This window comes from Sylvia atricapilla, chromosome 6 (genome assembly GCF_009819655.1).
Source record: "Sylvia atricapilla isolate bSylAtr1 chromosome 6, bSylAtr1.pri, whole genome shotgun sequence".
Taxonomy (NCBI): domain Eukaryota; kingdom Metazoa; phylum Chordata; class Aves; order Passeriformes; family Sylviidae; genus Sylvia; species Sylvia atricapilla.
The window spans coordinates 50,295,416-50,439,594 of record NC_089145.1 but is presented as its reverse complement, the minus strand read 5'-3'; the positions used below and the strand labels follow the sequence as shown (position 1 = coordinate 50,439,594).

The 144,179-nt window shown below is 40.2% G+C and overlaps 2 protein-coding genes across 5 annotated transcripts; both read right to left on the bottom strand.

Annotated features, from left to right (window-relative positions):
- Nucleotides 1-39,337: 39,337 nt before the first annotated feature.
- Nucleotides 39,338-71,575, bottom strand: TC2N (tandem C2 domains, nuclear). 3 transcript variants are annotated; one of them, XM_066321901.1, is made up of 13 exons: nt 71,367-71,575; nt 62,684-62,856; nt 57,782-57,908; nt 56,882-57,115; nt 53,354-53,518; nt 51,525-51,616; nt 50,838-50,913; nt 49,583-49,683; nt 48,779-48,895; nt 47,738-47,929; nt 45,655-45,769; nt 44,981-45,180; nt 39,338-42,685 (listed from the first exon to the last, which is right to left on the bottom strand). In XM_066321901.1, exons 3-13 carry the CDS (start codon nt 57,846-57,848, stop codon nt 42,575-42,577), a joined length of 1,470 nt encoding a protein of 489 aa, XP_066177998.1. In that variant the 5' UTR covers nt 57,849-57,908; nt 62,684-62,856; nt 71,367-71,575; the 3' UTR covers nt 39,338-42,574. The 3 variants fall into 3 exon arrangements, with proteins under 3 accessions (XP_066177998.1, XP_066178001.1, XP_066177999.1); XM_066321904.1 differs by having other exon boundaries at nt 56,882-57,112; XM_066321902.1 differs by lacking the exon at nt 62,684-62,856.
- A 16,518-nt stretch (nt 71,576-88,093) lies between these two features.
- FBLN5 (fibulin 5) lies at nt 88,094-133,487 on the bottom strand. 2 transcript variants are annotated; one of them, XM_066321905.1, is made up of 11 exons: nt 133,017-133,487; nt 130,845-130,899; nt 128,363-128,414; nt 126,974-127,216; nt 101,412-101,534; nt 98,501-98,617; nt 97,434-97,553; nt 94,561-94,683; nt 93,872-93,998; nt 90,788-90,983; nt 88,094-88,937 (listed from the first exon to the last, which is right to left on the bottom strand). In XM_066321905.1, exons 1-11 carry the CDS (start codon nt 133,106-133,108, stop codon nt 88,776-88,778), a joined length of 1,410 nt encoding a protein of 469 aa, XP_066178002.1. In that variant the 5' UTR covers nt 133,109-133,487; the 3' UTR covers nt 88,094-88,775. The 2 variants fall into 2 exon arrangements, with proteins under 2 accessions (XP_066178002.1, XP_066178003.1); XM_066321906.1 differs by having other exon boundaries at nt 128,363-128,411.
- Between the last annotated feature and the right edge of the window lie 10,692 nt (nt 133,488-144,179).

The following is a 144,179-nucleotide window of genomic DNA, read 5'->3' as shown; positions in this document are numbered from 1 at the left end:
TCAAAGCACTGCTGATGCAGGGAACATGCCTGGGTCATTTATTCATCCAGCAGTGAAAATTCCCCTCCTTCTGTGAGGGCAGTTCCAAGACATCTGAATTGTGCTGGCTGTCCGTCTACAGTACGTATTTCTATTTTTATACATGTATTATTTTGCCTGTTGACTGTCTTTGTAAAGTTTTAGTAAGGGAGCTTTGAAAGTCCATCAGAAACCCATAAGGGTTGAAAACTACCTCAATTTTTTCTATTATATCTCTATCTAATCACCTAAAAATTACTATCTGCTGCAATACTCTCAAATAAATTCCTCATTACCTTAGGCACATGCTGAGGTGAGTGTGGGAACTGTTGAAGGTGTTTCCAGTTTGTGTAAATAAGAACTACATAGGTGGATTTAGAGGAAAAAGGCCAAAAGGGATGGAGAAAGGACATTGTCAGAGCCAGAACAAGACAGACAGCAGCACATAGACACAGGTAGGTGCACACTGATCCTTACACACACACAGAGTCTCTGCAGGTTGGTACTTCAACTGTAGCAGTCATCTGGGGTGACTGGACTAGACCTGTGTAAATTTAGGATCAGGTTCCCGGACAAAAGCTAGTGAAAGTGACAATACATGTGTAATAAAGTGTAATAAATGTAAAAATATGTCAGAAACCTGAAGAAATGTCCTGAAAAAAAGGGAGGCAGGTAAGTTTTTTGAAGAGAGTAATTTAGAATCAGACACTGTACTGACAGCAATTCAAATATGAGTCTGGGGTTTCCAGTTTTAAAATACATGAGTCACTTCAGTGTTTGTGACAATGATGATCTTAGAGATGCAAATAATTCAAGACTTGCAGAGAACAGGAGTGATTGTGGTGCAAGTTGCAACTAAGTAATATAAATAGATTGGCAGCACATCCAACTACTCAAAAGATTACTTTACTAATTATCTTACCTGGTTCTAATATCTTCCACTTTGCATATGAAGCCAACAAAGCAGAGGTGAGAACCTGACACCAGGCTCTGTGGATGAGCTCTGCAGTAACACAGGCCAAGCATTTAGGGAGGGAAATGTGCACTGCCCTCACTTTGCACCCCTTCTCTAGCTAAAAGCAAAGCTAAGTAGACCAAATGCAAACCTGGAGGTTTTGCTATTATTGTTATCTAGAAAAACAACCTAAATTTTTATGGAATGGATTTGCCTCAGTAGCAACATAGATATTCCTCTGATTCTACATTCTCAGCCTAGCACCCTCTTTTTTCATATATGTTACCTCTCTTCTGGTTGACAGTGGAGATAGGATTTGGGCTCACCTGAGACAGGATTTGGGAAACATCTGTAACATCTTGAACAGCATGAAGAAAGTTGGCAAGGGTCACTTGTTTAATGTCTCCTCCAATACAAGAACTGAGGAGCAAGAAGACCAGCAAGTACGTGGGAGGGTCAAAACAAGAATAATTGTTCTTTTTTCATAGCTCATTGAAGAAAGTGATGGAATGCTCTGCTGCAAGGAAACATTGATGCTGAAGTCAAACTCAGCAGTCCAATGTACTAATCTACTACAAGGGTCTCTTGCAGAGCATGGGTGGCCTCAAAGCAGAGCTCTCAAGTCAGACACTTCTGTGACTAAAGGCAAAGGCATTAGAGGCATGTGGGGATTATGAGCGGATGTGCGGGAGGAGGAAGGTTGGGAATAGGGTGTGTGCCAGGAAGGTCTGGAGCAGTGAGGTGCAAAGGGTCTGGCAGTTTCACGCCCCAGGGCGTTGAAGCGTGGGGCGACTGCAGTGACACGGCTCTGCTGTGCAGGACAGCGGGGCTAAATCCACACGGAGAAGGAATAGTCCTAAATAAATACAGCTAGGACCACACTTGGACATTACTATCAAAGACAGTGTAAGTGAATACCATTTCATTAATCACTGCAACTTGTCACTGTATAGAAATTAGTTATATTATTAGAATTATAGATATTAAATATTCACTAACAATTATCTAATTAACATGCAGGATTTATTTGTGATGTTTATGGCTTTCATTAGTGACAGAACCTGAAAAAACAATAATGAGAGAATGTATAATATATAAGACTATATCACAGTTCTATGTGTTGGTGTTTAATGCTGACTAAGAGTATGACGAGAATTTTTAAATTTTCTGAAATTTTCTGCATAAAAAAATCTTGCAAACATCTATTCTCTGGTGTTTGAAGCTCCCTGATGTCAAGACATTTTCTACAATTTCAGATATGTGGTATATTATAGCCATTCAATTTAATGTGCTTGTCTGGGGACAAAGAGTTGCCAGGTGGCATTCATTGAGATCCCCTGAAACAGCCACCCTAGAGCCTTGATCACCTAAAGATCTTACAGTGCTTTGTAGCCATGAGAGTATTCTGGGGCAACTAGAGATAAAGGAAAACAAGACTAATTCCAGTCAGTAAAGCTGAAACCTTGATCCCTTCCTGCTTTCCTCTGTGCTTCTCAGTTCTCATAATCCCAAATCATTGGGATTATGACTTACACTTTCCTGTTACCTTTTATATATGACATGGACCATCCCTAAGTCCCTTCCCTGACCTTCTCACTGAGGAAACCATGGATCCAATCAAGCTCATCTCCCTCCTTTACTCATACAGCTGCCCTCTTTATATCTCTGTGTTCCTCCCAATTCCTTTCTGCATGCCCAAAAGAGTTGTGCTTTGCTTATGTTCTCACCTGCCATCATGCTCATAGCTATCACTAGTTTGAAATCTCTGCTATGCCATGTTCCCTGCTATAGGACTAATCTCTGTGCATGCAACATCCTGCACAACTTGGTTCCCTCTCAAGCCAAATACATTTCCAGAGGTTTTTTCCTATCCTTCTCTTTCCTGTTTTATACTTGCCTTGAAAGCCTCCCCCTATCAACTGGCATGTATCAGCCTTTGGTTTGTCCCATGTGTGGTGCTTTTCTTCTTCACATTGCAAATACTATTCTCAATTTTCCCAGGAAGTGACTTTTTGGGGCTTGGAGCACACAAACCTCATCTTTTAGTTCAGTATAGCCTCTTTGTAGGCATGAGGAGTGGCAAGGAGGAAAGAAGATTCCTGACAATATTGCAAAATAACTGTATAGAGAATCCACTGTAGCCACAAACTGTAATAAAGGCATAGACATGGGAAAAGTAGTAGTATTGAGGAAAATCAGAAATATGAATTTAATTGGAAATACAAGTGTTGTTTATCAATTGTGTTTTAAGCACAGTACATATTATGCAATTTTATAGAAGTTTAAACTAAAATCCATGAATTTCACAAAATGAAACAAAAACTTGTTAGCAAAACAAGGTTTGAGCCATTTAAAGAGAAGATGGTTTTGGAATGACAATTAAATGGCACTTTTCTAATAGTAGTACACTGAATGGTATCAGAATTGGGAACTGAACTGTTTCTTGCCTCCAGCTATCTCAGTTCAGATCTTTCATAGCTGAAGAACTTAGAGATCCTCAGGGATTTTTTTTTCCCTCCAAAACACTGTACTGAAAATAACCCCTTAGGAGGTCATAGGGTTACATGGAAAATAGCAGCTTAATTTATTCATCCTAAATAGCAAAAGGCATATTTTAGCATATATTAAAAATTGACTCATTTTATGCACTTATTCAGTCTAGTGTCTGATTTTGATGTTGATTTATTTCTGCAAAGTGCATTCTCCTTAAAGAAATTTGTAGGCTGTTATTGCCACCCATTTCATATTGTAGGCTGTTATCTTCTTCAGATAAACGTGCACATAAGAATAGACAAGCTCATGGTTCTTTTGCAAAAATGAATACACAAAGTAGGAAGTTCTTCTCTTTCTACATCGATTCCTAGGCACCACCTAATGGTGTCTTAGCTTTAACAGCAGTTCTCTGAGGAGAGGAAAACCATTTTCATCTTTTGTATCTTTCTGTAGCCACAATTCAGCAGTCAGTGGAACTGGAGGAATGCAATTAATTGATTTCCTACTTATGCTGCCACTCTTCTGTGTTATAATATATGCTACCATACACCAAATACACAAGGCTTCTGGGATAATCACAGTTGTTAGAGGCTTACCCTATAGATAGCTGTATTGCGAAAATAAGTAACTTCCAAAGCAAAGATAGCCATTTAAAAGAATGCAGTAAATACCATGTTCATACTGACAGATACATCTGCATTGCAAAATTTGCTCCTCCTGCCCACTAATCTACTGCAAAGGTATAAAGGGATGTGTTTGAATTTATCTCGGAACCACTCATTTTGAAACTGGCTTTCTCCTCCTGTAATGCTCCTAAAGTAATGATCAGAAGACCATTTCATTGATTCCCCTTTGAAGAGTTCATAGTCCTACATTTAATGTAATAAAAGATTGATTTTGTAGTTTTCAGTGTATGTGGCAAGACCACACTGTGGACCCGATATTTTCTGAGCTTGGGAAGAGCTAGCAATTCTCAAGCTCAGAAAATATCGGGTCCACACCATACTTTTACCAGAGTCCTTGGGAGGAGCAGTTGCCAGTTATGAATTGGTAAAACTGGCAACAGAAATGACGTGGACAAGTATGGTACAAGCAGATCACAGCCACATGATAGTGCTGATGTTATTTATGTGCTTGCATATTTTTAGCTATTGGCAATGCCTGTCACAGTAGACAGGGGTGGTAGATACAAATGGAAAGAATACTTTGAAAAGGATGTTATTTTTATACTGAGCTTCTCATATTGCTCAACTGATGTTGCCTCAACATGATACTGAACACAGTCAGAGAAAAAGTGTCAGTCACAAGACTGTAAGACCTGCCACACTGGTCAGATCAAAGGTCCATCTGTTTCAGCATTCTGTACAGCTAAGTGATGTTTAAAAGAAAGTGTCCCCTTTTGTTTGTTTCTAATTACTATACAAATTACTTTGGCACTTCTGAGAAACAATGAATCACCACAGTTACACAACTGATTTTATGTTCTCTCCACCTTTAATCATCTTTTTTGCATGAAGAAATGTGCTATTTGGTTTCACTTGAATACACCCATTCAATATTTCTGATCCCTACTACTTAACTTACCTGTATCTTACCAAGTGCTACTACATTGGTCTTGGAGATCAATAACCAGAAGTGCATGTATTTGACATTCAAGGTTGGTACAACAGCATCATGATGTTTTCCTGGTTTGTTCTCTATTCTTTTCATAAAGAAATCATTTTAATGTTTAGTTTGCCTTTTCTTGCCACAGGGCATGGTGATGCCTATTCAAATAACTTCCAAATCCCTTTCATGAGTAATTACAGCTAAGATTTCTCTGTTTTGTATTTTTCTTTCAAGTTCCTGTGTTTGAATTTGATAAACATACATTGTATGAGAGGTTTTATGGTCTGGCTGCTCAGCATTGGTTAAAACTTTCTTCAACTCCTTGCTATCTGCTTTAGTTGTGAATTTGATGCAGAACTTGTTATCTTTGCAAACTTTTCTGCTTCAGTATACACCTTTATGTTGTAATTTGTGAATAGCTTGTACAGCAAGATCTGGGCAGGTGTAGATCCAGTGGAGACATATTTGCTTTGTTATTTGTGGAATTTTTTTTTCCCAGTTATTTGTCCACGGATTATCTTTGCTCCCATTCCATGAGAAGTTATTTTCTGCAAAAATTCTTAGTTGAGGTGCCTTTCTCAAAGAAGCATTTTACAAATCCATATACATAAAAATCACCACTTCAACCTCATGATCACTACATTTGCTATGCAAATTCCTTTCTCAACCACCATATTGATTGTTCGTTCATAGTTTAATTTACTCAAATTTCTACTTGTTCTATTTTACAATAATTTCAATTAGCTTGCCACCCACAAAAGTCAGACCTTGGGTATTGTTGTTTCCCAGACAACTCCTGAGATTAATAGTTTTTAAATCTGGTGACATGTCTGTCATCTTCTGTTCTCCTGGTTGATTGAAATGTTGGGTTGAACACCAGTTTTCAAGTGAGGAATTTCATGTTTAAAATTCTTGAATTACCTTTCCATGCCCTGGAAGTAATTTACTATTTCTTTAACTGATTCATTTGACAACCTTTCCTTATGACCAATCAGCATAAGAGAGATCTCAGATTATTTTTCACTTCTTGAAATGTCCCACCACCCATCTAAGATTTCCCTTCTGTATCAAAGCCGTTCCATTCCATCAGAAAGCATCCTTACAAAGACTGATCTCACCCAATGCCTATAGTTTGATTTCCTTCAATCCTTCTTACCTACCATCTCATGATATATTTGTAATTAAATGCACATCTCTATGGAATCAAACAGGAACACCAGAAAGAAACTATCTGGAGGATGATATGAAGGAATATAAGAAATTATAGTAAAGTAACAAGATTGAACCAAAACCAGAAGAGGGACACTTCCTTTACCTAAAGTTTCATAGAGAATAACATTTTTTGAACAGTTTTCATTATGTAGAGGAATGCTTTGTTGACATATACTAATATATAATCCAAGGACTGGAAAAAGATGACTAGGGAATTTCAGTAAAGTTTTATATAACTATTTTTTACACAATGTAAAATAAATAATTACCTTTTTTTGACTCAGTCTAAATGTAACTCTCCCATTTCCCACAACTATTCAGACTAAAAATTTGTATTTGAACAACCATTCAGAATAGAAATTGTGGAAGCAAAGCTATTGATCAAACATTTTTTTTCCTTAATGGCTTGTAATGGATGCATTTTGTAATGACTTTGCTGCAAACAGAGAATTCCAGTGGGTAGCTATCCATTTAATCCCAGTCCTCTTTTGCATTCACTTCCAGTAGTGATTGATTGCCCACAACAAGGTTTATTAAACACACTCGAAGCATTAGATAAGGTGTGAAATTGAGCAAGAAAACAAAGATACGTATTTAGTACTCTGTACTTTAAGCAAATCCCAAAGAAAGAAGAAAAAAAAAAATTCAAACTCTAGAACTCACTTCTATTCAAAGCTATGTGAACAGAATATGGAAAATTTCTTCATCATAACTGTGCCTACTCCCTCCACGACACCAGTTATTGCTTCTTTGCCAGTTTGGCTGACTGGCTAACTAGTCCTTTATTGTACTGTAGCCAAGGAAATGAAAGTAACTGTGGAAGGATATTTAACATTTTTTTTTTGTCTGTAGCCCTTCCATCTCCACTTATTTCACGCTTTAAAATCTGTACAAAGTGTAAATTTGAAAGTTCCCTTTCTGACTTCAACTGCTCTGAGCTTTCCAGCCCTTGGGTTTAATTCTTTCTTACAAGGCAGCTCCCTCCCTCTTTTTGTTGTTTCTTTTTTAACATACACCCACCCATCCACCCACACATCCACCCCCACACCACACACATTTCTTTTTAAGTTTAACCATGTTAATGCATGAAAGAAAATACATGCAAGTGTGAAGGAAATTCTCACAGCTGGTTTTCTTTGATCTCAGTGAGGATTTGGGTACTAAAAATAGGATTTATCTGAGTTTCAAGAATAAAAAGTTGAGTCTGGGGTCAGAGTTTGCCTTTCTGTTTGGCCTTCAAATTCTCAGTGTTCACAGAAACACAGAATGAGTGAAGTTGGAGGGACTTCTGGAGACTGCTGGTCTAAATCCCCTGCACAAAATAGAATCCACTAGAAAGGGCTGCTCTGGATCTTGTCCAGTTAGGTTTTGAATATCTCCAAGGATGGAGAGTCCCCAAGTGGTATTTAAGGATCCTCACAGTAAAATAGTTTTTTTCTTATGCCTAAATGGAATTTCCTGTGCTTCCTTCTGTGACCATTGCCTTTGCCACTGTGTTTTTTCAACCCTTGTCTGAGCATTACCAAGCCTGCTGTGGCCTATGCAAGTAACCTCACAGATCCCACATAAGTTAATAAGGATCCAAATGTAAGTGGAGTGGTACATCAATTTGCTAAGGAGATCTGTTTTGTTGGCACATGGGATTAGGTAAAAGGAGTCCTAGGTGCCCCTCTTCAGTTTTAAAATGTGTGTAGCAACTTTATTTTTTCCAAAACCAGCTGTTGCTGGGCGTGCTTGTTGTTGGCAGTACAACTTTACTAGTCAGAGCACTCACCCAGAAAGTTCAAGCCCTGTGTTCAACTTCCTCCACAGCCTGAATCCAAACCCTTTTCTCCAGAGACAATCCTGACTTCAGCTTATAAAGCTGAGTGAGGATGTTACTGTCTCCATCTTTCCTAGTGTAGAAATACTTGCTCTTAGGCATTTACACAGGGAAGTGAAGCCAGAAATACAGCATGTGTGAGGATGCATGGTGGTTCAATCTGTAGCACTGCAACAGGAAGAGTGTCCCAATTTCCAAGCTGACAGCTGAAACTGGTTTTGACTTCCTACTCCAGTGACTAACAACAATAGTCTCAAGACCAGAGAGACCAGAGTTGAATGATTAGGCTGCAAAGTCATTATGCAGTGAGTGAGAATCAAGAATGAAGGGCTCATACAGAGGACAGACTCATCAGGTAGCTATTGGAGAGAAAAATTTCAGCCAGCATTCAGCCACAGCAAACAATGCAAGACTATCAGAACATTTGTAGAGTAGACAAGCATCAGTGGCATCAGCAGAGTTCCTTGTTTTTCCTCCTAAGAGGCAGAAAGGTCAGACAAGTATTACTGGGACTAGGAACTGGGCCTGAAACTAAGAAATTGACTATCAAGATTTTAGCATTCTTGAAGGGTATGGATACTATACTATACTGTACTGTACTATACTATACTATACTATACGCATACTTGAAGGGTAAGCATCTTGATGGGTCACCTACTCCCATCATGATCAGGTATAAACCCTGGTGTTACTCTGATCATCAGCAGGGTGCTTGCTCAGCATAGGATAGACTGCTCTGTCAAGAACACCTCCAATTCCTTCCTGTCTTCCCCAATGGGTTAAGTGTAACTCACATCACATCAGATGCATGGGATGGGATTTGTGTCTCTGTGAGAGCTAGGATTTTCAAAGGTGTTCTTTGGGATCTAAGAGCATAAATTTTGCAAATTTCCTGAAGGGACCTGCATTCATAAATGCTGTAATCTTTAGGAAATATGTCTTTGAAGCATCTTTTCCTCATGATTTAGAACATTAAGTTCTAGTATCTAGACACTGGTTTCCTTAGTGGTTTAACACTGCTGATACCATGTGCTTGTCTTTTCAACAAATTGTCAGTCAGGGTAAACTCCACCTTTAACTAGCGAAGACCAATTACTGCAAAATTACCCTTCTCAAGTCTGGGTGAGAGATGTTTATCTCAGTAATTCTCCTCCTAAACAATTCATGGTGCAAACTTTTACCAATAGAAATAGCTTTCTTTACAACACATACCCCACCAAAATTCCCATTTTTTTCACACCATTAAAATAGTATCAAACCATACACATTTTTACTTAGAGTAAGATTCTATTTATGTACTGATCTCTATTACTTACATTCACTTTGCTTCTATTCTATTAATTGACCTATTCAGTGATCTGCTAAGCATCAGCTATTTAAGAAGGTGTGTATGTGAGTGAGGGGCAGTAACACTGTCCACATGGAATAGGAACTGTTGCCTTGCTGGAAAGGGCTGTTTACAACAAGGTTCTCTATAACCTCATCAGGACTAGGCGTTGACAGAAGATAAGAACGTTACAAATTTACTAGACTTGTAGTATTGGTAGGTATGGAAATCACCTTTGGGTAAGAGCAACATAAAAGGAGTCAGCTTCCTTCTGAAAGAGACAAAATCTGAGGGGCCTCTGCGTCAAAGTAATGAGGAAAAGTGGAGTACAAGCTATGCCCAAAGAGTAGAAATTAGCTGAAAGGGAGTGTTGCCTCAGGGAAGGTGAAGTAGAAGCAATAAGCAAAAACTCAATGAAGAAGGAGCAATTAGCTGAGAATTAGCAGAAAAAACACTAAGGAAAGTGAGGTATGGAAGTGACTCCTGAGCTCATAAAAGCCTTTAAAGTGCTAATAATCACCTTGTAGTTGACAACATCTTAATATACTATAGAATCACAGAATCATAAAGGTTGGAAGAAATCTTTAAGAATGTGAAGTTCAATTGTAAACCCAGGACCATCACTGTAACCCCTACACCACGAAAGCACATCCCCCAGCACCAGATCCAGATGCCTCTATAGTGATCACTAATTACTATAGTGATTTCTCAAATGATCAAATGACAATGTTCAAAGCATATCACAAATAGAAAAAAAATAAATTAGCGCCTATATGTTTATAGACAGCTATAATCACATTTACATGCATGCTTGAAATAAATGGGAAATGTTTATGCATTTAAATCCAAATTGTTATCAGTTTAAAAACTTAGGTTACAAGCTCAGCAGAAATGTGAGGCAGGAGCTGCTGCTCACACGGCAATAGTTTCTGACATCCCTTGCTATTCACAAGACCAGGCTGCTCGTAGCATCCTGGGCTGTGTGGTGACGTGATTCAGCAAGGACTTGTGTAAGTCTGTTACTGTTGCTCAAGGAAGGCAAAGCCATGCATGATACCAACTTGCACTGACTGCTGGACTCAGCAGGGGTTTTGGCAGTTCAGCTGCGTAACCAACCCACACACCCCTGCAGTGGAGGAGAGGTCAAAGGGCAAACCCCAGGGAAGTCAGGGAATAATGTAATATAAAGGAAGCTGAACTTACTTCAATATCAGGTAAACTGGACAGTAACCTTGGTCTTAGTTACAGACAGTTGCATCAGTCAATCACCAGGTTCCAAAACTATTAATAAAGAGCAATGCCTTTGTGAGCCATGCAATGCCTGTGGGAGTGGTGGGGCAGTGCACAGGTAGCTTGGCACAACATAAAGCATAAAAATTGGAGAAATTTTATACATTTTGAAGAGTGCAACAGACTTGAATTGGCTTTCATCCATGTATTCTTCCCAGGTGACTGGGGATGCCCAGTGTCATAACAGTGAGCATACAAGGACCAGTAATAAGAATCACACTACAACAGAGATTTAACTACAGCTGAATATTGCAACTGCTATATTATGCTTGTGCTGGATTTCAACTGATCACTGTATCACTGCTAAACTGAACTGCCATGTAATGCCAACTATACCAAATAAGTAAATTTGATATTAAACATTAAATATTCCTCATATGGGAAAACTAAAAGCATTCATTCAGATAGTATTGGGCTCTGACAAGCTACCAAGAAGTAAATTTTGCATCTATAAGATGTAGGATTTTTTGAGTCCTGCTGATGTCTCTACTGAGGAGAAGCAGTGATCTGGGAGCTGCTACTAATCGTCAGCTTTGTAAAATACTTTGTATCTGCTAAAGGCAATGCCTTTTCAGCTAGTGTGTTCTCTGGAGCTTGCATTCCACATGAAGTTTGCAAAGAAGTAGTGGGCCTATTCTGAATAGGAAACAGTGGTATTGCAATACAAGACCACAATTCACAGCTTGAAATAAGAGAGAACATGTATTAATGCACCCTTTACTGTAACAAATTAATGACTCATGTTCAAATACATTTGTATCTTACTGGGATTGGAAATGCCAGTATCCCCTAAATCCTTCATAAAAGTTAACATATGTTTATGCAGGGACTGCTCTCCTCAGATTCAATGGGAAACTTCTCCAGAACATTTACAATCACAAAGGATAAATAATGTGAATAATGTCCCACTGAGAAGTCTGTGACTACCACAGCTGCTCCAACTGGCCAATAATGACAAGAAGTGTAATCTTCTTATTGTTTTGGATAATTTCCAACGTAAAAAGTGTGTGTCTTTTATACTATTTTTAAAAAATTTTGAAGAAAAAATTTCTTCAGTCAAGCCAAACAGGAAAATACCTGATATGGATGCCAGGTGACCTGCACAGATGAAACAATATTGGAGAGTAGGTCCTCAAAATGCTACCAGCTGCCGGGACAGGCTTAGATTCTGTAATTTTATGTCCTTTGCCTGTCTGCTGAAAAAGACAAAGAGCAATTACTTATTTTCTTTCTAGTAAAGAGTTTGTGTAGCCTTGTCCATATCTATTCTGCAGCTATTGCCACAGTTACTGGCAGAAGGTCCTGAGCTGTTGATTAAGTGAAACAGCTGCATCAAATTCAAACTAAGAAGCCACACTAGAATTGTTCATAGTCTGTCACTATGCATAGACATAGCCAGGATATCTGCATGTACATACAGTTCCATAATCTCTCCTTCTTATGGGAGTACTCATAAAAAGCAGCAGAAGTTGTTTTTTGCTTTGCTAAAATGCACGGTAAATTGCCTTGTGACATCTGAGAGCTGTTTTGGAGCACACATTCACGCAAGGTGGTACACACATCAACTGAAATTGCCTGGTCCTTAAACAGGTCTGTAAAGACAGCAAAGAATGTAAAAAAATTCTATACAACGACATCTGAAATGTACAGAGAAAGCATTTCTACATGGATTTGTGGTTTGGGGAAGACAAAAGATGTGGGAATTCGTAACTTTTAAATGGCAACATTTTTAAAAAAAATGATCCAGGCCTTTAGAATGTTACAAAGATGGTTAGGTTATAGTGCGCATGTGAACATTATGGAGGACAGAGTATGGTGGAGAAATAGTGTTAAAAGACCACCAAATTTTTACTCTGTTGATTTATCACTGATGGCAGTAAATGCTGTTAAGCAAAGCTTCCTTTAAAATGCAGTATGGGATTGAATGCCCTGTCTCCCCTCCATGTTTAGTCCTATTTGCACCTACCTTTAAAAATTCGGAACAGATCAGAAAAACCTGATACAGCTAGAGAGAAAGATAAAATACATCAGTTTAACAGTGGACATATTTGAAGAATCACTTCACACAGAGCCATGATTGTGAATTCAAAGAATGCTTGTGGAAGAGAAATACTTATCTAATAAACAAGAAGATAGGTAAAAACCACAGAGTGTCTAGCTATTGAAAATAAGCAGTTACTGAGAAGAGTTCAAATTATTTCTTAAAAAAGGTAGCTAAGGATACAAATCTCTCACGATTTAGTGACATCTTTTACAATGCCTGTCAAACTGATTTTGTCAGCAGATATGATAGATTATAAGAAGTGGTGGTAATTTAAGAGATTTTCTCAGGTAGTTTTGGTACTAATAATCTACCAAACTCACTGATGCTGTATAAATTTCTGTTTCTTGTTGTGTGTGTCCAAAAACTTCCGATGAAATGACAATAACAACATAATATGTCTTTAGGACTGATAACAGAACTATTTTGTTCTGTTGAGTTGCATAAATACTCAAAAAGTAAGACACTGTCTGTTACCTATGACATCCATCTGTTTTTGAGATCATCCAGGAAAGGATCTCCTGATTTTCCCAGAGTTCTGTATGAATTGTATAGGTGGCTGAGTGTCCTGATTCCAGCCAGGATAGGGTTAATTTTTGCAGCAGTCAGGAGGGGGCATAGTCTAGGACATGGAAGTTATTCTAGAATGCCTCATGTCATTTTCTGGGTGTGGGGAGAGTCTTTTATTATTAATACTGCTGCTGTTACTGGTTGTTTGCTTATCTCATTGCTGTTCACAGTAATTTGTTTTTCTCTCAACTGTAATCTTTGCCTTTTGTGCCCCCAGTTCACCTCTTCAACCCTCCACAGGGAGGAAGGGAAGGGGGAGTGAGTGAATGGCAGCCTGGTTTGGAGAGTCTCAGTGGGAGCACTAAACTGGGGAGCACCATTCCTAAACCAGAACACTAAGAAATCTATGAATCTTTGAAACTAGAAATAGTCTGCTGACATTGATGTCATCAATACTGAGCTAAAGGCAGACCCAATAGTTTGTGCTAAATTGGCTGCGCCTTTGCTTTCAGAATTTGTTTCCTTAAAGCAGAGCTGCATTGGTGAATCAGAATTACTACTGGCGGATCTGGTTTTGAAAAGCTGAAAAAGTAAATATTGATAAAGGATGTCATATTTGACCATACTTCCACAATCAAATCGTGAATTTTCACATTCATTAGAACATTTATTATTTGCTTATAACTTCTAAAACACCATATCAAAAAAAGTAAAAATAAAAGCTCTGAAGTATTTGGCCAACACCCTTTTGCTTGATACTGTTTGAAAGCCTTAAATATTGGCATATTAAGTGTCCTCATCTTACCAATATTGTACCACTTAGCCTATATAGAGATTATGAATTTTTGAGCTCTTGACACAACCAGAGCAAATGGCAGAGTTATGCTCAAAAAAAAATTATTTACTGCTCATTGATACATCATGGGCACAATACATGGTCAAATAATTTTACCTTCCTAGAAGGTAAAAAAAAGTCATTTATTCTCAATTTCTACTATTATATACAAATTTATTTTGATCCAACATAACTCAGTTAGAAAAGCTCTTGTTAATTGGAAATAATGAAAATTTTTATTTTTTTATAAAAGAGGATGTTTCTTCACCTTGTAATGGACATGGTGTTCATAAAATAAGCATCCTTTTCAAAGTCTCCTTTATTTGATCTCAAATGGTAGGATCTATAATACTGTAAGTATTTCTTTTTTATAGCAAAGGACTAGCTGGATTGTGTGACTGCTGTCAAAAATCTCTAAAGAGCATTCAAGGTATTCTTTTAGAACATTTTCTTACTGATCATTTAAATTGTTTGCAAAAATGAGTAGTAGATGGTAGAAAAGGACTGTATTACTGGATTATGGCTGGTACTATGTAAATTGATTCAGCAGGTGCAATGTTCTGATGATGCCATTGCCAACACTGTTCCTTTTGTCAGGAACAAAGTATGCAAAGAGGATTTACCTATGCCAGTACAGGTAGTAGCACTCCATCTCATGGAAGGGAGGTGACTTGCGGAGTACCTCAGTCTTTGCATTCTCTATGTTTGTTTTCAAATTATTCAAAACTGAATTGGAAAGGACTGAAAAATAAGGTGATAGATGTCATTAATGATTCTAACCACAGCACAAACTATCTCTGACTATGCAGACTTGCAGAGGGATGTCAAGGTAAAATGAGACTGATTATAAAAAAGCAGGTGAAATTCAATGTGGATAAGTGAAAAGGTATAAGTCAGAAATGTAATTTTTCACGTACAGGACAGTCTGACTGACTGATGCAGCAACATCCAGCTGTGTTCCAAGGGTGAGGTGAACACTCAAAGCCTTTGCATCAGGCAGGGGTAACCTGGCAACATGGGCTGGATAAAAAAGCCTTTTCATGCATGGTCAGTTTGAAGGGAACTGAAGAGGGGCTCTAAATACAGATGTCAAATCATTCTCTTTGTGGTAAAATGGGGACTGGTACTAAAGGATTCATAGTTATCTCTTACCTGAATTTTACTCTGACTGCATTACTGTTGTCACACAGTCCAGCTTATACATTTAAAATATGCATAAAGCTGCATTTATGCAATAGCCTAGCATTTCTTCATACAATAAAGGTATTTTTGATTCAATTCCTTGCAGAAATCAAATCTTCTTGAAGTTGTGTACAATGACAAGCAAACTTTTCCTTGCAGATTTAAAGGATATTTTACAACACTTATTTGATTTTTTTGAGAGCTGACCTCCAATTTTTAAATTTTAAAGCATTTACTTATTTATTTCCAGTCTATCAGATTTTGACTTACTCAAAATAGTTAGATGCAAAGCTCCCAAAGGTTCACAGTACAAACTGACAACACTTGCTGTTAGTCTCAGACCTGGCCAATGTTTCCAAACATACAAAACTGAAACAACAGGCAACAAATTAGAAATAAATAATCACATGATGAGAAGCAACAGTTGTGCTGCTTATGATGATACACAGTAGAACTGAGGTTCAGTACTTCAATCAGATCTCTTGCTTTGGCATACACCTAAAGAAACACTTTCAGAGCAAATTGGCAAGGGGAAGAAAAGAATCTTTTTAGAGCAAATAGAGAAGTTAACAAAATAGAATTTTTTTCCCTAAGATACTTGAAAAGATACCATGTACATTATTCTGGAGTGGTCACTGGAGTGGTAACTTACATGTAATAAATTCAAGAAGGTTCTACAAGAATAAAGGGCTTTGTATCTGTACACTTATCTATAGATTGGAAAGCACAGGGCTAAACTCAGAGCATGGCAAAAATAGTGGTGAAATTGCCAATGATTTCAATAATCTTTTATGCACAATTTCCTTGTTCCTAAATCAGTACACAGCTCCCTCAGTGAAATTTATGTATGTACACTGAACTTGATAGGTTTCTTCATATAGCAGATGAGCAGCGAGCCAAATGGATTTTGATTCTCACAGAACTTTCACCACACAAAAATAATGACATATTTAATTCTCCTTCATGGCAAAATATAGTACCAAAACATTAAATTAAAATCAATTTAATTGATATATGGTGAATAACTGTTTAGTCACAGAAAGTGACTAAAGATTTTTCTCCTTATGCAGGCTATTTTTCGTCAAGTGAAGAGATTAATAAAAATACAGCTGAATTAAACCTATACTGTCCTGATATCACCTATCTGCCAATGTTATGCTAGTATGTTAAATTTAGCACACTACAACAAATGGAAGGTGAGAAAGGACAGTCTCTCTGTCAAGCTTCAATCCACACAGTGACAATACATGAGTTATTTAATTAAAACCATCTGCATTTTGCAGCAGATGAACAAGGAATATATGGAACATGACTGATGAGGTTGCTATGTTCTTTGATGACCTCTCAGCAAATAATGAAGCACGACTGCTCATGCTTAACACAGTCACAGACTAAACTTTCCTTGTTTGTGTGTTGGTATCACTGTAATACTTTGTCTGGAGCCTGCTCTCTTCAGGTGAAGAATTATGCTTGATTTTGCAAATTACACAACTAATTAAGCACACTATTACTGCTTTCTACAAATCTTGTCTCTTTATCAAGTATTCTAACCTGGAACTTCACTCAGAACTTACTAACAGGAAGAATGAATGCTTCTGTAGAGAACATGTTCATGGTAAAACAGTATTAACAAAGTATGTGTGAAGACTGGCTAATGCAGGAGCTTTTTCATGTAGTTGTCATGCCACACTTGACAGCAAAAGTAGGTTTAAATTCTGCACCTGCCTTAGGGAAGAAAAGGCTTCTCTTATCGCTCATCAAGGTGACTGAATGACTGTATACATATATTTGCTTTTACAATTTTTTCATCTTCAAGATTTAATAATTGAAAACAATTGCCTCCATCACTAGATAGCCACACCTCTTAAATAAATAGCACTCTGAATTATTACATATACTTAGAGGCAGAGCCACTGCAGACTGCTTTTTAGTTAATTAATGTTTTCTGAAAAGAGTACCTGTCTACTTCATCAAGTGTAAAAGTGCCATTTATTTCCATAATTGTCTGTAAACTACTGTGCATAGACTAAACTGACTGAACACAGATCCTCATTTATAAAGAAACCTCTCCCTGTTGATTTGAGATTTCTTTGTAACAAAAACTGATTTTACAGACAGCTTCTTCAATAGTCTCTACAAAACCCTAAAATGAAGGATTTCTACACTAAAGATCCATTTCTACTGAGGGTACTGATGATGAATAACTATTATTTTAGAAAGTTTCACAATTTAAATGAGACCACTGATAGAAATAGAACCAACCCTGCAAAACAGTGAGACCAGTAACTGAAAATGCATGAAATTAATAATTTTAACCTTGATTCCTCTGTAACTTTGCCAAAACAGTTGTAACAGCAGATTTGGACCACTTATATCTTTACTTTACTACTTAGAGGGGGAAAAAGAGAAAAGGTGATGTTACACTTAAATTCAAAATTACTTTCTTTGTATACATACCTAATTTCCATAAACAGCGATAAATTACTATGTGAAAAAGCATTCCATGTGGCAAAAATCTGCTGTTTGGAAATACAAACCTTGGAAATGTGGAGTTCCAGTTTGTGGCCTCCTGTATTGCACACAGCACCCATGGATTTATGCTGAAGAAAAATAACACATTAAGTATCAACAGGTAGTAGTATAACGGCCCTGCAGCTATTATACAGACTACCAAGAAAGCAAGAGTAAACTACACTTAAGCTAGGAACGAATTTAAAGTCAGGAGAAGGCAAACACTACACATGTGTTGAAGAAGGAAAGCTGGAAATAAGAGAGCTTCTTTTCCACAAGATCTGAATAACGATGTTTGCCATGAGCTGTCCGGGAAAGGCTCCTCACCCCTCCCAGCCGTGCCAAGGGTCGCAGCTGTCCCTGATGCAGCAGCAGGTCTGGGCACTAGACGGCGCTGCACAGCGAAACGATCCTTCTCTGAAAAATAAAAAGAAATCAGGAGTGATTGAATCTCTTTGACATGAAAATAAATCTATAAATCGTGCAAGTTAATTTTCAGAAAAATATAATAACAGGCAAAAAGAATGGTTAATTGTGTTTGGGTGTAGCTAGATCACTTAAAAGCTTCTCAAGGAAAAAGAGATGGAATCTGGTCAGCGCTCTGAAAGACCTCCAAGGAAATAGCACATGAATTATTCTCCTAGTCAGGAAACTGAAATGTCTGAACATAAACAAACAGCTGCAGCAGCACCACCCCCCGCTGGGGATCTAATTATTCTGATTATACAGAAGATCAAAGCTTTGTTCATTCTGTTTAAAAACATCCCTTTGCATTCTTATAAGAATATTCACTGGCAACATCTCAGTCAAATTCAAGTAGCTGCAACTAAACTCCAGGGTTACAATTCAAAGTTGTATGGCCCACCCTAAAACGTGCACTCATTCTTTTCTGGGCAAAGCACGTTCAGTACATCCATTTGTCGGGAAGTTTCAGCCTCTAGCTTCCCACTCCATACTTGTTTCTATTCTGCAACTCATCTCTTTGAAATAAACAGCTGCCACCAGCCATTATTCACCTCACCTTCAATTAGCTATCATCAAGTTTCTTAGCACTGAACTTCAAAATACTCTATCAGAAATGAAAGAATGAGAGTGAATGAAGCCTTATTTATACATGTAATTTCTCTTGAAATGGTCTCTAATTTTGAGAGACTTGCAAAGATGCCTAGCAGACAAGACAAAGAATAAATGACAGGCAGAGTATCTACACAGTCCCACAAGACCTGTGGCAACACAGAGAATTAGTGAAAAAAGTGTGGCAGCACTGTCATTAAAACTAATTTATAATTCATGCAAGTCACATATGTACTGGGAAAAACTGGCTGTCACCTGTCCTGTTTCATTTTAAAATGGAAGAGGCAAGAATGGGTGTTGCTTATGATCTCTTTGTTGGGAGCAAGCCCTGAAGACTTATACATCAGTAAAAGCTTCTTTCTCATTTCCATGTTGTTCTCCTCATGTATGCTATATAAATAATAGGTGGTTTTCTTAGAAAAATACATGTTTTAACTTGAGAAGTCTTCTGTTATTCTTTCTTTGCAATTAAACTGGTCAAATACTTCACAGACTTCATAGATGAGTAACTGATTGAATTGGTTAAATTCTTGGTACACATCTTTTTTTCCTTGAAAGCAGATGTGCAGTATCAATTCTGGGATCAGAGAGGCCATAATCTTAGTGAAAACAACTTCATATACATCATTACTTTCAATCTAAAGTTAACATATGTAAGTTAGGTGTTTTATGCAAAAAGACAAATTTATGAGTTAAGAACATTGAGGATCAATTTGAAAGTCATAGGTTGCAATTAATCGAAGGTAACAAATATGGAAGGTGGAAACTTAAGTTTCATCAAAATCAGAATGCAAGACTGATAGCTGCTGAGCTTGCTACTGGTACAGAAAAGAAACTGATGGAGAGGGTGCCATGACAGGCTAAATTCACGCTCAAAAGACACCCAAAGACTTTTGACTACAGAATCACAGAATGGCTAGAGTTAGAAGAGTCTGCTGAAGGGCACCTAGTCCAACACCACTGTTCAAGCAGGACTACCTTGAGTTTATTGCCCTTGAGTTTACGCTGGGATGTCAAGTCCAACAGCAAGTGCACATTTCCAGTTATATTTTTCATAGACAAACTGTGTTACAAGTGTATGACTGAACGTAAGATCACTCACTACCAGTCACATTTAATTAATTCCATTCAGTTCAGTGAATCACATGCTTCAAAAATTTTGTAAATCAGATTCCACAAACTGGTTTGTGTGATAACTTCTCTCAACAGATGAAATGGATATTTAATAATACTATTACTTCAATAAAGAATGGGCATATAAAAGAAAAGCTATTATTCTATACCTAAGAAAATCTACTTTTAAAATGACATGTGGTCATCACCAAAATCAAAACATTAGTCTGCTTCTCCAATGTGCATTATATGTACATTAAGGTTACTAGCACAGAAAAAAATACATTTTAAATTTGCTACTGGTCATGCCTACCAGATCCTCCTGAGAGTAAAGGCCATTGACTCTGTCTCCTCTCACGCCTTGGAGTAGCAGTCTTGCCTCAATAGCCTCAGTCACTACAGAGCTAACATTCACCTGCATTTCACTTCTGACCTTGTGAAGACCAGCAGCAGCAGTTTAAAAAGGTTGACAACCAGAGCTGCCTGCTGCCAATCTCTCCTCCTGGCCAGTTAACACATCTCATTTCACCTTGGATACAATAAGATGTGTGCTCACAGCCAGCTGAAGGGAGGGGTCAGAAGCATCTGAAGCAGCCCTCACACATCTGCTTGCAATCATCTGCTCATATTGTTAATTGGTATGAGGTACATTATTGCCTCTGAAGGACTTATGGTAGGCTTTGTATACTCCAGACCAGATGTCGAAAAGAACAAAATCTAAAGAAAATAACTAATACCCTGATTTTTAAAAGACGTAATTTCTTTTAGAAGTGTCCATATTTATCCTTCTATAGACAGTGAGCCAAGATCACAGCATCAGTCAGCTCTGAATGCTTAGCATTTTCTCCTTACAGAGCAGGTTGCCAAGTGTGGACAAGCGGGTTTCTGTCCCACAAACAGCTGTGCAGCAATGCACTGCTGACAGGACTGCAGTTCTACCAGCTGGCCAAACACAAACCCTCAGGAAAGCCTCATTCACAGGTGATGCCCTCCCAAGTTGCAAAGCAAAAAGCTCCAAATACAGCATAATAAAATCAGGAAATAATTGGTCATCTGTGGCAAATATCCTGGAACAAAGTGCAAAACGAGGAAGTTCAACATATGGGAGCAGAAACTGAAGGAATAAAGCCAATAGTGACACTGCTGCCCTGCACAGCCAATATATGCCCTGTACATATTACTGTATACTTATACATACATACAAAACTAGATATTTATAAAACATCAGAAGTCAATAGGACTGTCAAAGTTACAACAGCGGTAAGTCTTCTACAATTCTCACAACATACTCATTAGAGCAACTTAACGTCTACATTACAATGCTTAGCTCATAGAGTTAATAGTAATTGCAAGTAACACTTGCAAATATGTTAAAGTATTTTAAAAATGTCAGCAAGCTGAATTCCAATGTGCCTGAGAACCAGATAGTCTGATTGTGATGGTGAAAATGAGATACCATGGTGAAAACTATTGTCCCTAATTCACCTAAAAATGTCTCTGACATAGCTAGGGAAAGACTTTTGATCTCAGAATTTCAATTTCTGATATCAAAACCTGATGCAAAGCACAATGGAAGTCAATGGTAGTCTGTAAAAAGGTTTTTATGTATTACAGAACCTGTTGGCTCACTCTCAAAAATAGAATCATGTTATCATTATGATACCAGTGTATTATCAGTGTAGGAGAACAATGCTTGCCAAACACAGTGTTGCAAAAGCAATGATAAGTCAGTAAAACATGACAATTAAAATAAGCAGTGGAAAGTTGTACTTAGTAAGGAAAATTGCCACTTAAAACAGCAGAAAAGAATATTTGAAGAGAAAAAAAATATAAACAAAGGAAACTTTTATATTAAAAAGAATTCTAATTCAAATAAATCACTAGTTGTTATAATAGTAATCTTCTAAGTTTAGTTTTCACCAGAAAGTTAATCATGAGAAAACCCAGCAGCCACTGGGAAGTATAAAGAAGGTCATAGCACAGTCCATATTGACAAACTAATGTCTTAGTCTCAAGGAAGCTGAGAGAGCTTTCCAAATGCTTACTGTAAATAGCATGCTCCTTCCCTATCAGAGAAATTTAAAGGTCAGTGGTATCCCCAGGTCTAATCTCCATAAGTTTCCATAAAATAGTTCTGGCTGACTTCTTATTTTCTAAATTTCTTGCTATTACTGGGTGCTCTCTTTGCATTCCTAAGGCTTCAGCTGCTTAGCAGGAGCAGAGATGCAGCTTCAGAACAATATATGCTTCTTCCCTAAACCTAATCTAAAGGATTTCATGCTGAAAGAAAAAAGGGTTTGTATAAGTTGATATCTGTGATAATGAGTTCTCAATATTGCTGCAGGTTTTTAAGAAGCGCAGATTTGTTCATTGTGAAACGGGTCATGGCCAGCAAGCATATTTCATAGAATAAAATACAAACCTGTAATTGGTAATTCTCCCTGTTCTGTGCTTCTTTAGGACCAGTGGTCTAACATAAAATGTTGATCACTCATGGTCAATCCATCAGCATCCAGCCCCCCACCCTATTTGCTAAACATAGATGACATCTGGAAAATTTAAGACATCTGTGTTTTAAGAAGGATTTGGCTTTCTCTCTACATACTTTTCCATCATACTTGACCTTGCAGTAAAACTAGCAGCAAAGCTCATTTTGCAAACATGGAACACAGGATCACTGTAGACTCAGCCAAATGAGAAAACAAAGGTTAAAGAGATACATTTCTCTTCAAATACACTTAGCTCAGGAATTAGCAGATGCAACACAGGAAGTGCTTGGCTTAGTGCATCCATTTAAAAAGGGAATTTTTTAAAAAGTTCATTCTAGTGGTAATAAGTGTTTCTCAGCTAATGCTGGAATCATCATTAAATGGGGGAGAGAAAACTTTCAGAATGTTATAGGTGAACTTCATTGGCCCAGTTATGTTCTGTCTAATTACAGACCCATTCTATAATTCTGTGTTAAAATGGAAATAATTTCTTTTGCGGTGAAGTCTTTGAAGTTTATGAACCCTCAAAATGTTTGTTGGAAACATTAGGAAATGGCAGATTACTGTTACCTCTTATCTTAGCTTCTAAGTTCTCTGGGAGAGGTATTGCCTCTTTATTGTGTGTCTTTAGCTGAAACATGGCAGAACAGAGGTCTGTTCACTGCCTGGCCCTCATCTGTGACCACTGGGTCAGTCAAAGGAAAATTTGCCAATGGCTTCAATGGGCAATAAATGAGATTCCTCAGTAATACCGAATATAATCCTTAGGGAGTAATACCTGAAAAGAGGGTCTCAACAGGTTCTCGGTGTTTATTTAAAGGATAAAAATGATTGAAAGTGTCTCCCTTGTCAGACAGGATGCTAGAAAGATGGAGAAGTCAACCCAGAAACCATCTGTTTTGCACATGTGTATTTGAATTTTTGGAAGCACAGGGCCATCAGTCTTCCTTTTCAAGTAGCATGGAAACTATTTTTTTTTTTTCAGCAAATGAACTGGCATAACTAAGCCATATTTTTAAACTGTACTTTTATGTGACATATAAATTAAAATTAATACCATCCTGACTGTACATTTTGGGACCTTAAATGGAGAGAATTCCTTTTCAAGGAAGATCAGAAATTAATTTCTGCCAAGTAGTATTAGAAATGGGATGGAAGGCAAGACACGGGCTTAAAAGCCTTCCTGGACAACGGGGTAAATTTGAACTAGCCTAATGTAGTCTCCTTATGTACCCTCTTTAGGTCAGAGTAGGTGAGCTGTGGAGAGAAGTATTTCCCAATCGATGTCTGTTCTGAGGTAGGTCAGAATAGTGGATTAAACCTGTATGTTTCCAGCTCATCAGACAAATGCACCAGATGGCTCCTTCCCAAAGACCCTGTGGACACCATAAATACAGTTCTGTGAACTACAAAACAAAAGAGACTCATTCATACCCTCTGCAAGGAGCGAGGCAGCAGCTTCTCTCACCTGACTGAAAGCGGCAACATGCGCTGAAATTGCCAAACCAATTTGAGAAGGCCTAATTGCCTTTGAATCATCTCTAAGAGGACACAGGGCTAGTTACTTACCTACAGGAATTACTTTTGTTGGTCGACGACTCCCTAATAGCCGTTGTTTCTGCTTTTAGCTGCGGCAGTCCCTAGGACAGTGTCGGTACCACACAACGCCATTCCCCGTTTCGGATGGAGCTGACGAGCCCTCGGTGAGCACACACAGCCCGGGGTGCTCAGCAGCACTGCGAGGGGCACACGGCCCCTGAGGGAGCGGGTTCGGCCCTGGCAGCCTGCTGCGGGCGGTGTTTGAGGGCCAGCCCTGCTCCTGCCGCCTCACAGCAGCACCAGCCGCGGCCGGCCTCCGCTTGACTCTGGCCCTCAGTTTAACAACGGTGCTAGAATAAATCAAACTCATCACTCTTGGTGTTTATTTCCTCCCTAAAAGAAAAGAACACAACAGCCGAGGAGCTTGGGAACAGCCTGTGAGCTGGCTCCGGAGCGTGTCGATGTGCGACCCTCGATGGAGCCGGAGCTGAAAAACCACGGCGGGAACGGGTAGGTTTGTACTTCGAACTAACCACAACACGGCAGGGGAACCAAATCTTCCCTCAAACCTCCCTATTTATCCGAGGCCTGACACACGGTTTTCCGACAGTTCTCCACAGCAGCCACAGCGTGGCAGGAGAGATCAAGAGGATGGTTTATTTTCTGCGGCGGGCGGCCCGGCAGGCCGCAGAGCGCGGCGGGGCGGCCGCCATCTTGTCTCCCCGCGGGCCGGTGTGGGCACCCGGGGCCCGGGCAGCGGGGCCAGAGAGCCGCGGGCCGGTGTGGGCACCCGGGGCTCGGGCAGCGGGGCCAGAGAGCCGCGGGCCGGTGTGGGCGCCCGGGGCTCGGGCAGCGGGGCAGAGAGCCGCGGGCCGGGTGTGCCGCGGGCCGGTGTGGGCACCCGGGGCCCGGGCAGCGGGGCCAGAGAGCCGCGGGCCGGGTGTGCCGCGGGCGGTGAACATCAGCGGCGAAAGGAGCCGGCAGCAGGCAGCCCCTAGGGGACAGGCACAGACACAGGCTGGCACTGCCCAGAGCGGCGGCCCCGGCCCCGCTGCCCGCCCCGGCGGCGGAGTCCTGCCCGGGGCAGCCCCGCTGTGGCGGCTGCGGGCCCGGGCGAAGCTGGTTGTGAGCAGGAGCTGCTGCAAGGCGCAGGACAGCCGAATATAAAATTAATCGCCTCAACAAAAGATAATTAATAAAACTCCGGGGAGTTCCTCTTTGGCACAGGGAGAAAAATTAGGTGGGGTTCCCCTTCTTACAGTCCAGCAGACTAGGGAGCTCTGTTTGTAGCAAATAATAGATTTCCTGAGAAACATGCTTGCAGAACATAGTAATTATGAACAAAGTCATATGCCACTTAATAAGAAATGATTTCTGCATACCCAAAAACAATACAGAAGAGGACTATGCATGTTGTTGCTGCAAAACTGGGACCAAAGTATAGTTGTGAAGTTGTATTTCCATTTAAAAGTTCATTTTCCAGGTGATGCATAAAAAGAAATAAAAAAACCCTCTTTTGTTTCGGGTTGACTAAAATGTTTTCCGTTCTACCCAAACCAGAATTATTTTCCGTTTGTTTAGTTTGGCCACTGAAGTGAGAAGCTAGTATGTCATTATTCACACACAACAGCAGGAGAGACATCTGAAGGACAGACAGGGTTTTAATTAGCTGCACTTCAGTATTGAAGATTGACGCTGAAAGCAATTCCAGTCACAATATACACGTCCTGGGGCCAGGTATTTAAGTTAAAAATGCTCATTTTTTTTCTTGTTAATTTTGAATAAGATGCTAAAAGCTTCAGGAGTGAGTCGGTGCTTCTTTGAATTAATCACACACATATCGAGGAAAGATGGCACCGGCTCAGTGTGCTTGTAGACGACAGATGTAAACACAGAGTTGGGTAATACAAAATAAAAGAGAAATATGATTATGATGTAGTGCGTGTAATAAGCTACAGTCTCAGCCATTTGCTTAAGTATTGACATACTGAAAGACAAAACCATACCAAAACAACCCAAAATTACATCACTTAAAAGAAGTCATTGTGCCAAAACACACTTGAGGCGATACCAGACTGTGTTTAGACAACGGTGTTGAACATTACCATGGGAACAATTGATGTTGAAATCCAAGACTACAAAAAAGCAAAAGCACAAAAACACCCATATGGATTTGCAAAAGTTTCAAGAAACATGATCCAAATTTTGAGCAAATGGTTTTTTTATATAAACCCATGAAAATTAAAAAAAAATGAGGAATGCAAATACAATTATACACTCATTATTTGCTTGTGTGGGAGCTGTTTAGGAATTCTGTAATGGATCTGTGCCTTATACCTTGTTTGGAGAGGACATATATCTTGCAAACCAGTGCAACATTTCAGTGGCCAAAATGTTTGTATCCCATTTCAAATGTTTGTATCCCATTTCTCCTGGCAGTCTTACCAGAACCATAATATTAGTTCTGAAAGGCAATATGCAGATAGCCTGGCTTTTACAAAACATGTAGAATATATGTCCGTGAATGTGGGAATTAGTCTCAGTAGGACTGTTTGCTAAAAACTTGGATTAAGCTGGCCTGCGTAAGATTCTTCAGTCCCTCACTTCTACAAGCAACACCTATGCAGTGCTTACAGGTTAATCAGATTTGCAACTAAACAGGAAAGAACTGTGAGAAAGTTTCCTGTTGACCAACTGCAGACACTGTTGCTGCAAGAAATTACTATGACAAGACTTATCCTACTTCTTGGACACCTGATTCTCTGTCTAAACTTGGAGAGCTTTGGGTGTACATGGAATGAGGAAGCAAAATCTATGTAGGAAATGGCCAAATGGAACAAATAGACAATTCTAGAATAAGGAAAAAACCCTAAAAGTGATTAACGTTTACTGAATTCACAATGAGCTATTTGTTCATGTGATCTTTATACATAGACCTCTTAAATTGGTAGTCTTTTGAGACTGGTTTTCATTGTGCACTGCAAAGTGAAAAACAGAGAAGCACTTAATAAACAGGCATCAGTCTGTAGCCAATTTCTGTGCTTCTATTTAGTTGCAGGCTGATTTTGAAGCTGTAGAATTTGACAGGGAATCTAGATTTTTCCAGGTACCCTGCCTTCCCAAGCCTGTGTGGTAGTTTGTCAGCCTAAAGCATGATACCAGCTTGATATGCTATTCACTTGTCAAGAAGTTGAAGGAAAAACTGTTTATCCCATCATATCTGGATGTCCAAATGTCTCCACTGTTAGCTGATAAAGCCTTGATTTGGGGAGATAGAAGAAAAAGCCTTTCAGTGATCTTACAGTCCCATGCCAAAAAATGTGCAGGAATGACAATTGCATGGGGAATTGTTTCTTTCCCAAGAGATTGGAACAGCCCCAAATGTAATTTCTTTGGCGTAAACCTTCAGGATCAGCATTTGTATTGTGACCTCATTCATCTGAGGGTGTTACAAAAGGTATCTTAATGTTATTACATTCATTGTGTATTTATTATATATTGTATCATATTATGCTATATTATCTTATATTTACTGTATTTATTATATTTAGTGAAGATATAGCATATATTTAGTAAATATATTTATATTATCTTAATGTTATTATATTTAATGAAGTGATAAGATTGATGAAAAGCTTGGTTAGGGTTTTGCTCTTTCATTTGCCAAATGATCCAGGACTTGCTATCCTGAGGCATTGGTTTGCATCCAACGCCAGAAGTGGGCTGAGGATTTCTGCTAGACTTAAAATCCCATACCACTTGGGGAAGGGGTGCCTAGTTTTCTAGTCCTGTCATCTCCTGCCTTGCTTCTGTTTCATCTTCAGAATCTGTCTTTGCCAGCTGCTCTGTGTGAGCAGAACTTGGAAATTTCTGGCTCCAGGCACTACTTGTGGCCTTTGTATGTTTTTCTGATGAGTGCAAGTTTGCATTTTAAACAGGATGATTGACTTAGTCATAAACCTCCCACGTCAGTGTGTTGATAGAACCTTAATCCTTTTCCATGTTTACAGGTCATGGCAGTACATCACCAGGCAGACTCCACATTGTGCTCAGTCTTCATACCGCTCTATATATGACTTACCTGAGCACTCTCCTGGGAGCATTTCGTTGCAGACTCATGTCTATAAGACATGTCTCATTTTTCTATAAGAAAAAGCACTGAGCATAGACACACACTAGCCTTGTTATTTTGAAGATATATGTGGCTTGTCTCTTTTGGGAGCTGTGTAGATACATCCACAGTTACCACAGAGAAATAATTTCACTGCTGTGACCTATTTCACTGCCTAGGGAAAAGCACTGATGGTTCAAGTGGAAATTGTATGTATTCTGGTGATGTCACAAAAAGAAGAAAAACTTTTAAAAAGGCACAGGGAAACTCAGAAACCTCAAGGATCTCTGTCACCTCTGCACCTCATCTGACCAAGCAAAATGTTTCATACAGGCAGGCCCAAGTCTTCATCTGGGCCAGTAGGTTTTCAGGAGCCTTGCAACACCCAGTGTAGGACCTGGTGATTCCACTACGTTTGCACTGTGAAATGTAAATTCCACTATACCAAACTTTTGATGCATCAGATTACAAAAGCAGCATACCCAGGGCCATTGAGGTAGAGTTAAGATTCCATTTGTCTCTTAAATGCAAAGGATCTTGAGGTTACCATCTCTGTTAAGTATCCAAACACCAGCATGTACATGTAAAATAAATGAAAAACTAAAATTGTTGCAGAGATGGGCATGAACCATAATTTCTTTTCCTACATACAGTTCTAGGTGCCTAAATATATAGAAAAAGTTAACATTTTAGAAAGCAATTAAGCATTGATTAGACATGGGAAATCTTCCTCAAACAGACATCCTGTTACAAATTACAGCATTTATCAGCCTACTGATGATACCATTTATTGTAAGTCTGCTCTTTCAAAGCGAAACCATATGTTGAATGGGAAAGAGTGGAAGCCTAATGTAAGATAAGACTGTTTATTAAGCTGTGCTGATGGATATCTTGTGGATGAACTTTCTTTACAATATAGTTTAGGGTTGTATAAATTCTAATTGGCGAATGCAAACAAATGTGCAGACACTGGGTATAACATGATTTAAGTTAGCTGTCAGATGACACTTCTGGAAGATAGTGGGACCAGTACTATTGGTGCCATACCCCCACAATATCAAAACCCTGTATAGTTCCCATGTTCCAGTGTATGAATTATTTCAGTTTTAAAGGAGCAAGGAGAAAGACAAGTTGATTGTAATTTTTATTCCATTGCTCTTGGAAATTTTATGTTGCAGGAAAAGGTGTAGAATCTTGGAAAACAAGAGGAAGCCACATTTCCAGCTATTCCCTAAGAGTTCCAAAAGCTAGAGTCTAGAAAATGTCATCCTGCTGGTTCCTTGGAGCTGTACCCAAGGTTTCAGGTTTGGCTTGTGATTATGTCTGTCAGTCTCCTGTCGTGCCAATTGCCTGTAGTGCTTCCTTGGAGTTGCAGTGTCCTTACAGAGAGCAACTCCTAATAGAGGACAATGAGTCATTTGAGCTACAGCTCTCATAGGAAGATATGGGAATATTTCCAAAGTGAGGCTTTTCAGCTTTTGGCTAAGAGACTGTTTCTGAGTATTTAATTAGTTAATTTAAAAGAAAACAAGATTTTCCCCAGAAATCTAAAATGTGCATTTAATAAAGATCTAATTTTCTGCCAAAGCTGTTTTAACCAATGCTGGGAATTAGTCCCTGACAAAACTACTTGAAAATGGATTTCATAATGTAGAGTAAAATCCAAACAATTTTTTCCAGATGACCTTAGAATGATGTTGTTATTACTCCTAAACTAAAAATGATAACCCAAGGAAACTGGTAATTAAGGTGAATTAAAAAGTAGCGCATTAAAGATATGAAAAATACATCATTTGAGCATGAGAATTACTTCAACTTATGCTTTTTCATGCTTTATCTTGATAGTTATGAAAAAAAGTTTTATTTGGTTTGATTTACTCCAGAGCATCATAAAGCAGCCAGAGCACACTGAATAATCAAGTAGTCTTCAGAAATAGTTGATATTGCCAGAGTAGCACAAGTGTCTAGCCAAGCTCATCTCTATTGCTCGTGTGTCAGCTGCCTGCTACCTTTTGGGCTTCTCTGTTCTTCTGGGGGCCTTAATCTGCACACAGCTATCTTGTGGTCCTTCTGCCAGTTTCTTCTATAGTCCCTTCTGCAGATTCCTCTGTAGATACACACAAACCAGATGCATGAACTCACACAGAGAATCCCACATCATCTTTCTGCTACCCCATAGTCATTTGGGCATGGCTTATTCTTAAGTCTTCTGCTTCTTTCTTATTCTGTCTTTGTGTAATATACCTGAAACTACTTTTTAAAAGTAACTCCGTTGGTTTCTAAGGGCCTAAGACCTTACTTTGAGACCTAAACTTTTTATAAAAAATTAGCAGTGGAGCTAAATAATAATATTTTGTTTTGTCTGTTCCACAAGAAAACATCTTATGAAGAGAACATGACAATAAGTACTCAATTAAGTTCTCTTAATTCTTAGTTTGTTAGCTTCTTGTACAAGTCTTGGAACCATTTATGACCATTTTTTTTTACTGAAATTATTATTCATTCTGAAGAAGAAAGTCTAAGTAATTGGAAAATAAACTAGATGACCTGCATATTCATTTTCATCTGAAAAAATATCTATTAATGATTTCTGTTGTGATGTTTTTATTGCTGTAACACAACCTATGCATTTTAAAAGCTTTCTATTCCCAGAGGAAAACTCACAAAATCAGTTGAGCAAAGGTTGTATCACAGGTGTTATAAGAGCACCTAGCAACACAGCATAACAAATAAGGATGGGAAATTGATAACCACATTAAACAGCTTTGGAAATTAATTTGACACTTACTAAGGCCAATTATGGTTATCATAGTTGGCCTTTGTCCAGAGCATACATTTATAGTAGTTAGGTATTTGGTATCAACTAAAATTTTTTTATGAGCAAGAACTTTTATGAACTTTTACTTAAGCTAGGAACTAAAGACAGAAAGGCCATTTTGGGTTTTATAGAAGAATTCTTGCTGAAATTGATTAAAAATATTTCTATTCTATTCTATATCTCTGAGAGTATCCGGGGTTATTTGTGAGGCAGGTACTCAAATGATGTCACAGCTAATGCTTAGCATCATTTTCTCATAGACCAAATCCTTTCACACCCTTTTTAAACAAAAAGTTGGCATTAGACCACACGACACTACAAAGGGAGTCAAGACTATATGCCATTCACACAGTGGCACATTGCCAACAGGAAGTGCTGTAGAAAAAAAGAAAAGGTTTCAATGTATAAATGAAGTGTAATAAAATATCATAATCAGAAAATCAACATTAGACATGGTAGGCCCGGTCCTGTTATACCTGAACTTGTTCGGGAAACAGCAAAGCTGCTTGTACGTCAAACTCTTAACAAATATGACTGGACACAGATGGGCTTTGAAATTCAGGATGTGCTTAATCAATTTCATCTGGATTATGCTACAGACTATACTATAAATGTGAATAGGTTGGGACTGAAATGCAAATAAATTAACTTTAAAAGTCTCTGGTGGTGCTGCTCGGATTTCCAGCTATGCATAACAAATACGTAAGCAAAAGCTATACCTACTTAAACTTTTCCCCATGTGTGTGCCCCATTAACACATTATGTGGGAGTTTTAAATTTACCTTTTACTTGTTGCCAAGTCAAAACATATTCAAGTTCAAAGTAGCCAATGGTTCACCAAGTTAAGGCAAATTCAGCTTAAAACTAAGAACAGACTATATTTTCTTGCTGCTAGTGTTGTTCCATATTATTAGCATAGCTGTTCTCTCTGATGAAATCCTTGCCATCCTCATGGACAGAAACGTCAGATTACAGTTTCTAAGTGAAGAAGAAACTGATGGTACCATGGAATGACAATTAAAAAGAAAAAAACCCTCTCGAATTTAAAGCATTTTTACTGATTTCAGTATGGTCTGATTTGTTTCAGGAGAGGCAACTGGAACAAATTCCACCCTGGTTGTATAACACCTTCTTTTATTGCAGGCACACCTATTTTTTTTTTATTTAAAAATGAAATTATTTTTTATTTATCTTCATCTTGTTTAATTTAAAGTCACTGTTAATAACTATACTGATGAAAGTGGGCTTGGGCAGTGAAAATCACTAGAAGAGCTTCCAAAAAGTATCAAACACTTATTAAACTTTTTCAATAGTACTTTATAAACTCATATTTCTGCCTGGTGGCCTGACAAGGAACCCTGTGCATACTTGACACACCCCTTGAAATGAAAGGTGCCCAACGAAGGCGTGATGAGGCCCCTGACTGAGGAAGTCAATGAACCTTTGTTTTAGCTTTTTGTTCATACCTGATGTAATGGAAAGCTTTTACAGAGCAATGTTTGTGGGACAGAACAGACAGTAGGGAATTAGTGGATTAAATAAAAGTGAAGGAGCTGTGTTTGCTGAAAGTTGTGCCTTATGGTAATACTAACATTATATTTACCATGTTGACCATTACTGTATCAGAAATAAATATCTACCCAATGGGTGAATTGTGTAAGTTTACTTCCTCATCAGCAGGGATGATTAATTTTGCTAAGGGAGGGTGCATCACACTCCCTTAGCAAAATTAACTTTTGGCCAGTCTTATTTCTGAATACTGCCAAATTTTCATGAAAGGATTAAAAAGCCAGCCAAAAAGGGATATAATTTTGATATCACTAGAACTTCCCATATATAATTTTTGATCTGCTGGTAAGAACTGTTTTTTAAAGACTCTTCTGCAGGATAGCAGATAAAAGAAGTAAAGAAAACAATCTTCCTATTCATCTTTGGTAAAAATCAAGCTTTTAAGATACTCAGGTTGTATCTGAGAACATTCTTTTTGCTTCAGTATTTTATAGAGATGGTAAAATATTGCTGGACCATTTAAAAAATCAAAGTAGATATCTTCTAGCTGAAACTTCTTGTGATCTGTGAAGACATGCGTATTCAGTTCATCCCTAGTGACATGAGAACAGTCAATCTTTGGCTTCCTTTTCCACATTTGCATATTAGAATATTAGAATTTTATCTTAATGCTTTCTCTTTCCCATCTTTGACCACCGAATACTTTACTCCTTACTCACAGGTCAGATTTTCTTCTTCTTGATATCATAATTTCCTTTAAACTTAAACTCTCTCTGTTCTATTCTGTATCTGTCTTGAAAGATGATGACTACTGCTCAACACTATTCTGCAGCTGGAGCTTTCCCAGTAGAAAGTGAAGCAATGCAAAACTCTTAACTATGGTCTCAGGATGGTACTTTTTTTTTTTTTTTTTTAATATATTGGCAGTTCAAGAATCTTCATTCTGGAACACAGAATACCAGTTTCACCCTCTGAAAATGTGTGCTGTGCCCATTTGTGTTTTCAGTATCAACCTCCAGAAATTACTGTGCTGTAGTTTTTGTCCTTACCATGTCCTTCCTGTAAATTACAACAGCCAGCTAATGTATTACAGCTGTCAGGAGATGTTTCAGTATTTTAAGGGTGTATGTAATTTGGGAGGCCTGCAATCAGCTTGAATAAACATAAATTAAGCAATTAACCTCAGCACAGTGGAATATTATACCTGACATGACTGCACACTCCAAATTGAATGGACTATAAAGAATCAGTGTGATCATATCATACCCTAATGGCTGTGTGGTACCAAAATGTGCCTTTCTTTCTGTCTGATGGTTGGCTGAATCTGTAGAGTCTCCATACAAATATGATACACTGTGCTATGTTCCCTTTGCACTTCAGATTGTTTTGCTTTGTAGACCTTCTGTCTACACTTACCAAAAAGTTCTGCTGTCAAATTGCTAAACAGCCTTTTCCTGTGGAAATACTTATCATAGGCTTGTGAGGACTGTATGTCTGGGAGTGAATGACTGCCAGGCTGATAGCTGTAGAGAAAGATGGAAAGATGGCAACTTCACTGGGGGAGATCATAGAAATTCTCTGTCCCTAAGCAAAATGTGCTCTTTAGTGGTATGGCATTTGAAGAAAGTTGGACTTTTTTTTTTTGGCTGGTTTACTTCTATTCACAGTAACAAACTCACTCAACAGCAGGTCCACCTCCTATGAGGCTGCTGCCTAAATCATTTGTCTCCCAGGCTATGGGTGTGTGTGTCTCTGTGTGTGTATATGTATGTGTGTGTGATGCCAAGCAAGTGACAGGTCCCAAAATACCAGGATTCCTTTCTTTGCCATCTCTGGCTCTAACTGACACCAAGGCAGTTGGATGCCGGTTTCCAACATAAACACCCCTTAGTGCCTTAGCTTTCACTCTGTGACCCTGTCTAACAGCAGTCAGTAGCTTGTGAGCTTCACCTGTCACAACATGGTTCCCTGACCCTCCCACCATGAAGAATTCCTTCAGTGTAGCAGTGTCACTGCTTTATCTCTGCCCAGGGTACTGGCATGAGCAATCTCTTGGGTGGCTGTCCAGTCTACTACAAGTTTTGCATCTTTATCAAAATGCTGAACATTGTCTTAGGTTGTGTCATTTGCTGCAGCATGGAGAAGTAGTGTGGGTTTTTCTCCTATAACCTCTTCATCAATGTTACCTGCCTGTGTTCTGGCTTTGCTATTGAACCACTTTCTAGTACTTTGGTTCACCTATGTAATCATAGCCTCAGTAAACCCATAGGAGCTTCTGTGAGCTGGATGCCACTGCTTTGCAAAGTCCAGTGGTATTATCACAAATTGATTTTATGGTTTGCAGTGTCACAGTTTCTCTTCTCAATTTACAGGTGTGTTCTTCTCTCCTCTTGGGCCTCAATGAACTTCTCCAAATTCAAAGATTACAGCATACTTCACCCTGTCTTTCTAAAAATGTGACTTAGGTAATTTTCCTTTTTTCATGTAATGCAGTTGATGTGTTTCTGTAAGTCAGTTTCATACATGGTCTAAGTTAATCTCACTAATTAGAAACTAGATCTCTGTTAAGAAGTGATAAAAGCCTCACCACCACATTGTCACATATGGTCTCAGGAGACCAGACTCAAATGCCAAGCTCCCCCCTTTCCTATTTCTCTGGGCATGCTTTGAAATGACTGTAATCTTTAGATGTTGCAGATCCAGACCATTTCAGATTCTTGTTAGTGAAATATTTTTTAATGTCTCCAATTCTCAAATTTTTATCCTTAGAACTAAGATTTGGTGCATAGCTCTACTTGGCTATGGCCTGTGAGACATTAGTTACCTGTAGGGCTGAGCACCATGGAACTCAGACCCTGGGGCAAGGATTGCTGGGCTAATGGTTTAGCAGATGCATTCTCAAGTATGTGTGTTGGCTCTCCTGTAAAAGTCTGAGTCACAGAAATGAGAAATCTGTACACAAGCACTTCACTGGAACATTTCTGGTCTTTCCTATTTTGTAACAGCTGCACACACCTTCTGAGAGGAAATATCCTTGGAGTGAAAACCATAATTTTGCAAAGACTGCTGAACAGTGTCAAACTCTACTTCCAGGGATAATCAGCTAGAGTCTTATTTGCACTTGTTGCAATTACAAGTTAGTAGTCACTTCTGCATGCCTCATGACCTTCCCTTCCTGTAGATGCTTTGCCACCCTTGCTTCCAACAACCTATATAATTTTTATTTCGCATACTGCATACTGATAAACAGGTAATGTAATGTAAAAATTAACTCAAAATTCAGATTATAGATACAATTCATTAAAAGAAGTTATTAAATATTCTCTATAGGTAGCCAGTTATTGAATGAATACTGCATGAGAGAAGTTCAGTCTCACTCAGGGGTAATACTGCCAGTTTATCTGCATTGCTTGAAGTCAGAAATGCAGGAGTTCAATGAAGAAAAACCAAATGTCTGAAGAAATCACTGCTGGTTTAACTCTCTGAGTCATTTTGTAACACAGATATGGATATATAATACCATATTTTAATGAAGAAGCATAGTATTTGATGTTACTATATTCTAATTAATAAGCATTGCAATTTATGTAATTATTGATTTATATCTCTTCTGTAAGGCAAGAAAGAGTTGTCTTTGTTGCATCAATGAAGAAACAGATTTGGTGCCAGTGTCAAAAAATTAGTTTGTTGTCTTTGTGGGGGATTTTTTTGTTCAGTATCTTAATATTTTCTGTTAAAGTGGCTTTCCATTTGCAGCTCAGAAAACTAGTTCAGAGAAATAGTCAGGCAGCTTAGAGGAGTGTCAACAAGGATCACAGTAAATGTTCTTCCCTTCCACCTTCCTCTATCCCTGCCATATCAAGAAATCCTCTTTAGTAAGATGCATACAAATCCTTGTTGATCATGAAGCTGTATTTCAATCAGGAAGCACTAAAACTGAGAATGTAAATCATGGATCTCTAGAGTAACTCTGCATCAGTCCAGACTGTAGGTGAGGGTTCTTTTTCCCCATTTTCATGTGAGCTGCTGAAAATGTATTTCCAGTCCTGAACACTGACATCTGAGACCTTGATACAGCGTAGTGAAGCTTTCCAAGAGATGAACAGCAACAGTCACAAGCTTCTTGCTTTTTCAGTGGAAGATTGTAGTTTCTGTGGCTTGCATTCCAGACCTCCAGATAAGATGAGCTGGCTTGGATCTACCAATGCACAGTCCAGTTTACATTGCACCACCTGAGGGTCTACAAATGAATACTGGATTCATGGCTTGTACTGCCAGAATTTCTGGTGAAATGTTGATGCAGTTGGCATAGCTCATATGCTTGTACTACTGCTTTGATCTGTTCATACAGAGGGACATGTTTCAAGAAAATATCCATGCTTTAAGAAATGTATTTTAGTAATACATTTAAGAAATGTATTTATTTACTGCTTGAGCTGCCTTGAGAACTAGTATTGCTGGAATCATGATTAGCACTGATCTGAAAAGCTTCTCCAGCATGTGGTAGAACAGAGGAAAACACAGCTAAGCCCCAGGGTCCTGAAGCAGCAAAGCTTGCTTTCACTCATTTCTCTTCCAAGGTCCACAACAATTTTTGACCCCATTAGTTATTACAGCCAAATGTGGCTGATGGCAGAGATGTCACAGACACAGATAATTCTGTCTTCAAAGGATTTAAGAAAACCCAAGAAAATTCAGGTAGAAAAGGAAGAGCCAGTTCCCAGTTTCCCAGGTGTAAGAATAACTACCATAGGCTCATCTCTTATTAAAAGGGAGAGAATTCATCAGAGACAGAAACTCTGGAATTATGTGATGTGCAGGGAAAAGATGGCAGAAGTCTATCCTGATTTGGACACCAAAGTCAATCAGCCATGAGGGACAAATCCACTGGAAATCAGGCATAATTAGATCTAGAACTCAAAGGTCAATGAACACAGCAGAATGAAATGTTGTATAGAGAGGATGAATCTAGTCTCATGCCAGGAAGTATTGGTAGAACCTAAGCAAATACCCAAATGCGTAAGCATCTGTCTTTAGTTATGTCAAATAAAAGCTTTGTCAATAGTTACGGGCATGTTACATTGCTTTGAAAAGCAATGTTTTTCAAAACAAAAGCACTGCTTTTATTTTACCTCCTTCACTACCTCCCTTTCAACAATTCCCAACCCAACTTGCCCTTACTGCAGGAAAAGACAGTTAAGCATATATAGTTCCACCTCCATGTTGAAAGGGCTAATGATACCAATGCAGAGGAAAGCCAGCCCTGTTTTGGGGTGTATGTGCCCTTTTCTTCTGCTGTGACACTCCTACAACAAATGTCAAAGCTTGGCAATATTACAGTTAAGAAGTACATTCCTATGACTGCTTTTTCCAAAGACCTCCAAGATTTTCTATTCAGTTCTCTGCTTCACAGAAATAAGTGAACCATATCATTAATCCTATGGAAAATGTCTCTATTTAGCCACTTTGTAGCTCCAGAAAGTTTTGCAAGATAAAGATAAAAAATACAATATAAAATACAAATACAAGCATCCCTGACAAGGGATCCCAGTCCCCAGGCTAATGAGGGTTTCCCAGATCCTGCATGAAGGGAGTACAGGCCTCCCTCCACCTGGAGGTGCAGCTGTTTGACTCTTCCTCGAGTCTTCCTCTGTCTCAGAGCACTGCAGTGGCAGTCAAACACTCCTACTGTCCTCAATGGTTTGAAGCACCGTTTGCTCCTCATCACACAAAATGATTTCCTAAGGTAATTTCTGGAGGGAGAGGAAGGCAAATGAAGATACCCAAGTACACATAAAAAAATTACAGCTAATTTGTTCCATTGTTGTATTCAATGGAGGTAGACAACACAGAAATTTGGGGAGCACCAAAAGAACCATACCTTTGAAAAGGTAGCTCAGACATGTAGAGCATCAGACAGAAGCCAAGCCCTAGGACGAAAGCCTTCTGCCTGCAGCTAGTTCTTTAAACATTATATATTATACAAATTATATTATGCAAATTATACACGTATAGTGCTGGCCCCAATACTAGGTAAAGAAGGGGGAAACGTTACTAGAAACACAGAATGGTAACTGCAAAGAGCAGGCTTGTTTACAGACTTGTTCATGCTGAAGGAGAACAGCCTACAGTCAAATCAAAGGAAGGAAAAAACTGCACACTTGAAAATGGGGGAAGAATAAGCACAGAGGATTTGTTTTAAAGACTCTGAAATCTATGGGAATAATTGCATTACATTATGATATGAAGATACACTTTCATGAAATTCAGTTTCTGCAGAAACATCAGTGTGAACAAATTTTTATCTATTTTAAAAACAGATTAAAAAAAACCTGTGTGTAACCTTTTGTTAGATAAATCCCACCATCACTAAACCAGCCTTGAAGACTGGTTGTTTCTGCTGAACACAGTGGGAGTTCTGCCATGTACTGAGAGACAAGGGCCTGTGCCTCAGTGCAAGCTAGGGAAAAGAACATACATGTGCAGGAGCAGTGTTTGTGAAACAGGGAGCTGATTTTAGTGATGGCTTTTTCCATGCTCCAAGCATGAGATCATGTACAGGGCTGTAATTTTGCAGCAGAAGCTGGAAAAACAAGGAGGGCATATCTTGTCAGGAGTGATATATGCCAAGCTTTCCAAAACTATGCAGCCACGTCATATGTATGTTGCCAGGATGAAAGTAAGATGTGCAACAACCCTGCCCCAAACTTCTAGACAAGGTTATATTTTGGCTGCAAAATCAACTCTTAACTCTAAAGAGAACTTTCATCAGGCAAACTTTTGAGTCAAACAGCACATGTACTTAATTGAATGCTTATAAAATCACCTTTCGTTTTATACAGATGTTCTGCCAACAAAAGGAAAAACCAGAGATGCCTAATGGATTTAACAGCATGGCTCTATTTATGTTGTGATCACATAAGATCAGATGCTCAAATACAATTATTTTCCAAGTAATGTTGTATGATAATGTGGTTTACAAATGGTTACACCCACTCATCTTCTGTGGTAGATCTCACATGTTTTTCTTTAAAAGGAATGCCATGGTGTGTCACTGAGACATAAAAACTTGAAAAATAAATTTGTTGACCTCATTTACATACAGAATGCTATTAGTCATAAATAAGCAAAACAGGATTGTTTGATTAACCAGTGAAATTGTACACACACTTTTTGGAAAATCTGATCAAGTTTAGTCTGTGGTTGTTTTTTAACTATGCAGGCACCAATTCTCTGTATAAATAACATTTAATATAAGACCATAACTGTTCATCCAATTCATCCACATCCATTTGGGAGCTGACCAGAATAAAACTGGTGCAGCTCTGAACCTCTGCTGCCTTCATCAGAATTGTTTTACGTTATGAAAGTGGGTGAGTCCCCAACTAGAAGTAAGAGCAAATCCAACTATAAACCACATGTGCCTTTTATCTACAAATAAAGTAGACTGACAAAATAGCTTTAACAGTATTTTCAATGACAGTAAACTTGGATGTAACAATCAAAATAGTGGCTGAGGATGCTTTACAGGGACAACATACAGCTGTGATCATTAGAAGAGTGTCCAAGGACACCTTTTTCCTTCTTCTTGTATATCAACTGTTAACTCATTCAATTCTTGGATGAATGCATGCCAAAGCCTGGGAATGAGCACAGGATGAAGCAGTACCTTGGAGCAGTTCTTCAGAATGCTGCAGTACCTGTGTGCATCTTGCATGGAGAAGCCTGAGGGATCTCCTCTGTGTGTCAGCAGTTAACTCCCCTGCAGATAGCACTACATGAAACAGTGTTTGTTAGCTGGCATTTTCTTAGAGAAAAAAAGCAGGAATTAAACTCCACTTTGAGATGCTGCTAAACATTAGTATAAACAACTGGGTAAAAAAAAAGAGGAATATTTGCTGTTCATAGCTTTTATTATAAACATATAGATTAAATATTAACATAGGGAAAAAAAAAAAAAAAAGACTAGTTAAGCCTTTAGAAGAGTAACTGTCCTAAAACAGCCCCAGAAATCCATTTTATACATCATCCATGGAGTTGGCAAACTCTGTAAAACCACTGCTGTGGTAATTGAAATCTACAAAACACTGGGATATTCCCTGTCCTCTCTTTTAAACAGAACAGCATTCTGCATCAGGAAACAGTTAGTTTGCACTTTTGTTTATTGCCACAATGAATAAAATGTTCAGCCACAATGAATAAAAAAGATCCATGTATTCAAGTAAAGATACTCCAAAAATATCATTTCAGCCCACTTCCTTTTTTCATTTTACCCAGCAGGCCAGGCTCTCTCGACTGTTTTAACTGGCTGAAAATTATCAGTGTCAGTCAAGATCCTCTGGGCCTACTGGGAGCTTTGCAAAGAGTAAGAGCTAAAACCAATGTTTGTTCTCCAAGTAAGATGCAAAGCCTTTTTTCAGCTCTTTTATAATGACTGGTCGAAAAGCAGAATGTGTATGAGTCTGTGAAAATCCTTCTGTTTTCACAATATTAAACTTAAACAACAATTTGGATGCTGGAAGTTTCAAAAGTTACAATTATCAACTGATGAAAAAAAATAATTCTAAGAGGTTCCATTTTTTTCCTGAAACTCAAAGACAAAAAACTTGAAATAAAAATGCACTGAGCTGTATGTCTGAAGAGGATGTGCTTTCCTGTTGCAGCTGTTTTCTCTGTCTCCTGTTTTCTCTGCTCCCCATGTTCCTTTGCCTTCCAGCAGTGAGTGCTCTCACTGCCACTCTGGTTCCTGTCAGATGGTGGAATTGGATCCAGGCTATGAACAAAGGTAGACTTATTCAGCATCTATACAAACATACATATTTGTACAGTTCAGACAGCCAACAGTATATATGTGAGCAGTGGAGTTAATGAAATATGTATGTAGTTTTTAATCAGGTAGTTGAAGTAGTGCAAATAGGTCTGTGCTTTTATATTTATACATTATCAATTATATACTTGGTATTTTCCCCCTCTTAAAAATAACTGTGAATAAACATCTGAAAATATGGGAACTAATAGAAAATATAATCTTAGGATTTTGTTGGAAAAATACAATTTGCAATTAAAAATATGGTAATTTCTTCTTACTAGAAACAAGTAATAAAAATATATTCCCACACATAATTTTTTAGCATCCTAGGCATGTAACAAATACTTCTGCAATAGCAGCCCATCCTTTAAACAAAGTCTGAATCCCTTACAGTGCTGCATTTTAATTAATATAAAAAAGCACATAAGTCAGTAAATATTTGCTTACTCCTTTGCACATGTTAGCCTGTGTTTCGGCAATGTAAGCAAATGCTAGAGCATGTTGACTAGGTAGGAAGAGGTTTACATATAAGTATTCTATATAAGAAAGCAATCTAAAAATACTGGCTCTGATTCTAGGCAGGGTCATTGCCTCTTTGTACTATTCCATTGATTCCAGCCAGAATTAACCCAAACAGAGCAAGTCAAGAGGGCCTTTCTTGTAAAGATCACTAAGTCAGTAGAACTTTTATCTTTCCATCTCTCTGTTTTGAGAAAAAGATGGGGGGCAACCCTTCTGAACAACCCTTCATCCAAAATGGAGATTAGAAAAGCCTGTAAGTACTGCCTTATTGTGTACTTCCCTTTATGCCTTCTCCTGCTGCCACAGCTTCCCCACTTGCTCAGGCACGTGTTAGTCTGATCAAATGGTGTCAACCACCCCAGAGGCTCACAGGTACCTAGAACCAAGCCACTGACACGACCCATACCCTGGACTTTGGAATCTGCCAAAGACAACACTGCAGCTGAGCATGATGTCAGTGGCTAGTGAAAGATTTGATTCAAGTTGCTTCTCTCTAAAATTAAATTTCTGTGCTTTTATGAAGTCCAAAATGGGCAAACATCTTTTTTTCAAGATTGATTTTGTGAAATCAAATGAGCACTTTTCCCAGTTCCGAAGTCTTCTCTTTAACAGTATTTAGCCAGTATTTCTCTTGGTGAAACTGAATTTTCCCTGTTCCAGAGGCATGATGCAGTGGAGAACTTCTGAAGAACTTGCACAGACAATATCTTTCTTTTTATTTATACTATTTTAGACAGCATATGGATTTCTGTAAAAAAAACCAGTTCTGAATTTCATCTCCAGTCTTCAGGATGGACCAATGCTGTACCATTTAACAACAACTTTTTCAGGGTTTGCAATGGTATCTTTCCACTGCTCTGCTGCTTCACTGTTGCTGCTATCAGAACTTAACCAGATCTGCATTAAGAGAAAAAAAAATTGAGTTTACATGATATAACAAAACCCAGCACTTACTAGTTCCAAATAAATATAATGCAAGTGTAGAACAAGATAAAACATATAGACTGTGACCAAAGCATAACAGCAACAAATACAGTTCTGCTAGTCCTAACATTCTGGCTTTCAGCTGGGAACACAGGGAGTCTGTGTTTAAATTTAGCCTCTAAAACAGTTTGGAGAACCCACTACATAATGATGTTTCTGTACTTCCTAAGATGTTTCAAGTGAAGCATTCCTTGCTGTATTCAAATGCACATGCTGGGGTCAGGGGCTCCCCGGGCCAGCGGCGGCTCTGTGTGTTTGGACACAGCTGGCTCCAAGCCACGCAGCATCCGGCACGAGCTGTCCAGCGTTTTCATGAGCATTCAAAATTGCACACTCCCACAGCCAGGGCCAAACCTGCATTCCACAGAGGTTACTAACATGCCCATACCACACATAGTCACGTAGTAAAAGCCCGTTTCTTCTCTGTATTCAGTTAGTGGATGGTGGCCATTAAATGAGGAAATGAAGTACAAGTAGGAAATTTTCCCCCTTAACATTATCACCAGCCTCCATTGCCAAAAGAATTCTGCTTATGTAAGTAGGTAGCGTTATTTACAGGACTTTATTTCCTCAAGTCTTCCAAGAATGAGTCCTTTTAAGACTTCTCAGAAACCTTGACCATGAAGTACATTTAGCCTATACTGCTGGGGCATGAGTCCTCAAGAAGTGAGAATAATGTCTTCCAGAATACCACAGACAGCTGATGTTTCATCCACAGAGATTCAATGTACATCTTGCACATGATTAAAGACATGCCTGTAAAAGCAGCCTAATCTAAGTATTGTCTGCTTAGAACAGCATCCAATTAAACACCATTCTCTGCAGAACAAAGTTAATAGATCCAGCTATATTCATTTTTTTCCAGCTACCCAGCCAATTGCTCTAAGTACATTTTTCCCTGAGCCATATTTTATGTCTTCATGTATTATGTGGCAATATCTGCCTTCATGAGCTGAAATAACCTTTTTCAAATAACCTCTGAGGAGCACAAGTTTTCTTCCCCCTAAAAATAAGATCCACAATTAAATGTAACTCATCAGATTGAGATAATCTCACATATTGCTAGATGACTGCAAAATCATACTCAGTAATTTCCCCTCCTAGGCAGTACGGCTAAGAAGAACAATTTTTTTACTTTTCACATTTCAAATCTAATTCCACCAACAGGAAGATGGGACATATGCAACATGAGGCTACAAAAAATGGAGGAACTTCACATAACTCTTGCTGGCACATAATTTCTATTATTTTATAGCTCATTAGCATCTCCTGTAGCCACATGTCTTCAGCAGGCATAAAAACCATCACCAGAATAGGACAGTATAATTTTTTTTCTGTACCTAAGGACAGCACAGTCCTCCATCAGATATGGGACGTTACATTTGGGGGTCTCAGAATCAAGTCTACATTATTAATTTATGCATTTATTAAAATTATGTTACTGCATCTAACTGAGTCAGGAAAAGCAGAGAGCATTAAGAACAGCTATGGCTCACTATACCAAGAAGAAGAGAGACAGAAAGGACAGGATGATGGTAAATTAGAACAAGCAGGGGAAGAAGATGGAGAGAATAATGAGACCAGACTACTGAGTTTTACGGTGGTTAAATAAATACGATCACACAAGTGCTTTCTAAGAGATACTACTGAAGTCATGTCTGTTAACTAAAAAAGAAGCTAAAAATATTTTGTGTTTGGACACTTCTGCTATTACTTGATCATACATAGACTATTGTACTCATTTCAGCATTGTTTTACCCAGGAAAGGAGTCTCATTGTAGCTGTCAATACTTCCTTTTACACAGCCCTGTTGTGATTGTCTTGTTATGGTAAGCCAAACCCCTCCTTGTTGTACAGGACACTGTTGGTTATGGAGCTCCTGTGGATGCTATGTTTTTCTTTAGAAAGCTAAAGGTAGCCAGGAGATCCTATATCTCTTGGAAGGAATCTGTCACAAAGTAATACTCCACACAAAACTGACTTTAGCATTTCTTTTTAAAAGAAAAATCAAGTGTCAACTCCCATTTCACGCTGGTGCATGTTTAAGAGCCCAGTACCATTTTTGTTTGGATTACACACAGAAGAGTTTAGTAGAATTTACTATTTTGTTATATATCACCTCATTTGAAGTATTTTAAAATTCATACCGAGAAACCTGTGGAACTGGATTTTAAGTAAAGGGTGTCAGGCTATTTAGCAGAAACCAACCTGTCCTAGGAAGTGTTTTCTTCTCACTGAGCTTTTGCTGTAGAGCTTGATGAGAAAGCTAATTCCTTGTTCTGCTTGGCTAACTGGAAAAGCCATCATTTCTCCCCACTTCACTTGGCCATTAGTGGACTTCAGAAGGCGAGTCTTCTTTTTATAGATGATCCCTTCTGTACTAAACATTCCAACTTTCACAAAGAAACCTAGAACAAAAGGGAAGGAAAACAGCATAGCACACAAAGGGTTACTGACAACACACCCAAAAAGGAACCAACAAGATCCATATGTATGCTTCGAATTGCATCAGTTTCTCAAAAGTCTGGCCAAAAGAACTCTACAATAGCTTTCCTGACTAGTCACACAAACAGAGTATGTTCAGTAATATTGGACTGATTAACACAGTATCCAAACAGCAAGTGCAAGCTAATGCTTTTGTATGTTGGGATTAATGCTGGAATAAAAATCTTCCAAAATACATAAACACACATCTTCAAACCAAACAAAATGTAATCAAGTAAGACATCTGGGGAAACAAGCCTTGGCAATGGAAATCTACCACACAATATGTTAGCCTGAGGTTTATAAAGAATGTCATGAATTGCCAACCCATTTGAGCACCATTTTACCTGGTACAAATGCTTTCAGACAGGAGGCATGAAACAGCTGACGGAACTTACTTGAAGACAGTGGCGTAGATGAAACAGGAAGGTTTTGTGCTTCAAGAATCTGTAACTGTATCCTCCTGTTTATTGCTTGAAAACAAGTTCCTATTTGAAGTTCTGCACGGCACACCTACAAGCAGAAGAATGTTGCCATAACATCTGGATTAAGTTGCTTATAAACTCAGGAACCACAGGAATTCTGTCATACGTTGGGCTCCCACATTTCTATCTGGGATTTCCTGGACAGAAATATAAGCATGTGTTGTATACAGAACCTGTAAGTGCAGTAAGTGCATCTTGCACTTGTCATAGCTGCAGTACATGTGCTCCACTGCTGAGCTGCTTATGTGTGGTGCACACATGGTCCTCGTGGGCTGCAGCCAGGGATACTGGCCAAATCACCTAGTCCTCAGTACTTGCCTGGTACAGATTCTGCAGTGGTGAGAGCAGACACATACAGGGAAAACCAGACATGCCATTGCAACTTTACTAAATCTGGGTGTGGAAGTGAGAGAGTACATAAGCTCCACTCACACAAAAACCTTCAGAGTTCCCCTCCCACACTTTTGCATTTTGCAATGTGGAGATATAAGCAATGTTTTCCATAGATACCAGCCCCTGTCACTTAATGTCATGAGTGCTGAGGGTGACCACATACTGTGTAGTTTCCTGTGTTATGAAGGTACTTGTGTTTTACATGCCTACACACATACACCACTGCCACACACAGTGTATGTATCAAGATCTCCAGCCTGATTCTTAGGGTTTTTTTTTTTTTAGAACTTTTGCCAGTGGTAAAGTTGCACTGAATCATCCTCTTTGCTCTCCTGTCACACTCTAATGTCCTCAGAACACTCTAAGTGCAGCAGGAAAAGGCCAATGGAGACCCACCTTTACTGACAGCCTTCATTTAAATGGACTCTGCTAGTCTTTGTTGCCTTCAAGTTTTAATGGACTTCAATGAACCAAAATGCACTAAGCAAGAGATCATCAGATTAGATAAAGAAAGGCCAGGCCCCAGTTCATCAAAGAGACACAAATTCTCTTTGTATCTCAGCCACAAAATTTCTGTGTGACTTTGAGAAGGAAGCCACTTAGTCAACTCAGAGCTTTGGCTTCCTACTGGCAGAGAGGGTAGGGTTTGCTGCCTCACAGGGTACTACAGGGATGAATCCCAGAGTGTCTGGAGGGCTCTTGGATATAATAATGATGAAAGCCAACACAGACTGAGAAGCTATGAGATGATTCAGAAATTTACACTGAGATGAAATGCTTTCTAAACCAGCTTCCTCTGTGACTTTATCTCACTGCTTTTGAAGCAATATGGTTATTCACATTACAACTAAAAAATGTCAAGTGTAACTTATGTTAGAAATCAAGAGTATCATTCATATTACTCAGACACACTTAAATAAAATTTGCTTTTGAATTGCTAATTCAAGTTTAATTTGTTGAAAATACAAATGTCTAGACACAATCTATAAAAGAAACAAACAAAGTGAGGGTAGGGGGAAAGGAAATCCCACTGTGAAAACCACCTGCTTCTTATTACACTAATGGAAATGAACTGTCTGAATTATTACTTCACAGCATGCAATCTGAACATTAAATATATGGCTGTCTCTGCAGTTTCAGGCCACTGAAGATCTTAGCACTCTTCTTCCATAACAAAAGCAGATTCCATTTGCTCTGAGCTCTTGCTGTGAGTCCTAAGGATCTTCTGATGATTTTTTGGTCAGAAAAGACAATTACCCGGTGTTCTTTGCTGAACATTTCCCCAGAATGTCCCTCCCTCAAGCTGTGAGCCATGGTGTGGAAGAGCTTGCTCTAGCTCTTTTCCTAGAAACATCTGCAGTTTATGACCAGAACAACTATGTGCGGAGTTCAAAAGTCTGCATTTTTTCCCCATCAAAATGACTTTCTCCAAGGAAGCAGGGTAAAGGGAAAAAAAAAAAAAAAAAAAAAAAAAAAAAAAAAAAAAAAAAAAAAAAAAAAAGAAGGAACTCCTCTGGTTTTTACTACTGAATTATTCTACTTTCACTTCCAGCAATCCTTTCCAGGTGAGCTAAGAACATACTTTCACAGTATTGGCACTTACAGGTGCTTTGGAAGGAGGAGATATATCCAGCCAATGATTTGACTCCTGTGAGCTCAGCTCCCGCAGTGCCAAGGAACATTCTCCAATAGTTTTTTTCCTGGGAGTCTGTGTCTGGATTTTAAATACCAATCTGACAGCCTGCAGGCTTTGCAGTTTAATAGCAAAAACAAAAGTTTCCATAAATTCAATGTCCTAGAAAGAAAAACAGATGAGTAACATCATCATTTTAAGAGAATCCCACCGAGCCCAAAACCTAGAAACCAAAGCATCTTGGTCCTATAGCCACTGCTCCTGACTATGGAGCAGTTGCCATGGAAAAATGTGCTTTTGTAGTGCAAAGTCCACCCAACACTTACCCCTGAGTTGTAACACCCTGGCAGGGCCAAAGTTCTGGATTATTTTTCACTACCATAACAAATTGTGGCCATTTCTTCTGGAGGTTTACAACAGCACACACACACTGTCACAACAGATTCTCTAACCTTTTGCTACAGTCCCTCCAGCTATTTTTATTTTCTTTCACTTTTGGCTCACATTATGGGAGATTTACAGTGCTTTACCTTCCAATCCTCTTAATATTCCTTTACTGCCACTATCAGGAATCTTGTCTTATGTGATCAATTTTTACTATTTTCTGTAGAGACAAAGTGTGAATATTGTCTCCTGCCAGATGAGAGGCAGTACCTCAGCTACCTTCCCTGGGATGAGTGTGCACCCACAGGTATGTCCAGGCTTCCTCTGGTCCCTCACACAGAGGTGCCACGGCCATGCTTCAGTCCCCTGTGAGCGTATCTGTCCTGCCAGCTTGTCAGAGAAGCAGGGCAAGAGTACAATGCAAGACAGGATACAGGGGGAGGAAGTGGAGTAAGGGTTTTAACTCGATTTTGTGAAATTGGGGGAAGTAAAACACACCTGGGCAGTTACCACAGCAATTATGGCATATGAGTGGATGTTTGGTCCATTTTAAAAAACCACTTACATGTCACATTGATTTTTTTGTGAGGAAAAATATTTCTCAGTATTTTACATGCCTCTACTTACATTGCAGCCCTCCTTGGCAGAAGATTTGAAATGCACTGGCTTGGGCAGTGTGAGAATTCCCTTGACACAGATACGAGGATTATCCCCACAGTTAGAAGGCCAGGTCAGGTCTTTGCACTGCAACATTGAAATCAGTCAGTTTAGACAGTGCAAGATATACCATCTGATGAAGTTACAAGTTTTCTGTCTACTCAGAATTCCATTGCCTGAAAATTATTCACAGTTTCTGGAAATACACAAAACAACCAGCCCAATGGTATCACATTTGCTGATGAAAAAGCCTCAAGAAGCTAGGTGTCCTCAAAAATTCTTTTAGGGTTCTGCCCTGAAGTCTGTTTCTATTAAAGTCACAGAAACACAGAAATCACTTAAATGATGCCTCCACAACTGCTGCCATTTACTGCCTTCTAATTTCCACAGGAAAATGTCCATAGCACGACCAGCCTATGACCAGCTCAGCTTTCTAATTTGGGCTGAATAGTTCCTCACTTCACAATTGGAACATATGTTAACATATGTATAGTAACATAAGAAGATATATATTATTTCTTCTTATTGCCTGCAACAGAACAGAAATTGCAACAGAAAAAAAATTAAAGGAGAGGGAGATGCTTTAAAGCCTAGTATTACATTTGACTGAACTTTGTTTATATTATCATTTACAAATAATTTTAGTTTTTTTCCTGAAAGTATTCATTGAAGTAACATAGAGACAAATTACTGAGTAATTTGAGTACAGTAGAATAATTGGTTATTAAATAGTCATTCTTTGAATAAATAACCAATTTATTTATATTTGCTTACGTGTAAAACTGTGATCCAAATCTGTTCTACGGAAGAAACATAACACAACTTCACATTCAATCTTCCAAAGTCTCGTTCATCACCTGATAATGTAATAGTATCTATGGAAGAAAGCCAATAAATATTTTTAGAAGTAATGCAGTATCTTAAAAGTTCACTCCAGAAATAAGGGAGCTCATTAGTAGGTGGACTGCTTATCCTTGCAAAATTCTCTCAAAATAAGTTTCAAGTATTTTAACACCTACATTTCAAGGACAAAATATCCACCAAGTCCAATAATCTGACCTTCTGCATGGCTAAAAGCCTTCAATTTCATGGAATAGAATCATGTAATTATAGAATATCCTGAGTTGGAACAGACCTTTAAGGATCATAGAAGTCCAACTTCTGGCCCTCCACAGGAGACCACACCAAGAATCACACCATGTGCCTGGGTTATCTCTACTGAATTTAATAACTTGTGTTACACTCAAACAACTTTTAGAAAGAAAAAAAAGCATGTTCCTTAGACACCCAGAAGACATTTATATCCTATCACTTCCCTTAATCTCTTTCACTGTTAAGTTTATAAATTGGCCTCTTTTTTATCTTTCTCAAATTTCAATTCCAGTCTAATAAACATTTTACTATTATGCTGTCTCCAAGTCAAAAGATCCATTAATATCCAGCAGTCATGACTGGAACCAGGTCATTGCCTCAGTCTTCTTTTAGAAGGAGACAGGTCAAACTTTGACTTACAGCAGGGTAACTTTTGTGGGGACTTGATTAACTTTTGAGGGTTTATTTTACCATATCTCCACAGCTTCAGCACTCTTTCATAAATAAGGATACTGGGTTTGCATGCAACATTCTTGTCTAATTACCATTGTAATATAGGTATTGGATTTCAGGCACTTCACACAGAAAAATATTGATACATGAAAAAGGACTAGACCTGGGACCCAGTGCTGCATTCTATCCTAATACAATGTCTGTAATTTCTTAGTTCACTTGGGTAGTAAATCCAAGTATGAATTTCTCAAAAGCATGAGACCTTCTCAAAGTCTCATTTGCTCAATCTCCAGACAACAGGACAGTGCAAGTCCAAAATTCTTAATTTCAAATTGCCAAGTCATCTCCTGCTGACCTGCTAGTCAGATTCATCTCAAAAAAAACCCCAAACCAAACAGAAACATTAACAGCAGAGTAAAAACAGCTTAATGTTTCATGTGCAGAGGGAAATATTTCATTACAAGGTAAATAAACAAAATATTACCCAGACTCCTGTTACTGCCTTGTGAATCCTTCCTGGAAGAGGTACTGCTAGGTACACTGGAGACTGAATCGTATCTCTGGGGACAGGAAAAAAGTAATCACTTAATTCAGAGCAAGACATGCAAAACCCAGAGATTATACCATCAGACAAGATATGATGAAAACTAAATACTCCATTTTAAATAATTGCCTAATTCCTTACTAGTTTCTTGATCCAGCAGCATGCAATTACTATTTTGATGCAAGGAGCTAATAGAGGATCCATTTGACCAGCAGAGATTTTTTTCTTTTTTCATGAATATACAGACAATTTCATTACTATGTAAGACATGATTTTATGATCGAAAAAATAAATAAACGCAGTGTTTTGTGTCAATGGAAACTCCCACTGTTCTATTTTTCAACTGATGGGAGAAACCACAAGATGATGAACTATGACATGTTGTCTCCTGTCCTCCCTAACAGCCTACTTGGGTTTCTCAACAGCCCTGCTGAACCAGAACAGCAAATGTCAGACACCAGGAAAAAGCCTCTTGAAGTTGGTCAAGATGTTGAAATTTTCCCTCTAGTCCTCCCAGTGTACAGTGCAATGCCCTCCAGTGTTTACTTTGGAAACATAATGCAGTGGGAACAGATACAGTGAGTAAGCTGAGTTTTCAGTATAACCTTGGTTACAAGGGCAACTCACCTTCATGGACCGGTGAGGTGGGTTCCTGAGATCAAACATCGAACGGCTCACATCAAGGGATCCAGGCAAAGCACTGGGTCTTAAATCACTAACTAATAAGACAAAGAGAACAATAAAAATCACATTAGCATCATTGTTAGGGAAAAACCCAACTAAGAATAATTTTCACAAATCGCTGGAAATTATCTGCTCAATTCCACAGATTACAAATGACCAAAATGGTTTAAAGGTGGCATGATCCGCTGTTTCTAGTAACATTTTCCAGGAATATTGGGATGGGCCAGAGGTGAAGAGATGGTGTCTTATTCAAGAAAATAAATTTTTAGTGGAAAAAAGGCAATTTTTATACAGAACCCTGTAAAATACAAAAAAGCAGAAAGATTTTAATCATAAAAATATGTTGTTTACCCATAATAAGCAGAATTTCAGAAAAACATGAATGAATTTATTTTTCAGTTTGTTGGTGTGGAGGGGTTTTTTTAAGAGGATGAGAAGGGGTTTCACATTAAAATTCAAGAATTTAATTTTGTTCCAGATAAACACATTCTGTAGTTCTAAATCCACACACATGAAAAATATTAAAGCACTCACTGTGACAAACTAAGCCTAGAGTTTTGCTTTATTAGTCTAGAGATGCACATGAAGTTCTAAGTTCTGAAACAGCTGTCAAAAAACTCTGAAGGAAAAAAGACTTTTAGAACTTTACTCTAGACACACTGGAATAACCTTTCTTGTGTTTAAACTTACCAAAAAAAGAAAACTAGTAAAGTGTTCACTTCACTTGAAGAAAAATGGAAAAAGAGATGATGAACTGAAGGGAAGATGTTCAAGACAGGTTAATAAAACCCATTTGGCTCCAACCACAGGTGCTTACAAAAGCCTGGTAAAACCATATGTGTTAAAGGCTGCTAAAATTCTATATGTGTTTTGTTCTCTTAAAAAATATATGAAATAGTCTTTTCATGTAGTCTCTATGGTGATTCTAAATTATTTTAAAACAGGACACAGACTGAGACATTTTCCCCCAGCTGAAAATAAGAATGCTATACCATTCTAAATAAAACATCTTTAAAAAATGTGAGCTGTTGCCAGCTTCTGATTTCATGGAGAGTGTGTACCTTTCCTGGAGTGTTTGAGTTTTCTGAATGGATTTGCCTTAGCAATCACAAGCAACAACTAGTCATTTACTTCAGTCTGAACAGCATTCATTATAAGATGCATACACCAACAAACAGCACAGAAGATAATTTTTACCTAGGTAGCCAAACACTTTCTATCTGTACTTTTACTACTTTGCAGCCCTCCCTCATTCTTACACACACTGAGAAATAGGGACATTGCTGTAGCTTCAAAAGCAAACTACAAAAAAAGTCAGCATATAGCATCAGGCCCCGTTTTGCACCTGTTCTTATCATCTGCTCCTGAATGTGTTTTTTTGGTGTTCCTCTCCCCATAGCTGTACTCCTCAGGCACCTCTCCTACTCAACATACTGCCTGGCTTCCTTTTCCATCTCCCTCACTGGTAGCTGCAATCTCTGCATCCTGCTCTGGATCAGAGGCAGCTACAGCATCTCACTTGGACAATTTCTCTACCTTTGTGTGATGCATGCAAGCCTTGTTAGGCCCCTAAAAGACAAAGAGTAACAGTGCAGCCGAAAATTAAGAAGAGCTGACTCTGCAGGTTGATTCACCAACCAAGGAGTGTCTGTAGCACACCAACCTTGAGAAAACAAAACAAGCCTTCTGCAGACTAATGGCTTTTATTCCTCTTACCTACAAACCCTGAAAAAGGGAGGAAGACAGAGAAGCAAGGGTGTGGCCCTTCTCACCTGATCCATATAATTTCCTGCTGTCTGGTTTTGCCTGGAAGCGCCTGATGAGGTCTGGAGAGACACGGTGCTCCAGGTAGAAGGGGTTGTAGACGTCATAGCGGGGCCACTGGAACACGCCGTGCAGCTCTGCCTTCCGCTCACCAAACGAGGCCCTGGCCGACTCTGTGGAGCACAAGTAAACACCCAATGCAAGAGATCCAGACAGAACACATGCTGAGTGGCTTCATTAGGCAGGCAGAGTGCCTTCAGGGCAAGGGACAAAATATTTCAATATTATCTATTTTGCGTAAAGGGGGGAAAAAAAAAAAGAAAAAGAAAACACACCTTCACATTATGTCAGGTTTCCACAGTGTGTGAGCAAACACTGGAATTAAATTGGCTGTAAAAAACTATGCATACCCTCTCTTGGAGTTTTGCAGTAAATGCCTAAGTAGTTAAATACAGAAGGCTCCAAAGACAGACAGCAAGACAGAAGTTAACAGGAAAAGCAGCACTCTGTGTACAGAAAACCTCCAAATTAGTTACCCACCCCGGCATATTATTACTGAACTGATGGACCCCCAGACCTTCAGGAAGATCTTGTATGCAAAGATAATGCAGTTTGTGACTGTGGTCTCCTTATCTATTTTCCATGGCAAGTCTGTTGATGATAAAATCACTGGTCCAAAATTACTTGAATTGTTGGCTGAAGCATAAGTAGACATATCTGAGACTGCTTGAATCCCAGCCCTTTACTCAGCTCATAATAATTTCAGAAAAAACATGTATGCCTTGGTCAGCAAAACAGTGGAGAACACTGCTGTAGTTCTTTACTGTCTGGACTGAAAAGAAGCCATATGTAACAGCACATTAGAGAAAGAGGTGACCTGGATTCTGCCAAACTTGCTTCCTTCACTTCACCTCCCTGGACTTCAACCAATCTCTTAAAAAGTCCTTTACCCCACAATAAAGTGCCTTTCAGTTCTGCAAGTGTCTTGCACTGTAAGAGGCAAACAACCACTGCTCAAGAGTCCTCTCCTGCATGTGTTAGTAAAGTAAAAAACTAAAACACTGAGATGGAGCATGGGCAGTGATAAAGCAAGAACTCAAGCACAATGGGCTTGAGCATGACGTAAATCAGGATGAACACTAGAAGTGAGGCCACAAAGAATTGCTACACAGCAGATGATGGAAAATCCAGTGTTCCAGACCAGGAGCACACTTCTTCCTGCTCGCTTACTTCTGTGAGAGCATGAGACACACTGCAGTGAGCACTGAAGAGAAAGACTGCCAGAACTTAATTGCTTTCAGAAGGGTTGCCAAGAGCTAACACTGAGCATGTCCTGTTTCACTAAAGGAAAATGGCCAGACATGCACAGAAAATGGTGAGGAACTGAGAGCAGGACTTGAACTTCTGCAGATATTTAACAACGGTCTAAGAAAAAAGTACTCTGAATACATTTTTTGAGTATGCTGGTGCTTTGGCTAATGTGAAAAAAGAACGACAGCACACTTCACTCTATTTAGTAAATCTCCCTAAGAAGTAAACACTGCATTTTTAAACACCACTTTATGCAGCTTAAAGCTGTACTTTAAAAAATTAGTATTTATATTTGGGAAGAGAAATGAAAGTTGCCTACTTGACATAAGAGCCGCTTTTCAAACATTCGTTCAAAAATTTAAAATATTTGCTCAAGAGACTCAATTATGAAGAGTCAGGTCATCCTGCCAGGAGATCTAACAGCTTGTAACCTAAAGGGCCACTCTGTACACCAGGTCCCTCAGAAAGTATCAGGAAGCAGAATTCTCAATGTAGACAAGTTAAGCCTACATTGAGAATTCTACATTGAGACTGTTACAGGATGAACAAGGAAAACATTCATCTAAAGGCTGTTAGACACATCATCCTTTTCTCTGGAGAACATCCATGCCTCAGAGTCCTTGATTAACTTCTCTGCACAGTATCTTGAGGATGAGATAAGACTAAGCAAGGCAGAGTCTAAACCTAGACCCAGTAAGAAAGGGGATTATCAGGAGCAAGTCCTGCTGTTCCATAGCATATGCACCTTTGCACTTACAAGAACTAGCTTCTGAAATAGCAGGCAACTGGAGAGATCAGGCTCAGAGATGAGGGGGCCTCACATGTTCTACCTCCAGCTCTTTAGTTGCCTGTTAATGGTTGCTGACGTGCCAAATAAAGCCCAGTAGAAGACAGGGCACAGAATGGCCAGTCTGTACTGAACAGCTCTGCTGGGCTGCTTAGCTTGGCTACAGTGCCAGGGGTACATGCAGCAGTGGGTGAGGAAGAAGTTTGGTAATAGCCCTGCAGGAGCAGGAAAGAAGCAACAAGCAGGGACCTAGGGAGAAGAGGGAAGGGTGGGAATAAGACCCCACAAACACAAAAATGTTAGGCAGTATTGCATTAGTTGTTATGCAACATATGTTATGTAACATATGGTTGACTTCTTTCAGTTATCAGGCTTTTCACCTTCAGAAAGGAAATTAAGTCACATGGGACTAAGAAAATACTACCAACTTATCACGTCCTTGAAGCAAAGCAATCCTAGAGAAAACAACTATTCAGGTATGTCTCCATGCCAAAATTTTCACTTACCTAATTCTGTGCATCTCCTGGCAGGACTAAGGGCCTATCAGTGGCATATGCTCTGTAACTCATGTTAGTGGGACAGGGTCCCGTTCTTTTAAATGCCACTGTGTGTAAATTGCATGTACCTCATTTGGGCAGTTTGCGTATGGGAGTAACAGAGGATGAAGTACAATATTGTTCTGAAGCAGAAAAAAAAAATACTATCATAGGAAACCTTGTAACAGAGGATCTGTGACCCCTGGCCTCCCAAAAAACAGCAAAAAGAGCAGGAAATAGTAAGGACAAAAAATTCTGCCAGATATTAGCACATGCCATCTATTGGCAAAGTTTGGAAAGGAAGATGTGTTAGTATGTTAAAACATACCAGAACATTAACCATGAAAGCCAGAACACCCTCCTCCTTTTACCTGAGTGATAAGTGATGAGTGATACTGGGGATATGTTAGGTCTTTCCTTATCTCAAGTAAATTCAATAATGTCTTTCTGAAGATTCCATTTCCTTTAAGTCTCTTTCATTACTTTTAAGTATGAGCACTGGTGTGCAATCATCCTATCCAGTTTTATTCATACAATGTCACAGAGACTCACAGTGGGATGACATACTTCCCAAAACCTCTCTGGGTGTCCAGAGAGGAAAGAAATAAGCTCCCCAGGCCCCCCAGGGAAGTGGTGACAGCAGCAGCCTGACACAGTTCAGGTGTTCGTACAATGCCCTCAGGCACATAATGTGACTCATGGGGTGTCCTGTGCAGGGCCAGGAGTTGGGCTTGATGATCCTTGTGTGTCCCTTCCAACTCAGCATAATCTATGATTCCTTGAAACAAGACCAGGCTTCTAGAAAAGTTCTGCAAACATGTGTTTTCAATAGGAACACTTGACAATGTTCAAGGCGCAGCAGAAACTAAACAACTATTTCAGCAATACTGTCTGTATTTTACCTTTAATCCCTCCAGCATGTGAGATGCTAGGAAGGTTCTTCGGCTGTACATAAGCCAGTTTGAATGGGGGGACCACAAATGGTACCTCCTGACCATCCAGGGGCAGTTTGGAAAGCAAATAATCCTCGGAACAGCCGACTTGACGCTTCACTGACACAGAAGACAATGGAGGCTGCTCTACAATAGTTGGCTTGCTTGCAGCTACTGCTTCAGATTCCTGCACCATGGAAACTGCTAAAAATAAAGAGCAAGACAGACAGTACACATGTGCATTAATTTTTGAACAATACCATGAACAGATCTCTTTTATTTAATAGTACCTCTGCTTGACACATTACTTAACAGCTGCTAGTATTCACTTTTATGGCATTCAGGACTAGCAGCAGGAAAAGATATTCTTGCTCCTGACACCTGTACTGATCCAAACTCTTTGTTGCACAAGCTTCTATATTTATAGCTACCTTCTTCTTAAGTAAATTTTCACAAGAGCTACACTTGTATCATAGAGGAGTTCTTCAAACAAATAAGACACCAAAGAAAATCCTAACAGAGTTAAAAATCTCCACAGAGTTAAAAAAAAAATAAATTAAAAAAGCATTCAAATTCTGAGAGTATGAAGGATGTAAGACCTTTACACAACCTTGGGTAAAAAAGCTGGCTTTTTTGGACAGTATTCTAGACTGCAAAGAGCAGACTTCAGACAAGTGTTATTTCTCAGTTCCAATTCATAACACTAACAAGCATGTGTTCAATCTCCAAGTGGAGGTATGGAAAGAATTTTGGATGTTGTAAGAGAAATCAAGTTTATCAGGGATAACATGGTCATTTTGTTAATGGGAGATCTCATGATTAATGAAAGAGAAAAACTTTTATTAAACCCCTCATTATGTCAGAACTCACAATCATTTTTTTCCTTGTCCACGCAGAAACACAATTTGCAGCAGGTTTTTATACATTCTGTTGCCATTGTTTTCAGTGTTATAATTTAGAGGGGACCTCAATCAGTTATCCAATGCAGCTATCAAACCTGAAAAACACACAATAAAACAAACCATAGTAGATGGGAGTGAGTGAAATCAGAGTGAGTGAGAATGCAGTATTATCAGCTATTTAATATGCAACTGCTTTTTGTACACAGTCCTAGGATCAATCAGAAAATTACTTCAGTCATAAAAGGATCAGAGCTATCTGATCTGACTTCTCTCACTGAGGAAAATCACTTTTATATAAAAGCACAAGGAAAGAGATAATTTTAACACATGGCATTCAAATACTTTCAGTGATCCACTCAGGCAGGTCCCTGTCTTTTGGGAACACTAAAATTCCCCTCATATTTGTGTGTGCCACTGGGCTTTGGAGTTGACTCAGCCTTACAGCTGTTTTAACATGGTATTGTCAAATCATTTGCAAGATGTGTTTTTAATTGTTTCCCTTGTTCATGTTTCTCCTATCCTCTTTCACTCCCCTACTATTTTCACATACATCTATACATGTTTACATTTTTCCCTTGACATACTCCATACTTCTAACTTGAAAACAGGCTCTATGAATGATGCCAAAATTGCCTTCTTTGAGAAACTACCGCTTTCCCATAATTGTATACACATGAAATTGAAGACCTGCTTTATTATATAATTGTTTGCTATGCACACAGAAATAAAGCACGCTGACTTTCAGCAAAATAAGAAGCATGTAATCTACAAAAGAATGAGAATAAGTCTCTAACAGCTGGCTAACATTATAAGAACTTTATGACAATGCTAACTGGCCTCATTTAACTGTCTTTATTCATATCCTTATGTTCTCTTTTCAGAGAGACACAGACAGCTGTGCTGCCTCCTGCTCAAAACTTCAGCTATCTAAGTCTGATCCTTTTACATCCACCTAAAATACACAAGGTTCTTAGGAGAACATACCCAAGACACAATTCTAACTCAATGAAGATTAGAAGACACCAAACAGAACATGAACATAGGCTGAAGGGATGGGAAAGACAACAAGTAAGATAGAGGGGGAAAGCACAGAGAAAATATGCAATTTTACCAAAAAATGAGAAACAGACATGTTTGCTTAGTTATTTCAAGTGCAAGAAATTTCTGAAAACATCTGTGCACCAACACAGAAACCATTCCCACTGCAGCTTGAACAATGCCATAATTTTCTTTGTATAGTCAAAGACAGCTAGAGAATTACACAAAGTCTATGGAAGTAACTGTAATATCCCCCAAATTTTTCTTGCATCAAAAGCCCCTCAAATTCTGTAGATGTCAAGTGGAGATACTAAGCTATGGACACTTCCTCTAACTCAAACACCATTACTTTTCACAGAATCCCTCTCTCAGTACTTGCCTTTATCTTAGAATTGCCCCTGAGTCTAAGCACAGCATGAGAGCTGCATCAAAAATCTTCAGAGGCAATGCCACCAGCTCCAGCACCTGCTCTGCATATTTACAGTAGCACAAAAGAAGGCACAAGAATTTCTCATTAAATTCTCCATGGTTCTAATGATCAGATTTTCACTGCTGCTCCTCCCTTGGAGGCATACTCATGATAGCTAAGGCTGCTAATTTACTTTGGGTTCCCTTGCAGTGATTTTCCTTCCCAGCTGTTATCAGTACACAGCTGGAGTTGATATGCTTCACTCTTGTTCACCATGTTTAAACTGGACTGCAACAGCTGCTCTGTTTGCTCTAAGCTTTGCAACAATGGTATCTAAGCCTCAGTGGCAGTTTGCACAGGCAAAACAGACTTTTATCTCAAAACGTCCAGATTGAATTTATTCGCTACTGCTGGTGAAGAAACCAAAATGTTAGTCCTGCCCTTCTTCCTAGCTACATAAAGTAGAAAAATTCATTTTTCTGCATCAGAGAAAATTCAGTTCCTGGGAGGGAATTGTTTAGCTGGAACAATTAACGTGGGCAAATAAACAAATGGAAATCATCTGCCACAAGCAGCTGCCTTTCCTTTGCAAGGATGAGTGCCTTTACCTAGAAAGAAAGGGCTTTATCTGGGTATTGAGGATTTGACAGTCATAATGCAGTTCTACACCTCCTGTTCTTCTATCACTAAAAAAGACCATGTTTTTCACAGTAATGCCAAGTCAGCAGTGATAGTCTTAAACCATTATCATTTTTTCTCGTTTATCAATATGCAAATGTTCTTACATTTTTCTTCTATCTAAAGACAAATATAAAACAATTCATTACTGCCTACTGTAAAGAAGAGTTAAGATTACAGATTGCTCTTTAGGAATGGGCAAGGCATTATCAATAGGGAATGCCAAAGTATATAGACACATATCTTAGAGCCTCCATTTTGCTTTTAGCTTAATTATAGGAGTTTGAGAAGAAAGTTCCATGACTAAGAGAGTAGAACACTGTTTACACTTCTTTAAGCTTAAAAATGTAATGGTTTCAGTGACAAGCTTTGCACTTGGGTCTCTAGACTTACACCACAGCCACGTTACCAAAAAAAGACTGCATTTGCTGAGGGACAGACCATTTAGACACAGTGTTCCCTCAGTCTGCTTAGAGGACTTGCTTTGTGCATGGAATCACAACATGGATGGTCTCAATTACTTTTAAAAGTTTTAATTCACTTCATTAAGCTTCCATGATAAATATTGTTGTTTTTTTGGTTTGAACAACCCTGGCAGTAAATTAGAAGGCTTGGCTCCCAGTTAATGTATTTTCTTGCATCTATATTTTCCAAGCTGCCTACAGTTATTTATACAACTCTCACTGCATGCAAAAGTTTTCTCTTAACCATGTGGGAGAGACAGAAATTTAGCAGGTTCTGTTGTATATTTTTTTAACTGAAAATAAACAAAAACATTGTAGAAGACTAAGCAAGTATTTAATCTTGACAGAAGTTGACATTTCTCTCAAAGGTTAAACTTATCCCACATGCCAGATCCTTTTGCTGGTGTTGGCTACCCAAAAGTCCTCAGTATATAATTTAACAGTTGTTAAAAGGTTGTACTAACATGAATTTATCTGGGAATATATTTACGAAATAAACCTGAACCTTAGAGACATTCATTAGGTGCATCACCAAATCCCAAAGTACTGACTTCCCAGCAATGTCATCCATTTTAGCAAGAAGTTAAGGCTCCTTGACACTATCTCTACTTTTTGGGGGCAGTTTTTGTTAGGAAAAATGAACGTAAGAAAAACATCCTCCATTTTTGAGATTCTAGACTGACAAAAGGATGGGGAAAAAGAGAATTTGCTCTCATTTTCAGACAAATAAACTGAGAGAAATTAGTTTGCAGAAGAGGGAACTGAATCCGGATCTTGTCACTCTCGTGTCAAATTCTCCTTTTCTTGGTGTTTGTCACCAAATTCAGTAGGCCATTTAATTTCTCTCTTCCCAGTATCAAACCAAAGTAAGATACGCAAATGTAACTCAGCAAGAGTACTTCCACACTAAAGCAATAAGAGAGCCAACCTGATTAGAACATCCTGGAAACAGCAGTTTAAAACCCAACCACACACATACACTGAGCCTAGAGAATTATAATAACTATTATTTTAATGGGTTTAGATGGAAAACATAAATTAGCTTAATGATTTCCAGATTCCTCTGATAGAAATTTTGACTGAGCTAAAATCAGATAAACAGAGTATCAAAGACTTTAGTTCCAAATGCCTCCAGAACGATTACAAGACAGAGATGTTTGGAGAAGAAAGTAAATATTTTCAGCAACTCATTAAATAAGAAGAACATGATGGAAAACGGATGATTGCAATATTAAATATTAAAAGCTGAAAGCAGTCTGAAAAGAAATGTCAGGTCTTTACTGCCTTGTGAGGAAAGGGTGTTTTGCAAGAAGACTGCAGGTTGCCAATGAATTTTACCGCGTTCAGTCACAGCCCTGCTCCATAGGAGTTGAACAGGTAACACATTTATAACCATGCAACAGAAACAAAGGTGAAATAGCTGGTCTCAAACAGGGAGAGCTGGCTAAACCAGTGGTTTCAAACGTTTTGAGATTTATTGCCACTCATAAATGTATACAACGCATTCTCAGTCTGCATTTTAGAAACATACCACAGCAAAGTTCTAGTAGCAGTAAATTCTCACACAGCAGGATGTGTAAAACTATGTGTAAAAATATCAGGAAATAGGGATCATCAGTTGTAAAGCATTTGGGACAGATCTTTGAATGACATAAGCGTCTACAACTCCACGAGCCCCAGTAGAGCCAGGACACTTTGCAACACATGAGGATCTGCCTGTGGAGAAAGGGAGCTCAAGCTTGCTAGTTCACACCTCAGCCAAACACCCCATTTATGATACCTCCTATGCTACCTGTTTATGCTGCCCTATGACTTTCTGCCTTTTAGATCCAGAAGATGCAGTCAGTCCCAGTCATATAAATCCTTCAGAGAGCATAACAACACCAGCTCAGGTCTCCAGATGTTTCACAGAAGCACAGCAAAAGCTGCTATTGATGCAGGTCAGATGGATTATGATTTGATGGTGCAGATGCTGCTGAAGGCTCAACTTTCACAGACAGCTGTTTTGTGGTTTTGCTTCTGGGGGAGAGTGTGTGGGAGCTGTGCACCCCTCTCAGCACAGCCCTTCAGCTGAAGAGGGGTGGCTGATGACCACCACCACGCCTCAAAACCTGCCAACACGAGTAAAACAGCCTAAATGGTTTGGAGACATTTGCCTCCAGGTACTTTGCTACCGCAGCAGCAAGGACAGCACATGTACCCACATACAGTTACCAAAGATGTAAAGCCTACAGCTGAAAAAAACCCAACAAGGACAGCACATGTACCAACATACACTTACCAGAGATATAAAGCCTACAGTTTAAAAAAAACTAAATGGTTTCTTGGGAACTGTAGGCAGGTCTGACTTGTAGTGCCCACACAGGAGAGACAGGTACTTCAGATTGAGCATGTGGAAAGAGAGGACACGGCTTGCATTCCTATTCATTATAAACTTCAGCAGTAGCAGGATGTCTGCAGGAATAAAAAAAAAAGAAAACAAAAAATGTCATCTATCAGGTGCACACACCTATCAGGTGCATGATAAGAAGCTCCTTTCTATGCCTATTTCTGGAAGAGCCCCATAGCAGTGATCTCTGCAGGAACTAGTGTGTGTGTGTGTGTACATGTGTACATACACGCTCCTTCTCTGCTGGTAGCCACAACTCTTGAAAGAGCACAAAAGCTCTGGAAATCTGCATGCAGCGATTATTCTGCTTCTTCTGCCTTCCATGGAAATTAGGATAAGAGATAATTAAGAGACTTTCTCCTTTTTTTTGTGACTGGAAAAAACCAGGGGATTTCACCCTGAAAGCAGTGGATCACAAAGAAGATGCTGAAATAACAAAAAAGAGGAGTTATGAGAAGGCTTTTGAGGAGAAAGGACACAGAAAGACATTCTTGTGAGAGACATCCTACAAACAGTTCAACAGAAACATAATGAAGGGATGCAAAATCTCCCAGTCCAGCACATGGAAAAAAGAGTGCAATTACATATTTAAAACTGAAGAGAAGACTATGCATCATTAACCTAGTTTAGCTGATGGAGATTTTATGACAGACCATTGCACAGCCTGCCTTGGGCTAGAAGGCTTCCAGTATTGTTTAAGCCGTTCTGCAGTTGAATCAGGTAACAGAAATAGATGGTAAAGTCACACTCCATGACGAAACAAACCACCAACTGCCCAGCCTCAGGAAGCAACTTCCCACACTGGTAAATGATGACACAGCAGCCCATCAGGGGTTATGTGTTCCGCTCACTGATCACAAAAACAGGAAACTGAACGGAAGAGATCAGGGTCTGAACTGTCACAGGTCTGTGCTGCAACCTCCTCTCATTCACTTAATGCTAAAGCAGAACCTTTGAAGACCAGAAGGCCCATGATGACCCCTTGTCCCACTCCCCTCAGCTTCTGACACCACGGGAATTCAACAAGTTATGCCTGCACTGCACTCAGCAACTTTAGCAGAAACACATGTTTTTATTTCAGAAAATATTACAATAGCTAATTTCTTTCACTACTATTTTAACTCAATCTCCAGGAACTATCCACCTCAGACTCAACAGTATCACAAGATAATCTAAGGTGAGAAAATACTTCATTTAATAACACTGGTAAGAACACACACTGTATTGACATTTCAAACTGTCACCAGTCCACTATTGGCTCTACATCCTTCTGACTGTATTTTGAGCAAGTGAAGAAGACAGGGAAGGTGGGAGTCTGCAGACAGCATCTCCACACTCCCTTTGGTGACTGCCATAGCATTCAGGTAAGATACTGTTTGCTGGGCTCTCCTACAGGTAACAGTTGCAGGCAAAGTTTAAAGCTCTTGTAATCAGCTGGAGTGTTTAATATGTTACTGCTATCAGTCAGGATGTGACAACTGTACAAAAATATTATTTAACTTTGGCAAGCTTCTTTTGAGGGAAAGAAAAACACCTCAGGTATCAGTTCTTAGCTTAGGTGTTGTCATAGCCATAAAAGCAGAACTCACTGTGAGCCCAAGAGCTGCTCTGCATGTTCTCCTGCCAGTGAGGTCCAGCTTTAATTGTGCCAGAGCAGAAACTTCTGGAGCAGCCACATCTTCCCACACGCACTTCTGAGAGAACATGCTGTGTCCCACTCCAGCTTTGCGTCCTCCTTCCAGCCTCTCTGCCCAGACAAAGATGATCTAATGTATGTCTCTCTTCATGCAGGCCCTGAGCTGAACCCTAAAGATCGCTTGTGCAATCTATCTATGGTCTCGTTCAGCTCAGCAGCTGCTTCTTCCCAGGGCTCCAGCCTGGAGGAGGCCAAATGGCTTTCAGCACATCTGCACACGGAGCCCAGGCACAGAGCACCACAGTACATCACAAAGAAGAACTAATTGCTCCTGCCTACTTCCCTGAAGAAAAATAAAGCTGAGCAGGTGTGTGTGCTTGAGCTATTGTGCTACAGGAACAACTGCTTCTGCTTTTCAGGCACCCCTTGGAGAAGGGGAACAAACCCTGGCACGAGTACAGGATCCAAAGTTGTCCTTCTGACAGGGGCCCCAGGGACACCCTGACTCTGGTTTAGCACTACAGCCTTGCACCTGCAGCCCTTAAATGCAGACTTAATCCAATCCTACCCCAGTATGCAAAACATTAATAATAGAATTTAAAAGGGCCAAAAGAAAAATTTCCATAAATCTGAACCAGTTTTTCTTTTTGTGCGATTTATATTCGAGTTAAGAAGGAAACATTATAAATTTATCCCATGATAAAGCTTAAAACTTTGGATTTTAATATGCTGAATCCCCTATGCTCTGGGCTGTAAAAGTTGATATAGTGTTTCTTCCTAATGTTGCATTAGGCAAGTGACCAATTCATCCAGTTACTGATCTGACAACACTGTTCCTGTGAACTGAAGATGAATTCACTGACTTGGACAAGAATGTACAATATTGTATGTATTTGGGCAGTAAACACAAAATAATAAATCCATTATGTTGGACTGCAGACCTTTCTGGATTCAGATGGAAAACGGCAAAGCAAGAGTTGAAGTCAGGACACCAGAAAAGAAAACTGAAGAGACTAAAATATCTGTAAAAAGAACTTGGCTTTTGATGAGAACATGGAAAGAATTCAACATAAGATAAGTCCTTTGCTCTAAGCAGATTAGGAACAAATCACAACAATCACCAATTGTTACTTTATAATCTAACTTAAGACTTTCTTTATGTATTCTGCGTCAGGTTTTAATTCAAAATTTTTCTCTTTCTGCCAATAATGCCAAGAAGCCACGAAAATAGAACTGTCAGCAGTCCTTCTATAGCTCTGATACCAAAGAAAACTGGAAACATCTGGATTCATTTTTGAACAGGACAGCCAAGAAGAAGGTATTTTAGGCAAGAGCATCTGCCTGTGGAGTTCCCTAACATGGCTAAATGTGTCTAGTTTTGAAAAGATGGCCTTTGGAAACCAACTCAATGCAACACTGAAAAAGAGCATTAAATGGCATTCAGGACTCCTCAGCCACTGCCATGACCACAGAGCCTTACAGAAAAACACATGTATACACATATAACATCCAGACAGCTAATGCAAATAGCTCTTCTGTATATTCGGGGAAAAAAAGGAAAAAGAAAGTAAGAAAGAAGGAAAGCCAAGCACTTTTGCATGAAAAAATAGTTTCATTACCATTAAAACAAGAGTGAAGATGGACAATTTCTTCACATATACAGGGGCACATACATCTACTGCTTTGTTTTAGGTGAAGCAGATAGGAGAGACACGAAGACTATTAAAAGCACATAATTATTATCCTGTTTCATAATAAAAACAAAAACCCATCAATTATGGAGTGTCCAATGGGTGAGGATTCCCTGTTCAGCAGTTCTGCTCCACACTGTCACTGTAGAACCAGTTGTACAGTGCTGGGAGGAGGCAAACATGCAGGTTGTACAGATGAAAGCTAAAAGACTATGTCTGAGATTACGAAAGGAGAGGTGACTCAAGTACATTTCATATATGGAAACAGGTTAAATGAATGAATCAAGAACAGGAAATGGGAACTGATCTTAAATAATTCAAATCCAAACCAGATTGGGAGTATGGCTCTGCAGGGCATGTGTACTGAGCTCAGGAAGCTGCCTAAACACACACTGAAATAAAAGTCCAGAAGGATACTGTCCTTATAAAGTACAACTATTTATTACTTTTTGCATTAAATTCACCCAGACCAGGAGCCCAGAACCACTTTAAGAGCCCCAGCAGTGCCTCTCAGAGAGCTGTACTGGCTGGAGTTGTTGGCAGCTGCCCAGCCAGATGAGTGGTAACCAGGCATTGTGTAACAGAGGCATTTTTCAAGGAGTTTGCACAGACACAGGGAGAAACAGCAGGAATCAAAATTGTCTCGATTTAATGGCAGTATCTAAGATCCCAATCATTAATGGCCAAATGCTGCTACAGTGGTGGTGGGGCTCTGCTCCCTTCTGAGAAGACAGAGGTCCTGACAGCAGAAGCTGGCAGCATGGACCTATCATTCCCTGTTTTCCCTTAGGACAGAACTGTTTAACAACACAGTGAACAATAGCTACACCATAAATATATGGGTTTGTTTTTTAAATCCTATTGAGTTTAAATCAACACTCTTCCTAAGAGATTTTGGACCCATGATTTCACACACTCGTGAAACCAGATCTGGAAGTACATGTACCACTGAATGGAATGAAAGCCAGAGTAATTTAGGCAGATGTTCTGTGTTTTATTAAGGCTTCATGGAAGAAATTTTTTTTGCAACTCTGGTCACTGCTGAGAAGAGAGAGAACCTGAATGGGAAAGTCAGAGAGAGTTCCCAGTCTAGAGGCCAACAACACTCTTTTGCAAAAGTAAATCATGGAGAAAAGAAACCCAACAAAACCAACACAGAATTAAAAGTCTTAGAATTTCCCCCTATTACAAAATTAAACTGGTCTTGAGGATGTTTTGTTGTCACCTAGGAGTGCTAAACAGCAGAATTTATTTCAGAAACAGGAGACACAACTTGCTTTTGTATCAGTTCATCACTAACCACAAAGGCACTGCTCAAGTGACTTTTAAACCTTATCCTGACTAACCCTCCTCTCTGCATGGAAGGCACTTTTCTTACTGGAAGTATTACAAACAAAGGGGACTGGCTTTATAGGGAGAATTCTGAGAGAGAACACAGCTTTGCATTCCTCTGCCCTCTCCAGCCCCTGTCAAGTCCTGGTAAAGGGCTGGGCCATCTCAGGCCACAGTAACCACCCGACCCAGGGTGGGCAAAGCCACATGCAGCCCCCTCTGCCCAGAGTGGGAGAGAGGGGCTGCATCCTGCAGGGAGAAGGGCCCCCACCACAGCTCTGATGGTGAGGCTGTCCCCCAAAAGCCAGGCAGCCTTAGGCTCTCCATGCTGCAGCCAGGGCGGGGGGCTGACACGTGCATCCTGCACCCCCAGTACACACTGAGTACACACAGCGCTGTGCCCAGAGCCAGGCACCTCCTGCCCACCTTGCACCAGCTAAAATCCAGGCTCCAGGCTCCAAAGCATAGGTGCTGAATTAATGGAGTGCCATGGAGGTTTCAGAGTCATTGGGACATGGTCCTTTTTTTTGGCTTTTTTTTTATTTCAAAGCTGGTTTAATTGCCAAAGGAGCACCTCCAGAACTCACTCTTCAGGCCACTGAAGTGACCATAAGGATCCCCCAAACATCAACAACCTTCATTTGGGACCTAATTATATGTTCCCTCCAGTTCAGGTCTGGCTATTAGATCACTGAAAAACAAAGATTCAAAACAAAATCACCAGGGTACAATTTACAGGAAAGATAAGCACCAGATTGACGACATAATTTTTTTTTGGCACTGAATGAGTGCAAACTTCAGCTGCGATGACAGGCAAACAAATACTAAGCTTAAGACAAGTATCCTCAGTAATTCCTCATGGTTTGATGCATTAATATAATTAAAAAATATAATGGAACACAGAAAAGCTCAAGCAAACCCAGGTTCTGAGCCTCTTCCCACGTGAGGCTTCTCAGCTGAGATGTGAAGATCCATCCTGGCTGCAAAAGGCCATCAGCCCAACTTCTCTCTGCAAAAGCAATTGTTCTGATGGAGCCTGAGCAGCATTACTAACTAGAATGACAACATGGCTTAACTCAAACAGAGACTTCAAACTTCTACTTCAAATCAGACCTTCTCTGCCTCTCACTTAAAGAGATGAGATCTTAAATTATCTGCTGACAAAGATTGGGTGTTGTCCTACTTAGATTAGAGAGCATATTTACCAGATTTAACCTAACTGAGGAGAGAGCAATTCAGAGTAAACAAAGCCATTCTTTCATAAAACAAGAGTCCAAAGAGAGAAGCAATAGGTGAGGATATGCATCACATAAAATTCACCAAATGAAGTAAATAGCATCTTAATCAAGCAAAAACGTTCAATAAATGTTTCACCAAAGTCAAAGTGTACTTCTGGTATAAACCACAGCAGACAGGAGAGACACAAAGAGAGGAGCCTAAGCTATAGCCAAAGCCTGGTTTCCTAGTTGAGGTGTCCTGCTAATGCAGCTCCTCTAGCTCTGCCCACCACACATGGGGGCTGCATCTGCCTGTCCTGAACTTGCTTAAAGCTCTGGCTGCTGCTGGGGGGGGCTGTTCAGCTCTGCCTTGCCAACAGCCATTCCTGCAGGACCCAGTAAACATGCAGCTGCACAGTGAGTTGGCCCAGCTCAGCGATTAGATACAAAATTAAATGACCAAAATAAACAACCTTTTTTTTTTTTTTTTCCTTAAAAAAAAAAAAAAAAAAAAAAAAAAAGTAGTTTTCCAACTCTCTGTATGGTTGACTGCACAAGGTGGGGTCAGAATGCAGTGGGGAAAACGAGGGGCCAGAGCAGGCCCTTATCACAGCCAAGCCACAGCCCTGGAGAATGCATTTAGAGTAACTTACAACTGAAACTAAACCACCCACAAATAGGATGAACGGAGGCTGAGCGAAAAGCAAACCCGCTGATACTAAAAAAGTGACAGAACAAACAAGGGAAACAACTCAGCCTGAGGTTTAGGAGAAAGAAAAAGAGACCAGCTTTTTTTTTCCAACATTGTAAATAGCCTACACACACATGACTGAACAATCCTACCCACATTCATTCTTTCCACAGCATAAGAAGAGAGAGGAATTAATCACCTGGGGATCCATCATCTAAATCAAATGCAGGGGAGGGCAGTGGAATTCATGTGACATCTGTGAAGTCCAACATACCCTCTGGGTGCAACGTTTTTAGTAGGTGTCATTTTTATGAGTATTGGCAAGAATCAAGGGACACTTTAGTAATAAATGTATTCTCTTGAAATTAAGTATTGCTTAACCACATGTATTCTGCAAATATATATTCTAATATTTAGCATACAGTTGGAAAAAGGACAAAAAATGAAACTTCCCCACTCCTGGATTCATGCCCTAGCCACTGGGTAGTAAGATCACAGCTCACCTAATGAATATCCCTGTACTGAAAGCAAGGTGAAACTGTTTCATAAGTAAGAAGTCAGAGACCACCAGCCCAGAACAGCACAAAGGTTTATGTATCTAGCACTCTCTTGAGAAATCAAAGTCACAAAATCAGAACTTGATTCTTCACACGTGTCTAACAGCTATAGACAAAACTGAGAAAAGAAAAGGAAAGAGGGAAAAAAGGCATGGCAATCCATTCCCTTGCATGGTTTTTAAGTAGTCCCAATCCCCTGATATGTAATCTGAAGACACTTGGACTCTCCAAGAAGAACTTACCAAGGCACACCTTTCTTCTGGATACCTTGGACACCCAGCTAATCAACACAGTAAAAACTAAAGGCACATCAAGCAGCAAACCTCAACGCATTCAGAAAGTATCACTGGGAAACACCTGAGTCTGCACAGATCGGAGACTGAGGGTCAGGACTGCAAGGGTCCAGCTCCAAGGTGCCAGTGCTCTCAGGATCTTTTAGATGGGAAGGCACTTGACAGCTGTGGCCCCGTGGACATGTCAGATCTGGTTATTTTCCTGACAATTACAGCGGGCTGACTGGACATGTGCATTGTAGGAACAGTCACCATATCGACCTTTTCATTCTTGTCTGGAGAAATGCATCACATGAAACACAGGGCATGTTTCCACATCAAAGGGGAGTTACAAGACCAGCTTAATTAAAGGTGGTATTTATTTCGGATTGCTGTTTAACAAGCAGAGTGATCCGAATCACACAGGAATCCAGCTTCACGGTATGCATTCAGGAACTGTGAGCAGGACAGCTTGAAACAGCTTAAAATTATACCTGCTGCTTTAGCAGTGCTCTTGGATACAGCAGGGCATAACTTCAGTAAATATCTTTTCTGAAGCTAATTTCATCCCATACAGAGGGAAGCTGTCTAGTTATATTCACAACTTCCTCTGGAGTTTTGGCTAAACCACATCTCTAATTACTTGAAGCGTTCCTGGAGAAGATTATCTAATTAGCTATTGCTGGCCTTGTAACAACACTTAGCTGTTAATTCACACCGAATATCTGAATTTTAGAAGGCCATTTTCATCCGCCAATACCACGCTGAAACTGTTCTAAGTACAACTGCACCTCGGACCTAATTTACAGGAAGATTCAGCTCCCCAGTAGTTCAAAGCAGTTACTGCCTTCCTACCTGCCCTCACCTCCCGGAGTCCGTAGGAAGCACGGACACCCGGCCGCGTCCTGCGGGGCGGCTCCTGCTCCCCGCGGCTCCCGGCCGGGGATCGTGTCCTGGCCCGGCCCTGCCCGGCCCTGCCCGGCCCTGCCCGGCCCGGTACCTGCTGGGGGAGGCTGCCGTGGCCGCCGGGACGGAGCCGCAGCGGCGCTGTGGCCGCTCGCAGCGCCGCCCGCCAGGTGCGCTGGCCGCGCTGTGCCCGATCGCTGTGGCCCAGGGGAGTTCCCGCGGGCCGGGACTGTCCCGCCGCACCCTCAGAGCTGCTGCCGGGGGCACACTCACCTCCCGCGGGCCGCCAGGAGCTCTTCTCTGCCGCTTGCTGGACCGCGACACCTGCAGAGCCGCTGCCAGAGCTGCCCCTCGCTCTGCTAGCAGCGCGACCAGGCTTCTGTTTTACAGAGAAAAGGCGATTTTTTTCATGGTTTACAGTGTTCTTAGAAAACGGCGCGCCCAGCTCCGCGTCAAGTTGGGCTTCAGAGGGACGCGTGAGGCAGCCCCTGCCGCTAGAGCGCGTGGTTTGTAGGGGAATTTAGGGATCACACGCTGTTGATTGGTTCAGAATTTTCAGCAGGAAATTTCTGGTTTGGGAATTTCCTTGCAGGAAGGAAAAGTTCTTTAAGTCTCAAGGTGGTTCCCCTTGATTCTAGTTTTCAGTTACTGGAAGTGCTGAAATACCCCAAGAGACAAATACGAGGAAAAGGTGGGGCTGGATTAGTAGGGAAAAGTGTGTATTTCCCAAAAGAAGTGCTGTTTACTCTCTGAGAGCGTTAACATTTCCAATCATTGAAGTTTTGCACAGTTGCCCTAGTAGCTTTTGATTTGCGGTCTTTAGCGGATTCCCCATCCACCAAGACTATTTTTTCTGTTACAAGATGGTTAAATTTAATAGCACCACAGATCTGCTGCTAACTAAGAATTTCATGGCTGTCATCATGCAGTGTAACACGGCTACTTCAAGCTCCAGAGCCACTGTAAGGGGAGAGTCTTAAAGCCAAAAGCACAGACTTACAAATTTCGAGCTAACAAAGTGCCTCTGTTCATCTCTGCACAGAGCCAGTTTCAAGTACTGGGTGTCACATAGCAGAGAGGCTCTGATTCCTCTTCGTGGAAGTCATGAGACCATGCATGGTCACTGTTTTAAAGAAATACTAGTGACCTGGTATGCTTCCAAATTATCTGAGTCCTCCTGAGGGGCACATCCATTACACATTTCAAGGCATCTCACTGAATTAATTTACAGGACTGAACAGCTTTATTTTCACTGTTCACCGAAGTGTGTTAACTACTGATAAGGCCCCTGTATGCAGCTTGCTGCTGTCAAGTTACCTCAGCATTGTCACGCTCAAGGGTTTTTTGGGTTCTCAACTACTTCCAGTCCTGCCTGAGCAGCTCCCTAGCTGCTGGATTTGCAGTGCAGTAGCAGCCATCCGTTGGGACTGCAGGTTGACTCTCTGATGAAAGAAAAGACATTAAACCCAGTATTTTTGAGAAAGGCAGTTGAAGGAAAAAAAATCAGTTTGCAATATGACCTTCCTTCTTCATTGAGGCAAGACTGTGCCCTGTAATTTGAGGGAGGCTGTTAACACATCTCTGTGGCTCTTTTGATGGTTTGGGACACCTTTCAGTCTTCTTTTCAGCTTCTTGAAAATTGGGAAGTTTGTTTCAATAAGCACAAAATTCAGCTGTGCGTGGTGAGGGATGTGGACAACCTTATCTTGTGTGGACAGGGAGAGCATTACTGTCCTGTGATGTTTTCAGCTGGGATGGGAGACAAACCTCCCGCTGTCCTTAAAAGAATTTTGTTCCAAACAATTCTAGTCTGAAGATCAGCAGTGAAACAAATTTAGCACTTTTCTTGTCCACTGCAAATACGCTGATCTTCCTTCCCTGCCAGCCTCCTGGCAGGACCCAGAGTGCTCCATGCTCTGCTGTATCTTTCCGTAACTAAACCTCGCTTGAGAAAGCCGGTGATGTTCCCCCGCCTCACTGACTCCTGCTGTCAGCCCCCCTCTCCTCTGGTGACCATTCCAGACTGTCATTGCAACTACTCATCCTCACGAATTTCTGGTTCTCTGCAGCTGCTCTTGCTCCTTATGCTGCCTCCACTCCAGGCACCCCCAGTACTAAGACCAAGCTAATAAACTGGGCTGCTTTGGGCTGGCTCTGCCAAACCACAGCACTCCCAGCTCCAGAAATGCAGGGCTGAAATACTTGAGCAGACCCACGCAGGGCCAATAGAGGAGAATTTATTAGTCTGGGCTATGCTTCACCTCTCATATTCCCCAGTGAGGCCTGTCTCGTCTGTTTTGAACCTCTGCACTGCAGACTTCTTCACTTGTAGCTGAGCCTGTTTATGCTATTGGATTACAACTTCCCAGTGTTTCTCTTGTTGAAAGAGAAGTAGCCAGAAGACTATGGAAAGTAGCTACAAACAGGAGTCTATATTATCATCTCTGGGCCTCAAACCTTTAGGAACTGGACCTGAAATAATAAAAACCCCATGTATAAACACTGCCACAAATCTCGAGTAATTATTTACATCTGCAAACACTTTCAAACAGATTAAGACCTTTTTTCTTCACTTTGTGCAAATGCTCCAGTGAGCAAATTTTTCAGCAGAAATGCTGATGGAGGCTGCAGCTTTGTATAAATCTGGACTGAATTCTCTCTCGTGATCCTTTGCATCAGAAGTCTGATCCCACCACCTGTGCACACTTACTGACATGCCAACTTCCATGTTAAAAATCAAGAGGTTCACAGGTTGAATCAATGTTTGCAGCGGGCACGCTGAAATTTTTTAAGCACAAAAGTGGGAAACATAATTGCTTAGAAGTTCTTGCCTAGTTTATGAAGAATTACATGAAATTAAGCAGCTGATGATTCCAAATAGCTTTCTCAGCTCTCTCCCAGCTGAGAATCCTTCCGAGCAAGCAAATATTTAACACTACCACTTACAAAATATTTTAGTTTCAGAAACTAACTGAAGTGATGTACTTATGATCAGAGTTAAATTCCAGGGTATATTGCAATAGCCAAGTGATGAGCTCAGCCATCAGGACCTAAAAGCAGGGCGTTATCAGGACAAGTCCAGCACACAGCCTACGTCTCATAGCCAAGCTTCGTGTGTAACCACTAAATTAAGTTTTCTGAGGCAGAGAATTTTTGGGAGAAAAAAAGGATTTCGCAACTTAGATTTCAGTGAAAAAGCAGAGTACTTTTCAGCTGAAGTCTCTAAGCAGTTAATACACCTTTGTTACAAACAACTTCTGCAGCCAGAGGATTTTACTACCATTAAAGTTTTTGCAGCAGTAATCTTTGTCCCCTGAGGTTTTTTGGGAGAAACATGAAACTGTTTCCTCATCCTCCTTGTCCTGCTCTCAGCTGGAGCCTGTTTTTTTTCCATTCCCATCATAACCTTTGGGTTTAGCTGACACCTTCCCTCCTCTGCCACAGATGCTGGGTGGGGTCCACACACTTCATTATAGAAAGCTGCTATAATTCAGTCCATGACTATTATTTTTTATTTTCTCATGTTATCAAATGCATGTTTAACATCACACTTTCTTGACATTACCTGTTGGAATTCTGTCCACCATCTGAGACTGCAGCCAGTTGCCTCCTCCCACAGAGCTGCAGAAGCACAGCTTTATTGCACAAGGTCCAGTACCATCTGAAAATGTTGCTACAATGCCTAGACAAGCACTTACATGGAGATACTCTGCTGCTCAAATGAGACACTCTTTATCTCATTCCCATTTGATGTACTGTGAATTTGAAAACAGATTTTCTGGCTTGTTATGTTTCGCCTTATGCTATAAAGCAGATTTTCTTTGCACACACACATCATTAATACATTCTGATAATAAATCCAAGGAGGCCTCATCCTTAATGCACCAGAACACTTTGGTCCTGTCTCTCCACAGCCAGTTCCACATCTGGGTGAGCTGCAGTTGCTTCTGCTCTACACAGTGACCTTTAACATTGTCAATGGCTGCCAGCCCCAAACTGTCCAAAGGCAAGGAAAGGTTCCAGGCTGGATAATTACTGAGGCACGGACCATCAGCTTCAGCCCAGGCTGATAAACAGGAGTAACTGTGGGTGCAGGAGCAAATGGTTCTGTTTCCTCCTCAGGAGACATTTGTTGCTGCTGCTAGTCTAGGAATCCAAGATGATGAATCCAATAAACTCAGGAGGCTTTATAAACCTTTATGTGTAGTTGAGAAAAAAATGTGACAAAGCCAAGGCATGCTCCTTGCATGTTTTCTAATTGTATCCTTTTCTTGTGTGACTTCATTAAGAGCCAGATGCTCTTAATCTGGCACAGGTTTTAAAGGACACTGTCACATCTACTGAAAAGGATAAGACTAAATGTTATCGATATATTGACACCTTCAGATATTCAGATTTTTCTAGAGGTCTTATACCTGGAAGATTGTGGGTAGGTGGTTCTAGCCCAGCTTTAAAATGAGCTCACTACCTCAAAAATCAATTGGCATATCAAATATATCATTTAGATCCAAAAAATTCCAGTAGTTTCCTCTTTGATTTGATGGTGTGAGACAATTTATTTATACAGTCTGCAGTTTAAAATTTGCATTTTTCAGGGTTCAGGATAAAAGAGAAAATTAGAATCTCATCTGCTGCTGATTTCAGGAAAGATATGAAAGATGAGCTATCTTAAAAGTTCCTGTCTACCTTTCAGTGCAGTAATTGGACTTGGTTCAATAACACAGTTTCAAATTGTTCCCAAACCTTCATTGTTAGGGGGAAAAAAACCCTACAGCAAAACAGGAAAGACCTGTTTCAGGAAAGGCTGTTGTATCACTGAAAAAATCCCATGAAACACCTGACTCTGAAATATGCTTATTTATTATAAATAATTTCCATGGCGTCACATTAACAAACATAAAAGGTCACGAACCCCTGTGTTTGAAGAAAATGTGTTTGACATCTGGGATCTGGCAGAAGTTCCTCCTGTGGGATAGACTGTTTGCGCAGAGCTTTATTGAAGAATAATATTGAGAATGAAATACGAAATATTAGTGTAACCTAGTAAGAAATTATTGTATTTTACGAGCCAGAGGCATAATAGAACTTAGAGAACTATTTCAGCTCATCTGATTATCAAGGAATGCTAGCTGTGACCAGTTAACAGTGAAAACCTGTGGGGATGAAACACTGCAGTCAGAAATGGACTGAAGGGAGAAGTCCAAATGCAGGCAATGGCTTAAACGTACGTCTGTATTTTCATACGCCTCTGCTCAATGGAGGGAGTGAGGAGGGAACTGGCAGGGAGCCTCAGCAATTGGGGAAACCGAGGGCTGAGTGGGAAGCCAGGTCACCCCTGTGCACCCCCAGGCATCAGACACCCTCCTGGGGCTGGTGGGGACATCAGGGCTGTGGGGAGCTGGAGACTGTCACTCCTACACTTCATCCTCTCTGCCCTCTCTTGCTCATGCCAGTGAAAGTCTCACAGGTGCAGCCCTTGCCCTGCCTGGGAGTGCTCCTGGGCTGGCTGTGAAGCCCAGTCTCACAAGGATATGCTCTCCCACTAGGCTGGGATCATGCCAGCTCATGGAGAACTTCTGGGGTGTCTCCCTAGACACTGTTACAGCCCCACTTGCTTGTGGTACTGCCCAGAAATGCCTCTTCCAATGTGGAAGAGGGGATAGGAGGCAGCTCGCCCTGTCCTCCCAGCCTGCTCAGGGTCCCTGCCTGTGCAAGCAAAGGGCAGACACCTGCCTGGGCCCTTTCCTCCCCTCTCTCTTTCTGGGACCTCAGGGCCAGGTGCTGCTGCCCTGCCCCGTATTTTCACACCATGATCTCTCTGGAGTCTGCTCAGAGCCCCGGGGCTGGCCTGTCTCCCAAAAGCAGACACAGGCCTGCGTGGGGATGAGCAGATGTTCCTATCCCTGGGAAGAAGAGGCCAGCCAGGTGTCACCCCTGCACAGAGCAAGGGCAGCACACAAACAATCCTTTCTGAAAGGGACCAGGTCAAGTAAAAGGCCCAAAAGCACAAAAATAATTTACTATTTCAGTTGTAAAAAACTTTTTTTTTGTTGTCTGTTTTCAGGTGAAAGCAAATCTCAGTTACCTTACTGAACAGGGGTGATGACAAAAAGCCATTACAGAAATCACTGCAGTTTAAAACCTCCTGGCCCCATTGAAGTGAGGAGCTGGGAAGAAGATCCATGGAGGCCAGTGACTGGTTGCTCACAGAGGCTGGAATGCTGTTCTTCCATCAAAAATTGCTTGGATCAAAAGGAGAACATACGCTGACCTCCAAACTGGAGCTTTGGGCATATCCCTCTGGGGAAGGCAAGGTGCTTAAAGCCATTTAAGAAATGACATAACTAGAAACAGAAGTTACCAGCCTGCTCTACCCTACTGCTAACACTTTAACCCAGCTGCAGGTTGTTTTACTCGGTTCCCAGGCAAACACACCAGAACACAGCACTCTTAAGGCGCAGGAAATAAGGGAAAACCAACCTGCTGCCCATGTTCCCAGCCTTCCCTGTGCAGGACTGGCAGCAGCACTGGCTGCTCCTCAGCCTTGCACCCAGAGTCACTGGAAGGTAAATGTGCTATAGCCACAACCCTTGCTGATATCACTAGAGGCTGCAGGGCAGGAGTAAGGATGAACTCTCACTGCAAAGCTGAGGATTTGCATGTTTAATCTTTGTTTGGTTACATACAAAAATATTCAGAGAGGAGAGAATATACGGCTCTAGAGAGACAGCTCTGCCGAACAAGCTGAAATGAGTTACATCTTGGTACAACTCAGTCATACATCTGAGTAGATGGGTGTAGGTGTCACAAGCCAGTGTTTTACCAGGAAGTTTAACTGCTGAAAACTGCAGGTTATTCTTGGCAGTACTTTCTTAAGAGATTGTTTTCAAGAATCCTGACTCAACACCAGTAACTATAGGTACAAATATTTGTTTGTGGGACACAGTATCTTTGCCATGCTATTTACCTGTATTTACCAAGCCCAAAAGTTTATATATGTATGATTAAGTCTGGCTTTCCATGGTGAGCAAATACCCACTTGCCTCAAGTATTTTCAGTTGTTGCTATTGCTTTAAGTCTTAGCTCTATAAAAACTGTGTGGTAGCAGGGAATTCAAGGATGAAGGGTTAATTATTTCACTGCAGCTTAAGGATTTAACTTCACATTAAAACCACGTGCATTTGTATCCAAGTGACATAATGAAAAGTATGGTAGAAGATGGAAGGTGCAGTCTTGCAAGCAAGGATTTATTAAATTAGTTCTTCAAGATCTTAGAAAACCTAACAAGGCACTTCTCAGCCAAAGCTGTGGCTGTTCCTTTGCTCAAACTGACACGGTGATCCCATGAGTGACAAGGATTTTCATTAGCAGGGCAGATGGAGGACGTGCTTCAATGCTGGATTTTAGGGGGCCTTGATGATGATTTTGGAATGGTATGGTGACTGAACTGTGCCAGAGCCCAAGAGGAATAAAACAGGCTAGAAAGAGTGAAAATGGGAGTGCAGAAGTGCTATTAAAGATCAGCAACCAGCTGCCATTCATAACTGTCCTTACAAACAGTGGCACAGACTATAAACATCCTTGTGAAAGAGCTGAGATCACACTGTCCTAATGAGTTACTGGCGTGAGAAAGTGTTCACCTGTATGAGACAGGGAACTGCTGTCTGACTTCCTGGAAAAAAACACGTAGGCTCATTTTTTCCATCACTGATTTGGTTATGTACAGGCTGACACAGAGGACAGTTCAACAACATTCAGCAGTACTCGCAGGCCTGAGGAGGAACTGGTGCCACCAAAAACAGAGAGGGAGGAGAAGGCAGGAGTTCTGGTACACAAAGTACAGCCCATGGGACTTCTCAAGGAAATACAATTCATAGCTTACCCTTAAGGAAGTGCAACAGGAGGTTAAATCCCTGCAGGGTGTAAGTTTTATAGCCCAGTAAACCCCATCTCTCCAGCAGTGCAGTGTCTTTTACCAGCTGGCTGGATAGCACTGACAGAACAATAAGTACAACCTACTTCAGGTTTGTCCACATTCGTGAGTCAGCTTTGGAAAGACCATTTCCTTATCCACAGAGCTCTCCTCCCTTGGCTGGGGGGACATTATCAGAACAGATTTGTCTTGCATAGTGAAAAGGGCAGTAAAGGAGAGGGGAATCACACTATTCAGTCCTATGTGCAACGTCATGTTAGACAGACATGGCAGCATGTGTAAGAACAACCTCAAAAGCAAATTCTAAACAACTAGAGAAAGATGGATGAAGTGACTCAGATTGGGCTACTTCAGTTGTATGTCAACAGCAAAGTCCTCTGACTTTGCAGCTGTGTTTTGTGAAGCATCCACTCTCTACCACATTCAGTGGAAAACCAGCCCCTTGTTGCCTTCACTCATCAGGCCACTTCAACCAGAGCACCCCAAAGAGGACTGTAGAACCATAAGTCTTTGATCAAGGGTCACACCTACTTTCTTATTTTCTTTGAGTAGTTCTAGAGAGTTAGTTTCTTCTCTTAAGGAGAAATTTTGCAGCTCAGCATTCCTGCACTTGGCCTCTCCTCTTTCAGTTTGCATGTGTACTCATTCCAGTGTAATTTTTCTTGAGCATGTGACTCAGAATTAATGCATTTTCAGCGTAGCGAAGGGAAATGACGCATCCTCGTGACTCTGGAAATGAGCGGCGGCTTCCTTTGAGGGTGTATCAGCTTTCTGCGTGGATTGTAAATCACCACAGGCCCAGTGAATGGTGTATTACCTACCTCACTTTGCAGCAAGTTACTTGAGTGATAAGAATGTGAGAGAGCAACCGTGTGACATAAGTTCCTTCACTTTCCACAAAGCAAACCAGAGCCAGTTTTGGCTGTCCTTGCAAATTGCTGAAATAAGAACATTCTGCCTGCAAAACACAAACCCAAGCAGCAAAGTCAAACCTCATTAGACATGGGCCATTGAGTGTCATGTGGGTGGAAAAGCCTTTGTTGTACTGAAGTCATAAGATACGTAGTGCAGGCGGGAGTGAGAACTAGCCACTGGTTAATGATTTATATATGAGGAAACCAGCTCAGTCTAAATTATCTTATATTAATGCTGCTTGTTATGCAGACAAGTTTATTCTGCCAGTTGGAAGCCAAATTCTGGCTGTAGCTTCACAGTCACTGTACAAACCTCTGCCTTCACTGGCTCCAAAGACCCAGGACAACTGGGAGAAGGGTATGGCACCATGTCAGGCTGGGAGGAGAGCTCATCTCCTGAGATTCTCTAGAAACACTTCCAAGGCATGCCTGTACACCCTCCTGTGCACCCTCCAGATGTGCTGGATAAAGCATGGCTGGTGCTTGATGGGGAACAGGACAAGGGAGCCATCCCCACCCTCAGAACCTGCTCCATCCTTCAGTGAAATTGCAGGGGAAAGAAATGCCTCAGATATGTCAAGCTCTTAGTACAGATAAAGTAGTACACGAAATGTTAATTTGAGACTTATCTCACATAAACCCACCAGGAAATGCAGGTAAAATACAGACATGTACCTCCAAGTATGGGCAACTGTACAACATAAAAACTGTGAAAGAAAATTAGCCTCTGGAAAATTATTTGTATTTTACTTTGAAGCTTTCTCTACTACTGCCTGTATGTTACTAGTGTTTATGACCAGTAGGTGCACCAATATCCCTGATCCTCATTCACCTTACTTTCCAAAAAGGTTACATAATTCTGCCATGCATACTTGCAGTGATCTTTTGTGAACACCACTAAACTAGTTAATGATCAAAATAAGCTAGAATTCAATTATAATTTTTGTTATCAACATATTTATTTTTTTAAAAACTTCAAAATAGTCCCTATTGGTGTATTCAATGCAAATTGTTCATGAGCTGTAGAACAGTGCAAGACTTAAAAGCTCATTTTCTGCTAGAAATGAAGTAGTGGTTATAGGCTAAAGGGACAAGATGAGGGACATTGAAACTATCCTTTTAAAATTACAGTACAAAATTATTCTTAAAAAAATAGAAAGACTTCAAAATGTAACATGTTTATTAATCCAGACAGGCTTCAAGTAAGAGTTATGGAAATGACTGTTTCAGCAGCAACATTAAGGAGCATCTTTTAAGCTGGGCAGTGAGTCCTCCTCCTTCCACCTGTAACTGGCTGCATGATAAACTCTTGGTATAAGGTGGTACTGAATGTGCTATACCTAAAATTGTACTTAGAGGTTTCCGGTATCCAGTGTATCTCATTAGGTGACAGATTGGCCAGGGCAGCACTTCTTTGAAAACTGATTCTGCATTCAAACACATGAATACTCCCGTTCTCCCCCCCTACTGCTTTTTATTGAAGTGTCTGCTAGAATTTCCCAAGCAGAGCTAAAATGCTTCATACAGCAAGAGAGATCTGTCTCAGAGATCCTGCACACCAAGAGCATTCTTTAGGACTTTTACATTATCTTGGTGTGTCTCCCCCTTGCCTCTGGCCGTGCCTTCGACTTTCTTGGCTCGGCCATCAAACAGCCATTGTGTCTGTATCCTGATAAGGATCAACTGTGCTTAATCCTGCTGTGGGAGACAAGGTTGCTAGAGGTCAAGGAGTGAATTCTTGCTTTTACAGATGTTGTCTGGGATGTCTTCATTTCAGAGCTATTTATAGACTACATGGGCACTTATCTTTCTAAGGAGATAATCTCCTTTTTAATATTTTGTGTTTCGGATTGAATATTTTTTCCATGTCAATGACATCATAACCAAAGCACTGAAGGTTAACTAATCAGCAAGCTCTTTTTAATTAACTTTCTAGTTCAATTGTAATCATATCCCTCTGTGATTTTCTTGCATCAGGTATGACTACACTGCTGTGAACCAAATGCTGTCACTTACACCATTGTTAACTTGCACCAAATCAGACTGGGTAATTCCAAGTAGCACAGCCCTGGGGAAAGGCAGAGAGATACACTAAAGCTTCCTGCATGTAGTATGTGTGTGGTAGGTAACAGCTTGGTTCCTTTAATTTTGGTAATTTTAAATTTTCCATTTATGCAGATGTATAAATGCAGTGAGAAATTTTATAGACATTATGATGTAAATCTCCACTTGATAGCATTCAGAAGTCAGTGAAATTACCTGTCCTTCAGCTCTATGTCTCTATGAGCTTTGTTTCTTCCTCACTGACCTGGTGTATAGATTTGGGCTAGCAGGGGTTTCTGGTCACTGTAGGAGCCCAGGCATCTCTGTCAAACAGCTGCTGTTGTTTTGGGAGCAGTCAGTTTTTCTGTCCCCCTGCCCTACATTTAACAGCATCAGATGTCAGGGTCCAAAGGAATATTTTTAAATGATGAATTATATTCCAGTATTCTTGTGGATACTGATTTTAATAACAAATCTGTGTAATCTTGGCAGGCCTTCTTCCTTTTTGTTTGCATTTCACATAATCTACAAAGCAAGTTTACAGACCAAAATGTTTCTGAAAAACAGGAATTTCTCATGAAGACTGGAAAACTCTGGTCCTGGATTTTTGAATTGTGTTTGCATTATGTGTAGGCAGCCAAGAAACACCATGCTTTGAAGATTTTTGTTGAAAACTAACCTTTGTAGCTATGGTTTCACATGTTGGTTGGAGAGCATGTGCAGAAAGTTGCTGATGAACAATCTCCAGACTAAGGTCCCGGTCTGGACAAACACGTGGAACACTGCAGAATCTCAGGGAAGTCAACATAATCCCTCAGAGATTACAGAGAGGAACAATTCCTATGAATTATGTGACTATGCAGAGGCTTGAGTGTAGCTTCATGTTTTAACAAAACAGAATCTAGTGCCTAGGCTGGCCTTTGAAGAGCAGGAGTGAGGAATCATTCATGGAAACGCATCAATGAATGTCTTGAAATACCAGAAGAAGTTTTGAAATGTTAAAAGTTATCTCAGGAAACCTCAAAGGACCCAAAGACAGTGCTCACAAAGAGAGATACTGCAATCATGCTATTATTTATTTACAGGAAAGAAGCTTTCAGCTCTACTCTAAAAATAATACATATCTGCTTACATTTATACCACTGACACTGAGGTTTGAGACTTAAAATAAAACTGAGCTAAATCCAGACCCGAGTTGAGGTGTTTAGTGATCACTGACTTTAGCATAGTGATGATCACATTTAACTCTCTCTGACATGGGCATCATATTCTGTTTGCAAATTGGGAAAACCTCATCCAAGGTTTGTAAGGCCTAAGGATGTATTGCATAAATATGTCCTTATTAGACTTCTGAAAAAACCCTGAGACTTAAGCCAACACAATTACAGATGCCATTTCCAGAGAAAATCAGGACCTAGAAGAGCATCTTTCACCTTCAAAACTGAGGAGTTGGGTTTTCTAAGTCCTATTCATGAAACCAGGCTCTACCAGCATGCTTGGCAATCCCTTCAGCCATTCATGATACTTTGCTGTAAGAGTGCTTAGACCATGGCAGTGCCTGCATCTCCAGTGAAACACATGACAAGCTTGCACAGGTGGTGGATGCAGAAGAACATGATGGGAAAATAATGGATCTGGACTGGATATGAGAAGAGCAGTTGAGGTCAGTCAGGTCCTAGAAAAGACAAATAGCCTGCAACTCATCTCCAAAAAGCAAGTGTTAGGAAGTGCCAGAGGAGAAGTGGAGTTCACTCAGCATGTGCCTGCAGTGCATGCCTATAATGAGATCATTTGTCCAGGGCAAACCACAAAGGGAAAATGAGTGACCTCTGGGATATTGGAAAGGGAATTGAAAGCAATTGAATATTTCAGGAGTTCTTGACTGCTGTAGTGTTTCTATGGACCCCTTCCCTACTCAGATACATTCCTCGATTCTTACACTGACGTTACTGCACCATTATTTACTTCCTGGTGTAGAAGTTGTACCCAAACCCTCCCTCATGTGGCTTCACCACTATTAGTTGAGTTATCCAGGGGGATCAGTTTTCAAACCACTAGAGGGATCTCAGAAGTTTGAGCTAAGAATGGGTATAAGATTTCCACAGCTGATGTGCACAAAGACTTCAGTTACACTCTGCACTGAAACAGGTGAGGAAGGGGGCAGGTAGCAGTCAGGTATCACTGACATTATCACACAAACACCTCTGACCTTTACAGTCCCTGTGGCACTGACACTTTGGCACATGTCACCTTCATGAGTCAGGCTTTCTGCAGAATCTCCAGAAGCTTAGTTATGGCCATCACCCTCAGTCTTCATGCATGGCACCTGCTGTGGGGTTGAGCTATTCAAAATTGGTTCAAAGACTTAAAATAACAAAATTTAATGGGTTGTAAATCACTTGTCTGGACTAGTGTCAGGTGAGGAAACAGAATTTGCTTGTCCTGTGTTGTCTTACAGCTCTTTGACTTCCAGTTGCAGAGCCACATTACCACTCCTGTAGCTTCTGTAAATTCTCTTGTATACAGATATGTGTGCAGTGCTTTACACATACACAAAGAAGAATGTAAGGACACATGTTATCTTTTCATTGAAAAGCATCAGTCATGCAGATTAACACTGGATGAGGGTTTGTCCATCCAGGATAGAGATTTATTTTGACAATAATGCCTGTCAGGAATGAAGAAGGTTAGGGCATACTTTTTTTCCTTTTTTTAAAAAACATCTTTATGTTATGACATTTTCATTGTGCTCTAATACAGCTGCGTGCTGTGCAAGATATTCAATAGCATATTCTGTGAATAAGCCAGACTGGAGAATTTGCATGGCCACAAACTGATTATATTGTTCTGGCAGCTCTAGACAGAGAAAAATTATTATGCAAGTTCTTGTTAATGAGACAGTAAAAGTTGGCTTTTCTGAAGGTTAAGAAAAAAAAACAACAACGGTAATTATGAATACAGGCCCTCAGCTGAAGAGGAGAGAGCTTGTATGAATGGCTCTGGACAGTACACTCGGTGATGGTGGGTGACTAGGTTCTCAAAAGAAGTTAGGTTATTTTTAACAAAGTTAATGTAGTCAGGGAAAAATCACCTGTTGAAAAGCAGTTCTGTGGGATCCAGGAAACTCTTGGGTGAAATAACATTTTGTTGTCTGTGTCAAAAAAGTCAAGTCCCTAAAAATATCTCAAAGTCAAATAAACCAGATGATAGGACCCATTCTACTCACCTCACCCAACTAGCATGACTCAATTTGTTCATTTATCAGAATAGCTTCTCCTTCCCAATTGTTGTGATCTCTATCAAAGATTACTGCCATATTTGCTTTCTTTTACCTTTATTCCAGTTATTGCACTGGCAATGGGTGCTGTACAAACACACAGTGGAGGGCAGTTTTTCTGCTGAGGACCTATGTTCAAATAGACATGACAGCTGACAGGCAGGAGAGGAAAAGAGCTGTCCCTTCCCTGCTTGGCAAGGGAACAGCTCTGCCAGCCTGAGCAAGCAGAGCCAGAGGGAAGCCACACACACCCAGACCAGGGGCTGTGCCCTCCAGTGGTGCTCGTCAGAGTACGGCAAAACCTTTCATGTTGGAAAATCGTTGACAGTGGGTTAGAATAAAGAACCGTTTTCTGAGCAGACCTGGAATTCTGTCTGCTCTTGAGGAGTTCTGGCCTCAAAGAAGGACATGAATATATGCAGCAGTTGCATGTTTACATTTTTAACTTTCAAGCTGTAAAAACCTGACATGCATAGTCTTCTTTTTTTTATTTGGTGGGAATTGCTGTAGTACTTGAGTCTGCAGTGGTCTATTGAAAACAGACCCCTGACTACTAAATAGAGAATTTAGATGTTATAAACTGCGAATTTATTATTTTGAGATTGGCATATATTTTGGCAAAGTTTAAGTTGGCTGGAGTGATAGTGAGTGGTGAAAGATGTTATGGCGGTTGAGAAGTGGCTGAATTCCTTTGTTTCCAGACTTTTCACTTTTTTTTAAGGTGCAGAATGTTTATATAGAAAGTGTAATATTGTTTTATGAGTTTTTGCTGGACCCTGCTAAAACCAAGCACTCAAGCTTTACTCTTTTAACAGAGTGTTTTGTTATGGAATTCCTCTGGGTTTTGATATTTCTAAATTAGGGTTAAATCAGGTTGGCATGTGGGGGCCATGGGAGAACAGGCCAGAAGTGACAAACTGTCTGATGTCTGAGGGTGTGCTTCCACTCCAGGAGGTGATGTGGTGGCAAGAGGAGAGGACTCCTCAGCTGAGCATGAAGAGGCCATAACACAGGGGCACAAAGAGGGGGAAGAGGGGATTTTAAGCACTGGGAAAGCTGTCAGCATTTTAAGAGTTGGACATCTTCAGTGCAAGACTCTGCCTGCCCCTCAGTTGCTCTCTGATACACCAGAGCCTGCATGTTTCCTAAGTTTTATTTCCATCATCTGGAACAGGGGCACTTTTAGTCCCATGGTTATAAATTACCATTCTTCCTTCCTGATCATCTCTATTTTTCCCTCCAAGGCTGTGGCACTTGGTGAGCCATGATACACTCAGGAAACAAATTCTTGTTTCTGATATTTCTCTGCCTGTTTCCTCTGCATTTATCTCCTCCAAGTCAGCTGCTCATAAAACTCATTGGCTTTCTGCCTTCAGCATGGCTCACTGGAGTCAGTCTCCAGCCTTTTTGTTTTTACAATAAAGGACAGAGCTCTGAGCCACAGCATCCTGGGATGTTGTAGCAGCAGACAGAAAACCTTTAAACCATTAAGAAACGGAAGCTGCTAAACTCAGTGTTTCATTGTTGAGAGCATCAAGGCTCCCTTCTAGCTGAGTACAAGGAAAAAGAGCAGAGTCTCTACTAATTCACAAAGCTTACTAGGAACAAGAGTCAGTTTTCTGATTGTGTCATACAGTCTGTGCTGTAATAACTTTCTAAGTCTGCATTCTCCCATTTCATACTTCACTTTATGAAAGACCTCACATTGCTACTCTGCTCCTGGTTGCTCACATTAGGATCTTTGTAAACTCCTTCTCCCAAATAGCACTGGGCACTTGTAGTTCTCAAAAGACAAAGCAAAGGTTATCCTTCCTGTCTTAGCAATGCTAGAGAGCCAATAGCCAGTGAGGAAAAAACAAAGCAAAGAGCTTGTTTCAGACAAATTGAAGAAGAAGACATATAAAGCCTCATCCCTATTAAAATAAAAGACCAAAGTGCCAGTGGCTTCAACACACATTATACTTTCCAACTATACCATTTTTAATTTTTTTCAAACTATTAAACATATATATAGATTTAGCTTAGCACTGAGAGGCCTCAGCTGGAATACTTTTCACAGTTTTGGGCACTGTGCTTAAAAAAGATGTGAACCAACTGGAGAGAATCCAGATGAGAGCAACAAGAATGATCAAAGGTCTAGAAAATGTGATTTATGAGGAAAGACCAAAAGAATTGAGTTTGTTTAGACTAGAGAAGAACAGTCTGAAGGGAGACATGACAACAGTCTTCAGACACGTTAGACTGCAGCAAAGGGGAAGATAAACTGTTCTGAATTTCTACTGGAAGTAGGCTAAAAAGCAACAGATTACAATGGAGATTCAGATTAGACTTTAGAAAAAACTTCCTATAGCAGTTACACCTGAGAAGACATTGCCCATGGAAACTTTGGGACCCCCTTGTTTGAGATTGGGGTACTGGCATAGTCCAGTCTCCTTTGCAGTAGAAGCACGAATAAGACTGGTCCTAGTCCTTTTCAGCTGTTTTCCCTCATGTTAGAAGTGTAGGAGAGAGATTGCAAGTGAAAAAAACAATTCATATTTTCTGAAGGAACTTGGACAGATCTGACCGGAGTGGTCTTTGAACAGGAGATTAATTACAGCCATAACTACAGAGTTAGTATTACTACCTTGTGGTCATTACAAATTGTTTGCAACTATCACACTCAGGAAAACAGGGAAAAATAAGATTCTGATTCTTATCTGCTCTGATGGAAAAAGAGTCATCATTGACACTATTCTGGCAGTGGAGGTCTGTGTCAAAGACGTTGATAGTAAATAAGTATAAAATCCTAAATATTGTAAAATACACCATGCAGTGACAGATTTCTATGAACTCTGTTATATAGAAAGATTTAATACAGAAAGGAACCCAAACATGTGACACTTTGTCAGAAAGCAAAAGATTACATAGTAAAACATGTTTTTTGGAATGAATTTACAATGAATTTTAACTATAAAATAGAATGAGAAAAAACCAGGTGAAACTAAGACAAATGCAGGGTGAATTGAAACAAAGTGCCTGACTGATAATTCCAGAGATAATTGGGAATGCAAATTAAGACTTCTGAGGTCCCTTGTTTCAATAGGTGGGTATTTTTTGTTTCTGCTTCTGCTTGTTTGTCTGCTTTTCATTTATAATGAAACAAAAATTTAAAAAGGCAAGGTTGCAAAAGCCAGCTTTTCCTCAGTTTTTTTGGTGCTTTCTGCTAAGCAGCCTTGGAGCTACAAAGGTTCACAGTCTTTCACATAGACTCATGCCCTAGAAGTGTTTACAGTGAGAAGAAGAGTCCTTAAAATACATGACCACATAGAGAATCATGCGGGATCTTCAGCTGTTTGGATCCTGGTCGGGAGTGCATGAAGAGGCCTCCCAGCTCAGACAGGCAGAGGTCACCAGCTCTCTGGAAATAGTGATTTGGTCTGGAGCTGCTATAGGTACTGGCTTTTGAGGAGAGAGTTCTGCAGAGGAGGAACTGTCTCTTTTGGCTTAATGTTTCCAGGGCACAGACTGGAGGTTTAGAAGGAGTACTGTGATACGAATATCCTCAGCCGGATGACAGAGCTTCCTCTGAAGTTGATGACGGTGTTAACAGTGATCATTTCCAAGTCCAACTCAATAGTACGGGGCCCCTTCACGGGGCGGGTCATCACCAGAGTAGCACTGATTGGTCCTGTTTGCTGTGCATAAAACAAGAGAAAGCAAGTGAGATTGCCAAAAATAGTTCTTCAAAACTACTGTCTCACTACAGTCTTCAAGCTGCCAAAAATAGGTGTTTTCTGTTTCATTGTTTGAAACCACTGCAACTGATGGGACAGAGTTTCATTTCAGTGTTTGGCTTCTTTTCAGTGTGAACTATCACCTTCTACAGTTTGTAAAGCCTTTGGGAGCCCTGCACATTAAAGTAGCTATTGAACATAGACACTTGCTATTGCCTAAAAAAGAAAAAGGTGAAAATATAGACTTAGGGTATAAAGAAGTTATGATACCTTTTTGGTTTTTTGTTTGGTTGTTTATTTGAGTACTCTTTAGTTTGATGTAAAGGACGTGTTACTGTGAAGCAGGGGACATCCAGAAGGGGTTTTGTTAACAGAACCTGGAGAACAGGTATTCCCATGTGAATGGAGTCTGGGTTTGTGGTACATTGTGTGTGTTAATGGCACAAACCTTACCCTCCAAAGAGAGCTTTGAATATGCAATGGCACTTCAGAAAACCAGTCCTTTATTGAATGTTACCAGACCTTTGCAATATCTGACCAGCACTATGTGCATTTAAAAATCAGAGCTGTTGATGTTAATAACAACTGCAGTTTGTTTTACATCGGGAACTTACACAAACACAGTGGGTCCTACTTTACCTGTCCAGTTTTACCTCAAAACTGAATGTTTGTTACCTTTGATCAGAGAAGGCTGACATAGCCACGAGGATGTGCTGGGCATGTTGCCTGGTCTGCGCCAGGCTGGGTCCTGGTGCCTCAGCAAGGGCACAATATCCCTCCCATCTGCCATGCCCTCCCACTGCCCAGGAAATGGCTGTGTGGTAAATCACTGGGACAGCAGGCTGGGGCAATGGGGGTGGATGCTGGGGCCTCAACACCTGCTCGATTGGTCCAGATGAGGGAAAAAGGTCAGTGGGATCAGTAATGATTTGCAACAGGAAAGCTCTTGTGAGATGTAAATGATTGTAATGGGACCACTTCTCAATTCAGGATTTTGAAACATTTTCCTTTTCTTACAGTGGGAATCTGAAAATCTTCTGAGAAATATGTTCTGGAATCTATCCCACTGCCCATGTTCCGTGAGGGATGGGAACCTTCAGCAGCCACAAAACAGGAATTAATGCAAATGTCAGAGCGAGGTTTTGCCTGGGGCTGAAAATCAACCTCCTGAGTGTCACCATCCCTTGTGGATGTGCCCTATTCTCTGCAGACACCCCTGTAATCTCTGTATGTCAGTGGTGTGGCAAAGATGACTGGGGAACAAAGAGATCTTTTGAGGAAAACAAGTTAAAAAACCCAGGCAATTAAATTTTCTCTAACAGTGTCTACATAAAATGTGTGTTCTCAGTGAAAAAAATTCATAACAAATGAAAGCAAAGAACACAAAAAGTCATTTGTTGGCATAAAAGGGTGAGTTTTTCTTAATTTTTTGTTTTCATGTTTTTCAATTTCCAATGAAGATTTTAATAAACCAGACAATAAACACTGAATTTTTGGTGACAATTGTTGACTGTCCATCAAATAAAAACAGTTTGGCACAATAGTTTCTCTTAAGCTTGGGAGACCTGAGCTATTCTTAGACATGGGTACAGCTCTGGGCTTTCCTAAACCTACTGTCTCATAGGAGAAGCATGTTTGCTTTGGGTAGGTTACTCTCCTGCAGTTCAGCACACTGCTCTGCATGTCTATATGTAAAAAAAGCCTCATACTGAATGTTTCAGTGATAGCCGTGAAAAGCTCAGTTGTGCTAGCAGGACATTCAGCTAACGACAAGATACTCCACATTTTCCCCCAGTGAGCACTAGACTTACCCGCATGTAGAATTCCCTGCCCTCGTTCCCTGATTTGATTTGGAAGATGTAATAGGCTCCAGGGTAGCGAGTTGTTGCTTGCATCTGAAAAATGTCCGAAGGCACAGACCTCCCAGACACCATATCCATCACTCTGTACAGGATGGTGAACGGCTGGTCTCTGCACCCAGGGTTTTCAGCTGGACACATGCAGCGGCTGATTGTCAGAGATAGAATTGTCAATCAGGGGTTACAGATTGCTGTAGTATTCGATTCTTTATATGTTAATATACGTGCATAAAAGAAATAAACAAATAATGTTGTTGACAAGCTAAAAGAACCAATGAAACTTCTAATGAATTTTCTCACTTTTAGCATTCTCTGTGTTGCTATTCTGGCCTAAATCCTGTCTCCTTTTTGTTGTCTTCTTATTAGCCAAAATACTTGGCATTCTCCTTAGATCGCTCCAAAAATGTGAACTTTCTTTGAAGCAGCCCTACAGGTGTACAATACTCGGTACATGTTTTTTCTGATAGTAATTTGAACTGCCCTCCAAAATATTATTAGATCATTTCACTCATAGTACTACATAAACAGTAGTGAATTTTGTTTCATCATATTTTGTATACTACATGAGAACACACAGTAGACATCCTGGATCAAACCAAAGCTCTAACATCACATGCAGAGACTTAAGAAAGAAGAGGATAGCAAGCCAAGTATATGACACTTCCACCACCAGTCTCCAACTGTTTGTGACTCAGGGAATCCTTGAAACAAACATTTCTTCTTTGTATTCGTCAGCTATTAATGAATTTCTTATCCATCAGCTTTTCCAGCTTCTCACATGAATGTTTGGCATCCACAGCCCTCTGTGGCCAGGAGCTCCACAGCCCTCTTCATCTCTCTTTGCTTGGCCTCTTTCTGACTTTATCTGATGCTCCCAACTGTTCTACTGAAAGGAGAGCAGCCAGTCAATCTCTGCTCATCCTCGTCACCCATCTCAGGGCTTCATATTTGACCCTGTTCATGGCTGAAATGCTCTAACTTGGCTGTTCTTCACAAGGAAGCTGTTCCATACTTTTGATCATCCTCATTGCTTCTTACGAAAGTTCTTCCAGTTATATTCTTTTTGACAGGAGGGGAAGGAACTGCACAGCCTTAAAGTTGTGGTACACAATAGCATGTGCTCCAAGGATATTCTCTTCCTATTAACACTTGAAATTCAGATTCCTTTTCTGACCTCTAGTGAGTTCTGCAGATCATGGAACTAGAACCCTCAAATCTCAGTTGGCATGGATTATGATCAAATCAGTGACCCTTATTTAATTTGTGAATTTGGGATTTTCTTTCTACTTTAAAGTAATCTACACTGAAGTTCATCTGCCATTTTTATTGCAGAGTCATTGAGGCTTATCCTGCAAAATTTTTCTACCCACTCTTTTATCTACTGTCTTCATTTACTGTTGCAGATATTGCCCATCTCATGTTTTATTCTTTTACCCAGGCTGCTTATGTTGGACCAAATAGGTCCAGCTCAGACCTTTGCAGAACTTCTGTGGGAAAGTTGACAATTTAATACTTCCTCTGTTTCATTTTCATTATTCAGCCTCTTATTCTTCTGTTCCAGGGACTTTTCTCTGTTGCTTACAACTGCTTAATTTCCATAATAACTATGTGAGGGTCTTTTCAGAAGCTTTTGGAAACGCAAACAGACAGCATCAGTCCACGTGCCCTAGCCACATGCTGCTGATTTCTTCAGAGAACTCTTAAGAAAATTGTAAGGCAGGACATCCCTTTATAAAAGCCATACCGGGAGAACTGACTGTGCAAGGGTCTTTTTTAGTGTTTTTTCTATAACCTCCACTACTGACATCAATTTCAGACAGTGCATCTGGCATGTCCCCCACCAAGAGGCTCTTGGCATTACAGACACACAATTCCTTCCACAGAAAACACAGATGCAAGGAATTCTTAGCTTTTATACTGACCACTTCTAGACATATGTCACAAATTAAGTGCGGTCCCATCTAGACATGAACCAAAGCCACCAAACACAAAACTCAGAGATCAAGAGTTCTGGTGCAAAATGCTCTGCAAGGACTCTGTAGTTGGGCTCTGGGGAATTTAGATTAGACACTTATTTCAAATTCCAGTTTAAGACTCTATCACTCTATCACTAAGGTAGGAAAGCACAGAAACAAACATTATGTGTCCACTCTTCAGCTGCCCTAGTAAACAAAGTAATGTAAATACATTAATACATTATTTAATTAATAAATAAATAAAGAAAATAAGCTAATTATTAATATCTTGCTTTTCTATAAAATATATTAGGCTACCAAACAATTCCAGGTTATTTGGTTTATTTGGTTTAGTGCAAACACTGTGGATGAAATAATGTGGACTGCAGTATATCAACATCTGTCTGGAACTGAAACATTTTGAGCCCCAGCAAATACATACAAAAATGTAAAAGAAACAGGCTATTTCTAGAAATGTAGGGTTTATTGTTTGCTTGCTCAAATGATTCCCAGTTGAGACAGTAACAGTGCCAACAGCCCCATCCAGACATAACCAATTTCTGGGCAAGGTGGATCCATCTGTGAACTATTCAGAACTTAACCTTTAACCTTTAAGCAGTAAGAAACTATTAGTATCCTGCTCTAGCTATCATCTAATATTTTAAAGTACTTCCAAAGCATAAACTAGCTACCATTTGTGGAAAATACTCCTACTAATAAACAGGCTGCATTTGAGCATATATGAAGTCAGTTAGTATTGTAAGTAGATTCTCCTATTACATCACAGGCCTTGCTGTTTTCTCAGCTAACTGGTATCTGTGTTTGCAGTCTAACTTCACATATATCTGAGTATGATATCATATCAGATCAGATCATTTATCAAATCACACCTGGTGACCTGGTAAGGAAGTGCAATTTTTTATTTTTTAAAACTTACCAGTGGTAAGTGTAGCAGTAGCATGTATGTATAGCTTTAGACAGACTTCATGGCTGTGTGGTAAAATTTTAGCTTATTTGGTTTACTTTAGATGCAACTCTCACAGATAGAATTTGCTTTTGTGGCTGTGGGTATGTTACTCACTTCTCATTAATCTGGAGATAAGGCTCCTCGCATCGTACGGGGTCTAAACATTTATATTCTCCTGGGATATTGAAGCATGTTTGCTGTGAAGTGCAGGTGAAGTTTCTTATTTCACATTCATTGATATCTAAAACAGAAGGAACGAGAGAATGGCTAAAGCAGGGAAATATGTACAAGATACCACTGCTACAAACTGCTTTCCATCTTAAAGAACTACCCCAAAATTCATGAAATGCTTGCACTGTGACAAGTGGCCTTTTTATAATTGTCCCTTCTTTTAAGATCAGTTTTTACTCCATCGATTTCTGCTTATTAGAGATTAGAGTGCTCCTACATGCTAAATGCTGGGGGGCGGGGGGGGGGAAAGAGGGGGGGGAAAGAATTGTCTGCTCAAACTCTCTGACCTTAGAGAATGGGAAAAGTAGACATGTGTAGCAGAGAGGAGAGCATTTGAGGTCTTTCCTGTGTAGCTGTTTCCTAGCCATTAAAGTCTTACTTAAAACAACACACCAATTCACCTCAGCAGGAATATTCATGTGATGACATTCTTGCCAGAATTGCATAATTGGCCCCTACAAGTATTTCACTCTGCAATGCCAAGCATCTTGGTTCTTGAAAACTTCTTTCTAGACACAGGATCTATTATCTAGTCCCAGAGGGGAGAGGTTTAATCAGTGCAGGAATGTTACCTTGGCAACTTCTACTGTCGTCAAGCAAGTTATAGCCTGAAGGACAGGTACAGTAGTAGGAACCAGGCCCGTTCACACATTCGTGCTGGCAGAGGAACTCTGAGAAGCTGCATTCGTCCATGTCTGCAGTGGTAAAACAAAGTTAAGTGTGAAAAGAGCAGTCCTGCAGGCAGGTGGCCATCCAGACTACCTGCCCATTACCTCAGCTGGAGGCTGGCACTCTCCAGCTCCCTAGAACTCTACAGCAACCTGACAAAATGCTATACAACAAGTTCTTGGTTAAACACTTTTTTCCTAAGGAAACCAGAGCTGGTGCTGAACACAATGTATGGCTTCTATTTATTTATTTTTCTTTTCTAATACCTGTCACCAGTTGGCCATGTTTTCTTTTCTGTTTTACGTCAGAGACGGAGATACTCTGACAACAAAGCTTCAACTGTAATTTCAAAGGAAAGACTTGGCAGTAGTTTTCTTTTTTTCCTTTTTTCTTTCTTTCTTTTTTTTTTCTTTCTTTTTTCCTTTTTGTTTGGAAACTTCACTTTCCCAGGGCCACATGGGTTCCAGCAGGACTCCTACATCCAGCCCTGTCTGTTTTATGTTTCTTAGCCTCTAGTCAGTTACTTCCAAGTCACTCCAGCAAGACTACAAGAGCACATCCTGTCCTGGGTCAGACACACTGGAAGGCCCAGCCCTCTCCCAGATACCCAGGAAGCTAGGCAGTCTGTCAAATATCTGATTGAAAGCCAAAACTGTGCTCTTTCCCCCTTGCACTCGTTAACTGACCAGTCATTGTGTCAGTCTGCAGAACTGTGCTCGAGTGAGAAAGACGAACTTCAGAGCTGCACATGGAGACATGGCTGACTGAGGGGAAAACACATGCAAAGGCACTAGGCTGAAGGAGGCTGCCACTAATCATTTCCTTATTTCCCTGTTCAGGGGAAGAAAGAAACAAAGGCCAGAGCCCCAGCCAGGAACTCCCAAGTTCTTATTCCCAGCTCTGGCATGTTGACTCTCCCAGGCAAATCACTTTTACTCTTCAGACTGAATTTCCCTTTCTTCTAAATTGGGTTCAGTCCATTTATCCACTTCTGGTGTTTTGTGCAGATGGATTGGAAAGTATTTGAAGTCCAAATACATCCAAGTGGCTTGAGGGCTGAAATCAGATTATCAAAAGGGAGATGAAAGGAACTCTACACCTACATAGTCCTGTTATTGTGTGAGTTTCCCCAGTGAATTCACTGAAATAAACACTTTCCTGAGAATACATGGACTGAGGGCTGACTCCATAAAGTGACTGAGGTATCAGCCACCCTCTGGCATCCTAGCCCAGACCTCCAGCATACTAGATTTGTATAACTGGTGCTTGGCTCCTGTCAGGTGCTGAGGGACTTAAGAGTCCCTAGGGTTCTATATGTCTGCTGTGGAGCCTACAGTGTTCCTAAACACTCCTGGCATTCTGTTCCTAAACACTCCTGGCATTCTACTGACTGTGTGCAGACAACAGGATGGTTGTGCTCATTTCAGAGCACATCTAGTGGACTTGGAAGACCTTCTGTGATTAGAAAATATTGATGATGTTGAGAAAGCCAGGTTGAAATTTCTGCCTCTCTCCTTGAATTGGAGCAAGAATGCTTCCCATCTGAACCCTGAGTGTCTCATAAGAGTGTCCTCCTAACCAGGCATTCCTTTTGTGAGCCTCAGATGTCTAGTGATTGCTGTGAAGTGGAAGAAGCTCATCCAGAGGAACTTGATTTACTTTGTCGAACATTTTCTTGCACAAGATTGTCAGGAAAAGATTTTCTGCTCTATATGTGGATGGTGGAAAGACTCTTTTGCTGGCTTAGCTCTCAGACACCGATGAGGCTCAAGCACCACATTATTGGGCATTGCAATGAACTCATCTGGTTTAGATCCCCAGGTAGCTCTGGAGGTGAACACATAAAAAACATTCAGGAGTCTAACTTAGAAGAAGAAAGTCTATCAGAAAGCAGAACACTAAGTTAGGTGTTGCAGTCTAAATGTTTAATTCTTAAGACCCTTTAGATGTTTAATATTTGTTCTTTCCCTTATAGCAAGGAGATTAGAGGAAAAATATCTTGGGAAACACTAATCGTGTACACTGCATCTCACATGTCTTCTCTCAGAAACAGCATATTACATCTGTTTACTGTAAATTAAAACTCCAGCATTTTCCAGTACATTTTTCTGTCCAAGAAATACTGGCTGAATTCTCTAATTTTATCAGGCTGATGGAACAATAAGCAAAGAAATAAGTTTTGCCTTCAATCAAAACAAAATAATAAAATAAAAACAAAAACCAGAGAGGAAAAAATTACAGTGACATAAGCACAATTTATTCTGCTGTGTGCTGAACAGGTCAGCAATAACTGTACTAAGAAATCATATATTGCTTCTGAAGTGAAGCCAGAGCCATACAGGGGGAACTGGGGAAAGTTTCAGGCAGAAGTGAGCAGTCATTAAGAGCAAAAGAAATGCATGCATTCAACAGACAAGTGGAAAAGTGCTTTATATAAAATATTTCTTTAATCATGGAAGAATGTTCTAGGACTATCTTGCTCTAATAGAACTTCCTGTTCAGCATTACAAAGTGCTTTCTTATGTTTTGCTGTTACCTTGGAGCTTTTGAATATTTAGCTTATTTCTTTAAAACAATTTATGGCCCTTCCCCACTGAGCTTTTCTGGGTATTTGCTGAGTGCTTTAGCTGGAAAGAAGATCATATGAGTTGCAGCTATCCTGATGCTACCATGGACCAAGGCAAAAAACTTTTTAAAAAGTATATCTAAAACCATACCTTTGAAAAAGTAAATGTAACAGAATTAAAAAAACAAAACCAGTAAATAAGACAGTTACCACTGCAGTTAACTCCATCAGCTTCCAGTTCATAGCCAGGTTCACAGCGGCAGAGAAAAGAGCCGTAGGTGTTGACACAGGTCTGAGTGCAAGGGTTTTCACTTGTACATTCATTCACATCTATGGGAAACCAATGCCAAATTCATCAGTGACTTCTCCCCAAAGTCCATTTTCATTTGTTTTACGGCAGAACATTTCAAAGAGATTAGCTGTACAGTCAGAACAATCTGTCCTGAAAAAATATAACCAAGTCAGTGTTGTTTATTTGGATTCAGGCTGATGCCTGGGAATAGGATTTTGGAAATACAACATGTGTGGAAGTGAAGCATTTTGGGAATGTCTTCAATAAAAAAACATAAAATGGAAGATGGGGATGAAATTTTTGTTACAAATGTAACTGCTACTGTCCTTATCCTGCAATTTGAAAACCATTGAACCAATATTGTCATAACAAACCTGAGAAAAAGTGCAGCAGTATTTTCTTGAGAAAGATGATGCAATGATGAGGGGTCCTTATGGAAACCTCAAGCAAAGGCAAAAGCAGTATTTTTTACCTTGCAGGACATTAACAACTTCTGGGCATCATTAGTACAGACCTTCTCCTGCAGCATGTGGGAAGATGCTCGCTGCTTTGCTAGGGAGACTGTGAAGAAGTTGTGTTGACTTTGAGATAGCACATCATGGCAGAAGGTGGTCTAATGCTTAGTACTCCAGTCTGGATCTTGGGACACTCTGATTTACTGATCTGACAAAGGTTTCCCATCTCGGCTGGGTCACACAACCTCAGATTTTAATAATAATCGCAGTGCCTGAACACTTGGTAATTCCACTGAATCGAGTGAATTGAGGTTTGAGCCTCTGTGCATATTTCTACTGATACACCGGTCATTTTGCACCTGAACCCCTCTGAGGTACTGTGAAACTACAGAAGTATCTGTCTGACCAATCTGTGGACATTTTCAAAAGCAATGCTGGGAAGGTCACTTGTGCTCTAAAAACCAGACAAGTGTTGAGGGTGTGGCTGAGAGGGGAGCAAAGACTTCAGCCATGGTTTACCATGGATGTACCTTGGCACGATCTCCCGTCGTCATTCAGGGTGAAGCCTGGGTTGCACGTGCAGGAGTAGGAGCCGGGCACGTTGGCACACAGCTGCTGGCAGTAGCCATAGCGACATTCATCTATGTCTGTGGGGGGAAGGATGGAAAGTAGAGTGGTCTGCATTTTCACAGGAGATAAACAGCAGCAAGCACACTGAGCCAACAGTACTGATAACACAGAAATAACCCAGCACACTGGTCGTGGATGTAACAGCCAAACTTGCAGGCATTCAGACGTGGAGTTGCAGTTAAAATATACCTCTCCCCAGCAGAATGTGGTAATGTGGTTTTATCCACATCTGACATCTACCAGTGCCTCTCATGAATTGATTGCTGTAATCTGCAGTTTAAATCAGACAGCCCAGTTTGTTCCTTTAAGCAGCTCCCTCAAAGGATACCTGACAGCTCACACAGGCTGCCAGTACAACCACAGCCAACATTGCAGCAAAATTTTGGCAGAATCAAAATAGAAAACTTCATTGCCTCCACATATACCAAAGCTGCTCACTGGAACAGCAGTGTTTGTTATTACAGGCTTCTTTTTTTAGTGAGGATATTTTTGAAAGATTTTCTTTCCAAATAGTCACATTCTCTTTTTATATGAATTTTTAACTGACAAATTACAGACTGTAGAAACAGTTAATTTAATGCCAAAATAGCAGTTTGGGCTGAATTGCAGCATTAGCAATGCATGCAACTGAGTGCTATGAGCACAAGAAAAAGCTCTAAAATATGTAAGATGATAAGTGCTGGAATATTTTTTGCTTCAGAACTAAAAAACTAAAATGAAATAGCTGGAACAGTTGTCCTTTCAAAGCCTTAACATTTCCTTTGGTATCAACTGGCTTTTGGAGATTTTTTTAAATGTCTGCTTTAAAGCTTTGAAGCTAAATTTATGCAATAGAAAATATTATATGCAGTCAATAAGATACAATAAGATAATCTAAAGGCCAGGTCAGTGTTGGTGAGTACCTCAGCAGCAGGCTTCACCAAGTCCTGCAAAAATAACACAGGTTTTAAGTAAATTAATACCTCATTGCACTGACACAATGCATTACATTAAGTACATGTTTTGTCTTCTGCAGGACTGTTATCTCAAGAGTGCTACACTTTGAGGATAGGGACTTCAACAGGGCTGCCTCTTGTGGGTGAGTCCTGTGGGTGCTGCTGCACTGGCTCCTCCATGCAAACTTTACATGATAATTGTGACAGATAGAAGTGTAGGTTTTTGTAACAACAAATTACTATCAGTAATTGGTAATTCCACTGTATTCCACTGTGCTACTAACCGTGAAACAAAAAATCTGTCTCTAAACCCCAACTTGGCTCTCTGGTTACAGTAAATATTCCTTTACTGCTTTATGGCAGCAAAAATCACTTCTCCAAAGCCAGTATAAAGTATGGAAAACTGAGACTTCTTTGAAATTCAGGGGAAAATATAGCAGCTCTAAACACAATTTGCTTTTCGTTTTTTGCATTCCTTGCTATAACCCACTCCATGATTACTTAAGTAGGCCAATACTGGGACATTATTCCCTATTTTAAATAGCATAAGCAGATACTCAAATCATCAATGCAGCCATTTCAGTTCTCTGCTATAACCATCAAGCAGAAGAGATCTATGAGAGATCTATTTTAGATCTATGTTCAAATCCTGAATGCTGCACACAACCCTTTAATTTGGCCTGTAACTGGGAGAAGTAAATGGGTAACAGAACAGGTGACACAGAGCAGAATCTGCTTTCCTTCCCTCCCTCATCCCCAGCCTATCACATACGCCTGTACATTCCCCAGCACAAGTTTTTTTTTTTTTCCCAAGAGAAGTTGATTTATCATAGATTAAGGAGCAGAGACCTTGGAGACTTCTTATCTGAGGGGAACTACAAGGCAGTGACTCCATGAAGTGGCTATGGCTGCACAAACCCCAGCCTGGACAGGGCTCAGCCTGGTGTGTGCCAGGGGAATTACACAGCAGCTGTTTGCAGTAGTTAGGAAAGCAGCCATGAATGAGTCCTTCATGGAATTGCTACTTGGGAGGAGAAAGCTGGAAAATAACTGGAGATGCTCCAGGGATGAATGGGCAAGGAAAGCCCATTCTCCTACTAGTTGAGGTGTGATGGGATGGTGCTGCTCACAGAGGTGGCACCAAACAGCCTGCACCTCAGGCTAATAATGGGCGCATTTTCTTAAAAAATATATGCTGAATCCTAGGTCCTAGCTGTGTACCTAAAATTAAAGTCTACATCATCATTCCATGAGCATGTCAAGTAAGGGGAAAGGCCTGGAGGAGAGATGGAAGGTTTGTTTTCCCGTGATGTTTGTTGAGCAATGTTTTTTCAACAGCACTAAGCTAAAAGGATGAACAGGACATTGCTGCAAGGAAAATACTAAAATTGAATAAAACTGCATGGAAGATTGTGAAGTGGCTCCCAGTTCAGAGGTAATTTTTTCTCATCCCGAAACAAAAGAATTGGTTGACTAAGGATTTACTGTGAGTCCCATTTCTTGGTATCAAATACAGATCCCTTCAGGTCCACACTGTCACAGTAAGGAAAGCACAGGTCTCTTTGGGCAAAAATCTTTATGCACACATGCTTGCAATTGATCTTACATGAAAGGGAATCCTTCAGACTGGGAATATGAAAAGCCCAGTTATTACAATATTATGATGCTAGTCATAAGGCATTTACATCTACATTTTTGGTCCATGAGGGACTCTCTTTGCCAAATATCTCATTGGCACTTACAGAGACAAAAGACAGTTTCCACACAGCTGAAGGTTCAGCTGTGCACTTGACAAAAGTGCTTAGTCATATTATTTCAGGGAGTAGCAGGTGCACATACACAGATACTCAGACACTATATCACATGAAGATTTTACCTAAACACTGGCCTTCTAACAGCCAGTAGCCTTCAGTGCAGGAGCAGGTATAGCCCCCCTCAGTATTTATGCAGATCTGAGTGGGGTTACACTGATGAGAATCTGAAGCACATTCATCCACATCTGCAACAAAGAAACACAGAAGGAAAATGTTAGAAATAGCAACAACAACAAAAAAATTTATATTGTACAGTGTGTACACTGCCTCTGTGCAAGGAATCAGAGTTTGGAAGAGTAGAGAGAATGGCCATAACCTGAAGGAAAATTCACAATAATAAATGTCTGAGAGCAGTGAGAACTGAGGATCAAATCTCTCAGTTTTACCGGTGACCCAGTGTTTCAGTTTTTCTCCTCAAGGAAAGTCTCTCATTATCTCAAACCTTTTGTTACTTCCACATTTGCTATGTCACTGAGCTGGAATTTCCATGATACAGGGCAGTGTTCAGTCCTATGGAGAGACTGCTGAAAGTGCAACCCCACTGAAAAGTAAGAGATGAAGGGAGTTTGAGAAATGTACAAACGCAACTCAGAGACATAAAAAAATTTACTTCTTACCTCCACCAATGCAGACCATCTCACTGTAATTTTTCAGACAGAAAGTTCAACCAAAAACTCAATATTTACCTGGCCAAAAAATGTATACTTCCCTGAAATCAATTTCCTGACAATAATACTATTTTATTTTATTTTTCCTCCCTCATCTTTATTTGGTTTAATGTATTTGGGTTTTTATTACAACCCCTTAGGGTGTTTTTGTTGTGGGCTTTTTTTTTCCCCTTCTTTTTTTTTTTTTTTTTTTTTTTTTTTTTTTTTTTTTTTTTTTTTTTTTTTTTTTCCCAGAAGAGGTAAATAGCATTCCTACATTTATATAAGCCAGGACCCTGGAACGTAACTGATTAAAAATGCCTTTCAGAGTCAGAAGTTCATTTTGAATCACTTGCTCAATATCTTCCCTGATTTTTCAGGCGTCAGGTTTGCCTCTAGATGTCAGAAATAGAAATGCCAAAAGATAAATTGTGTCATTTTTCCAGCCAACCTAAATTTCAATGTTTTATTTATTGATTCTTAAACTATTTTTTATTCCATACTGTGCACTGGCCTTTGCTGAAGCACTATGTCATCCTAGCAATGCTACTCCCTTGATCCTCCTCTGATTCTTATTAACCCAGACTTTGTTAGGTCATGACTGGAAGTATCTCACCAAGGCCCTGGGCTGGAGCAGGCAGCAGAATGACATCTCTGTATCTGCCCCAAGGCAGCAAGCACAGCCAGTCACTGTACAATCCCAGCAGTCATGAAACAACTGATCCAGTCTACCGCAGCATCATATCTAACATGGTCAGATATATAAATAAATACATACATATTATACTTATGGAGAGAGTCTAGAGTTCTTATCTTGCCAACATCTGTAGTGGAGCAATTTATGGGGAGTCAAAGCTGGTAAGATAACAAGAGGGGCACAATTAGAGGTAATTAACTCTGTCAGAAATCAGTTCCCATGTATTTATTGGCCAGATGAAGGCTGGCAAAATGGGAGGGGGGGAGGGAAGTAGGAAAAGAGTAAGATAACAAGTCTAGACTATATAGGTACATAAATATGTTATTCAGTTGAGCATATTCTTCTGTGATTGGGCTGAAAAAAATCTGGATCCTTCATAGCATATCACACATAATTGTTGTATCGGAACAGAGATTTTATCTAACCATAAATTTAATAACAATGACACTAATGTTTTCTAAATGAAAAAGCTTTTTATTTGTCATGCTTGCTTATTGTTTTAGGAGTGGTACCTTGGGATCTGGCCAAATCTGCTTTTTCTACTCCACACTAAGCTTAAAAAGATTTTAATTTTCCATTTCCCAGCTTCCAGTAATATTAATAGGTGAAGCAAAGGGAAAACAAAATGAGGGTCATGGTCTCACCACATATGGTAGCAAGGCTGAAGACAGCAGACCCTCCACTCCTCTGTCGTGCATTTTTTTTTTGCAGAGGTACAATGTCCTTCACTTAAAGCAACAGGTGGCTATGGGATTGGTTTTGTTCCCAAGTCATCCTTGTAGCAATTACTTGAGCTCCAGTCCAGAGAAGTAAGACATTGATCCACTTACATTTGCTTTATAACAAGCAGATTTTTTTGCTTACTCCCAGTCTTCACCTTTTGTGGTGGTATTGGAAGCACATTTCCATTTGAATGCAACGGTTTTTACAATGGAGGCCTCCTGTGGACTTTCTGACAGAAAAACCTGAGGTTGTCTATGAAGAACACCTTTACTCCTCACATTTTGCACTGAATAGTACCTTGGTGGCTTCACTAGAGAAGTTTTATGCAACTGACAGATATAAACAGCTTTACTGGTAGCAGCAAATCTTTTTGGTTGGGCCTGAGTGCACACACCCAGTTCTGTATTTCATGTCTGACATTCTCTAAGATTGCCCCTTACCATGAGGTGCCATTAAACTCTGACTGACCCAGCCAGTACAATCAAATAAATTATTTTTGGCAAGCAGCCTTCATAGTTGAAACAGGTGGTATAATCCCAGGCTGTCTGCCCCAGATTATCCATATTATATGGGCTCACTAAGTAACAGCAGATATTTGTGCACTGAAAAAACTATTGGCCAGATATTAGGTATCTTCCTGAAGCATATCAGACCTGGGAGACATAGGGTGTCTTGCCCAGCCTATTTACACTGTGCAGCATACAGTAAGAGCAGATGTGGTTGATAAAATCAAAACTAGACACTTGGCAAGGAAATGAAAAAAAACCCAAACAATCCCAGATTATTTCCACTGGGGATAAAATTAGCCATAGGACTTCAAGAGATTGCCTATAATGGATAGACATAGGAGTTATATCAAAACACTTCCAGGGCATTTTTGTTTGAATGGAAAATTGCAAGAGGTTGCAAGTGGAACATGACAATCCATCAATAAAGCATGAATAATTTCTTTGTCTGGTTGCACAGCTTATTTCTGTTCCATTTAGCATAAATCTTAGATGTCTTCATGCTCTGGGACTTCAAAGCCTATTTGTACTACCTCTGCCTCTGTGATGGGTCATACACAATACTCAGGCAAAACTGTGATGCTAATTGTACATGACAATAGATTTTCAATAATTTTGTAGGTTCAAAACAGATAAGACAAATTCAGAGAATAAAAAACTATAAGGCCTACTCAATGCAAGGATAGCACATGTGGCTAAGAAATCCCTGAGGTACATTTTTCTGAAGTTTGGAAGAGTGTGTCTGATGCAGCACAACTTGTGCCCCAGTCTTCACCATGGACAGAAATACTGCGATGAGTTATCATCTGAACCCCAAAGTCTAATTAGCTGGAGAGCAGAAGAGTTATTAAAGGGAGTATGCTAGCAAGGAACCCTAGAAACCCCACTGTCCTCCAGTCAAGATGTTAAAAAATTGTGGTATTTTATGATCTCAGCATCAGTGCCATGAAGGCATCATATGGTGTCACCCATCACTGATAATCTAAGGATATACCAAACCTGCTTTTAGTATCTTTCATCATCAAGATCTCTAGAAAATCTACCTGCATCCAAACAACAAGTCTAGTCTTTAATAATAGCTACTGTTAAGGGATACCTTACCTTATTATTAAATCGTGTGATTTTGGCTAGATGACTCAGTATGTGCCAACAAAGAAGAATTGCCATGAGGTGAACTGAGAAGGAAATACAAATTAGATCTGTCCTCAGTGAAAATAGACCAAAGTATCTGGTGGTTACTGTGCAGGACAAGGAGCCAGCACAGATACACTGACCGCACTGTAGCTCATGGGCTGAGAATGAACAGAAGAACTCTTCCTTGCTTTTCATCTTCCATCACCCTGCTTCCTATTTGAAAAACAGGGATTACAAAAGCTATAAAGATCCATTATCTCTGCCACAGTCCAGTCTCCCTCATTGTTTAGCACCTAAAACTCATCAGGACAGGGCTTATCCTCTTATGTACAAAACCTGTTCACAGTGAGTCTATTTTTATTTGATGTCTTCCAATCCTAATGCAAATCAAACTGGACTATAAAACCCTGCAATATCCCACTTGGTGATAAATACCAGTGCACCTGGATTTTAATAAGGAAATTCAAGATTAAGGAAATAAAGGACAAGCTTTTGACTATTTGACAAAACAGAAACAGGAGCAGGTCATAGACCTTTCTGTCTTGTAGTCTCTCATGTATAACCTGCCCCTATTTTATGGATATCTCAAGATACCACTTTTTCAGAAATTTTATGCAGACTCATTGGCTAGTGAGATCTAAAATGAAATAATAACCATCATTCTGAAAGCATTATGCTCTGCTAGAGGACCTCGGAAGCATCAAAGTTTCTTTCAGCTAAATTCTGTGATACTCAGAATGTTGCTGGTTTACTCTAATGTTGCATGGAACCTCAAAGATTCCAGTAGTTACTAGAACAGGAAGAGAATTATTGATGTAGTCCATGGAAAATTAAAAGAGTTATCTGGCTTTCACAGCTCTTCTTACCCTTGCACACAGAACTGCCAGTGTTGCTGTGAAATGACATATGAAAAAGTGAGGATGTTAAAGGTTGTCATACCTAATAATTTTGAACAAATTCAGATTTTCCCAAATGACTAGTGACTCTGGGTTACTCCTTAGAGAGAGCAGTTGTTCAGCACTTTGTAAGCACACTATAGAACCAAGGCAGGATAGATGGGTCACTGTTCAAAACTTCTGCCAAGGATGCTTGGCCAAAGCTGTCTCTAGTTGTTTCAGCTCTTGATTATCCTGCGGTGTCCTATTAAATTAGTGGTCATCTATATCCTCTCACCCATCCTTCCAGTTGTTGTATTCACTTCTCTTACCCATCTTTCCAGTCGCTGTATTCACATTACTTCTCCCACAGCTAATTCCAAAGGCAGGATTCCAGACAAATTAAAATCTGACTTGGAGTGAGGATGATTCACTTTGTTACTTCCGAGATGAATACTGAGAGCAGCCACATGGCCCATGCAGACCACTGCTCTCTGCCTCCTAAGAAATACCACCTACAGTGAGCAGAGCCTCATGGCTCCAAGCCATGAGTTTTAAAGATCTCTGGGTTACTGACAGAATGAGAGAATAGGTAGATGGCATCTCCATATTGTTTTCTAAGGAAATGTGTTGCAAGAGTGGAAGCCTGAACACTCCAAAATTAACCACATCCTTCTCTCTTAGATCAGTGTGTTTGCCTTAAAAAATTATGGCTGTGGTGGTTTGGTTTAGCAGCTCTGGGGTGTGATGTTTTCTTTACTTGACACTTTGACAGGAGGTGAGGTGGCTGGGGCAATGAGATTTCATTTGGGGATTGCAAGGGTGGAGAAAGTTTTTTTTATGTTTCTGGCTGCCTGCCTGCCTTTTGTTGGATGTGATGTGCTGATGCTTTGTTTTTATTGGTACAGATTGTATTTTTAATGGATGGCAGGATGCCTGGTGACTGGATAGAAATAATTTACAATGTCAAAATAAATACATGAACTAATTGTGTTTAGCATGCAAATTACTGGCTTTGTGTTTTATTATCTGTAAAAGCTAATATTAATGGATATTAGTGGATTCTTTAGAATTTAGCCACATCACAGGACAATGAATAAAATTTTTAATTCATGTCTCATAAATTAAAAAAAAAAACAAACAAATAATTTAAAAGCCATGCATACACAAAAAATGGGGCAACATATTAATATAGAAAGGAAACCTATATTAATATAGACAGGAAACCTAGATATGAAACTGCAGCACAATACCACATCTCACCAGCAAGGCTAATTCTTATCAGGAGATCTTTTTTTGGTACTGCCTCATGTCTACCAAGAATGCAGGACTGAGACCACTCTTATTTGTATCAATAATATTGCCAGAAATCACAGCATAAAAAAAACCCCAACACTCTAATCCATTGAATTGAGACCAGACATATCCTGTACTTCTCAAACCAAAGAGACTAAGACTAGAAGTTCAATAATCTCAAGAGAGAATCATAAGTGTAGAATTCTGAGGATCTGGTCTTGGCCCACTCTTTTCCACATTTGTGATAAAATGCAAAGGATCACAAGCTGGTGGAGTGAAGATCTGAAATGTCAAATAAAGTCTTATATGAAAGTATTTTGCTAGGTATGGTGGGCACATTTGAAAGTGCTTTTCAAGACAGACAAATGTGAAGTCATATATCAAGAGCAAAAAATGTAGGTAGAACAAATAACAGATAATCACTTGAACATGAACTTATCCTGACATCGTGTTGGTGAAAAGACAAGCATAACCATGAGAACACTGAGTAGACACAGGAAATTGGTTTTACTACTGTACATTGCATTAGTGCAATAATTACTGAAATACATTTCTGGTGTCAACACTTCAAAAACTGATATTACAAAGAGATACCAAGAGATTCCAAAGAGTTATTCCAAGCCACAAAAATTTGTCTTAGAGCAAGGTAATGCTCCATTTAGTAATCTAATATTTAAGAAAAGGTTTAAGATATATTTGCCTATGATTGTAAGCATCTTCATGGAAACTATATTCTTATCTGGAGATGGTCACTAAAGCTAAAGCAAAAGAAAATGAGATATAATTCAGTGTTTAGAAGACAAATTCAAAACAAAAATAAGACACATGCTTTAGTGCTTCTGATTAAGCATCTGAAAAACATAATAAAGCACATGGTAGAGGGTGCATGAAACCTCAAAGCTTCCAGTAGTTACTGAAGCAGAAAGAGAATTATTGATGTATTCAGTGGCAAATGAAAAGAATTATCTGGCTTTCACACCTTTTCTTACCCTTACAGACAGGGCTGTGAGTATTGCTGTGAAATTACATCTGAAAAAACTTGGATGTTAAAGATTGTTCCTGTATTTTGGGGCCTTATACCTCAACAGTATTTATTCTGTCAAACAAGCTGTAGCAAAAAACTGTCTTCAAAACACCATTTGATGGGTAAGGTTCTGTGTCCTAGGTCACCAAAAACACAGATTATGTGGTCAAAATGGTGTCTTAAAATATTCACCGAGTAATTTAACACCTTTCAATGTTTAGTTATTTTTATCTATATCCAAAACCATCATACCTGAGATTTTCTGTTTGCCTTACCTCATTTTCCATTTCCTAGGCCATTAGGAAATCTAACTGAGCCAATAAAAGTACTGAAAATGGGGATAGGAATTTGCAAAGTTCTTCCAAATGATTTTTCCATTGCAAATACTTAAATGTGAGCATATGCATTTTTTTATTTTTTATTTGTTCCTTAATCAATAAAACTGATTTTTAGTGAAAGAAATTGTACCTCTAATGCTTTTAGTGACTTCAGAAATATGTGGAAAACATAGAAAATGTTATTAACATTTTTGTGCTAGATAATAAGTCACCAGCCTAAATATGCTGGGCATGCCAACAACCTTCCTTTCAGTACACACAGAGTGATTGTTTCTTTACGAAGGATGAACGAAGTAAGAGAGGGAGAATCCAAGCTAGTACCACAGACAATTTATTGAATCAAAGAGCCTCAAGAGAACTGAACTACATGTTAGAGGATGTGGTCACGCAGGAAGTAGTAAATTTTTCAGCAATCTAAATAACTTTTGGTGGATAGCCATGGGAAGAAGCCAGCAGACAACAGGAGAAGGAGCAGAGGTTTTTAGGAACTGGGAGCACCTGCCCTCTGGAAGGTGTGGTTAAAAACTGTAAGCAAAGACACTGCCTTTCTTCTGCTCAGAAAAAAAGAAGGATTGTGCATAATCAGGACTTAATGCATTAAAGAATATAGAAGGAAACAAAGTCCTTAAGATCAGCTCATCAGTTCAGAGACTTTTCAGAGCCCTTCAGGCAGAAAAATATTTTCTTGACAAAAAGCTACTTTTAAAGGGAAAAAAAAAAATCTTGGTACTTATGGGCATGTGGTTAAATACCACATGATGGAGTAAATGCACAGAGTGGAAAGTTTACTAAGGAAGTTCCATCCCAAGGAGATGATTTGGACGTGCCCCAACAGGAACAAGGGAGAATATTGTCCTTTGGTCCATCCGCCAGTGTTGAAAGTGGTGGGATCTGTGACTTATCCCTCCACAGGCATGGTCTGTGCTCAGGGCACTGTGACTGTTCCACTCCCACCACAGCACCTCCTTTCCCAGCTGGCTGACAACGGAATAACAGCACTGTCATGGAAGGATGTGGGCTTATCATCTCTGAGCTAGACCCACACTCTTGGAGACTATGACAATTAGAAGTGAAACTTTGCTTGGACTCTGTGATGAAAGGGGAAGCCAATGTGGACAGCAGATTTCCAAGACAATATGCTTCTGGCAATGTGTGCCGTTTCGCAGATGGACTGTTACATTTTGTTCTCTTTGGAACGTATTTAGCATGCAAGACTTCCTTTCTTAAGTAATGAATTCTGATAATCATGCTACAAATTTCTGTGGGTCGCAGTAGTAGCTATGGCTGTTTCCTCCTTTTGATCAGCCATTGACAAAAGTGGGGTTTTGCCATCATGATTATTTGAGAGCCACTAGCACCATGGGGTTCAGCACAGTAATATTGAAGATTAATTTGACAGTTGTGAGAGCACAGGTCTTGCAGACTTGAAAATGTTTGCCATGGAAAGTCTTCTTCCCCTTTCACAAGGAGGTGTGGGTGATTTTGGGGCCCTATGTCTATATTTTATTCTGTCTCTGTTTCAGTCCCACTGTTTTACTGTCACAACCCCAGGAGCTAACCCGGCTCTTAAGATGCAACGTTCTGGAAGAGAGGCTTGAATCTGACAGTTCATTCCAGAATCTCTGTCTGCTCAAACACTAAAGCTCATTCAGTCATTTATAACCCTCAGGGCTCCATTTTAAAATAATACAAAGATTGGATGTCTGGTTTTTATAGGCATAATTGCAGGCCAGGACTAAACATCCGAGCTCAGTAACATGGGTATCAGTTCCAAGATTACTTGGAACAGAGCACTTTCCCCAGACTTCTCCCCCACTCCTTATTTGGACACTGAAAAATAATTTCCTCAGTAGTAGATTTTTACTCAGTGAAATCACATGTTTTCTCAAAACTTTTTTTTTTTTCTCAAGATAATTACATTTGATAAGAAAAGGGAAGAAATAACAATGCCACATTCCTAACATGCAGACTGAAGCCAAATTCAAACTGCTGCTGTGTGGGGTCAGTGTTTTTTCCAAGGACAACTGACCCTGCTGAGCTTGGACACAATCCAAGATCAACTCCCTAAACACCTGTTTAATTGCATATTTCACTGTCTGAGGACTGGCCATTGATTGCTGAATTAATTTTATATCTGCATCCCATATGCATTAGGTTATTGTCTGATGGCTAAACAAGGATTAAAGTGGTTTTTTTCACACAGAGGGTCAGTCTGGAAATGGATACTGAATAAGTGTGAGGCATGAATCTGTAATTCTGCTCCCTCTGCCTGGTATGAAAATTGCTCAACATGTGTCACAGGTTCTAGGTCTCCTGCCAGCTATCTGAGCTTTTCCTTAGCGAGTGCACTTTTCACATTACTCAAAGATGATAAACAACAGCTAAACTGTGAAGGACTTTGCTCTTTGAACACAGTTCTAGTCCTGATTTTGTAGCTGAGGTTTACAGGACAGCCATGAAAAGAAGTGCATAGCAAGGAGACTAAAGGGCCAGCAGCCTCTCCCCTCTCTGCTCAGAACAGACATGTGTGAGGTTCATACACTTTGCATCACCTGCATGACCACAAATCCTCACTCTCACCAATTCCCAGGACTGCCTGTTGGTACAAGATCACAGCCACTTGTGTGGACTGTTCCTGGTGCCCCAGGAGAGTTTTGCACAAATGCAGTCAGTATGCTGACTCTGGGATCAAAAATAACACAAGCTACTGATTTCAACCAAGAGCTTTGCTTAAAGATGGAAACACCATGGACTGGAGCATAACTGTATTCTCTTGATTCACGATTTCCTGCTGCAGGTTCTGCACATCTTATGAAATGCATGATCAGTGCATGTGATTTAGGAATCTCAGCTATTTCCCTGCTGCACTTATTTTATGCCAAATACTTGCAGTATAGCAGAACAAGAGTGACCCAAGTACCCTGCTGTAGTGAGGTAGACACATTATCTTTCCACTGATGACACTGAACCTGCTGAATTAAGAGGTACAAAGAAGTTTTTGCTCAAGATGGTCTTATCTTCATTTCAGGAAATATTTTTTCAGCTGAATAAATGAAGTATTATTGTGGTTTCTCAAAGTTACCTATTTTGGATGACCACATGATACTCTGTGATCTGCTGGTAGGGTGGTAAAATAGGAGCCAGTGAGCTTTTACTGAGAATAACCTCAGCTGCTGGGAGGTTACCTAAGTAGCACTTTCTGTGGCAATGGAAACAAAAAAAGTGCAGCCAGAGCCAAGAAATGCACACTCAGAAATAAGAAAAAAGTTCCTTACAATCATCAGTTTGTTGCATGATATGATACAGTCTCATGCAAGAATCTCTAGAGAAGGCTTATAAAATTTTACAGAAGAGTAGAACCATTAATAGTGAAGAAGTGAATTTTCTATGGCTGAATTGTATATTTTCTCTGCAATGTTCTGGGTTAGTCAAAAAAGACCCAGAAAGAAAGAATATATCAACAATATAGGCATTTAAAGCATTATTTATAAAGCTTTTAAACATGTTGGTCTAATGCTATTGGCTTCTCCTCCAACAATTTTTTTCAAAGACTTTCCTGTTAGAGTACAGAACATGAGAGAACTAAAAGCAGAGAACTGCTATTCCCACTTTTGCTCCCTGGGGAGCTTTGAGAAATCTCAAGCACAAATAGTCCAGCCAGATGGTTTAGCCAATTGGTGGTCAGTTTACATTTCCTCTAATAAGTGAACTTCTTGACCGTACATTTTAACTGAGTCATTAAGAGCTCCTTTTCCAAGTGTTTTGGCAGGCTAGAAGGGTCTGGGACTGTGAATAAACCACAATAACTAGTAAAGAAGAGAACAGTCCGACTTTTAATACGGCAGAAGAAATTGATCCAAACGGATCCAGAAATTAAAGCCACAGTGAAAACAAAGGGATACAAATATCCACCTGCAGGTTATAATAGAAACTTTTATTGGAAGGGCTGCTTCTTCCGTTAAAATGCAGCCACTTTGGATGTGCAACATGAAGCATGTTGTGCAAACAACTGAAAATACAAGTGAGATTCTAGGTGAGCAACATGTACATACCCATAGAGATAATTCAGTATGAATGCTGTAGTCACTCTCACAGGATAACTTGAAGTCTTCAATATATATGAAAAAAAGACAACAAGGGATCTTTATCATGGGATATCATGATAGACATCCCTTGTCTGAGATTTATCACTTGCTGATTTCTCACAAAAGCTTCAGCAATAATCACCAGCATCTCCTTCACTAAAGGGCTGGATGCAAAACTGCTTGACTTGGGTATGCAATGAGGCATCAGCTGGAGGGTGCATGGCTGTAGATTGCCCCATGTCACTTGAAACTGCATGAGTCAAACACTTATATAATGGTCACTTCGACTTTCTCCAAGAGGCTAACACCTTACTCCCTCAATCTAGCCATTAAAACCAGGGAAAAGAGCCTGCCATACAAAATGTCTGTCTGGATGTTCATATAGTGAAGCAGAAACAATTACCAGAAATGTAGGATTTTTTTTCCTCAGTTTTTCAGTGAAATGAATGTTCAATTTCATGGAGAGAAAACTCGAGTCAAGACCATCCAGATCAAGACTTCTGTTCTTTGCCATGATCAATACAGAGGAAGAAGATCTGCCCTTATCTCAATGAATTTGTTGGTTGACAGGTGGGGAACTCCTGCAAATGTTAGGTAACTATTAGAAATTTTCTTTGATGCAGTTTCAGCCTCACATCTTGTCCTGCTTGGGAGTTTTGCTACCATCTGTCATGGTCCTGCTCAAAACTGGCAGTTCTTGGGACTAAACAAAACATAACTTTCTGTCTTTAAAGGCTCAGCACATCTCCTTTGAGATCTTGTTATATCAGAATATCACAAATCTAGAAATTTTCTGTCTTAATTTAGGCCCTACAGGTAACTGAAAGGGGTTACTGAGAGAGAAAGAGACAGTGAAAAAGCCCTCTGAGATGAAACACCTCTTTTTCCAAGGAGCCATGAACTGTGAGTAAGGAGAGCAGGAAAATTGCCAGTAGACATCTACATCACACACTAATTGGAACAAAGTAAACCTCCCATATCCACACAGTTTTCATTTATCCAGGACAGTTTGCAACTCAGTTGGCTGGCTGCAATTTTTGGAACACTGCAAGAAAATGTGGTTCAAGCATTATAAAGCAGTGAATGCCAAATCTGAGTTAAAGCCAGTTATTTGAGCAGGGCTTATAGGCATTTTCCAGTGATCACCACCACTGAAATAAATAAATAGATGGCTTGCTATGTATACACTCAGAGGGGAATGTTGCCCAACATTCATAGCTCTTTGCTATTAAGAGTAATGAGGACACAGCTGTCTGAGTCTGGAAGCCAGTATTTGCAGAGATTTTTCTTCTCCACTGGCTTTCTTCCACTACCCACTCTTTGCTTATAAAAGAGCCCAAAAGGTCCTAACATTTATACAAGAATTACCTTGGATTTGTGGCGCTTTTGAGATTGTTATAAAGCATCCTGACACATGGATGGATTTGAAACTCAAATGAAATATGGAAAACAATTTTCTCCCCTGATAAGGTCCCTGATGCCCTAAGTGCCAAGCATAACACTCTCTTCAGTCAATCATGACAGCTGCTGGAGCAGTTGGCAGGAGTTGCTGCCATGGGCAGAGATCTGAAGGTCTCCCTTCTTAAAAAGGTTTTCAAATTCTCACTACAGCCCCTGGGGTTGTATGGTGAGTTTTGAGTCACGCTTAACTGGTCAGCTCTACAGAGCCTCCAAAGCAAATGTAAAGGCACCCAATTCCATTCAAAGATCTTACAGCACTTTAAAAATCAGTGCTAAAACTCATAGTCTATGTGACAAAGAGAATATCACTTCCATTCTATGGGAGCTTTCAATATATTAAGGGCTAGAACCTGTGTCAGACACAGGCTACTGCACTTCAGGCACTGCCGTTTCAGAGCCATGGCACAAGGCGTGTTGAAGTTGACTTCTGTAAGTCATCTGGTCTCAGCCTCCACTCAAAGCAGAGACAATTCAGTCAGGCTGCTCAGGGCCTTTTCTAGTTGAGATTTGAACTTCTCAAAGGGTACAACCTTTAGCGACAAAGTTTTTGAACCTCTGGTACAGTGTTTGATCACCTTCACTGTGATAACATTTCTCCTAATAAGAATTTCTCATGCTGCAACTTCTGCCCATTCCTGTCCACATGCACCTATGAGAAAGATCTGGCTTCATCTTCTTTACACACTCACATTAGACAGTGGAAGGCAGCAAGCAGTACAATTCCCTCATGAGCCTCATGTTCTTAAGGCAGGTGAAATCCAGTTCTCTCAACCTCTCCTTGTATGACGTGCTGCCATGCTCTAACCACCACAGTGGTCCTTTGCTGCCTGTCCTTCAGTGTGCCCAGGTCTTTTTTATACCAGGAAATCAGAATGATTAGGAGAATTGGGTGCCTATGAAGGCAACAGAAGTTGACAGTGTTTTGAATTCTCCCCTGGAGGTAGTTAAGAGAAAATACTTAAAATGTGTATCTCTGCTTAATTTAGCAGTAACTGTTGAGGTCAGTGAACTATTTCATTGGATGCTGAACAAACACAGAACCAGACTGCACCACTCATACATAAGACCTGCCCATATTTGCTTCCAGATCTTCAAGGTAAGCCTACCTTCCTTATACTAGAACTCAGAAATTCCTGACTAGTGCTACAAGCTGACCACACTGGCCACAAGACCGGGCAGTCCCACCAGCTCGCACATTATCCATGAAAGCTCAGAAAGACACATGTTCACACTGAGCATTTTCAAGCCAAATGGTTCATTTCCAAGTGGCCTGGCCTGAAAAAAATCCCATGTTCTCTTTAGGTAATTAAAAAAAAGTAAAGTAAATAAATAAACAGAAGAGACAATGTTCCCAACCAGCAGGAACAATTAATCTCTGTGATTATTCCTGGAGCAAACTCCTGCTTTTACTCTCTAGAAGGCACATCTCAGTGAATTTTCCATCATGTGGGCCTGCTGTAGTGGAAAGTTAATTTACATTTTTCTCTTTATCATAGTACTTTCTTTTATTAGCTTCTTATTGCCACACGGTCTCAGGTCATACTGAGTCACACAAGAGAGCAGTTCCATTTTAGAAGGCACAGTCTCCGGGACAGAAGCTGGCCTAGCAAATTCTTAGCATGAATAGCATTCTGCAATTCATAGTCTTTCTAATCATCTCCAATCAGATACTGCAGACAGTGCTTAGTTTAGCATTTCGTGTCCCTCCCCAGGTCAAAGGGAATGAACCATAGATGGATCACGTATTTCTGAAATCGTTTAATGTCCCAAGCTTCTAGAAAACTGTCAGCTTACAGTTTTTATGGAGTAGAATATGATAGTATTTTGTATCTTTAGATGATGTACATCACTTACCAGCTGCAGAATGCATGTGACCTGCTGGGCCATTAAATACTGTAAATTGTGAGCTGCTCATTACTTTTAGGGGTATTCTCTAGTCTGTGTAGGATACACCTACAACATAGTTCCTTGCACTCAAATCTATATTTGGGCTTATTGCCTGAGGAACATGGAGATAAACTTTTTACTTCTTTCAATTAAATTCATGGGCAGTGTTTGAAGTCTTATGTGCAATCCTGTAAAGTTCTCTCATACCACTTTTCATCTATGATTAGTTAAACCTCTTGAAAATGTTAATGAGAACAAATTCTGTTCCAAAATGCAATGTACCACCTGAAAAAACATAATACCGGTTTTACAGAACTGTATCTTCAAACAGCACTGATATAGCAGGGAAGAGCACCTTCTTTCTAAAGTTGGCATGCTAGAGTCTTTTGGGATGAGTGCATGAAATCAACTGATAGCTGTCAATGCACAGTTCTGGGCTGTTCCATCACAAAGTCAGCTCTGCTTTTAATTAAAATAATTTCAATCTGCTTCTGAAATAAAGCTCCAGATGCAGTACTTAGTGATTTGCTGGCAGTGAGTGTTGCTGCAATCTGCCTCTGAAGAACAGGAGCATGATCCAAGGCTGCTCCAGCCTTTGCCGGGTTTGGGATTCCCCACAGGGTTTTCAATAGCAGGAAATTAGCAGCATGCTATGGCTTTCGGATCACATCTCCTCTCCCTGGCCTGGTTCCTGCTCCAGGATTAAGGAGTGGCAGTCTGGCAAACAGACTCTGCACTGCTCCAGGATTCCTCCTTCAGAAAGGGGATGTCAGGCTACCCATTTAGGCTATCGCAGCTTTGCGTTGCTCAGCCACAGTGACAATAAATGGTATTTAATGGGTGGAGGCTCTTACCCATGCTATGAGCTTTTCTCTGCAAAATTAAATAAAGCTTACTGTTTTCTTTTGTGTCTCTGTGCACACTGGAAGCTGGAAATATGTGAAAGGACTCAAAAGTACAGCAAGCTACACCTGACAATACATATAACACCCTCAACTTGTGTGAGACTTTTTCTTGCTAAAAATTGTTCCAGGCAGCTTTTAAATGATTCTACTGTTACATTTTGTACTATTCCTCCACTACAACATACCTAGTATGTTCTTGTATAACCTGATACACTGCAGTGCCATAAAGGGCTTTACTATGCTTAGTCTAAAAGTAAATTTCCTTCCTTTCAGCAAATTATACCCTATTCAGCAATAATAATTCTTTTGTACCACCCACCATACAAACTTCTGCTTTCCTGTCATTTACAGTTCCAATTACTGTCATCTTACCCTAAGTTTTACAATACATTTTACTCTTTTAATCAAAGTCAGCTTCAATAATGCCCCCAACTTGCTGCTGGTCTATACTGAGATTTCCACAATGTACATTTATCTGGAAGTGAAGTACTTGCACCTAATGTCAGTATGTCAGAGCCATTCCCACCAGAACATACTGAACTACTATTTGCTCTCTGTTCTGGAATGAGAAGTCTTAGTAACATTGCCAGAAACTGCCTAATGCTACACTGCTCTTGATATCACTGCCTTCTACTGATCATGTTCCTTCCACCAGATGACCATGTGTTAGGTTATCTTTTCACCTACTTCTGGGTTCCAGTCCCTTAATTTCCTGATCACAATTGTAGCTTTCCTAGACTTCTGTGTATTACTGTTTATACAATCTTCCCATTCAGTGCTACCTACAGATATGTTGGCTGTACCACAAAACCAGTTAATGCCTTTGATCCAACCAGCAATTTACTGAATCACAAGTTAATGTTTCACTTACTTAGGGGGCTGAATGGAAAACAAGAATTTCACTTTACAAAGAAAAAGGAAAAAATTAGAAAATAAAAGCAAGCTCAAAATATTATTAAAAAAGCAGACATTAAAATTATTTAGTAGAATAAACCCAAAAGGAAATCCAAAACAAACAACACAATCTCAGACCAAGCAGTAGATTGTGGATTCTTTCAGACCTTGCAAGTTTATGCCCTTGAGTTTTACCCTCTCCCTTTCCTCCTAGACTCTCCCTGTTTAGCTGAAGGACTTGTTTTATTTTCAGTATCTGAATGCTTCATGAATACAAACAGATTTATTCTCACTATAGTGACATGTTACTGATGTAGAAGAAATACACAGAAAAACCAAGAAAATTTTCCAGACAGACTTATGAGTTTGTATGTTCAAAATTCCAGATGCCCAAGAGAAGACACCATTCACACCCCAACTTTCAGTAAATGCTAAGCCTGAAAACCTAGACCCCTCAAAGGTTTCCAGATGGTTGCTTGGATATTGAGACTCCTCAGAGAAGTAGTCAGTCCTGAAAGTAATATTGAACAAAGAGGCCTGAGGTTGTACTGTCAGCCCATGACAAAGGTTCTAGACCAGACCAATGTGCATTTATATACTAAACTCCCACGGAGGATGTAGGTCAGTGAGAGCAGAGGACTTAACCAAGCCTCAGGAACCTGGGCCTGCATTTCAGCTGCCCTGACACTAATACCACTGCCTATGCTCCGGACCATCCTTCTCCTCACACTGCAGTGTGGTCTTACACCACAGAGCACTTGCAATCATGAGTTACAGTTGAAAGAAGAGAAGCTTTGCTGGTGTTAAAACTGAAGATGGATTTCAGGGCATCTTGTCATCCCCAACAGGCAGAACATTCCAGCTAAGAGGAAGAATACTGAAATGTCTACCCTGAACTGGGTAGGTGGTAACTCACATTTATCTTCTAGTAGCTTTATTTTATTTGAAAAATTCTCTCATGTCATTGAAGCAGTAAAATGGGAAGGCAGAGAACTGGCAGATTAAGGGGTCAGAGCATGTTAAACTCCACACAACATCAGGCAGCTCTTCTTTTTCTGTGTGGCAGCTCTGTCATGGGTCTGGTGTTTTAGGGACAAGACAAAGGAACAGTGCCAGCACATTATCACTTCTTACAGAGTCTGGCAAAACATATGGTCCATTTGGCTGATTTATACTGGCAAAGAGGAGAATTCATATTTTCTATATATTTTGGCTTAACATCTATATTGTGACATATAACCATGGCCAATTTCAGGCTGGAACCAAATTAAAAGAAACAGGACTGACCCAAAAAATATAAGGGAGAGGCCAAGAAAAACAGTGACTTTTAAGTCATTGAGAACACTGCCATCTCTAGGCATTGTGAGTGATGCAAATATATGCAAAAATTAACATAGGCCTGAGTAGAGTGCTGGTGCTCTGACAGGCACTGAAATGAATCAGCCTTCCAGGTGAGGAGAGACTATGATATCCTGAACTCTGCACATTATGCCACTGGAAGGTAGAGAAAGTGTCACTCATAGGAAAATGAGAGGAAAAACAAGCCAAAGAGCTGACAGACTGGGGAAGGGTACTAATGACACTTGTCCATTTTCCAGCACTGTTAAGTGACTTGATTTTCTTCTAAACCTTGGAATTGTCTAGTTGGTAGGACTGTCTCACATGACAGCTATTCCATAAAGGAAAGCTCATGAAATCTACTCCAGAGCAGACAGAGCTAATCAGTACATAGTGGCTTTAACTGATTTGGCACTGTTGAAATCCCTGGAAGTAAGACATAATAAGGCAAGGCAGCAACAAAGCCCCATGTATCAACCCACTGCTAGCAGTGAGTCTAAGGAATCACTCAGAGATTAATGGCAGGAGTGCCATTGCTGCCCTGGCCAGCACATGCCAGAGGATATGGCAGGCTGGGCACGATTACTGCTCCTCTGAATTGAGTCAGATATAACCTCCTGCCAACTAACTCTGGGTGACAACTGAAGTCTGTGTATTGTTTGGCTCAGAGCCCAGTGACCAATAACCCCCAATTCAGAGACCAAACATAACTGAGGCCATTAAACCAGAGTATCAGTTGAACTTCTTTTCCTTGAATACCCTTTCCCTCTATAGTCTACAAATCTCAAGGGAGATGAGATTCCTGGGTTCTTGCCACTTTGTATACTGAAGTATCATACAGTTCCAAGAAGGGGAAAAATTGAAACACATCATGTAATAGAGAGGTCACAGGCTAGAAAAGTTTTAACCTTCCTGTGTCTGGACTGTAGCCTGCACATCTAACAAGACATGGACACTGTCCCTTCTGTGCTTATGCCCCTTGTCTGCACACAAACCCATTACATCTTGTGACATGACCCATTCTCATTCAGCTGTCTCCCTCAGTATACCACTGTGCTTCCCTCTTGGCTCACAGCTCAGTAAAAAAGAAACTAGAAAACTTTCAATCACTCCTAAACAGCAGATGTACACTTCCACAGACAGAATTAGTTTAGCTCAAGGTAAAGTTGAAACTGAATTCAAACACTCCTGGTGGTCACAATTTTTAATCATAAGATGATGATCTGACCACCTGTCTATTCAGACATCGAAATGTCAAGGAATATCACAAAGTGTAGGAAATCCTTATTGTAGTCAGTATTTTTTAGCAGGAGAAAAATATGGCACCTGACTCCCTGACCATAAGATACTTATGGTTAAGACAGCTTAACTTAAGCCGAGTAAATTTACTACAAGAACTTCTGCTTTAAGCTCTTCACCGAAGTCAATAGGGACTGTAATCATGGGTCTGAGTGTTTTTGTCTCCAGTTGTTGTCCAGCTACCTACCCAGTATGACTGTAGTTCATTCAAGTTCAGTTGTGGCTATACTGTAGGTGTATTTATTCTGTTTTCACTTTTCACATCATCACATATAAATACAGTCAGTGAGTGGCACTTGAAAGGCACTGACATGCAGAATGATGGGCTTGCTCCTACTGTTACACTTTGGATATTCAGGAGCCTGCTATTTTTTATTCCAGTGCACAGAGTGCCCATTTGCCTAATAACATGCCAGCATTATTGGCCTGCATGTTATATTTCTTGGTTCAATTCTACTCATTTCTTTGTTAGTAGTAAAAGTTTCACAAATAAATGAAGCACTTGCCTGTGCTTTAACCACCAGACTGTACTCCCACACTGCACTTAGGAAGGAATGAAAGCAGGAACAAGCCAAGCCACAGAAGGCTCAGTTTACCTTGCTACAGATCAATACACACAGCAGCTTCTTCTATCAAGCTGACTTCTCTACCACAAATGGATTAACTGCAGTGAAAAACAGCATTTTAACTCTCACTTTAAGCCCATGGTAAATGAGACAGGATACCTTTACTGATGGTCAAATTTCTGTAGGAATGGCTCTACTGATGGACCCTACTGTAGTGGCTGGATGAGTCTTGCCTTTTCTCAGCCCCAGCCCATCCTCTGTGCTGGTGCAGTGGTTTCCTGAGGGAAGAAGGAGCTCTGAGTGTTTTCAGATGTACCTTTTAACCTGTGATTATTTTATAGTCAACTCATGGTTACCTTTATGAAGACTGATGGGATTGTGACTAGATAGGCCATCAGATCAGAAGCTCAGAAGCTGGATCTAAAAGATTTATAGTTATGTTTGTCTGGAGCTGCACAATGTGAGTTTTTCCAATGGGGCAGGATTATGTTAAGTCTGTGCTTCCGGATGTTAATGATCCTTCTTTCATTACTCTCCTGACCTATGGTCTTGTATCTTAATGTATATAGTTTGTATTTTCCACATGTTTATTTTACCTGGCTTGTCTAGTCCCATTACATTAAATAATCAAGGGGAAACCATCTTGAGTTATGCTAAAACATGAAACAAATACAGCATAAGTAGATGATTGAAAAACTCCAGGATCAAATAGCTGCTGAAAACTTTTGTAGCACAGATATTCCTGAAGCAAATTGGAGATATGGGTAAAGGGCTTGGACTTCCCCTCTTCTCTGATCTATGCAGAAACATAGACAAAAGTAGCCACTGAATTCCAGCCAGGTTAGTGCATTGGTGTTGTGGCTTAGGAATGGTACTTTCCAATTTAGTACTAAAAAACCCACAGGCTGCTCCCCCTCCTCCACTCTGTCTGGAGGCACAAAAACATCACAGGTTGAGATAAGAACAATTTACTGGAAACAGCAACAAGATAAGAAAATGAACAATATAATAATAGCAAAAATCTTAATGACAAAAGTGTACGGAAGAGAGCGATTCACATGCAAAAATGCTCACTGCAGCATTTGACAATAAACAGCCCTGGAAGAATTTTCTCAGCTGGAAGGAACCCCTTCTTCCTGGAAGACACAGTCCTTTTGCTCTCCCAGAGCAATGACATGGAGGGGTAGAGAATAACCTCTGGGTTCTGGCCATGCCTCTTCCTGGCTACTGTAAAAAATGAACCCTGTCCTGGCTAGAACCAGGGCAACTGGGGGAGTAACTGAGTTCCACATGTCTCAGCTTGAGCTCCATTACTGTACGATTATTAAACTGGACCTTTTTCTCCTGTCTGTGTATCGTTACATGATACTTGCCTGGAAGTCACCTCCACACGTATCATCTCCTTGTGAAATTATCCTTGGTATAATTCTGAAAATGAGTATTATTTCACTTTAGCCCCAAAATACCCAGCACAGAATCACAGAATAGTTTGGGCTGGAAAAGATCTCTGAGACCATCAAGTCCAGCCTTTGACTGTGTTGTCCCCTAGACCTACTCATGATACTGAGTGCCATGTCCAGGTATTTCTTGAACACTTCCAGGGATAGTGACTCCAGGAATGGCACGCTTTATGGCAAAGCTGGGAACTGAACACAAACTCCTTCAACCTAAGCCTTAGCCACCAATTATAAACTCTTGAGATGCTTAAGAGGAAACTTTTTCATTGCTCTGGAAACATGAGGTCTCAATTCACATTTCCTCATACAAAGCCCATCAGAAAAACCATACTACAAGTAAAAGATACATATCATGGCCCTTAATTTAATCAGGAGCTGTCAACAGTTACCTATATTTTCAGAAGTCTGAGCTCAGCCTCTTGCAGAATCTGTTCTCATGTAATCTTTCCTTTTTTCTGGTGAATTTGGACATGATGGCAGTCATTCCCTAACAGGGATCATGCATAGCCTTCAGGAACTGGCCCACTGGAGCAGCAAAAGAGATTGTCTCACAGACCAAGAAGAAAAGGGAAAGACACAGAGCTGAACCAAATAGGGTTAAAAAAGGCAATGGCAGGGGCAGACTCCATTTGTCTTTTCTTTATACAAACCCTCCTAAGGCATAATCTCCTTGTATTTCCCTACTCTTCTTCCTGCTGTTTCTATATGCCCAGAGAGGTCACTAGGAAAGTCAGGAGGAGGAGGCACCTGGCTTGGTGGCTAAGCCATTGGATAAGGAACTCTGGGCTCTATCCCAGCACAGCCGTGAGCCTGATGCAAGACCTGGACACCTCCTTTCAGTTCTCTGTCTCTTTTTCCCTCCCCTTTCCTCACACAGGCACATCTGGTTCCTTCATTTTGCTTGAAAACTCATCTAGACATAGGCTGCTCTTAATGAGGTTGGGCACAAGGCAGGGCAGTACAATTGCAGGCTTGGATGTGGGGTTTAGGTATGCCTGTAATATGAATGATAATGATCTAAAACCCATCTGTGCAAAGGTAATCTTTTGAAGGAAGGAGTTTCACTCCACAAATGTAGGATTGGGGATCCATAGGTGGGGAATGTTGGAGGTCCTGCCAGTCTTTGAGAAATGAAGAAAGCTGAAGCAATGACTACTGCACAAATGAGGCATGAAAAACAATCCTCTCTTACGCTTGGAGACAGCATCCTTCCATTTCCTTCTTCCTTTTACCTTTTGCTTTAAAAACAACAATTATGCTTTTTTTTCCTTTTTTCTTTTTTTTATTACCTCTTCTGCCCTACTCCCTTCTGTCTCTAGGTCATTGCCATCTTGCCTTATGCTTGTACTTTTCCTAACATTTACCTCTCTGTCTTTGAGGTCTGCTTTCTCTGATCTCTCCAACCCTCTGCAACCCCATCATCTCCTCACATTGTGAGTTTGCACTAGTTGGAGAGAAAGCAATAATAAGAGCCCACCCAGTACAGTTCTTTCCACAATGCCCAGAAGGATCTGTGTTTGAGGCATGTTTTGAAAATCATTGTAAATCAGGAAACAGCAAGGTGGAGTGAAAGGAAACTGGAAAGAGCTCTCAGCTTACAAATGTATAATGCAAGAACACAGGCCCTCACTCCAGTAAACTGGAGCCAACAGTTACTAGACCAAGTTCCTTAAGCAAAAAGTCATTATTATGACTAACTCATTCTGTATTTATAGAGAAGTAATGTTAGAAGACAAACAGTTCAAACAGTGCTCTTGCACTAGATGTTCTTGTTTTTTTTCTTTATGTGGTCTTTTATTCCAACATTAATTGTGGTTATAAATCATTCCCAACCTGCTTTGGAATGATTTACAAAAACTCTGTGCTGTTGAAAACACAGACAACTTACACATACAAAATATAAAGCACTCAGCAGCTCACACTCAGCAGGGGTAAAAAATACCATGTATTAAGAACCAAACCCTTAGAAGACTTCAGAATTAATTATCATTAAAACATTTCTCTGTCTGCTACCACAAATGGCTACAGGTACTTCTGCAGCACACAGAGAATACTGGAATGGGCAGAGCAATCACTGACAGGTGTTTTTGAGAGGCATTTGAGCCAGGAAAAATTTTGTATTCACAAAGATCTGGAGATGAAAGAATCTTGGCAAGACTGAGGGGTGACCAGGATAGAGAAGGATTGTGGACACTTAACCACTGCCTATGACCATCCAGGGCAGAAAGGATGAAGCCAAAAAGCTTGAAAAGGAGAAGAATAGATTATATATATATTTTTTTTTTCCCCTTCATTGAAACATATCAGTCCCACAAGGGGGAATGTTATATGAACAACCAGGGGCGCACATTCCCTTGAGAGCCAAGCAATGTGGGACCTTGGCAGGCAGGCCACGTGCCAGACTGCGAGAGAGCAACCTTCTTGCAGTCTCCCTACATTTTGTGGAGAGGTAGGAAAAAAAAAAAAAAAAAAAAAAAAAAAGAGCTTGTTAAAACTAGCACAACTTTCAGATTAAATTTTTGTCGTGTTTCACTTTGGAAGTCTCTTGAACAACCTCAGTGCTTCAAAGCTGAGGCTAAAAATCTCCCAATCTCCCAGAAAATGCTCCTGCATTTAATAAGCTGTTTTGACTGAAATTCAAAGTGAAAGTAAAGATTTCTGTTGTCCTAGCAATAGAAAATGTGACCCTGATCTGTAACCCCGTATCTGAGCAGACAAAAATGTGTACTCTGTTAAAATCTGCAGATTGTTCAGACACATTGGCATGAGAATAACTGTGGTTCCCCTGCAGTCAATAGCAGAAAATCTCATTATCTCTAATGGAAATACCTCTGACTAATTTTATTTGGAAAGAAGGTGCTAGAGGGTGGTGTCTGAACACCAACATAACAAACCTGTAAGTGACATAGTGGCTCAGCTACTGGGCAAAATTACTTCTAGTTCACTATTCACTCTTTTCAACTGTTCTAGCACAAAACTAGCCCTTGAAGTGCTTTGTATTCTAAGAACATGCCAAATGTGGTCAAGGAGATAAGCACAGAGCAACTGAAATACCATTAACATGAGTGATGCTTGTAATTGGCTTATGGATGCCATGAATCCTGTGGTTCAGATTTTCTTGAATGACCTGGGTAAAATTTTGGTTGCTCCTGAGGACCCTGTCAAGGTTCCCTGGTGTCTTGCCTCCAAGGACTTCAAGCATGGCATTAGTGCCTCCCATCACCCAACTTCTTTACAATTAAATCCCAAATATTTGAAAGTTAAAATGACAGAAGCGAACAGCCCTGACTGAAAAAAGTATTAGTCCTCCCATTTCTGCCAGCATAGATAGGAACATATGTGCCCTGTGGAGGCTGGGAAGATCACTGTAATAGTTTCCTAAATCTACCTGTTTTGATTATGCTGGTTTGCATGGAGCAGACCAGACAGTACAATCCAGAGGTTTCATTTCCACTTCCATTTCAGCACTTCTTTTCTACTAACTACCCCATTTCCTGAATCATCTGCAGCAAAGTGAGCAAAAGACTCCTAGGAGTCTACAAATCAGTAGATAAAATATCAGGTTGATCAATTTGCTAAGATGAAAAGGACTAGAGGCAATTTTCAAAGGACCAGATAGTAATAATGTTTATTTTTACTGCAAATTCTTCAGTTATCCTAGCATTTAAAAACTCCTTAAAAAACCCTCAGGTTTTATGATTTTTATTTCCTTTTCTTTTTAATTTTCCACTCAGTATTACTGTGAGTGCTGGCTAGAAAATATGTTTTTCCCACCTTGGAAAGGACAATGATTCAAACAACAGAAAATGTGTCCCAAGGCATCTGGATTTAACTCTAGACTTTCAAAGCTCCTGTGAACCTCTTGTGGTCTCCTCTCCTCTCCTTTGTTTGTAGGGAAACAAAGAAAGTGCATCATCTGCAACCAAGTCCCGCCAGAAATTTTAGACAATAGGGCAGGATAAGCCCAAAAGAGAGGTGAGTTTTAGCTCTTGTGTTTTTCTGCAGCAGTTTTGAAGTAAATGCTGTTCCTTAGTCTAAAGAGAGGCAAAACTCCCTGTTGAAAGCTCATGGCTTCTCTGGTTTCTTGTGAAAGACCAGTTCATATACAGGCAAGAGTTGAATGAAGTCTCCCCAGGCCCCACCTAACACTTCAAATGAAACACCACGGTCTCTCAAGTGCAGAATCACAAGCATAAAAGGCTTGCTTTTGATGCACTGACAGATCACCTGCCATCAGATGGTTGTTTATCTCATTAAAACATTTCTTCTTTCATGAAAGTGGCTTTTCTGCTTAAATGATAGGATTGAATAATACATTGAATAATGATGATATGAAACATACAGCCTGTATCCTTGAAAAAAAAACTGCACTTCAAAATACTGGGCTTGGCTGCTGCAGTAACTGAAGGACAACTGCAGGACAATTGTTTCTGCAATGTCAGAGAGGCTTTAATACAAATGAAAATACCGAAGAAAGATTTCTCCTGCTTACCAGCACACTGATTGTTTTCATCCAACTGGAAACCAAAGCGGCAGAGGAGAGGTCTTGTAACAGTGGGGTAGTTGGGAACAGGGCCGGGTGCTGGGGGCGGTGGATAAACATTGGAATAAGGACTCAGATACGGAGATCGATACACTGGGTTTGTTCGGGGGACGCATAAATAGCCACCGTTCTGGTTGACACACACCATGTCTCCTCTGCAGGCCTCAGGGATAGTCCGGCATTCATCAATATCTGGAATGAAATTGCAAAAGTTTAAAGAATGATTTCGCCTTAAATGGGACCTAGCAAAAAATAGTTAAGGTTTTTTTTGTAAAACATTGCAAAATAAATTACATTCTCCATTAAAAAGACTTCCTTGTGGAGCCTCACTTTGAAGTTAGATTGTACTAAAACAGGAAACATCCCTGATATTTAACATATCCTGTTATCTACTCTTTTTACTTCACTATTAGAGGTTAGAGGGAGAGGACAAGGCCTACTTTGCTATTCCATAGAAGTTTGGTTTCAACACTGATTTATACAAGGCTGCAGCATGCTACTGCCTGTTCCTGCTAGAGGGTCTGTCCAAACTCCGACATGCAGATCAGGATTTCTGAAAACGATGGTTTGGTTCTGCCCAGCTGTGAAACTTGGATCCTGCTTTGGAAGTCTCAACTTCCCTCCCAAAGAAAAAAATAGGGATGCTCAGATCTGGGAACACACTTCAGGCCTCTTTTCTGCTTTGATTGAGATGGTTGCTGAATTAAATTTAGAAAGATACAACTGGTTTAGCCAAACTGAGCATTCCCCTGGTTCTTGGGCCACAGAAGCAGGAGACTATGGCAGGGCAAACAACCTGCTCAGGTTTTTCCCTTTCTGTTTGATGACTTTATTGCATGTAGAAGATGCTGCCCTGGAGACTGAATGCCATTGACAAAAAGATGCTACAGGGCAAAGTGCAAAGATTTCCTTACACTACGTCAACTCAGTTTACTTGGGGTTTAGTGCTGACAGTGGAAGACTTTATCTAAGCTTGCAGGTGAAGACAGGCAACAATGACAATAAACCCTGAGTTTGAAGGAGAAAGAGAAGGAGAGTGAAAAGCCCTCATTCTTTGGCAGCTAGACTGAGCTCCTATCAAAATGCATCGTTGTTTGAGTTGCCCTGACAGTCTGTTAGTATCTCAGCAATGTCAAAGATCAGTGCTATGTAAAGACACACACCCACATATTTATATATACACATATTTTTTTGTATATACAAGTATACAAACACACATATTTGTCACACAGTAAGAACTTTTAAACTAAAATATAGTAAGAGCAGCATAATGTTAACTCAATAAATTCAGGATTTCTGAACCCAAATTTATATGTATTGATTTAATTAAACTCCTACCTAAGCATTGCCCAGAGGCACGGTCCAGGTCAAAACCATTACTGCATTGCTGCTAAAATAAGAGAAAAAAAGACACTCAGTGACTGTGAAATGAGAGTTTTGCAGAGTCAAATGCCCATCTTGATTATTATGATTAGTACAATAGCTCAGCATGATACAGTTCATCAAAATAAAATCCCCTCCCCAGAGGACAGTCAGCAAGGCATGAACCTGAGGCCTTAGCATGTGTTCCAGCCCCTTAGCTCAGGAGCAGCACCCTCAGGTGGTGGCAGTGTCAGGTTGTTTCTCTGCCCAGGGGTCACCAGTGTGCAAAGGGTTATGAGCTGTTAGCACACAATTACAGTCTTCTAGTTTGGGGTCTTGTTTTTGCCAGAACAGGGGGGTTCATCTTGAAGGTACTTGCTACCTCTCTCACAGGCTCTAAAGCTCCCCAGACAGCCCATTCAGCACACAACACGTTAGACCTTGACTGATCTGGAGCCACAGTTGAAACACAGCAAGCTCACTAAAAATAAGGCTTTTCCTTTCCACCAAATCTTGTAATTTTTAGAGAATAAATCTTTAGAGAACATGTTATAGGCATTCAGGGTTACTGGAAGCCTTGTCTGCCCCTTCCTATTCTGTGGTGCTGGTCATTATCAGGCCTGCAGCACTGAGTCTCCAGTACCTCCCCAGTGACCTCAGCATTTCTAAATAGGTGAAAGTCCTGGTGATGATGGTTTCAACTCCCGTTAAAATTATTCCCTGCTCTTCCTAGTTTTTGACTGGGAACTCCAGCTGTTTAGCAAGGGGCCAAGAAATTGACACAGGCACAGGATCTTCCAGTAAACAGGTTGTACTAAGGAATGTAAGCAAGAGATACCAAGGAAACAGGAACCACTGAAGCAACCAGAGGGCAGAGGGATGGAGTGTGTTCAAGATTCTTCCTTTTTTGTTGGTTCTTAATGATAAAGACACTTATTTTTGGACTTTATGGAAGAAATGAGTGGAAGAGTAAAGTACTTAATTGATGTCTGGAAAAGTAGTAAGTTGTAGATGGGAGACAAAGGTCTAGAGGGGTGATTCAGTGGAAGTGGGTCATTGCAGGAACTAGGGACAGGACATGAAGTGAAACACATGGCACCATTTGTATTGCACCTTCCACTTGCACATATGAATATGCAAAACCACTGCTAGAAGCATTAGACAAGTATGGAGGAATTCTGCCTTCATTTATTTTGGCATTCCAAGACATTTTGGTATCATGTCGTGGAAAGCCAAGATATTCTAATGGGAGATTGTTTAATCACTCTCATGTTTTAAAGACTGTATGTACTCTATCTTTCGTTCTCCTTTTTGTGTACATACACTACACCTAGGTTAGGTAGAAAAACTGAAATAGTTTTTAACAAAATTATTTTGTTTTGGTCAATAAATGATGATTCAGAAACACTGAAACTACTGTAGAACTGGTTTCAACAACTTTCTAGAACTTTATTCTAGAGAAGATTCCAGTATTGTCACAATTGCCAGTTTCAGTATCTTCAGAAAGAACTCACTGCTGTAATTTCAGCTTCAAGTTGTCTTTTCAAAGCAACTTCAAAAATCAATTTATGTTACAAGATGTTTTTATAAAAATTATAATGCAAACAATATTTTTTTAAATTATAAAAACAAACCCTTGAAGACATCTCAAAAATTCTCCAGGGGTATGAAAAGCATTTCCCATACAGTTCCAATATTCACAAAAATATCAATAAGCATGCCCTGCCCAGGAAATTTTCAACGTAGTAGAAGAAAAACAACTACATTTTAGAGACTTTTAGCAAAAGTATTTAGAAACGCAGCTCTGGACACCGAATGTGTCTGGACTATCAACAAGAAATCCAAACAACATGCCTTTAGGAACAGTTTTTCCTCATTTAAAGTTACTTGGAGCCCAAGCACAAAAAGAACTAATGATTCTGCTATTTCAAGACCTGGACTGCTTTACTTCCACCCACCCTCTTGAACAGAAATGGGTTTGGGCATAAGTGAAAATGAAAACTGGGATACAGTCATTCAGGATCACAGTCCAGAATTAAACAATCTTCAGACATGATCCTGCTACACACAGAAAACGTGTATTTATATGAATGAATTTTCCAAATATGGATGTTTCTCACAATAGAACTGAGCAGTCTCTGGTCTCATGGGATAGTTTTTCTTATTTCCTGTTCCAGAAGTGTTCAGTTTAGAGGCAGAATCAGATTTTCAGCGAGGTCCAGGTTTCTACAGCGATATTGTGCTGAGCTGGCAAGGGTGAGTCAATAAGCTCAATCCATGTTCAACTCCAGAATCCTGCTGGCTCCAAGTTCTCCCCTCTAAACCCTTAGACCACACAGCTTCCTTTTCATGTAAACCCCAGACCACAGAGCTTCCTATCCACCTGCTAGCCAGTTAAAGATCATGCCATAGCACTTCAGTACTAACCAGTACATACACCTCTGCATGCACCTCTCACCTGTGCTTTTCCAGGGCTTGAAAGGCAGACAGCCAGTGTGAAAGCAGTCAGTATCCTGTAATGTGCATAGAAAATAGGCTGAAAACCTGATATCCAGGCTTATTACACAGAATTAAATACACATGGACAAATTAATTTCTAGTGACACTTCATTGTATTCCACAGTTTTGCTAACATGAATTTGGCCTCTGGAGAAGGAGTAATATAAATGTGGGCCAGATTCGGGACTCAGAGCCACTGACCCTGGTGGTGCAGTGGTTTTTACACAACTGGGACTGAAACCAGACTGTACATGTCTATAGACTAATTTAATTTTTATGGCATGCCATGCAGCAGCTGTTAAATGAACAAATGCGCAATATTCAATAAAGAGGTTTTGCCCCTCTCTGGCACCTTTCTTTGCAAAAATGAAAGCTTCTCTTGCACATTGTGCACATTTTACAGATGGATAACCAGAGCAAGGCCCTGCCTAAGCTCATAGTGTGAAGCTTTGGCAGGGCTGCAGACGTGTCACGCAGGAGGTCCTGAATCCAAGCCAGTTGCTCCAACCGCTAAACCGCATTTCATCCCCAAGAGGCTCCATCTGAGATGAATCCACTTTCTTGGGGCCAGATTCTGTCCCTTTACTCAGTCTTGAAGAAGACACACTGTGCCAGGTCACCAGCTACTAGAAGCTGTTATCTTCAATGGAGCATTCTCCAAGTATATCATCTTCATATCTAGTGGTCTCTACTGGGTCTCTCTCTGCTGCAACTGAAAGAAGAGGATCCCTTGCTAAAAGAGCCCTATACCTATATTTGTAGCTCCTTACATGGAGCATAAAAATTATGGTCAAGTAACCTCCTACCTCCAAGTATTTACTAACAGATAGGAAACCATGAAAGCACAGCCAGAAACTATGTCTATTTCTAGGTCTTGTGTATTTCAGTGTTTTGCTTCTGATTTATATGAAGCTTTCCAGTACCGTTAGACTCATACCTTGCTTATCTTGGATTGTAATTCTAAAAATGGCAATTGGATACAATACATTCCCACAAAACCAGTACAGGAAGCAAGGGATATTTTAGGTAGCCTTAGTTCTGCTACCCGTGTGAGCTGCCAACTTTCTCTTAGAGCTGTCCCTGATTTCCAGAGTGCAAACTGAGCTGCCGATCAAGACCTACAAATGCATGAGACAAAACCACACACAATGATGGACACATTACAACAAATTTGTTTTAAATGAGGAGAAGGGGACAAGCTCTGAAAAGTAAACATAAACCCTAAAATGATTGTTCATAGTGCTGTGGAGACAGATTGTACTTGTTGGCAACTTCTGAGTGACAAGGAAAGGCAAATTCTGCACAGTTTTCTTTAGAGTCCAATGTAAAGCATTCAAATTACAATTTTATCCATTTTAGGTTGCACTTAATTTATTGATTCCTCAAATCTTTTTGAAGAGATTTTAAAGTGTGCACTTCTATAAAGGCTGGATACTCACTTTGCATATAGCAAAAACAGCATTGGGAGGGAACACAACAGGTTATAGCAGAAGACTCTGACATACGCAGCAACTGGGCTGTGCTGCAGATTGCTGCAGGACAGTGCACGATAACAAGATCCCCCAGAAAACAGTCAGACAAAACTCAAACATTTTTAGACAGTCTTTAGTTTCCTTTGCTACAAGATGATATATTCTTTCCTCTTGATGGAGGGAGGGTGACCTTACTGCCTCATATGTGTTCTGTCTGCACCCATGATCTCAATTTGCTCGTTACTTTAGATCTAAAATCCCCTCAAGAATTATTAACAGGCATGCAGCACAACTTATCAACACTATATGCAGCTGGTCACAGTAGCTTGCCCAGCAGGCAAAATATTTTAAACTAGTAATTAACTTCTGCAATAGTAACTAATTACTTCAATCAATCACTGTAGCCAGTGGGATCATTACTGCTGCAATTCAGCACTCCCACAGATGCGCAGAGTATAAGCACAGATCAAGAAGGAACTCATCAGAGACAGCACAGCTTTAATAACAGGCAGATCATCTTTCCCCACCTCTGACCATTGAGATCCCGTCTCTTTGCAAATGGCTTTTGCAAGTGGATTGGCATAACATGTCCCTGCCACAGCTATTTTCCAAGTAGGTTTCCCGTCAGTAAGTAAAGAAGTTTCATGCATACCACTTACCTTCTTAATCCTTGCATGTCCAAAACCGTTGGGGAAAGGTGGAAAAAAACCAGAGTCTGTGCTGATGAATAACTAGAAAGTTTTCCAAACATTACCCTCTGCTAGCACTTCAGTTCCTCTGTCATTTATAGTCCAAAGAATGAAATGGCAAGTAATGGAGAAGATCGGGAGCCGTCTGTACCTCCTCAGACACTGGAGAGAATACAGAGAAAGCACCTGGTTTTGCTTAGTTCTCTTCTGTAATTCAGCATTAAACCAATTGGAGGAGGAATGTTAAAAATGAACACTTCATTTTCTAAGTATGTTAAACAATGCAAATGGGGGCCTCAGCCTGGGACAGCTGGTTTAGATTACAAAGCTCACCAACTGGCTAGACTCCTCACAACAACCTCGAGGAGCCTGCCAGGATAAAACACTAACAGCTTGAAGGAAAGCCTCTCCCGCTGCAAACTTCACAGTTAAATGTGCCTCAGAGCAGAGAGCACCGTTATTGGACAGAAACCCTTATCAAGGGACTGGAGAAGGGAAGGGATTGTTTTCCTTGCTCTGAGAACAAAAAAACAGGCTTTTTTGGAGGCCCTCTAGCTGGTGTCCTGGACAATGAATATGCAACACTCGCTGCTCTGTGCCAATGGCATACTGATGAAAGGTCTGACCCTCTGGGAGGTGAATAACTCGAATTCATGATGATCATAGCTACAGGAACTATATTGCTTGGGGATTATTTGAAAACAGGAATAAACAAATTAAACATTCAAAGGAAAACAAATGGCTTGTCTGCAAACACTGGCCCTTTTTAAACTGGACCCCATGCTTAAGGGAGCAGTTTATGATATGAAATATTTCTTCAGGGAAAGTATAACTTGCAGATCTCCAGTTATGACTGAAGAGGAAGGAAATAAAGTACTTTTTCAGGTGTTTTGCAACTTTGCCACAGGCAGAGCTTTAGTAGGTCAAGCAGAACATTTATGGGATCTGAAAGGTAAGCAATCAGATGCAGCAAAAATTATAGTGGATCCAAAGATGAACACTGAAACTAAATATAAACATGGACATTAAACAACTACTTTGAATTTCTGTTGAGTGTCCCATTTGAGAAAACCCTTTATTTCTAAGGAACCTGAAATTATGATCACACATGTCTGTGTAACAGACTGAGAAACAGAAGCACAGTTAATATAACAGATAATAATACAATTAGCCTCTAAGCATGGACATCCAACTTGAAATACAAAGACTGAGCTGCTTTAGGGGTGCTGAGCTCCCACAAGATGTATTGGAGCCAATGGGAAGCTCAAAAGCTTTGTACCTTGTTAACTGGCTGTAATTGTCCAAAATACCTTTCAAAAACGACAGCACCAGAGGCTCTAGGCCATTTCTGACAGTTTGTCTCAGTGACTTGTTTGGATCACTTGCACTGCATGGAAAATGAAACACTCACCTCGAATCATTCTAACAGTGTCTATACATTTGCAGATTAAGAAGAACCAATTTACTTACTTTATTTAAAGTTCCCAAAAGCCTAACAAAAACTTGCACAAGGGACTTCTGAAGAAGTTGCTGGGCATGCTGTGAAGGAGTTTTGTCATGGATCAAAAAACAGGCAAGAGAAGATAGAAAGCAAAGACCAGGAAAATTTTCATTGTGGCAAATGTCTAACAGTGAGTATTCCCACTGTTCCATACCACCAGGTTTTCTCAATACACTCAATAACCTGGAGATCTAACAGATCTAAGGGTAGCAATGCTTACTGCATGTTAGAAGAGTGAAAATCTACCAAACCAATGAGAAACAGCTTCATAGGAAAGCAAATGCTCTGTGCATCAAGCTGTGTGGATGAAGAGCTTGCTTCATCTGATGATATTTCTCTTGCTAATCCACTGAATTTTTCTACAATCACATGGTAAAATCATTGCACACATGCCAGAATCACTGTATGAGTGCAGCACCAGTCTACTCCCAAATAATTGCCTCAGAGCTCTGATTCACCAGCCAACTGGCAGAGGTGCTCCAGCCCTGGAGACAGGAGGTGAATCCAGACCTAACCACCTAAGGGACTCCCTTAAGAAGAAATACTGTACAAATGTTTTGATTTTTCCTGTCTCCATCTGACAGCTGGAGTGGATAAAAGCCACTCCAGCTGTCAGATGAGTATAAAAAGTGTACCAAACCACAACCTGGGCTAGTTTACAGCATGGTGACTGAGTTTTTTTTCCAAAATAAAAGGATTTGATGTTGTGGCTAAGTGGAATTTCTGCAGTACCTTTCCGTAACTACCATCAGTCACAAAACAATGATGTGCACCCACAGCCTTTTCATGACTCCATTTGGTATAAAGGGCTGCATAAAGGAAGGATTTTGTGTTCCATAAACCCCCTTTTGTTTGCCATATAAAAATGGACAATTAAATGCATCTTTCAGCACCCTGTGCTGACAACTTCAGCATTTATGCTGAAGATGGTGGCTAAACTTCATGTGTAGTGGTGCTCCTACTTCAGTGGTCTCAAGTAGCCCTCCATGTTATAAAATCCATTACTTCAGATTAGCTTGATACTGCCTTTGTATTCATAAGGAGATGCAGAATTGCCCCCAGTATAAAATGCATCTCTGTTAAATAACTATGTTCTCAAACTTTCCTTTCTGTATAGCTAGGGTTAAAACTATGTCTCCAATTAAGACATGGATTTTGAAAATTCTGTTATAATAAGGGGGACATAAACTGTGTTGTATAACTTTACTTACTTTGGATGAGACAGCTGCACATATGAATTGAGCCATGCTCCTGCAGATAAAGCATGGCATTGGAGGATCAGGAGCCCTCAGCACTGGAGAACATAATCTGACAGATTCTTAATGCTAAAACAAAAGCTGTAAATAGGTCAGGGAACTTAAGAATAGTAAATTACACCCAGCACCCTGAACAGAAAATCTTCTTTGCAGAAACAAGTCCTCATCCTCTAAGTTTCACAAAAGTTTATCTCCTTTTTTAGCTCTGATTTTGTTGTTACATTTCTCCAGAACCACATCTGTCAAACACCCTTCTTGGATGTTCTTGTAATTTTTTAAAATTACCCCACTCTGAACATGTTCAAGAAAATTTTCAAACTACGAGAAGAGTCAAACCATGCAAATCTGTATAGTGATAAGTCTGTGAGCCCAAAGTCATTCTACATGCCAAGCCATAGACATCTTTTACCCAGCCACACAGACCTAAATTCATTACAGGAATTTTCCAAGAACTGACACTTTAGACCCTTCATGTCCAAGCTTTAGATGCTAAAAACATTAGTTTTGCTCCTACCGAATCTTATGGAACCAAATGTTTTTATCAGCAAAAATGACCACTCAGAGCAAATCTGCTGGGCACTTGCAGAAATAACTGTGTTTTGATAGCATCTAACTCCATGAGATTCACAATGAGCTTTTGCCTGACTGTGGAGATTGATCTAAGTGTTCTTGGAGACTGCCAAGTAAGCAAGCTTTTGATAGTCTCATGTTGATGTTACATGATGGGCAGTGATTTGATATACACACATCTCACCCTACTGCCACACGAATAGCACCAAGCACACGGGAAACATGGTCTCAAACCCTAATTCTGCCTGAGAAAGAGTAGGGCTCATTTATTCCATCTCCCAGGAAGGAATCTCAGTTGCAAACTCATGGCGTTTGGGGAGGGTTCCCTATAATTTTTAAAAGACTACCTTAGATTATCAGCTGAGGTCTGCCTTGTTCACTGTCTGAATTATAATTGCCATCTCATAACATGAATGATGCAATAACCTGTTCCAGATGGCGCAGGCCACAAGCCCAAAAGCAAAGCCTTACATATATTTTCCTTTCCTAGCCAAACATAACACAAGCTAGAATTAACAGTAAAAATTAACATAGTATGTAATTGTAAAGACATCAGTAGTGCTAATTAAAATGTACTGGGAATGTAGGCTCCCTGAGATGTTGTGGTGCGTTAATCTGCAGCTCACAGTACAATTTTTAGTACAATTTCCTGTTGTGCCTGCCATCTCTTGGGGCTCAGCTGCCTCAATGTGGTACAGTTCCCACCTGCATGAGATATCCAGGCAAAACAGAGCCAATACAGTACCCCTTCCTTTCTCCTGTACAGGGATGTCACCTGTCTGCCTGAAGTACATGTTCTTTGGGCAGAACAGACTGTTGATATCATTGCTTCCAAAGAGCAGTGTGCCCAGCCCCAGTGCAGTGTTGTACCAGGTGCTCTCACAGTGCCCAAGGACATGGAATAAACACCTAACGTCCTTGGTCTACTCTAACTCTACATCTTTTTCCTGGTTTCACCTGGGGTTAAACCACACCACCCCATAGCTGTACTCTCTTTACAGGTCTGTGGTCACTCTGATTCTAGTTTCTAACAGCCAACTTCCTTTAGGATAGAAATTACCAGTGGAAAGCCCAGGTGTCACTGGATCCATTCTGAAATGCAACAGCTCTAAATACGGACTAGTAACTGACTCCACTTTATTGCTTTGAAAATATGCTACTTCTTCCTTTAGGTAAGGAGTATTAGGATGTAGCAGGTACATACCTAAACCCAAACAGTTTAAAACAACCCAGTGAACTGCATCTACTGTAAGACAGAATCATTTCAGGAATATTCCCTTTAGTGAGATCAGTTTTATGATCACCTGCTTAGCTGTAGTACTTTCTAGGACAGTTTAAGAAGATGCCTGAGGCAAAGAAGAGTAATATTCTTGGAAAAATTCTTTAGTATTGTTCAGGGTTTTTTTAACCCAATAAAAACAAGGTAAACAAGAAAACTCAATGACTACTGTAACTTTCTCAGGAAAAAAACCCAGGTCCTTTCACATCATTTTTGGTGTATGTGACAACTTTCAGCAGAGAGTAATAAGCAGTAGTGTAGCAGTAGTTTGCAACAGCCTGCAATATTCTTCTTGAGTTTTCAATCCTTAGATGACTGATGTCTGTAGTTTTAAAGTATTTCCCCGGAAAAAAAATTATGGAACATCATCCTGTACCTAAAAACAAAAGATGTACTTGAGAACTCTCATCTCCCCCTTGGCTGCTCTGAGCATCCAAGAACAGGGTGCCCCAGCCCACTGTTCATATTTTACTTCTTTTTCTGTTGAATCTCAGCATAGCTCTGGTAACTCAGTTCACATTTTGCCTGAAACTAGACAGATATTTGTTTTTGTTTATTTTATAAGATTGACAGGTACATAAACTGGGCTGTAGCCTTCTCTGCATTTTTGTCAAATGGTCTAGACAATGTGGTTGAAAACAATGCTCTTTAATCTTGTGACAAAATGTTTACCACCCCCTTTTAAAAGCAAGCATAAATTCTTTATGGCCCGTCTCAGCTAATAATGACCTTCCATAAATAAAGACCTAAAACTCTTAATACTTCTGGACCAAGACTAAAGTCTGTTTCACTGTTGGAGCAAGCCAACATTCAGTCTTTGCAAGTGCCTGGGATACATTAACCATTGGGCTCCAATTACGACCAGACAGTTGAAAGTATGTACTAAAACCTTCCTTAGAAATATTCAGGACTGATTTATTTTATGCTAAAATGCCTCAAGACTGCTCTGTCTTTTGCAGTTTCCCAAGCCTTTTACTAACATGAGCACCATGCTGGGCACATCTGGCACGGCAGGATCATGTGGCACCTTAGAGCAGCTGACTGGAGACAGCGGTTCACCTTTACTGGTTAACCTGGCAGCTTTCCCTGGCTGCTGGGTGTCAGTGCCAGAAAAACATCAGCTTCACCTCTGCTTTCTCAGTTCCCAGGTACTTTAATTCCACCACTTGGAATTTATATTTTAGGTGGATTTTGGTAGTTGTGGTTGGGTTTCTTTCGGTTTTGGTTTTTTTTTTTTTTTTTTCCCCCCCCAGATGTAGTTGGGCATCCTTTCTCCTTTTTATTCTGCTTTGGCAATTCATTTTGTTTTTATCCACAGCAAAAGATCAGCCACTGTAGCATTGAGCATATTCTGTGTTTTCCATTAAAACACTTCAGGTTCTGAATAAACCCAAACAAGTCTGTGGAAATGCCATCTCTCAACAGGGGTGCTTAAATGTTCACAAGTATGTGCACTATTTTTGTAAGGGCACCTGCCAGAACCCTGGTGATGAATCCGGAGTAGAAAATATTTGACATCAACCCTCTCTCCCAGAGCTTCTCTTCTTCTGAGTGGTGGAAAACATTCCCTTTTTAAACATGCTTCACTCTCATAGGTGAATGAATATAATATAAGCAAAAACTTCCAGCTTCTTTTTCCAGTAAGATGCTTAGCACATTTTTGGGTCTTTTCCTTATCTTAAGATTTTTGGGATTATATGTTAGTCAAATATAGGAGTGGCAGAAAGTTTCCCTATAAGAAGAGAAATAATTTTGATTGTTGTTTACTTTCTCAACTGCTTTCCTAACCCCAGAAGAAATTTATAAACTTGTCTTCAATTTAAGAACTACTGAAATGAATGAAATGTAAGAAATTCCCATTTTTGACACAGTCTGTCATTTGTTAAGAAAGTTATGCTGTTTAAAATGTTATGCCAGTTATAACCTGTCTGTTAAGAAAGTTATGCTGTTTGTACCAAAATTCGTACCCTCAAAAATCTTATTCCAAGTTGTATACCCCCTCTAAAACCCCGGGTTCCCTTCCCCTTCCGTCGGGCTAGGCTGTCCCCATTCCCGCCGGCTCCTCGAGCTGCCGGCCCCGCCTAATAGGAAAATCCAAGGACTTCCATGGTGCACCGCTCCAAAACCGAAGTACAGTTGCCGGCAAGCGGACCCAAAAGCCGGGACCCAGCACAAAATCCAGATAAAAGGGAGACACTACAACACCGAGAAGACCCTCAGCTACCTAGAGACCGAATTCTGCTTCTGCCGCCTCGCCATAACCAAAAGAGACTGGGAAGAAGTGAGACCCCTAGACCACACGAGCCCAGTTGAGCTCCTGGGGATTCCCGCGAGGCCGGAACTCCCGACTCTGCTGCGGGGAGAGCAGAAGGTCCGACTGACACCTGATCCTCAGTTCGGCGACAGGAGCGAGGGCGGCGACAGGAGCAGCAGCGGCGCAGGCGACCCCTCGAGTTCCCCCTTGAAAGAGCTGACTAATAAAGGCTTTTCAAAGGAGCAGGTCTCCTGGCCCGTTTGTAACAACTACTACACTTGATTTAATCCCACAGTAGGGATTACACCATTTCACAAATTACCTGCTTACTTTTGTGACCCAACCATGTTGTTTATAAGAAACAACATGATTATGAAATCGGGTGGTAAACATGATGTGTGTTGTCTGTTTAGCATCAGACTCATTATTCACTGCTCTGCAGCAACAAGTGCTGCTGTAAGGCAGGAATTTAGTGTGCTGAATGTAGAAATTCCACTGCACAGGGATTTACTCCCATTTCCTAGCTGTGCTGTATGTGCTGCAGAGCTTACAAAGTCTTGCAACAGGATACAGTTTCTAACACAGGGTGTTTCGTGTTTTTTAAATCTGCTGGCCTTTGCCTTGAGTTGCACTGGTTACCACAGCAGGAGCTGAGCAGTACCAGGAGTTCCCCGTTCAGAAGCAGCCTGGCCATGCCCAGGGCTCCTATCCATTCAGGAATCATGGGGTACCAGAACCTGAAGCAGCCACGTGAAAAGTCAGTGGAAATGGGCCCATCTTCCAACAGAAGCACTTGTACTGTGAACAGAGTCCATAGGCAGAGCCTGATAAATCAATCAGTCCCTGTTTTGTCCACAGTTCCATAACAAAATTCAAGAAGCTGCAGTTGTGCCAGATAAAGAAAACAGAAAAGAACAAAAACTCTGACAGGTTAAATGTGAAAAACAGAAAGTCAGGCCAAGAAGGTTTGAGAAACAAATCATAAGAAGCATAAAAGCTAATAATAAATTCTTTTTCAGACACACCAAAAGCAGGAAAATTGCCAAACAGTCTGCAAAGCCAACAGATGAACAAGGTATAAAAGGAGTCCTTAGAAAAGATAAAATCACTGTAGAAGGTGGATGGTTTCTTCTTTGTCTCCATTTGCTAGAGAAACTTCAAGAGATTACCAGAGTGGAATGAAAACAAACAAACAAACAAACAAACAAAAAAAAAAAAAAAAAAAGGAAGAAAAAAAGAACAAAAGAACAAAAAAGTAAAACCAACCAAACAAATCCAGCTTGGGAGGATTTGTCAAAATTGAAATGCCAGCAGGAGAGGCTGTAGTACAAATCAAGAAAATAAAGAAAAAACATTCATCAGAATTCGACATTTAGAAATTGTGTTAACTGAATTAAATATGACCGTCTGTGACAGCTGAGTTGTTTATCTAAAGTGCAATCTCTCACAAAATTGCCTTGGTGCTAGAAGAAGAGAAAGTACCGAATACAATCCTGCATTTCATATGTTTATGTGTAATTGTTAATAAAATACAGAACAGTAAACCCAAAATATTTGGAAATCAGTAGCACAGCACAGGAGACAGTAAAATTCAGAAAAGCATTGGAATGGACTGTCTAGGGAGATGGTGGAGTCATCATCCCTGCAAGTGTTCGAGAAATGACAGGATCTGTCACTTAGTGCCATGGTCTAGTTGATGTGGTGATGATCCATCAAAGGTTGGACTTGATGCTCTTGAGGGTCTTTTCCAACCTTAATGACTCTGTGATCTTTTAGGCATAGATTTTCTTGGAGACTATCTTAAGAACTACATATCTCAAAAACCCATCTCTGCTTCATGGTACAGAGGTTGATTTTTGCATTTACTCTACTCCATGCAATTGAAACCAGCCCTAGCCAACTTCATTTGAGTTTCTAGTGAATATCTTTCCTTTCATGAACTAGATTGCCTAGTCCCATTTGGCCAGGGCAGTGAAGGCTTCAGGTTGCCAGCAGAGCATCAGGCTATTTATGTACCTATACAAGGCGGTTGGAACCTGATTCAGTTCAGGAGAAGACTATCAGAGACATAGTGCAGCAGGCTCCCTCAATCTCCAGCCCTGCCTACTTCACAGGTTCTGGGAAGTTGCTGCTCTGTTCTGAGTCCAGTAAGGCCAGAGGTACCACCTGGAACTCCTCTGCCTGCAGTGGCACTCTGCAGGTCCTTCATCCAGAGCACACTGCAGACAATGTGCTACTCAGTCTGCACTTCAGGCCAGACAGATCTGGCAAGCCTAGTTATGACTCATTCATTTGCTTTAGAATCCTGTACTCCTCAAATTTTTGTAGTTTCATAATAAGCCTTCTCGAAGTTAGCTGAAAACTGTTACATCTGTTACTGCTCCTATTGTCAAAAATAAGACAGTGCTCTGTTTGCCTTCATTATTATTGGCACCCACAACTTAAGCGTAGAGTGAGTGCAGTTCAAGTATTTTCCAAATCTATTTCCAGGAAAAGTTTCAGTTTTAATTACTATTTTTCAATGCTCCAGTCTACCATTCAAACCACTTTCTGTACTATAGTTTTACTCCTGCTACAATTTAGTGTTGTATCCATGGTATGCCACGTAAACCAAAACACACAGGTGAACCAGTATCAGCTTGGTAATTTGCTTGTAGTTCTGAAAGTAGCCTTTTATTACAAACAAAAGCATCACTCAAATACTTTAATACCTTATAATAAAGAAAAGTACTGCAGGAGATAAGGAAACAGTTTTACATAAAGGTTAATTTTACACACTCTGGTTGGCTTTCTCCGTGACTAGCTGAAATCTGAATCCCTTATTTCCCTTTCTCTATGCAGTTTCTTGGACGCCTACACCCAAACAGTATCTGGAATCACTCATTATCTCTATTCTCCTGAGAAAGTGACCTTATCACTCTCTACAACCTGAAAAGAGGTTGTAGTCAAGTTGGAGTTGGTCTCTTCTTCCAGAAACCAGATGAGAGGACAGCAGCCTCAAGCTGTCCCAGGAAAGGTGCAAGTTGGACATCAAGAGGAATTTCTTCACAGAGAGTTGTCAAGCAATGACAATGTGCCACGATCTACTTGACAAGGTATGTTCGGTCAAAGCTTGGACTCAGTTATCTCAGAAGTCTTTTCCAACCCAATGGATTCTGTGAAATTATGTTTGCAGCTTATATCTCTTACACTTGCTCCCATTTAGGAACTAATACTCTTATCCAACTTCTTACCCCTGATTTACTCAAAACTGCTACTGCCTCTTACTGTTGCTCTATTTACATCCAGTTGCCACTTTATTGTTTAGGCTAAATATACTTGTTGGTAATTGTTCAGGAGACAATGGATTCAATGAACTAACTGTTCAGGAGACTCATGGATTCAGGCTACCTAAGCCATACAAATGAGGGTAGCTTTATTTAGTTCTAAAAATCCAGCTGCCTCTGCCAAACTTAATGTGGGCTTCTGTCTTTTTCTGCAGCCTTGAGAAGGTCAAAATAATTTTGAAAACCTTAGAATAGCCTTATCTCCTTACTCTCTAATTTACAAAAAATTACATTTGAAGTCTTATAACTCTTGGACTTTCTGTTCTCAGAGGGTTGTGTTTAACAGTGCTTCTCATTCTAGGGAGTCAGGTGATGCCACTGGTAAGGTTTTACTAACTCAAAATCAACCATCTGACTTTGCTCACCTTGTAGGAGAGCCTTGGCAGAAAGCTGCCAAATGACAAAATATGCACCACTTGGAGTGGTGCATTAGATACAAAGTGCTGTACTATAGTGTACATTAGATACAAATGGCTGTACTATAGTGCTGACTAATAGCTATTATTTCATAAGTGACATGAAATAAATAGTTCCTAGCTGCCTCAAACCTCCTTGGTCTGTACTCCCACATCTGATCATGCTGCAATTCAATCCACCTTGCATGACCATCTGGAAATTCACTGGGGGGAAATGCAGGCAGCATCTGATGTCAAAAATGAAAACTTTGGGGTTAACCACACAGTACTGCCAAGATTCCCTTTACCTTTGTGTTACTGGCTGATACTCAAACAGTATCCGGGCAGCTCTCTGAAGAGTTGGATGTCCTTTACACTAAGGGAGATAGAACATTCCAGAGTGTTTGTACAAGGGTCAGGTCATTTTGTTAACAAACACAAAAAATAGATAGAAGTAATTTGTTTCCCTGATACCATTGGTCTGTAGTCTGTCAGTGCTTGTTGCAATGCCACATGTCACACGGTTTCTAAACTCTATCAATAACCCTCTAA

Bases quoted from the DNA above. Each gene is read 5' to 3' on its own strand.
- TC2N (XM_066321901.1), bottom strand. From the start codon at position 57,848: ATGGCAACAGAATGTATAAAAACCTGCTGCAAATTGTGTTTCTGCGTG. The intron at 53,519-56,881 runs GTAAAATACAGA...TGTGCTCCACAG, and splicing joins ACATGCTGGAGGGATTAAAG to AGTCGGCCAGGGCCTCGTTT. The intron at 50,914-51,524 runs GTGAGTTGCCCT...TCCTGTCCCCAG, and splicing joins CACCTCACCGGTCCATGAAG to AGATACGATTCAGTCTCCAG.
- FBLN5 (XM_066321905.1), bottom strand. From the start codon at position 133,108: ATGTTTGGAAAACTTTCTAGTTATTCATCAGCACAGACTCTGGTTTTT. The intron at 97,554-98,500 runs GTACATCCATGG...GGTTTCCCATAG, and splicing joins CGACGGGAGATCGTGCCAAG to ATGTGAATGAATGTACAAGT. The intron at 90,984-93,871 runs GTGAGTAACATA...TCTGACAATCAG, and splicing joins TATCTCCAGATTAATGAGAA to CCGCTGCATGTGTCCAGCTG.